Here is a 140,823-nt window from a genome sequence, read left to right as displayed (position 1 = left end):
ATATCCCTTGACAGTACTGACCTTCAAGTGGGGCTGAAGAGTCCAAAATTAAGCAAGCTATTGTAGCTTTTTGGCGCTGTTGCTCCTTTCGTCCACTTTTATTTTACCTCCTCTGTCGGAATAAAAACTGATACACGAAAGATCGGGACAGGAGTCCATAGTAAAAGTGTCTTCTGAAAAAACTGTTAACTTGTTGTCCCGTTAGCGATGAGCTAGGCTAACAAACTGCCCGTTAGCAAACTCGCTTTATTTCCCCCTTCTTTAACTTTTTATTGAACAAAAACGGTGTGCAATGGTGAACAAATGCCAGGGAAAAGTAAACTGAACAGCAGAGAGAAAATAAAGAGACGCTCCGGAGCTATTGTGACTGAGCTAACGATTAGCTCGCCAGCTACAGCAGTCCAGCAGTGAGATAGCCATCTGCTCGTTTAAACTTGAAACATGAAGAGTGTTGCGTATAGGGGATGTAGCTCAGTGGTAGAGCGCATGCTTTGCATGTATGAAGTCCTGGGATCAATCCCCAGCATCTCCACTTCTTGCGCTCATTTGGTTAAAAACAGCACGGTACAATCAGCACTGCGACGTGTCTTGAGAACTTGCATCCTGGTCATACGAGAATTCCACTACTCAGGAGGTGAAGATGATCCAGAAAGATGTGAATTTCTGCCATTTACTCATAGCAATATCCCTAGACAGTACTGACCTTCAAGTGGGGCTGAAGAGTCCAAAATTAAACAAGCTATTGTAGCTTATTGGCTCTGTTGTCCACTTTTATTTAATCTCCTCTGTCAGAATAAAAACTGATTTCGGGACAGGAGTTTAATCTCTGAAAAACTGTTAACTTGTTGTCCCGTTAGCGACGAATAAAAACTGATACAAACTCACCAGAAAGATCGGGACAGGAGTCCATAGTAAAAGTGTCTTCTGAAAAACTGTTAACTTGTTGTCCCGTTAGCTCTTGATGAGCTTAGGCTAACAAACTGCCCGTTAGCAAATCAATGTTTTATATTGGTTATTGTTATAAAAAAATCAGCTATGTAGAAATGGTGCAACCTGCTACTTTTTGTTGTAATTAGTCCATGCCTTGCCAATCATTCTAACTTTTCTCAACTTCAAACATGTGCTACAAAGATGCAAAGCACAGCACCTTTTCTGAAGCTGGATCCCTTCCACCTTGCCATTACTTTTTATGTAAAAGAGGGGCTTGCAGTCTGAAGAAAACTGAATGTTGTGATCAATGCCAAATCCTTAAAAACTGATTTACACATAACTCTAAACTTGAGATACACACTCACTAAGTATTCTTATTCATTAACAATTAGAATAATAAAGTTGGTGCCAGGCCCAAACTTTCGCATGTATGAGGTCCTGGTTTCAAGCCCCAGTATCTCCAATTATAGCTGTAACCTGATGCTTAATAGTGTGTTTATGACCGCTGAGGAAAAAGCATTCTAGGGGATGTAGCTCAAATATTCAATCTACACTTTACTGAAATCCTGTAAAAACATGCTAAAATCAGCATAAAGGCTTTTGACCTGCTTTGACCAATCTGAAGAGAAGATGACATGTAAGAATGTAATACAGTTGAAACTGAATTTGTGCAAATCAAAACACGGTTGGATAAGACATGAAAGTGCAAAAATTGTCACTGTAACAGCACAACGGCGCTCTGGACCTAAAGAGGAAATTTGCCATCAGATTTTTACATGTTTATGTTGAAATAAATACACCCTTTCAAATTAGTTATGTCTCTCTTGTTGTATGGAAATAATGCGCAAAAACAGATATTTGAATGGTTCGAACCCATGTGTTTTTAGAAGGAATAATTGAAAGTGATTTTTGATAGTACTATAGTAAACCTGTACCATGTTCCAGGGGCCTGCCCCTTTCAAGAGACACAGCCACTGACAACTCTGACTATAAGTCTTCTAGCTCTTCTATAAAAGTCTTCTATTCTGAATTTTGGATTATTGGTTAAAATCTATCAAAGGGTTGCAGGATATGGAAAGTAGGTAAACAAAACTGTCAACACATTTCACCAAAAATACAAAAAACAAAAAAGAGGGTGGGCTGGAGTAAAGTGGATTGGTGATATCAGACTTTGGGGAACCTCTCAACTACTGAAAAGTGACGTAGATCAAATTCTGGTCCAGCTAACTCTCATGGTCATTTTCTTTGGTTTTAAGCAGGTTCAGAGAGAGAGAGAGAGAGGAGAGAGAGATGCAGCTCAGGAGAGAAAGGCCCAGGTGCTCATGGGAGACAGTCAGACAATAGTGATCTATCACTGTAGCTTCTCCAGACGGTGTTTGTGTGCATCAGTGTGTCTTTGTGTGTGCATGGCTGTCTGTCACAGTGGGTGTCCTCTAGTGCTGACGATGACTTGGCAAAAATAACATGTCTTACTCCCAAAAAGGATGTTTCCTTTTAGAACTCATGATTCTATCTCGAGAGTAAATATAAGTTTTGTCTGGTGTGTTCTTGCACAAATATGTGTACATAGTGTACTTGTGTGATGCCAAATCCAGACTGATGTCTAGAAGCTGCCTTACAGTGTGATGCATGTATAGAAAATAACAAGACTTTAAATATTGATTTGGAAATCAAGCATGAATGGAAACTGTCTATGTGCAACAGATTGCTGATGCACATGGACACACACATAACCACAATATGGAGACAGAGATACATGCTCCATCTCTTTATGAATTCACATCACATACACACACAACAGCAGATCGCAGAGGGACTGCTGGACAAGAGTTCGTATTTCTCTAGTCTGGAGGGAGGAACGTTTTAAACTGCTCCATCTGGCAGAACCTTCCTTTGGCAATGAGAATGAATGGTGGACCCAATTCATCCATCGTATTGTATGCTCCATACTTGCAACTTGCACATCCCCATAGTCTGTGTCACACAGTTTGAGTCACTCAGCAACAAAAGCTAACATGTTAGCTCCTTATCTGGTAGTAACAAAACTATATAACCCCTGACTTAACTTAGGCTTTAGATATATCAGGGACATTTATTAGCTTTCATTAATGAAATACAATGCATTTGTTTGGAAATAGTTTCCCTAAAAGCAAACATACAGAACTCTCCCCCGCACACACATAACCACTTCTTGGCACAATGTAATCGTGACTCATTACAAGTATTGTGAAGGGAAAATTAATTTGATGATACTGACTTTCACATGTCTCTTAACTGACTGCCTGAAAGGAGAAAAAAAACAGACATCAAGCAAGGGAGAACAAGCTTGTTTACATGGACAGAAAGAGAGCAGTGAAATAAAAATGTACTTAATTTGGTAATTAATGTACTGTGGACTGTGTGCAGTGATTTGCATTGACTGGAGCCTCATCTTATTGTGATGACCTGACAGCTGTCTTGTATGGTATGGGTCCAATGTGGGGCGAACGTGCCGTCAGTAGACTCGTGTCATACATGAATACATGATAATATTTATGAACACACACATACACACACACACACACACACACACACACACACACACACACACACAATGGCAATGGGCCAGAGGGCATCTGCCCACCTACTGATACTGTTATCAACACCTGTCTGAATCTGTTCCTGTCTGGTCTTCTTTTCTATCGGTCTGATCCTCCTTGTATTGCACTCTTTATCAGCATTTCTTTTTATTTCTGTCTGCATCTTTCTCTCCCTTTGCTCCTACACAATGCTTTTCTCTGTGAAAAGACAGGCATTGGTCCCTCCGCCCCTCCCCTACTTTTGCTACTTTTCTTCGAAAATGACAACTGTAAAGTAAACAGCTGTGAAGTGACTACATTTAATTAATTGCATCAACATAACACACTGAGGGGTCAACAGAGACTAAATGCAGTGTGTCAACCCTGAAAAATATGTACACCCCCCTGGGACAATCAGTAACAACCTTGTTTTGACCGATCATCCTAGCATCCCCTTTTGGCCAGCCAGTGTTATTTTCAAAATACTGGACTGTGTCATTTCTGCACTGTCTATTAGTGTGGAGGAGTCACATCCCTGGGGAATGCTCAATGAAAAAAAGCAAGCACTTATGTTTTGTCTGCAACAGTTATTATCTGTCTGGCTTTTATGACACAGTATCCTATGTGTCTACCATGTGGAAAAAAAGAAGTTACAACTACTAATTTTTGCAGAAAATTGAATATTGAGATTATAAGAATAATTATAGTGAGATAGTGAGAAATTTGAATAATGTGATTTTTGAGAATAGATGCTACTCCTTTTTTAAGGATTTTTTTGGGGCCATTTTTACCTTTATACACACACAGAAAAACATGCAACAAAGGCTCCCTTGTTTATGCTACTCTTGAGAAAATTCATGTTTGAATATATGTTGTAGCACATTTTGACTTATTTGTTGATATTTAATATGTTCAGTAAAGCTTACGATTATTATATCATCAATGTTTAAGCATAATATATCCAACTCGGTGGAGAGGAGGTTGTGTGGCTCCTATCTGTTTGGCAACAAAGTTAATTTGCTTGATGTCTTCCCAGATCCATTCTTCATATATGTTACAATCTATTCATAACTTTCATCATGATTGTCCATACTGTGATTTTACTATGTTGGTCTATTCTGTACACACGATATCTATTGCATGTCTGTCCATCCTGAGAGAGATACCCCTCTTCTGTTGTTCTTCCTGAGGTTTCTTCCATTCTTTCCCCGTTAAAAGGTTTTTTTGGGGGGAGTTTTTCCTCATCTGAATTGAGATTCTAAGGACAGAGCAGTGTTACAAATCCTGTAGTTAGGTGCAGCGCCTAAGTGTTTTTTCACGCCTAGTTCTCTACCACGTTTTGCTGTCATTTATGGTCACGCTAGCTTCTCTGTCCTCTCCTCTACGTGGTTGACCGAGGGTGGGGCTCCTACACACACACACACACACACACACACACACAGCGGACAGCAGAGCCGAGAGGCCACGGTGGGGACAGTGAACCAGGTGAAGTAAAGGTAACGTTTTACGCAAAACGTAGAAAAGTAGAAAATCGATATATCCACCTGCTTTGTCCGCAGTTGTTGTTGTTTTTGTTACAACCACAGTGCACTTGTTAAGCTAATAGCGAATTGTTACAAACAAGCTAAAACAAATGCTGTTTGTATGTAGCCTAACTGTTTATCTTAGTTTGCCACGAATGTTAAAATTTGGCAAATTCTTGTAAATTTAGCTACTGGTTGAGACAAACCAGCCTCTCCTCTCTTTACAAGTGGTTCCTACAGGCAGTGAATGACAGCAGCAGCAGCAGAGAGAGGAGACTGATGTCTGTGTCCTTCATTCTTTCTAAACTTCACTCAGTATTTTGTCAGAAATATTATTTATTTTACTGACATTTTAGATTTGTTTCCAGTGAAATATTATTGAGTGAATATAGTGACTGTTGCTGCTCTAGACACGATATCGATACCCACCCCTACAGCTGGTTAGTGGCTTCACCCTGACTTTGGGAGGATGAGCAAATCGCAGTTCAAATCCCTTCACTATAAGCCTTGTTTAACCAATGTTATTTTGTGATTATAATTTTTTTATGATCACTCACAAAAATGTGAAGGATAACTTCAGGACATCGCGCTTACTTTATCAGTGAGCATATTTCTTTCACTTTTTTTCTTGCCAATGTTTGAGTGTAATGTGAAAAACTACAACCTGTGTGTTTTTTTAATAAATATTGTAATGATAATAGTCTGAATAACAAATAAGTCAAATAACATCAAATTCCACCCCCCACTGTTACCATAGCACCTAAGCCCTCCAGAAACCTATAGGGAAAACCCTGAATGTGTTTTTGATTAAATTGTTTACAAGAGCACAGCTCTTCTTCATAGATCTAGCCTCCTAATTTGCTCTCAAAGTGCACCAGATTGATGCATTTAACTTTAATATGTACAAATTGTTCTTCCAGGGGAGCATGCCTCCGAACCCCCCTAGAGGGTCCGAGGTCACTCACCACAATCTCACAAAATCCTGTATACTGTACAGATTGTAAAGCCCCTTGAGGCAGATTTGTGATACTGGGCTATATAAAGAAAAAATTGACTTGACAACTTGCAACTTTGTCATCACAACTTACAGATTTCATTAGTTTCATTTCAATATGACTTTGTAGCTAAGGAAAAACAATGCAGTACATTTTTCTCTTACGAAACTAAACAATGGAAATAAATAGTTATTGTCGCTGACTATCCCTGAGGAACTGCTGCTTCCAGTGTGGGACAACTTGTTGAATCTGTTTCAGTCAACAACTTGGCTGTTCAACTGTGAGGAGGAAAACCAAAACCACTGGTGCCATAATAATCCCTGTCTCTGTCTCACTCGGCTCCTCTCGCTCTGTGTTCCTTCTCTCTCACTCTGTGACCCATTTCTCTATGTTCTCCCTGGTGCTCAACTGTACATTTACACAACAGGCCGGGGATTCAAGGATACACTGGTTGAGTTTCAACAAAAACAGGATGCTTATCAAAGCGATGGCCTTAAGACACCCACACATTTATACTTTAATAATTGTGAAGACCCTTAGTGACATAAACTATTTCCTCACCCCTAACCTTAACAATCAGAACTACATGCTCAACCTCAACCTAGTTCTAACCTTAACCCCAAAACCAAGTCTTAACCCTTAAAAAGCACCTTGCAGAAATTAGGACCAACCAAACTGTCCACACTTTCCAATAAAGTCTTCAATCTCAAGGTGCAAAACTCAAATTGCTCCTCACAAGAGGTACAAGAATATGCACACACACACACACACACACACACACACAGCAGACTTCGCAGTTGTGCTCCCAGTGACTATAAAATATGCTGCATCTCAGTCACACACACACACACACACACACACACACACACACACACACACACACACACACACACACACACACACACAGTTTAAGCGGCTAACGGCTGTCAGCCTTTTGAAAAATTACACATTTGCATAACTGTCCTCTTACTGATGTTTCTATCAAGCAGCTGCACTGTACTGTGCAGCTGCTTGCGCAAAGGGGAACCATGCTTTTACCGTTTTAGCTCCTACACTATGGAACATTTACAGAAACCTAGTAAAGACTTGCTGCTTGCAGTTCCTATTGGTTTAATTTGTCTTTTAATTTTGTTTTGTTTGTTATATTGCATTTATTGTTGAGTATATCTTTCCGTTTTACAAATTGTATTTTACTTGCTGTCTTCATACTGTGTACTATTATGCACTTTTTATTAACTGTGAAGCAGAAAAGTGTTATATAAATAAATAAAGCTACTGTGTGTGCATCTGTTTGTATTTGTTTTAACTTGCCTCACACACACACACACACACACACACACACACACAGTTATGTAATAATTATTCTAGACAGTAGTTGTGACCTGTTTTCTTTCCATGAGATAAGTGAGTGACAATGATGACAGACAAAGAAAGAGAGTGAAAACATTAGTTATGGCTTTTGCTCCAAGTCTCACTTTGGTACAAAATGAAAAATAGATACTCCACCCACTTCCTATAACGTATTGCACTCCATGGACTGACTGACACACACACACACACACACACACACACACACACACACACACACACACACACACACACACACACACACACACACATAGCTAAAAAGAATTGTCTGGTGTTAAGTGAGACGTATTTCCTGCAGGCTGTCCCTCTCACAGAGCATTCCCACCCAGTATCTTACACACACGGACACGATTAAGATTCCACCCAGATTCCAGAGTATTCCCAGAATAAACATTGCTTCTGAAATTTTTGCACATTAGATTTGGTAGATTAGTTACAGATCCCTTTTCAAAACCAAAATTACAAAGTGCTTTCCAAATTGAAAGAATAAACAAGTGGACAATGGGTCATTCAGACATTCAGAATGCATATTACATGCCATGGCCGATTAGCAAAGTTCTGCTACAAGGTTCTCAGGCTCATAAATAATATTAAAGTTGAAAGGAAATTGAAAATCAAACAGAAGTATTACCCTGTACACTGTCGTTTTTGAGAGTCTCTGCATCTACCCTTGTGGGTTACACCCTCAACAGCAGGTATCTGAACTCTTTTTTTAACACAGTAAACACCTTGTCGAACTTTCTCTAGGGGTTATGTAGGTAGCAGTGCATAAACTACTTATAAAAATAAAATTTCAGGACCTTTGCGGGCATCCAGTAAGTCTGAGTAGAATTCATACTGGCTAGACAGTTAAACTTCTTATCTCTGATTTAAGCCTACTTCAGTTTTCAGCCAGATGAACTCTGAGGTCGATGTAGCTCTTGGATGCAGTGCTGACTCCATAAACAAAAAAGGCACAGCTGCTTACAGAATTTCATCCAAAATGTTTGTCTTTTTACTGTGAGTAATATATCATTCAGAGTACATTCAGGAGAGGTTTTCATACAAAAAGACTTTGTGGTCCCATGTTTAAGGAGGTATCTTAAGGCCTGGTTGATTTGTCACCTTTTTTAAACAAGCAAATCCACAGGTCATACTGTTTATATTATTAAGCCAATATCACAGCAAATAAAATAAGAACAAAAATAACTCATCTGCTGTCATATTATTTGTCATGTTTCCAAGTCTTTGAGTTAAAAGATTTACTATTTATGAGAAAACTGATGGTGACAGAAAATACAGGAAGACGCAAACTGATAATTCAGTTACACACTAGGCACAAAAACACTCATCATTTTTGTAAAAGTAACACAGAAGGAAAGATCTGTGCTCTAAGCCAACAAAACACTAGTGCAACAAATAACGCTGTATGAAATTGTTTAGGTAGCATCAGTCATGTTTTCTCCATTGGAAAGAACCTTTTCTAATAAAACAGCTTTATGTGGGACCTCAGTGGTTTAGTAGCACCACTGCTGTTGACATAATTAAGAGGGTGTAGGCCGTAGTATCAAATAGCTCAAGTGATTATGTTTCAAACACTCAGCACTATAAACACTTGGAGACACTGTGGAGGAACGAAGTCATCTAGTTCCAGTGGCATCACAGCAGCTAAAACGGTGTTGGCCTCTATCATCAGACTGTGGTAACTATATAACAATGTCTCCAAGGCCCCATTCCAAACATTTCTTTGTTCAATGGCGTTGCTTTTTTATTAGACACTGGAGAGAGACAGGAATAGGGATGGGGATTGTTAATTTTTATTGATATTGATACAATTTTCGAGACTGCTTAACGATCCAAGTCTTTATCACTACCACTATCGATATTTTCCTATTAATTTGGTGGAAAGATGAGACGATAATAAATTCTTAACAGAACTGGTATTGCTTTTATTGCTTAACTGTAAGTCTGTGACTGTTTGTGTTACGGACAGACCAACCCGGAGACACTGGTAAGGAGATTTCGAGAGTTTATTGATTACAGAGAGAAATAGAGAGTCTATAGGAGTAGAGAAGATACCGTCCCTTGTATCACTGACGGTGGTGGAGTGCAGGAGCTGGATAGCTGAACACGAGGCGACGGGAACGGGAGCCACACACACTGGAGACAGAAGACACTCCGGAGCCGGGTGAGAACTGCTACCCATAGAAAACTGGAGTCGAGTTAGAGGTTCGTAGCGCTGGATGGCTGTGATCAAGAAGTAGCGTCGTAGAAGAGTCCGAGGTTAACTGAAGGTAGGAGGCGTAGCTCTGTCCTTCTAGCGAACGAGACCGGACACTGACTGAGGTGAAGAGTGGAGATTTATAGTGGAGAGGAGTGGCTAATTGCAACCAGGTGTGTGCTGAGTCACAGGTGCAGGTGATTAGTATTCAGGTGAGGAGGAGCGGTGTGGCTGAGATGAGGTGGAGCCTGGCGTGTCTGTGACAGTTTGATTTCTGAACAGAATGAAATTTGCCTAGCCTTCAATAAACACTGCTGATGCTGGCCATTTATTTGAAAAGGAATACACAGTGTCCCTTATATCACAAGTATAACTATGAGAATAGTAAAATAATATATCAGCAGCAATAAATGTCCATCAAATTTTTTCCAACAATAAAGATGGGGTGAGCTTGAGCTGACCATCATTTAAATGAATGAAATGTATTAAATATTGAAGAAACTGGTTTGTTAATGTTTCAATAAGTATTTCGTTTTCACTGTAAAGTGTTGGTTAATGTCTGTATCGTCACTTTAAGAGATTCCATATTTTTGGATTATTATCAATTGGATTATTATTGTCAACGATCGGGACTTGCTAGTTAGGGGAAGTTGGGGTGCGTGCACCATGCATATCTTGGGTGGAGGAGGATGATTGTCTCACAACGGCAGCCGGAGTTGGTGATGTTCCAGTCGAAGGTACTGCATTTAGGCTTCAACTGATGTGCAACGTTGAGGTGCTTTAGCATGGACGCTTGTCTCTCGAGACGTGACTCTTGTTTTTCGAGACATAACGTTATGTTATAGGATCTGCTGGTCTCGATAGCAGTATCGATAAGCGCAGACCTTATTGATTTAAGGGGTTTGAGAAATTTGGAACCAGGTCCTTACAGAAGTGGGTCTCAATCCCCATCCCCTAGACATGATTAAGCATCACTCATATTGATCGACGAATACAAAAAATACAAAGGAATTTGTACTAGAGGAGCTGCTGCAGGGACACATACATAGTGATTCCTGTAGCTTTTCTTCTAGATACTTTTTTATAGTCAGACTAAACACACACACACACACAACATGCTCATCCCTCTTTCTTCTGATTAAGCCTGCACCCAATTGATGTTCCAATACACAACTTCCCTCTAGTAAGTGACAGTTTAACCATCCACCTTTCTCTTCAAATTAATATTTATCACGACTGCACTTTGCATCAAGGGCTACCCATAACACCTAGCCAATAGCTTACCTTTTTGGCGTGTGACCCCTTAAAATGAAGCAAAGTCTATTTGTAATCTATCATTACAGGACTTGGCCTCACTGTGGACATGAAGAGTAAAGATTTTTTTCTTTCTTTTCTATCTTTTCTATCTAACCCCTGAGATTTTCCTTGGGACCCCTTAACCACCAGGTTGGGAACCTCTGGCTTAAAAGACAGGACACTAAGCTGGTTAAGTAACATAAAACTGGATACCATCTGCTTTTAACAACACAAATAGGTCCTCCACACCCTTGTGGTCATTCTTTATCCATGTTCTCTGCTTTCATTTAGTTTGGTTTAGTTTAGCTCTGTTTAAAAGGCTACTCCAAAGAAAAGATTGACTCCAAAGGAAGCAAGGGCAACATTTAATGGGGAGAACTGGGATAAATCCATAACATTTTTCTTTAGATATGATGTAAAAAATAACAGAGAGGGGGTGATGACAACAAACAAAGAGGGATTACATAACTGACATAGTTGTGTCAGCTGAGTTAAAACTTACAATATCATTAGTATCATGTTTCCAACATCTCAAACAGTGAGAAAACAAAGTTGCAGTCAGCTCAGTCACTCTCTCCACTGATACAGATAACTATTTATCACCATGTAATAAATATTTCAGATGGTGCAAAAATATTTTTACAAGAAAGACTTCACTGACTGTGTTTACCACACCCCTCTTTCGCTTACACTTGCTCTCATTTTTTCTCTCCTCCCTCCTCCATTTATGTTGTTTTTTCACTTTCTATTTTTCTTAGTCTCCTCCTTTCCTCCCCTTCATTTCTGTCCAATCCTCACTGCACTCTCTACTTATTCAGACCACACCACTTGAACCTTCATGTAATTACAACGAATTACATATCATTATGAAATTAGTCTTTCTGAGAGGATTGGCAAATGTTTGGATTGTAGCCAAGTTCTATAAATTGTGACATGTCTCGAGTGTTGATTGTAGATACGTGACAAACTGTAAAAATGCAGCGTAATAAATTGGTCAACGCTACACAACTCCACTGAAGATGATTAAGAAAGCGCAGGGGAAAAGTATGTGGAAAATGGGGGGGCAGTAAAGTTGGTTCAGGAAATAGATAGCAGACCTCCTTCAAGTTGTTTGACTGTGTATTAATGCTCCTTGCTTGTTAGCTAAAACACAGTCACATGTACCATATACTAGCAGCATGAGTGTGTTCGTTTTACCAACCTTGCATGACCAGTATGTGTACTAACCGTGTGTCAGTTTGTGATCCAGTGTGTAAGTGTATATTTTCGTGTCTGCATGTACTGTGTTTTTGTTTCCTACCTTCAGTGTCAGTGGGCGTGGCTTCAGGTGAGGGGTTGTCCTGGCCCCAATCTGCTGGTCTACAGATCTGTACTACCAGGAGGCGCTTCAGTGACACCGGGTCAACATCTTTAAGTCCCATCTCGAACTGGCGCACAATGCCCTGACCTGGCTGGCTCGTCACCACAGTAACCTGTGATTATAGCATAAGGAAATAGAAAAATGCCTCAGCAAACCTGGAACAAAAAGGACTCAAAGGACAACTCAAATAAGAAATATTTTACAGTGACAACCTTAAACAGAAATGGAAAGAATCAAATAAAGGGAAAGAAAGAACACCTCTTGACTGCAGGAGTCCCCAGCATTAAAGCCTAACTGCTAGGCCCAAAAGGTACACATAAAGGCGTCAGTATGCTTCAAATTAGTGTCTGTTAAACTTCTGAAGTCCACCATTTTCCAATGTTGGAATTGGAAAGGTTGTGTATGACAATTTCTGTAACTTTCTGAAAGCGACAATTTTAGAAAGTAAGCAGGATTTGAACTTCTCTCTCAAGCTCTTTTTTCATTCTTCTGTATTTCAGAGAATATAAATTTCATATGCACTAATGACCAAAAGAACCCTGTAGCTGTGCATTTTAATTTGTTCAAACATACTCAGAAACATTGGGATTGAATACATGAAAACCCCCAGAAGGGGAAGGGACAACAACAACATCCTTCTGAAAAGAGAGGCATTCTATAGCTTTACTCTTAACACTCTATCACCTAAGGGCTTGAACGTTTGATCTTAAACCTTTTTTGTAAGTGGTTATAGCTGAAACACACACTTTAATCCAAACAAGTATGATTAACATATCCTACTCTTCTTTTACAGATTTTAATATGAATATGTGTTGATATTCCTCCTGTAGGTATTAATACAAATTCTGGCCCATTGCTTTTGTTGTTTAACACCTTTTGGTCAAGTAATATATTACTGTTTTTACTTTTCTACTTTTTCTTTGTACTTTTCTATATAGCAGTTTGTATGATACTTGTTTCTTCTGGATGATTTATGTGATTCATGCTAAGTATTTGAAAGAATTGTTATTAGATTTAATATGTTCTTGTATAATATTTTTCTTAATGTTTTTTTTTTCTACTTTTGCCCCTTCCATAGAGGCATGCTTTGTCCCCTATATGGGAGTAACAGACAGTGTTACCAGCTCTGCTCTGATTGACTCTCAATCATGCTGATCACAACCACCTGAGTGATGAATGTGTTTGTGCCTATCAGGCATGTGATTGGCAAAGGATGGTGTGGTTGCTATGGTAACACTACAGCGTTTCCTGTTAACGTAATTTTAGTGCATCTAAACTTGAAATGTAATGTGAATTGATACTGTGATTTTCTATTTTTATAGTGGTTAAAGTAATGAAATAAGTTTTCTTTCTGGTTAACTAATTGAATCTCATTGCTCATTGTCTGTTTAAATTAATTTGTTATGCTTTGTTATGACAGCTAGGTGGCAAACTCAGCATTCTAACATTTGCCCATTTTCTCCAAGGTGGAGTTTGATGCCACGCAACCTACCTTGTGTCAGTTGGAAAAGGCTTGACCCGTGCGCTCATGCACATACCTACGTAACCACGCTGAACGTGTTTAGACACACAAACCCCAAAGCACACACAGGCAGGAGATTCAGACTCAAAAAGAGAGAAATAATGAAAAGGAATGTTTTTGGTGAAATTCACAAGCTATGTTTATATTGACCTCTTACATTCACCCCTCCTGAATTGTGTCCTTAAATCCTCAACATTTCACTTGGGCAGCTCAACAAAACGGATATGCATGATTCACGTGGGTCACATTTTCAGGTCAGAAAATCCGGAATCCCTGGTCTATATTTTGCTTGTTCTGTTTGAGAAGACCTCTAGATCGAAACGTTGCTCTATTAAATGAAATTTGCTGGGAGCTATCAGTACAGTGTGCGGATCTTTTGTCTAACTTTTGCCTTCAGTTTGTTTTTTGATCCAGTACAAGTTTTTTGGATGTGTGTACCCTACACTGTTTATTTTATCGTGTCTCGCACCTCTCCATGACAGCAGGCTGTTCGCCCCCGTCTTTGAGTGCGGCCTTCATTTGTGGTTGTGCAAACTTGTTCTTTTGAAGCATACCCAAAATGTATTTGAAAATTTAATTTCAGAAACCAAGGCAGCAATTTTTAGCTGCTCTATGTCAGAAAATACAGTAAATTTAGAGGGCCACTACTCACATCAGATTGAAGAGGAGAAAAAAATGCACAGCTACGTAGGGCTACCGACACTGTTGCTCCATCCTGACAACAATGAAAAACTTCAATCAGTTTTAATTTTACTATTATTAAGCCACATAGCTGTTCCTCCCCACAACTCACAAAAGCTCACTTCTGAATTGTTACAGCTGGCGTTATGAAAGATCAAGTTAGTGTTTCAATTTGTCATATCTTTAGAAGAACAGACCACAACAGCACCACAGCAAAGCATTCTTTGGGTCTGACTATTGTGTTTCTGTTGTACTTTAGGGACATGACATACTGTACCGTAAATTACTGTTACTAAATTAAACACATGTCAGAACCGCTGTCCTAGTTCCAGTAAAGCAAACTCCGACCTTAACAGAAAAGTGGCATACCGGATGTGATAATGACACAACTCTATATTTAAACATACTATGTTTTCATGAGTAAAAACACAGCTTCAACTGCCCTCTTGCCTTATGATCTATAATTTTAATGTTTCCTGTAACTGAGCTATCATTATCTCCCATGTCATGGCATCACGAATGAACAAAACTGCTGATAATACACTGTAAAATGTTTTTTACAAACCCAATATTTTTTTTGATAATGAAGATTTCTGTAGAAGATCTGCGCAGAAGAAAACATCTTAAAATACGTAGTCACTATGTCTGTTGATGGAAAGAGATGAAATTACTTTTCTGTGGCATTTACATGCCTAATGAGGGGAAAACAGATAAATTAAAGTAAGGATGATGCTGAGTACCCTACTGAATCACATTAACAGCATCAATGATGATGATTAGATTGGGATTATTGATGTGCTCTGCTCTCTGCTTCCTGCTGTTTGGACAAAAGTAGAATCTGCTGCTGAAGCCTGATGCACATCATAGAGAACGGCACACACACATGAATGGTAGAAACGCATATGTGGATAAAAACATGGATTGCATAAGTGAATCAGCAACACACACACCCAGAGCCATGTCTCTGCTTAGTGTCTCACTGTCTCCTAATAGTGCTATTCATATCTGCTGATGTCGGAAACAGTGGGTCTTAGTGTAATCATCTGTCCAGAGCTTCCTAATAAAGCTGGTTGGATTTGAGAAATCCTCGTCAACAACCCAGAGCCTTGTACCCAGAGGATATGTTGTTGAAATTTAACAAGGACAGTGACTGGCTCATTTCTCAGTTGGTTCCCCATATGCCCAACATTTAAATCTAACAAATGAGATGCTTTTAGTAATGTCAACTAATATTCCTATTCCACTAAACCGTCATTTGCTGACATCTAAAATGCTGGATTTGTGTCTCAAGTTTTGAGCCTGGAACATTTACGGAATATTAGCCCAAAGCTGGCTTTGAATTACATAACATACATAGGAATGAATAGTTCTATTAAATGTGCTGCATCAAAGTGATAGCTATGCTCTTTTATTGACGTCAACAATTCCATCCACTTGAGTCATAATGAAGCGATGTAAATCAGCAAGTTGAAACAAATTAGACAAGGATTTGCCTTGAAACTATTTAAACACAGACTGTACAAAAGTAGGTGCAACTCAAAAAGTGGTTGAAATACTTTGTGCACTCAAAGGATTTTCCACTTAAATGTGATAGCGGATTGGTCATTCTAGAGGAAGGCACTAAAAACTACTGAAACTTTACTGATGTCATTTTCCACTTTTCCTAGACAGACGGCTCAGCAGCAGATGAATAGAGCCGCATTTGAAATGTACATGAGCTGGTTTTAAGTGGACTGTCTGATATAAGATGTGAAGAGTTCTCAACCACTAAAATGGACTGTGTTAACAAAGACTTTTTTAAGCTTTTAAAAATGCAAATTAGATTCCTAATTCAATATGTTTTTGCAGCTGCTAAATACACTGAATTGGTCCTGAAGAGAGCTCATTTAACAGATATAAGTGGAGCCTCTTCCCTACATTAGCATGAAGTACAAAGCTTGAATATCAAAGGGGTCTATTCAGTCTGAGCTAGACTGCAGCTGAAGAGATGTTCCTTCATAATGGATCTAGAGAGAGAGAAACAGCCAAATATTTTGTGGAAATGACTTCATATACAATAAGTGGTTACTGCATGTTTTTTTGTCTTGCAGTTCCTAAAAGAAATGAGGGGATGTAGCTCAGTGGTAGAGCGCATGCTTCGCATGTATGAGGTCCTGGGTTCAATCCCCAGCATCTCCACCTATTGTGTCATTGTGATATGCAGGGTTCAGATGTTGTACAGCATTGACCACTGAGAATGATCTTTGTAAAAAGATCTGTATTCATGTTATATGCAGAGGGCCGCGAGTTACTGTTTGCCTTGTTAACAGTTTATTATCTGCGATCAAGTCACGATGTAATGTAGTTGTCTGAGAAGAGAAACAAAAAAATGCAAACGAGATCTAAATCGCGGGTTCGGCTGTTTTAAAACACAGTATAGACAGCTGAGACTCAGCAGAGTATCCAGTCCCTGAATCAGTCTGAATCCCTACTAACTGAGAACAACTTTTAACATGATTCAGCTCTCAACCTTTGTTGTAGAGGGTAAGGTGTATAACACAGCTGGAAGGGGATGTAGCTCAGTGGTAGAGCGCATGCTTTGCATGTATGAGGTCCTGGGTTCAATCTCCAGCATCTCCACTTGTTGCTGCACAGTTCTTTTCATTCATATTATTGTTTCCATATGGATAGAGAGCTTTACAAAAATGGCCTGAAAACATTAGCACGGGCATCTCATTTTGAAAACCAGCCGGCTTATCGTGTAAGTGGGGGGATGTATCTCAGTGGTAGAGCGCATGCTTCGCATGTATGAGGTCCTGGGTTCAAGCCTTTGCGATATAAAATGAACAGACCTTGAGTCAGTAAGTGAACAATACTAGAACTGTATTCAAGAACAGTTGGAAATACACCAAATCAGCTTTTGTTTACAGTATTATGCCAGCCTATGATAGGTTAACTTTTGCAGCCATTTAGAGTCAACCTGGGATGCATGTCTTTTTAAAAGCCCATCAGGCTGATTCACAAGTCTGTAGCTCTGTGCTTTTGTTGGTTTATGTACACATTTATTGTGAGCTGTAACAGGAGTGGTGTTGCTTCTAAAAGCACAGGCACAATTTGCTGATGAAAGTCAAGGTAACCAGAAAGCTCAGCAGAAGCAAACTTTTGCATATAGATGGTCTATCTATGCTCACCTCCACAGATGTATTGTTGCTAGCCTGGTTGCCAGTACTGGTATGCCTGATGTACTGTTTAAACTGCTGCAGACTGTCCAGCACTGCCTGTCGCAGAAGCTCGCCTCTTCTGGCTGCTCCTCTGATGCAGCCTTCACCTGGAATAGACCTCAGCTCCTCCACACAGGAACGCAGCCTGGCCAGATTACCTCGAACCTGCTAAAAATAGAGAGGGACAGTGGGTGACAGAAAGCAACAAAGGGAAGAAGGGTACAAGAAACAAGAAAAAGCAATTATAGCTCTTAGAAACACTTCACCTTCATCTGTCTTACCACAAATGGCAGTAGACATTCCTGCTGCCTGCTGATGGCGTACAGGCTGAGTAGTGGTATCCTACAGGGTCCTTCCAGACTACAGGCCAGGGACAGGAAGTTATCTAGAGCATCACAGAGCACCATACAGGTGTCTGACCACCAGGGTGGTAGTGCCTCCACAATCAGGACCCTGGCTGGCTGCCGCGGAAACGAGGAGGACCAGTGAACAAAGTTCCCAGAGTTCGAGGAACCTGCTGGTCTCTTTCTGTTGTCCATGGACATCTAAAAGCAACAAACACAAAATATTACAGTGTTCAATAACAAAGAAAATGGAGAAAGGCATAACAAAAGCTTTTAAGGGAACATTTCATCCCAATGATGATGGACATGATGTATTCCGCATTTGAGGTTACCTTTTACATATTTTGTGCTGAAATTGACACCAAGTCCTAATTTTGCATGTAAAATGCAGCACCCCTCTCACCCTTTCAAATGCATGCCTGAGTAAGCAAGCAAAACTTTTTTCTCATGTTTTATCATATTTAGGAGACAAAGACGAGGAACCAAAATGAGCAAAAAACATGGACATACTGTAATGACAAACCATTGCCCTGTAATGATAATCACCCCAAGCAGTCAAGAACATTAAAGTGCATTACCTGTAGTTATAATCATGAGCAGTAAGCACCACTGTAAATAGAACATGAATAATGATGAATGATGAACATGGAGAATGATGTAAGAATCTAGGTTATAAATGGTTCGGTTTTAACATAACTCAGGGGATTTTCCTTACTTCTGAGGAGGCTAATGTGAAAAAGTGAAAACTAAAGTAGGTTTTGTGCAATAATGACTGAAAGACAGCTATTTTGTGGCTGAAAATTAGACTTTGAGAATCCGTTTGGAGGCAAGACAGTTCTAGTGGAACTATGCCTTAAGTCATATGCAAAGCAGACGTCATATTTTTCCATCCCGAGGTGCAAATTCTCCCTCAAGTGGTCAAGTTCCCTAACTCACTTTGTGTTGAATAAATGAAGATTGTTAACTTGTCGTTCAAACTTTATAGCCATCTGAACTATTAAGGACATTGCAGCTAACACTGGCAGTAGTGCTGTCATACATCCACTAAAACAGAACACTCAGCCTTACACTGTTATGATACAATGCTTAGATTATAACAGAAACTCTAATGATTCCTGTGGGGAAAATGGGTCATCACAGCAGAAGAAAGTAAAAGAAAAGGAATAAAATGGAGCATATGCAGAGCAGAGAACAGGGTTGTAATAGTATTGTATCAATGTTAATACTACGGCTGCAACTAGCAGTTATATTCATTAGCAATTAATCTGACTATTATTTTTTCAATTTATGCATCATCATTTAGTGTTTTTAATGTTGGAATACAGTGAATTATTTTCATTTCCCTAGAGTCCAAGGTGACATCTTTCAATTGCTTGTTTGATCTGACCAACAGTCCAACATCCAAAGATATTTAATTTACAATGACATAAAAGAGAAAAGCAGCTAATCCTCACATTTGAGAAGCTGGAACCAGCAAATGTTTGGTATTTTTGTTTGAAAAATGACTCAAACAGATACTATAAATTATCAAAATTGCTGGCAAAAAAAAATTCAGTCAATCAATGAATCGAGTTTCAGCATTAGTTATATATTATAATAATATTCACACCTGTAGCTCAGCGAATGAGCATCATTTCACACAAATCTTAATTTAGTTCTGAATTCCTTTTTTGAACAAAAAATAAAGGGGGAGTCTAGACCACTAAGCTTTTTATAGATGTGTCTTTGATAAACACTTTGCCTACTGTAATCCATAAGTATCATGAAAAAGTTTATCTTTTCTCCTTTTTACAGCTTCACAAGCATCATCAGATGGAAAGGGTCCATCTGTGGGGCTGTCAAAAGGCAAGAGTCAGTCATGCAACATACAGGATGCGGCCAAAGAGACGGAGAGCGGGAAACCCCTCATGCTTCACAGAGTCAATCACACCATCTGAAACCCTGTCGTAATGAAATGTACTCTATGTCTGTGTTAATCTGTCTTTTTGTATCTGGGAAGTGGTCACTAGCATCATCATTACTGAAGGGAAACCCCTTATTTAGCAACAGCAATGACTCCCTATTCTGACACACATCAGTACAATCAGTCATTTCATGTCCACACCTCAGTGGGCACAGACAGGAACACGTCCACAGGTTTTGGGGGCTTTTTGTTATTTCACTAAAGTTGCTTTAAGGACCAATTTATAGCAGCAGACCAATATACTAATATACAGATAACAAACTGAAATGCTAAGTTGATAAAGAGATTAATCAACAAAAAATGTAATTTTGATGATAAATTAATTTGAGGCATTTTTCAACCAAACATGCCAAACATTCACTGATCGCTGCTTCTCAAATATAAGGATTTGCTGAATTTATAATTTTTTATATCACTGTAAATTGAATATCTTTGGGTTTTGGACTGTTGGTTAGACAAAATGTGCTATTTGAAGATGTCACATTGGGCTGTGGGAAAAAAACAATCAGCGTCTTGTGCTATTTTTTCTTTCTTTTATAGAACAAATGATTTAAATTTAAAAAACTGATTCATCAATAATGAAAATAATCATTACTTCCCCTAGACTTCTCTCGCAGCATAATGGATCTCTTATCCAATACCGAAACATAACTATTTGTGTATATTTATTCCTAGCTCAATTACTTTACAACAGGGAAGCTTCTTCACACTGGTTGGCTGGAACTGGGCTAGAAATAGCATCAGCCTGTGTCCTGGGTTCTGTATTTCTAAGGACTAACAGAGGACAATTTTGTTTACAAATTCCCTTTTGTATTTGAGTGATGAATTAATTTAAAGAAGGATGGAGTATTTCAACTTCCTGTCATCATGTTGCCACAAATCTGCCACTAGGCCTGCCTTACATCATTTGTCTGTCACAGGGTTTACACACACACACACACACACACACACACACACACACACACAGTCATATGGGCCTGATAATGCCCGCAATCAAACAAAGACTGAAGCACCAACAGCACCATATCAGATTTAAACTCAAAATAGAGGCAGAAATAACAACACTTCCTATGGAAAACACCCGAAGGCTTATCAGAGCAAAAGCCATTGACAGAACTAATCCCTTCCGATCGAAAGCTGAACTCTGAGCACTCTGTTCTGATCTTCACAGAGAAGGGCTATTTTACCAGTATATAAGGCATATTGTGTGAAAGTGCTTGTGCCGTTTGATCTTCTGCCCTTCTCATCTGGCTCGGACTCAGTTCTCCTCTTTTAATCCAAATTCTGTCCTTCTCACCACCCAGATCACACGTCTTTCGCCCTCACACCTTTGATCTTGCATCATCTCTAAGACCACTTCTAGTCCAATACCTAAATAATATAGCTTGTGTTTGCTACACCCGTATTGGGTTGGTGTCTGTTCAGCTGAATTTCTTCACTGGCATAAATGACGTGAAATTTTCCTGCACTACTCAACACTACATTACAGTAAAGCACTATGTGTGCGCATATGTGTGATGAGCCATGCTGGCCATATCTCTAAGCATCAAAATTAAGTTTTATGAAAGTTGAAAAAGTGTAATACGACAGTGCGTCTAAAATAAATAAAAACAAACAGAGCAGCAAAAAATGAAAGAGGTAATGTTAACTAACGTTATAGTGGATGAAGAGCTGTCAGAACTGAATTCTTTTGAGATAAAAAAATAGACAAAAATAGTAACGCTAAGTGGCAAGAAATATTACTAACTCTGTGGTGTTAAAAGCTAAATATTACATACATACAGTCAGATAAGATTAGACCAACCTCCTCAAAGGTCAGCTCTGTTATTTTCAGTTTAGCATAGCCAACTTTAGCTAACTGTTACCTTAGCTAGGTTAAGTTCCTCCTCTTCAGCTGGCTTCTGCTGGAATAGTTATAGTAAAGTAAAATATGGAAAATTCTTGAAAGTATCCACTGAAAGGTTTGACAAGCAAAACCACAAACGTTAACTGCTAACTAGATAAATAGCTAACTTAACCGTTTCCTAGCTAGCAGGTCGCTAGCGCTAACAGTGGGCTAACTACCTGTAAATAAATAAAGTCAGCAGCAGCTACTGTCTCCTGCCTCCGCTCAGTCTGCTCAGTGACGCGAGGACCGTAACTACAGTTAAAGATGGTCTATTGGTAAGATGAATCACTCAACACCTTAAAAAACTTTGTAAACATTTGAAATTAAGTTAAAGACAATAACAATTTCCAGCTTCCTTTGTCTAATTACTGCTGTATAATTACACGAAGTTGTGTGGTGAACTTCACAGGGTATGTCCGGAGGCATGAACTATTATTATTATTGCATCAGGCTGACTTGGAGGTAAAGTAATTTGTTATTATATATATTTTTACATAGGCTAAATTTAAAATGTTCTTTAAATACAATGAGTCTATTAATCACTTATATGATTGACAGAAAATTAATCAGAAACTGTTTGATGTTTATTAGTTTAAGTCATCTTTCAAGCATAGCAGCTGCCAATCATTCTCCTGTTTCAGCTTCTCAGATGTGAGGTTTTGCTGCAATTCCTTGTCTTACATTATAGTAAACTGTTGGTAAACAATGTGAAGACATCACCTTGGACATTTTTCACTATTTTATGACATTTTATATACCTAATGAGCAATCAATTAGTTGAGAAAATGATTGGCTGAATACTAAACGGTTACAGCCCTATTTCAATGTTTCATTTATTGAAGGAATTTCTTTGAAACCATGCACATAAAGGCAAACCATAGCTTCCTGAAACAATTTGGACTGCATTGGAAAGTCACTCAACCAGATTACCATGAGGTTCACATGTTAAGAAAACTATGTTTTTAAAATTGTCTTCAGCATCGGCTGTCTGCAAAGAGACAAACAAACACCACAACGCAAAGTACGCTACTGCTTCTCTCTTGACATTAGAAAGAAAAAAAATCCATCTGCATCTCTCAAATGCATCTTGTCCTGTCCTCCTTCCATGTGTTTATTTCCATTCATCATTCTGCTCAATTCAAGTGCTTTCTATAAGTCAGCGCAGGTGTGTGTGTTTGTGTGTGAGACCTTCCAAGCCATAAAGGGACAATCAAGATGTGAAAGGAATTGGCGATGGGGAAAATACATTACATGATTTTTGATTAATGTGTGCATGTGTGTGCATGTGGTGTATTAAGGGGTTTTGTAAAGCGCTGTGGTCTGTGTAAGAGGCTTTGGTGAATGCTAGGTTATGAAATGAGAGTTGACTGATGCACAGCCACATAGCTTTTTTTGTCTGTCTCTCTCTCTCTCTCTCTCTCTCTCTGACCCTCTCTCTTTTACAAACACAACATGTTACTTTGTCGGGGTGTATGAGATTGACATGAAGAAATGTGGAACATGCACATCTGCTTATGGGAGATAAGATGAGGTGTGTGTGTGTGTGGGTGTGTGTGTGTGTGTGTGGTTTCATGTGAGAGAGAAAAACTAACTTCTGCCAACTCTCTGTACCTGGCAAAATCATTTGCAGATGAATCTGTGCCCAGCGGAAGTCCTGATTTGAAAGCACAGCCTGTATGTGTGTGTGTGTGTGTGTCACCAGATGATCAGGGCTTAATGTTATTGGTAGGGCGGTGGCTGAAGATTTTCCGTACAGCAAATTTTCTTCCATAAATCTGATTCTTGAAGGCACTGGCAGTTCTCCATCTTGCCTTCCTTCCTTCCTGGTTAAACTGTCCATCATGTCCACACACACCTGCTCCCTCTCACAGTTTTTCTCTTTCTTTCATTCATTCTGCTCTTACTCCTCCTCCTCCTCATCCCACCTGCCTGGTGGTGCTTGAGGCTCTAATTTTATCTGTAATTTATATGTCATGCATAAGATTAACACTGGAATGCATAGATTTCACTATGACGATCTTCCACTGAGACGGATGTTGAGCTTTCACTCTCAAATATGAAGGCCCATGTAAAGGGATTAGGTGATTGGAGCTTAATCGCTCTTACGCACAGACACACACTTACAAACGCACACACACACGTAATAAAATACACACATGCTTCCTAATTCACTTGTGATGAACACACATACTTCTAGGTCAATAGGAGCTTTGCGACAGTGTACTAATCCGCTATGCCTTTCTGATTTACTCAGAGGGATTGGGGGAAAGTTTGCCCAGTAGTTTTAGTACTTATTTTGCACACTAGTTGCTTTTTTCAGTCCAGTGTGGTTCTTGCACAGCTTTGACTTTTACTTTTGGGTTCAGTTTTATTGACTGTGTGATTGAGGTTAAATCAATGTTAAGTCGGTTGTGTTAAGTTGTTTGCTGCCTTGAGAAATTTTGGTTTAATTCCCTAAAATGGGAACAGCAGCATGAAATTAGAAAATCCCCTCAGTACATCCTAGCAGTTTTAGATGAAGGGGGTCAGATGGAAGCAGATAGCAGGCAGAAACTTGAATTTTTAATGAACTGACAATGGAGCTGCATCCAATCTCATTATTTTTGTGCTACTCACTCATACACCTGTTTTTGCTCTAAACTCACATCATTATTTTGGTCATTTTCTTATAAATCCCCATCCCTAATATATGCCTATATTGATATATAGCTTACAAACAGTATATCTTGAAGGAATAATTCAACATTTTGTGTTATCCATTCAAAAAGTGTAAAAAGTTGTGGTTTTCACATGGGTTACTGACTTATCTAACTCTTGGCAAGAAAGCACATAAGAGTATTTACCAAAATGTCGAACTATTCCTTTAACAAGAATAATGTGTTCAGAATTTCCTGTTACATATGGTTAGAGAAAAAAGAATACCCACATCCACCCTGCTTATTACATGTTGACTATGAGCATCATGTCTGTGCAGGAATTCAGTGTAAAAACTAAAGGCTTGTTCCAGCATGTAATGAGCTGGTTCAGAAGTAAACACGAATTGTGAAAATTGCTTGTTTACAATATTAGCACGGTACATCTCTCACACATCCGTCTTTACACAACAGTCCTGAATTCCACTGAACTACTACAAGTATTTGCTTGCTAGGTTCTGTAGACAGGGGCAATACAATTTCACAATGCAGATTCAGAGATTTATTTTTGTTATGTTGAAACTCGATTGTACTCTTTAAGGGCAAGAAAGACAGGAGAGAAGTGTTCACAATTTGGAATCATGTCATAGAGCAGCTACAGCAGCTCTGATGAGTGAGAATATGAAGACATCTGTCAGAAATGCACAGCAGGGTGCTGTATATTGTCACTTAAGAGTAGCTAAATTCTGCCTGACAAGTAAAACACAAGTTTAAACATGCCAAAAATGGTGTGGAAAAGGATTTGTCTAAAACACCAGAAGGCATTTAACCTCAGGAGAAAATGCGACTCGATGCTGTGTCTGACTCTCGTCTACCTGCACTGGAATGCCTTATTTGAAATTTTTACATTTAAGTGGAACTATTGAGTAATTTTACATTGTCACTACTGGCAGCTCTGAGGAGCGTCAGTTTACGAACAATTTAATCAGACACCATCATTGCTGTCTCCATAGCAAACTTATTTTCTTGAAATTATATTTTCCTCTCTTTAAAACAATTCCAAGCTTTATATCTGGTGGCAACTGTGAACCCTCAGGGCAGCTGAAGTTTGAGTTTGAACCTTTGCGTACTGAAAAATTCAAATGTTCAATCAAAGTAGACACCATGTTAAATCTGCTGGGGCTCAGAAGTACAAATAGTCCCTATTTGTACTTCTGAGCCCCACGTAAGACCAGTCAATCCTTTCCTATTGTTACAGAGGTTGGGTTATAGTGTAATAGTGAGTATTATGGGGATTGTTGCTTTCGGAGATTTGTGTGTGTGTTTTGGGCTTAGTGATGGTAAGCATTAATACTTTAAGTGTTCGTGCTAATCTGGGTGGGAAAAACAACTTCATTGGAATTCTTTTTTGCCAAGTGTGTGTATGATTGTGTATGTTCATGCACACTTGAAGCAAGGCTTTGTACGTCAGACCACAAAGCCAAACCTGTTTACTGCGGTTTTTGTGTTTACTGCTACTACAGAGTACAACAGAACTGAACAGGGCAGAAGTAGCTAAAAGGGTGGATGAATATAATGGTCAGTTACCTTGATGGGAGTGCTTTACAATAAAAGGATGAGTACAGACCCTTTATGACTTAATGGTCCTATGGGTGTTCTGCTTTCTGTGACATGGAGTATGTTTTCCTTAACAAAGAGAGCATCAGTATCAGATAAAACAGTCTTTATAGCCAAAATTATGACCTGTTGCTTTGCTTAGTTTCATAGATTTCAAAGTGGGAGGGAAGTGATGTTCTGGTCCGTATTGATATAAATCAGCTTAGATGAGTCCCGGACAACAGAAAGATCCATTTCTTTACTGACGTAGAGTTCATGTTACCAGAGGCCATTAATGTCTTTGCTGCTAAGTGGTGCTCCCATGTCCATACAAGAGCAAATTTCCTTTACATAACTGAATGGTTTTCAGGAGTAATGACAGCATGACTAGGCACTGTAGTGAGGTCAGCGCGCACAGAGCCCTGACTTTGTTGGTCATAAACCTCCTGCCAGAATTTCTTAAAGTTGCTACAGTATAATCGACATTTTTATATAAGCAATGGATCATATGACTGTGTAATGTGAAAGGGGTCACTTATAGTGACAAACCCATAAAGAAGGTAACACTTTACTTGGATAGTCCGCCTACAGAGTTTTTGTAACATTTCAACTGTTTCGCTGATGTCTGTAGATGTTAAATAAATATCAATAAAGTATATGTGACAATTCATGAACATATTCTTATCGAGATGTTTTTTGTACCTAAACCTAGCCAAACTATTTTTTGTGAAACAGTTGAATTGTGGAATCTCAACTAATAAGCTGTTGAAATGTTACAAACACTCGTACTATCCAAGTAAAATTTAGCAACTAGCTGGTGAACATAATGCAGCGTTTAACCAGATATTTCCCTAAAGAATTGGTGGAGACCAAAAGCAGAGCTAAAAGGAGAGTGAATATTGAACTTAACATTCATCAGCTGACCAGAAACACGACTCCAAATGCTAATGTTGATTGCTAATGCATCAATGCTAATGTTGCCTCATGTGTAAATATGCAACTGTTTGCTAACAAGTTTGCCATATCAAAGTTGGTGGCCAAAAAAATCTGTTACTGCAGGTTTTATGGCGGTTAATTTCGCCTGTGTTTCTCAATTTTTTCTTATATTTGGGCAGGTGACTCCTGCTAAAGCAATTCATTCTGCAGCTCTCTGCCTGGCTTATTTGGCATGTAACTGATACCATTCAAGTACTGCTCAATGTAATTATCCATTATATATCAATTGGCAATCTAATTTGTTATTGAAAGCCTGGGGACATTTCCCCCTCTAATGAGATGATGGATGGAGAGTTTTAGCTGGTCTCCTGCCAGGAAAAGCTTTTTTTTAGTGAAGGAGGGGGATGTAAAGGTTGATGCCACTCCCTAATATTTGCTCAACAATTGAAATGCACATGTAACTGATACTTGGCAACAGGCAGATTCTCTTCCAGCCAGCACCGCATCACCACAGCACCCTCAAAAGGTCTGTTTCCAGTGTCATCTGAGCTTAGCTGGTGTGTCATCTTAGCTGTGAGCGTATTCGTTCAAAGGGGCTTTGCGTTAGCTGCGTGAGAAAATGGTAGAGGAAACAGATTGTCTACCAAACAGAAGCTCCTGATGATCTTGTGACTGCAGCTTCATCAATAAGTCAGTGTTCCTAATGTACCACATGAATAAGAGTGATGTTCTCTCTCGAGAAAAAAACTCCTTAGAGAATCCTCGTGAACATGGATGACTCATCTCGGACTAAACATCAATATCTAATGCTGTGAGTTAGATAACGTTATTCTGATCAGGTCAGGTGTATGTCTCATGATCTCATGAATGATTTTGTTATATCTTTATGACTTGTTATGTCACGATTTTATAACCAGATTGGTGATGTGGTGCGTTTTAAGCTTACTGTATTTACTGTATGTTGAATCGCTGAGACAATTTGAAGATCCTATGCAAATGCTGCTATTATTTCAGTCCTCAGTCCCACTCATTCAGCCCTCTACATGAAATGGACATACAGCAGGATTGCATCAGTAATGACAATGCTATTGAATTGGTGGCAAACAAACTCAAACTCAAAATATAATTTAATAGTAACATTCCCCATTACTAAAATGTGAGACCAAGGCATCTGTACAAAAAAGGCCTCCATTTTTTTTAAATTTTAAAATTTTTAATCAACTGGTCTACTTGGTTGAACCCCTTTCTCAGACCACATGCTCTATGAGTGAAGTCAACTCTGCCCCATGCCAGCAACTGTTATCACAGTGGCTGATCTGGGACAAACTTTGGGAAAAAATGTCAAAGTACACAAACATGATTTTAGCTCAGAATACCAACTTTCAGCATGTGGTGGAATTGGCCCAAACATGGCAGAATCTTACGTTGTTGATATATGAAAAAGTGAACATTGGCCTTCATTGTGTCCTCTTGCCATATGTGTGATGTTGAGATGTCAGGAAGCACTTCCTGCTTATCTCTGCTGAGGGACAGTATAGAGAGTATAGCTCTGTACAGTAACTGTTACAGCACTGCACGGTCTCATTGGATCTTCCGATGTGTCATGTGACTCTCCAACAATCCACTCTGTTGTTGCTCTTTGTTCCCATGACTCTCTATCCCACACGCAGAAAAGGAACAAGCAGCAGCATAGTGTCAGCTGTGGTGGCCTGACATGTTAATGACTTTAAGCCTGTGTATTTGTTTTCTTCATTTCCTTTTGCAAAAGGGGCAAAACTTATTATCAAAGTGTAGAAAATCACCAGCAATTAATAATGAGTGGTTGTTATAGAATCAATACCAGTGACCAGGCCCTGCGACACGAGGGGTCTTAAGGGGGCTTAACCTCCTCAGTTGTATTTTTTACCTCCTCTGTTTAAGCTTTACGTATCTATAGAAAAATAGCAAAACAACAAAATTATAGATAGATACATGTGACTATCGCTTAGCTGTTGTTTCAGAATAATGGATAGCGCCACTGTTTCATAGTACTGAAACAGAGCGGAGGAGATGGATAGACAGACAGACAGAAGATGTCACTTAGTTAAATTTCTTAAATATTAAATTAAATTAAATACAAATATTTAGCGCTCTTATAGTGCTGCGTTCTTATGTGAGTGCTTTGATTAATAAAGGTAGGCCTATTCTTGAAACAGTAGCCACCCTTACGTTGTGGTTGTTATGTAGCATTTCTGAGGCTATTGCATGGTTAGATCAATGAATTTTATTTTATGAAAAAAATTGCCCCCTCGCAATTTTTAACATCCCCCCTCAGTCACTTCCTGGCGCCGGGCCTGCCAGGGAATGTGCGCGTGACAATGTCATTGCTTGCTCTCTCTCGTTCATGTGTGTAGTGTGAGGTGAAGTGCACATCATGGTAACGATGTCACTGCTCTCTCTCTGTGTTTCCATCAGCTCACTGTCTTCCTCGGGGCTGTATAATGATCAGGTCACTGTCATGTGTCTGTTTGTTTATATGTAGACCGTTGTGTCCTGCAGGGGGGTCCTTGTTAACATATTCATGAATCTTGTTTCTCCTGATGATTATAATTTAAAGATTCATGTCGTGCGCATGTATGTTTTTGCATAACGTGTAACACCGCCAAGGCACCTGATCAGTTCATAATCTCTGCATCTTAAATTCTGCCATTTTATACTAATGAATAGTAACAGTCTCCCACGTCCAGTTTAGGTTTCGTGACTCCAGGGCGATAAATTGATATATTGTATTGTATGTGTATTGTGCAATGTCAATGCGCTACTCATGGGAGTAAAATGTTAGTCTTTAGTCCCTGCCTTGCTGATTGATGTGGATTTTCAAATGCCTTCAGTTCATAACATTTTAACCTGATGTTAAACTTAACAGTACACTGACATAGCACAGCTTTGCAGCAGAATAAAAAAAAGTGTATTCATTAGATCCATTTAAAAACAGCAGATGTTTTGAGATGAACATGAACGGCTGCTAACTTCAGAAGGAGCTCAGGAACAGCTAATTGGAGGGAGGCTGCATCCACCCATGCAAACATTGTTCCAAGCCGATCATCATAGAAGAGACTGTGCTGAATGACAAGCACTTTGTCTATTACATTAGCAGGCAGGTTGAAGATTTGTGCGTAACGAAAGAAATCACTTCTAAGCAGAAGTAAAGCACATGGATCAGGATAAGAGAACCTGTCAGATTCTAATGATTATAACAAAATAAAATTAATACATAAAGGATTTTGTGCAGAGGTTTCAAAATATATAAAGCTCGTTATAAACTTTAGAAAAGGGAAAGACTGACAAGCTGCCATAGCGGAAACCACATGCCACATGCTGATTTTGCTTTCTGGCTGTGCTTTGAAAAGTGAATATGTGGGAAATTTGTGGGAGGTGATCCTCCTGTCATAGAAAGATTAGGTGAAGCAAAAGAAACTAGAATTTAAAATGTCATGGTGTTCCTTTAACCTGCCTCCATTCCCCTCCAGGTTTGTGAAGCATCCCTAAAATGCAGCTGAGAATTCTTCATGGTCATGTTCTGTTTTGAGGCAGAGTACCATGTTTTCCTTCTGTCTTCCACCTACCTGCCTCAGTCCCTTTTAGGATGCACCATGCCACCATGCAAAGACTGAAAGCTGCGGCTGTTGGAGGGACTGTTGGAATTTTTTGGATTAGCTTTTCCCCTCCTCCTTTCTCCCTTTTCTTCCTCTGCACCACCACCACTTCTCCTTTCTTTCCACCTCATCTTTTCATATCTTACTGCTATACATTTCCATTTTAGGTGTTAACCTCTTATCCATAGTGACTTACAATGAGTAAGGATGTGGAGGTAAAGTGATCTTCAGCAGGATCATTACCCATTCCCCCGTTTCTCCCTTGATCCTTCCAACCGACCCAAATTCCTCCATTTCCACCCCCGTCCTCTGCTACTTCCCTTCGCTCTTAAGTGCTCTTCTGAATCAAGATGCTCTGACAATTGCTCTGGAATGACAGTTTTTCACCCTAATCCTCAAACCTGTTGTCATGGAAATTGGGCTCTCCAAATGGCACTATTCACCGCCCCTCACATGAAACATGAATGATGAATTTTTCACTGTATGTATGTGTGTGTGAGGAGGCCTGGATTTCGGCAGTTAATCACTCACTCTGTCATTTCATCAAAAGAGGAAAAAAGAAATGAAGTATAAAAAGAAGAAAAAGATGTGTTGAATGGAGACAGAAAATCTGCCCAGTGGTTAATTTCTCAATGCAGGATTGCATTCAATGCATTCGCTGACAGGGCTAGTGAGTTTGCCTAATTGCTTTGGGCTAAAAACTGCTCAATCCAAAGAAAAACTAGGCTAGGCGCTTAGCCATCTCAAAATAGATAGAGCTGAATGCCTTAGTCTCTTTGGTACTGATGCGATTGCCCAGTTTTAATAACCCTGCTAGGACTGAAATACGTAGAGTGAGTGTGAAGAGATAAGGACTTATTCTACTGAGTAAGTCTTTCTAAATTCTGTTTACTGCACTCATCACTTAGTTTGTAGTAGGACCATTTTTGTATTTCTAGGCAGTAGTATACTAGTATATTCTATTTATTTATTTTGTAGGTCATTTTATTTATTTGGTAATTATTTATTTATTTATTAATCTGCTTGGCAAGATTTATAGAAACACTAATGTTCTATCCTGATTATAAGTCTTGCAAAGTTTACATTGAACATAGAAGAACATGGTTATATCCCTGTATGCATGATTAGAACATCATCCATATTTCTGATCACTCTCGGTTGTCTGAACACTGACTCCTCAATATCCCAGTGAGTTTCTGTTATTTCTGAACTGACTGAGTTATAGTTATAGTATAATGGGCTCACTTTGGTGTATAGCAACCATATCTCCAAAAATGTACGTTGATATGGTACTCCTTTTCAACAGCAAATACATTTTGAGAGACAGGTTTACCATAATAAGGAAATGTTTTTATTGAATACATCTGCCAAGTCGGAAAATGTTCGGTAACACTTCATTTGAAGGTGGCTTCATAAGACTGACATGAACATGAAGGAGTCTTTATGAAGGTTTATGGTTTATGGTTTATGGCCTAATAGGTTGAACACGAATTAGGCCTGTTATGGCATGTTTATGACAGGTGTTTTCTTGGTTAATGTCAAGTTGTCATAACAAAGACATCTCAAACAATGTCAACTTTGCATTAAAAGTGACATAACTGACCGAATGACACTTAATGACAACAGTTATAAACCTTCATAAAGACTCTTTTATGTTCATGACAGGTGTCATGTCATGGTTATGACTGTGTCATGTCACCTTCAAATAAAATGTTACCAAATGTTCTTACCAAACATATCTGCAAAATGTTCACTGACAACTTATTTAATTTGTTTTCCCTACAGTTCCACTCTTGCAATACAATTTCCGCTCATAGCAACTAAAGCATGATTAATGTGTTTTAATGTTCATATTTAGGCACAGGACTTGGTTATGGTTAGGAAAGTAAATATTGAAAAAGTCAAAAGCAAATACTTTACTTTATTAACATTTAACCAATAGTATGATCTTTCACCAACCTTAACCAAAGTGCTTTTGTTGCCTAAACCTAACCACACATGGGACTCAGAGTTTGATGCAAACTCTGTTCTCTCATATCAAAGTCCTGCACCCATATGCTAACCATCCACCCCAACCACCTCCTCACGACCTGTGTAGGGTGCATAAATGTAGCACATCCAGCACTAGAAAAAACATTGCCACTGAACATAATCCAGGCAGCGACTGAGTTTCCCCACAAACATATTTCGCAAAACCATTATATAATGGTAGTATAGAAACGTATTTTGTAGGCTTACCGCAGTTGCATTTCAACACTGTCATGCAGATTAGACTTCTCCATCTTATCTCCAGTAGTGGAAGAAGAGAGCAACAAGGGATAATCCACGTATCCTTCAGTTTGAGTGGTGTCAGGCTGTCAGTCTAACCATTCATCTGTTTATTATCATATTGCTAGATTTTCTCACTAACTTTCAAGTTACTTGAGTCAAAGGTGCACCTACTCAGACAGATAGTCATCAGATCAGACACCTGTACAATATGCTTACATGCATCAGTATCCCGGTTTCTTTCGGAACATCACCGCTAGCACATCTGGTATAAGGGGTTATCTCGGTTTGAAATCACAAATGTGTAAAACAAGATACTACGAAAACCTGATCACAACTGGGATACTGGTAATGTACTGTAACCATACTCAATCATGCCAATAAAGCAAATCTAAATAGAAGAGAAAAAGATGTAGGGGATTGAATATATTGCACGTGTCTTTGTGTTTATTAATATGTTAGCATGTTCATTTTGCTCTTGGTTAACAATGGATGGAGTGCGTCATAATGGAGTACATTATGGTGCGCACTCTCCACTGTTAATCAAGCGTTGAGAGGTTCAATAGGTCTGTTGCCATAGAAACCAAAAATTAATAATGGACCAAATCACTTGATTGGACATGTAGTTGTTCCAGTCATTAATGAAGAACTAATGGGGCACTTTGTCTTAATTACAAGAACATGGAAATCAGTGTGTGTATTTGAGTGTGTGTGTGTGTGTGTGTGTGTGTGTGTTGCGCAATCATGCCATTTTTCAATAATCTCCATCAGGCCACATTAGAACTTTGTTAGACTCAGTCTGACATATTGTCTCCCCTATTTGCTCTGTGATCTTCAGTAACCTCCAGTACTGTAAGAGTGCATGCATGCATTCAAGGGTATACGTCCTTGATCACAAACATTTGTAATGTGTGTATGATTAAAATTCATCCTACATCCAGTGACCAGCAGTTATCAGGAGCTGGAGGAACCATGTAACAGCTTTTACAATACTGATCAGGTAGTTTTGTCTGAGTGAATGCTCATTTGTTGAATTGAGGCCCAAGGCTGAACTCACCGAACTTGTGAACATCATGTGGAAATATTTCCTCCTCCTCCTTTTCATTTCAGTATCAGGTCATTTTCAATTAAAACAAGTAAACACACATCCAGTGGTACTCACATGTGGAATTTATTGGTCTCATTGGGAACCAGCAGTTGTAAGCTGAACTGGAGTCAGTATTAAGCATTAACACCATTGTGTAAATTTGTATCCTTGAGTCATTCAGATACTGATGCAGCAGTGTATCGCTACCCCTGTCATATGATGTTGTTTTCATGTCTGCAGCCTTTGATTCCTGTCAAATGGTGACAGATAGCTCGAATAGCCTCAACAAACCCTGTGTTCTTCTTAACTCATTCAAGCGTTATCAAATCAAAGGACTTGTGGATTTGCGAAACATTCCCATTTTTCAGCAAATGTTACATTTCACATATTCTTGTCTTGACTGCAGTATGCTCACAGTATAGATCCATTCATTGTGGAATAAATGACATAATCATGTTGGTTTCACTTGCCTCCAGAATACAGAACATGAGGTTAAATGGATAATTTCATCCGATGCACAGTCTATGATTAGAGCTCAGCTAACTGATTTCAAGCTCTGAAAAATGCTGTTTTTCTTCACTGTGTGCAATGTTTTAGTCATTTGTTGCACAAAATTACTTTTTATGCAACAAACATGTCTATAATTCACCAAATGCAAACCATTTGATCCTTTTCAGTATGATTGCTATGCTGTGTTTTTAATAACATACCCTTTCCTCATCAGCCTTTTAATTTGATAAATAAGTATAAAGTAAATAAGTATTTTATAAATATTTTAGCAAAAACACAGAGTAAAAGTAGGTAAAGTAGAGATGATGAGATGTCATAAAGCCAGTGAAATGATCCAGATAATGTCCGTTATACAGCAATATCTATAGTATCCCAAGTTTGCTAACATTAGCTAACATTAGCCACGATAAGCTACTGGCCCTACCAGTATGGCTGTAGTAGCAAAGCCCGTGAGTGTGCATTGAGCAAAGGTGTGTTGTATTGATTACGAATCAGACTTTTCGTTTGCAAGAGGAAGAATGTGTTACTTTTTCTTTTTAAAGTTACATAGTATTGTTTTAAAACAATACTATGTCCTACTCAAAGGCCAAAAGCCTATGAATCTCTGGTTTGGAGTGGACTAGCAGTCATGTGCTACTAGCTTCTTGTATCATTCATGCCTGCTTGTCAGTCCAATTTTCATGACATTATCAAGAGACCTTGCATTTGTACCTGCCCCATTGCTGCTTCTGTCCCTTTAAAATCCTGAGTTATTGTTTTTATCCATGCCATCATCTTGGGGTAACTATGCACATCTTCAAAACATGGCATTTTATGTGAAAGGAGAACACCTTGTGCTAACATTAAGCCACATAACTGAGTCATTTAAAAGTTTTCAGTAGCACTCCACGGCTAAAAACAAAACCAAAAATAGGCTATTTGATAACAGTACCTTTACTTCCTGACAGTATGTACTTTCAGGTTGCCCTTGGTCTGCTGTCAGTTTTGAGATTTCCCACAATAATTGTTATGTTATGGATTGGTGTCAAGGAAGCAAGCAAAAAGAATTAATTTAACTTCACCCCACCTTTTGTTAACTTTCAAACAGGATGACGGTCCTGTAGGGGTCTCCACTGGCCATACCTGCTTCCTGTCTCTGCTTAGCAACGAGGAAAGTGTTACGGGGCTATCAAAGCGGTCAACAACCAACTGTTTATCCTATTAAACAACTATGGACTGCACATTTGCAAAAGAGAGTCACCTTGAAGTTCAAGTTTCTGTCTTTGTCTTTCAAATTCAGGTCAATCACGTTTAAGACACTTAAACCGTTTAGACTGCGACACTTTGTGAGAGGAAAGAAAAACTATTGTCATGTCCCATCTGTTTGTCATTGAGCAGTATCTAACTTTTATCACCATAAATGCACAGAGGGTGCAGTGTATGCGGGTGAACAGGAGACCTGGTTTGAAAACGCATGTTTTGAGTGTGTGTGTGTGTGTGTGTGTGTCAGGTACAGGCCTTTGACAGCCCTCTCTGCTGTCTGCTCCTCCTATTATCTCATCCTCTCGCCACATGCCGCCAACATCCAACACAATAATTAGCAATCAGTCTCGCCCCGGTGGCTCCATTCACTGACCTGGTACACACACATTGTCACACACATGTTCTTATCTGGTGTGAAGAGTCCTTGTAGGCTCCAGCTTTGGGACAATAAAGCACAGCAACGCTCTGGATGTAGTTCTCCCTTCTGACAAAAGCACAGCAGTAACACAAGATAATGGCACAGACGAGAGACTCATCACAATAAAATGAGATTACAGTAGCAGGAACACAGAAATAAAGTCTGGTGGTATAAAGTCAGGAAAAAATAGTCATAAGACTGCGAATAAAACAAGGTTAAGCCAAGTACAAAAGCATATTAGAATAAACCAGGATAATAGAGAAGCGGGATCACGCACACACTGGAACAAACCTCTAAAGATAACAGAAAATGGAAGAGGCACTTTAGGTAATGAGGTAGCCATACTTGCTCATTTCTAGTATAATCAGCTTTTCCTCTCATTTGGGTGCATCTAAAAATAAAAAAGCACAATAGCCATTAGAGTGCTATGAACAATGAAAGTCACACAGCCTCTTTTAGTACAGTAGATGCAGAAATAAGACCCTGGTATTTTATTTCTTTCTTTGAGCAAGATCAGCATGTAAAAGGGAAATGTCTCCTGACAAGTGAGGTTTTCAGACTCTGACAGCAGCTAGCGAGTAACTCTCGAGTCCAGAGTGATCTGGGAAGGGCATCCATTGCTGCAGAGGAGGGCAGAGAAAAAACACTCTTAGGTGGTCAGAAGAAAAACAAACCGTGAGTTTAGTAGTCAAAGAAAACATTGTTTAAAATATGATGCAGCATTTTCCCCTCCTTGTTAGATGAGGAAAGTGGTGATGCAGTGTGAACAGAGATGCAGTTATGAATGAAGACAATAAACTAGCTCTGAAATGGCAGCTGCATCACATATACAGTTCCCAAAGGTCAAGAATGAACTTCCGAGCTCAGATTCAGGCTATACTTTTGATATATTTTTGTTAGGTAGCCATTGGTCTCCACTAACTTCAAGGAGTCTTCAAACAGTAAAAGATAAAAGAGGCTGGTCAGTGCCTTCCAAAGCAACCCATGAAAACAGTACAACAGTAATAACTATAATAAATATTAGTAACTTTGACAGAAATTACTGCAGACTTGATGTTGACTTGATGAATTACAAAACTCAACCAAGCTCCAAGAGTGCGCTAATAGATTTTCATATTATACTAAAATTAATAAAATTCAAAGGATTCATGAACTGGTAGAGATACAGCCAAATTCATAAAACACAGTAGCATGGTTTGTATAATCATCAATATAATAATTCATGGTGAAGTACTAAAATATGAAAAATCACTGGCATTGTCCTTCAAATTAAGTATTTCAGTGTTTGTTGGCAGACTTTTCATTGACTCAAGAACAATCACAAGTCAGTGATGGGCTAACATCACCAGCCTCTCGTTTTAGCCATGCTAGCAGTGTAGCTCTAGGATTGGCAATATTGGTTGGTCGTTAAGCTCGTCCACCACTTTGGTCAAGACTGAAATCACAACAACTATTTTAATTTCATGGATTGTGATAAAACATTGTACAGACATTCATGGTCCCCAGAGGATGAATGCCAATAGGTGGGTTTCCATCCACCTGTTTTTATATGCATTTTCAATTTGTGCAGTGGAAACACTGAAAATAAAAAAAAAATCTCTAAAGTTTGCAAAAATGTTTTTACGCATGGCTGAGGTGGTCTATCGATAAAAGCAAAATGCATGTTACTTACACATCCATTGAAGAGTGAAAAATAGCAGCAGATGAAAACATCAGATTTGTGTGGAGTGATGAGGAGACTGTAACATTGCTCAAATTAATACATGAAACAAACATAAATGCTATATTTCCATCACGTTGTCTACACTGTTTTTCACCGTTTGAGGCTTGACTGGCGGCCATTTAATTAAGTCATCTTGTTGCACACTCTTCTTCCACAATGGTTTAATGACACCCAACTGGACAATTAGTGCCACCAGGTGTTTATCTTGACGAACCAACTCCTAATAATTGCATAACGGTAGTGGATGGAAACATGAATTAATTCACATTTTCTTTTGCCGATTTTCTCAAAATTCAGTTCAATTTTGATCCTCCGACTTTTCATTTAGTGCCACCATCAGGTCAACATTCAATTTGTCCAATACTTTGGTTTGTCTATGTAACAAAAAAACCCCTCTTTCTCTATCACTTAATGTTTCTAAATGCAGCACTTGAAGCAGTTCAGCATATTTGATAATGCTGATGTATTTGCATGATTCTTGCAATTTTTGGGTTGTATCCACATGGTTGAATGCACTTATTGTAAAACGCTTTGGATAAAAGTGTCAGCTAAATAAATGTATTGTAATGTTTTCTTTACAATGAGCATTACAGCCTCACAGAGCTGCTTGCCTGACAGAAGACTCTTTGTCTTGTTTTAATGAAACCTGCTTTGAAAAATGAAAAATGCTCTGATGGGAAGAGTACCACTGAAACAAACAAACTTGTATTCATAACCTTCCCTTAACTGGATCTGAACAATCACTGTAGCCTCTTCTGCCGAGAAATATTCTCCCAGCCGGTCTAATCAGCTTCATTCTTCATCAGCAGTGAAAGACCTAAAGCCTCAACTTCTGCAGCCGCCCGCTGACTGAGTTGAATAAGTCAAAAAGAAAGAGGGGCAGAAAATGAGAGGGCGGGTGAGAGTGCACCTGATGAAAGAAAAAGAGAGAGAGAATAAAAAGAAAAGGACAGGCTGCGCCCTCCAGTGCCTTTGTCCTATTGGCCAAGGGCCCACCCGGTGCCAGCAGCAACCGATGACATCACTGTGTGAAACACTGCGGGGGAGGGCGGGGCCTCTGCTGCCTCTTGTCACCCTGGAAACAGGTCCAATCGTGTGTGTGTGTGTGCATAGAGTTATGCAGTGATTGCCTCACCTCTGGCTATAAGTCTGTCGCTAATTTTCTTTTATGCTCTCATTCTCTTTCTTTGCTCTTCCTTGCTGTCCTCCCTGCATCTGCCCATCCTGTCCTTTCCCCATGGAGTTACATTTTGTCCTCTAAAAAGCAAACACACAAACAAGACTGATTTTCCCTGAACTCATATCCAGCTCCTCTTTTCATCTTTCTTCACTCCATTCTTCTCCTGTCTACATGTCCTTTCAAGTTCTATTCTCCTTCCCTGCTTTTTCCGCCTTTACTTCCCTCATATCTTCCTTTCTCCTCCCCTCCTCTTCACTCTTTTCAGTATTCAGCCGAGTCTATCGTAAGTGGATTGGTGGTGTGCCCACTTAAAAGGAGTGGAGGAATCACACCACTAATCCCATTGTGAGAAAACAAGAGCTGAGGCAGGCCAATGTGCGTGCGTGCGTGCGTGCGTGTGTGTGTGTGTGCAAAAGAGAGTGAGAGCCCATGAGGGAGTGACATTATTTCTGTATGGAGAAAGTGTATTTGGAAAAGGAAGCTATTGCATAGATATAATATCCTATAGACAGGATCGCATTGAAAAAAGTCAGAGAGAGAGAGAGAGAGACAGAGGGGTCTTTGTGTGTGTGCCCTGGTAAATCAGGCATGTAACACCAGCTTTTATTGGAAAGCCTCTCTAGACTCCTGTGATAAGTGGCAGGCTTCTCTGATCTGTACATGAAAGAGTGAGCGCAAGAAAGGGAGAGAAAGAAAAGGTGCAGAGGAGAGAAAGTGGGAGAAGAAAAGAAAAAAAATTAGAAATGAGAGTGGGGGATCAGTGTGGTCTGTCCAAAGAAAATTTCACTTCTCCACTTCCTGGGGAGCTTTGTGGGCTGTTTTCCTAATGATGAGAGGAAAAGGGAAAAAAGGACAGGATGGCCAAGAACTTTACATTCACACATTTGCTCTCCACTTTCACATCTGCACTGTCTGATTGCTAATTCACCTTTCCCAGTAATGTGCTGTGAGATCTAGGGCCAGGTAGACAGTCGCAGATCGGGACGCACACACCAATGAGTATTTCATATGTGTCGGCAGGTGAGTGCACAGTGCATTCTATGAGAATCCTTCAAAATCAAGACTGAAAATACCATTACCAAACTTAAACAATTACTCCATAACAGTCCCCATTACTGCACTCTCCCAGTAGGCAACATCTGGTAACACTGCGGTGCATTGTTTGTGTTAGAGATACAAACAGGCAGAGGAAGAGAGAGAGCAACAGCTCTAGCGAGAGAGAGAGGGAGAGCAAAGATTTCACAACAAATAGGCTTATGCAATAGTCTGCACCAATCCACGTATTTAATATGTGCAACATCTCTTCCCCATACATTCACACAGTTATCCTGACATCAGCTATTACGAACAGGCAATTCAAATAAATAAACTTGCACCACAGGATCGTGATCTTTGTCCATACGCCTTTCCTTCTTGACAAAGATGTTGAGTCTCTCTTTCTCGATTGATATGAGAGCCAGAGATGAAAGTCTTCCTTGCTCCGTCCTGTTGCGGCTGTAGGTCTTTTTAAGGCAGATAAGACCTTTCTACTGATGCTGGGGTGGCTGGAATGGTCAACACTAATTTCAGTGGTTTTGTTGTCCCTGAAACAGTCTGTTAAAGGTCAATTTCAACCAGGAAAGCCAGCAGTTGAAGAGGTGATTTGTCCTTGACCATCTGTGATCTATAATCCGATGAGGTCGGCCTTCAGCCTGACAAATTCAAAGTATTGTCCATATTTAGCGAGGCTATGCAGTTTTGTGTCATCAAAGTGGGCTGACAGCTCATTAAACTTTTTACAGTCAATTAAAACCAGAAAATCAAGTTCTTGAATCTTGCACATTGTTATTGTCGAGGATGCTGTAGAACAGCCTTTGTCTCTTGTCTCAGACTAGCTGCTTGCTGCGCATGTTGTTGTTAACCAAGTTCATAGCTTTGCACTGCTCCTGAAAACATTCATAAATGGAGTCAAACAACTGGCACTGGTTGTCCAAAGCTTTCACAGTGTCACTGACACGAAGGGAGCAGAATCCTATGTCCGTCACCTTGGTCTGGAGAACACAACATGTCTGTCTCTGTGAAAATCGCACTGTATGCCATGAGAAGAAAGCAGGTAGACACTTTAGAAAGCCAGCGATTGAATCCAGAGGCCATGCCTCTCCATCCCAATCATCAGGGTTTTCTTGGGTTGAACACTTCGGCATGGTAGAACATGATGGTCTGAACAACCCTCGAGTTTGGGTTCCATCTGGTGGCTGCTGCCTGTGGAATGCGTTGTTTCACCACTTCATTAAGTAGATTGGTGCATTTCGTAGACTTGCTAAAATAAGCTGCAAGGCCTTCCACTGTCTTTGCGGACTGTGAGAGGATGAGGTTTAGTTTGCGGCCATAGCAGTGCGTAAGTATTGCTTCTGGAACTTTTTCTCATATTTTTGCCTGTAGTCCATTTAGGTATGATGCCAAAACAGATGTGCCATTGTATGTTTGAGTTACCAACTTGCAGTGGTGGAATGTAACTAAGTACTGTACTTAATATAGAATGGCGGAGAGTTGAGCCTTGTTTGTGATGTCTGTAGTTTCATCCATCTCCACTGCAACAAACTGTGCCACACTCAGTTCCTCTTTTATGTCTTCCTTCAGAACATCTGCAGTCGCTTCAATTAAGTCATTTTGGATTCTGTTTGACCTGCCGGAAAAAACACTGTAGATGACGCCAAGTGGGAAGCTAAATCATCTATCTGGCTATCAGGTGCAACAGTTGAATTTCAGTTGCAATGAAATTCCCCCTATTTGAGGAACTTGCACTCTCATTGTTCCCACAAAACGCTAGCTCCTGTTTACCAAGGTAACATATAGCATCTATGAGACTTTTTACGATTTCTTTATTTTTCTTTACCATCTCATTGTGGATGCTAACGCTCAGCTGCTGTTGTTCATCCAAAGCCAGGTTGATTTTGTTGTGTCCAAATGTTTTCAGACCAATCTGACTCTGAATGTGGACCACAGATATTTCAAAATCTAAAATTAATTGTGTCTCTTTTTTTTGATCTGACACCTTTGTTTAGGGTTTGATTAAAACTGCTTAGTTAAAGGTCCAGTGTGTAACATTTAGGAGGAGCTATTGGCAGAAATTTAATATAATATTTATAAGTATGTTTTTATTACTGTATAATCACCTGAAAATAAGAATCGTTTTCATTACCTTAGAATATGCCATTTAGATTTGCATAGGCAGCAGGTCCGATTCAACGGAGGTTGCCATGTTGCACCGCCATGTTTCTCCAAAAGACAAACCAAACGCTGGCTCTAAATAGGGCTTTTTGCATTTTTCGTGAGTTTTGCGGCCACCATAGTTTCTCCTACACGCTTGGAAAGGGAGGGTGAGGCGAGCGGTTTTCAAATGGTTGCAATCTGCAATTTCACAGCTAGATGCAACTAAATCCTACATACTGGACCTTTAAAGCAGCCATCTTTTTTTTTTGTTGAAATGGTGAACATGTTAGCTAACAGTTGCCTATTAACACGTTCAGCAGATAGAGTGATGTTAGAATTATTTTGGAGTCTGTGCACCTGATGAATGTAAATGTTCACTCTGTTTTTAGCTCTGTTTTGGTCTCCAGTAACTACTGAGAGAAATATCTGTCTCTTTAGCTGCTAAATGCTCCACTATAATCTAACTAACTGCTAACTTTGTCTGCTGTTTGGTGGTGGCCAAGTGGCATATAGTTGATTCATCAGAGCCTTTTGCTGAAACAGCTGCCTGCTGCACCTGGAAACAAGGTTGATGAGAGCGGTGAGACTGAACCAAAAGTAGTGGGCTGTGAAACCAAAACAATGAGCTGAAAGACACTAAAACACTCCATAGATCTGAGGGGAACTGCAGAGTTGGACAATAATTCTCTGTGGGTTTGTCTCAATGAGCAATCCATTGCTCATATAAAAATATTGATTAGTGCAGCTTTAAGGTTAGACAGAGAATGTGCTCGTTTTACTATTCTTTTTCTTTAAAAGAAAAGAATGTTGGTAGAAAACGGTATGCGAACAGTGGCTTCACGTGTCTAAGTTGCTACTCTGACTCTCTTCCATTTTGACTCTGACAGATAATGGTCATATTTCACACATCTGCTTGAGGTCCTTGTTAGGTAAATGCAAAATCACAGCTGCATGATAGTATCAAAGAAACAAAGAAAGAAAGACCACAGGAAGCCTGAGTCTCTTCTGATCTCTCCTTTAATAAAGTCTTTCTTCTGTCCTTTCCAACCTTGATTTACGTGCTTGCACCATGCCAACAGCAGCTTTGTCTTTCTTGTCATCATTTTTCCCTTCATCCCTCCCTTTCTCTCTCTCACACACTCATCACCCACCAGGCGCAAACACGCTTCTCTTTCATTCCTGACACCCGTTTTCTTCTCTTCACTCCCACCACTCCTCGCCCTGTGGGAGGTAGAAAGAGATTTATAGAGTCCAAAGTGATATCATTGTTAACGGTTGTCCTCTGAGCTCCCCTTTGAAACACACACACACAAGCAGAAATGATGCGAGATCAAATGCACGCAGGTGACTGAGCAAGCAATGAAGGGACACAAATGCACAAACACACTTTTAGACACACACACACACACTCCCTCCTTAGCACTCTCCGTCTGCTGTCAAGAGGGCTTGTTCCCACGCTGTAGGGAGTGTGTCTCATGACCAGCCAGCTGTGTGTTTGCGTGTGTATGGTGTGTATTGGGACACTTCGGGCTTCTCCTTGGGGATTAAACTCGTGTTTTAAGGTCAGAGAGGGTTGCGCTGCTGGTGGCTGGAGGATTTGCTCAGACACACACACTCACCATCAGTTACCTCAGGACAGAATTAGCCAGTGTTACAGAATGTATTAGCTTATTTCAAATGTAATATGGTGTGTGTTAGCTATTGTCTTGCCAGCTAAACCATTAAAGTGACCACAGAGGTCCCATTAGTACCAGCATCTATCCTCCCAGAGCCTCGGCTGGGCAATTACTGTGTGGGTAGGTGGGTGGTAGGTGACTGGCTGTTGTAGTAGTGAGAATCATTTAGTATTTAAAGTACTTTCTGGCCAGTGCAATGTTTTTGAGGTGTCTAAAGGAATTACAACAAATCTTCTTGCATAGGACCGATATACCTGATTTTATACCAGCTTTTACTGACTTTTACTGAAGAATACCTGGATTTGGTGTGACATTTGTTATTTTCTCCCAGATAGTATGTCTCATGTACCAAGGTTGTTACTGTATGTTTTCTGCTGCAAGAACACACCGATCAATGTCTTTTACTGTAAATGAAGTTCTCTTGCAATATGCATGCAATTTAGCTCAGAAAATGCTTCTGGTAATAGTAAGCGAAGAGAAAAAAGGTGCAAAAGAGCAAAACGTGGCTGTAGCCCATCGATTTCTTTGATTTTTAAGGACAAATACCTGGAGTTTTTAAACAGAGCACAAGTGACGCTGACATGAGGATAAGCTCAGAAAATGCTCCCAGCAAGAGAAAGTGAGGAGAAATGGTGAGAAAGCGCAAATGAGCGGCTGGTTTTGCACCAGATTCCCTTGGGAAAAAAACACTTACCAGTTCAGTTGTTTACGAGGCAAATGGTATTGTTAAAATGTGGTTTTCACAAAGTTGTATGAATTAACTTTTTGAAATCTAACGTCCCCCTGTTGTTTAATATAAAAAAAAAACAAAAAACAAAAACATGAGCCTTATTTCAACTCCTTGTTGCAGAATAGGATACAGGGCATATTATTTGGCTGTTTATATGTATTTATCGAGGTCACATTTTGGTAGAGCCTACACTACACTAGTCAACATCTAGCACAACAACCACTTGCATTGCTTGTGCTGCTGTTTCCCTGTTAGTCCACCATTGCCCTGCTTCCATACCAACAGCCCTTTATCCTCACATGACCTTGACTGTGCATGTTTTATTTGGCTGGTATCATTTACATCTAAATTAGCATTAGTTACAGGTATTGACTGCCCTGACTATGAATTAAATCAACCCCATTGATCCATTCTGAGCCAACGACAGATACAATTAGGACCCTGAGAGGGATTAATGTGATACTATTCAGTCCAAATAAAGGGTAACAGGCTCAGATGGATTACAGTGCTAATGTTTGAATTAATGAAATTTAGAGGCTATTGTCAGTATAACTAAGTTCTGGCTGATTCATGCTAAAGCAATGCCACCTTTCTTGCAGAAGATCAAGTACATTTTGAAAGACTGAATGGTAGACAATACTATTGAAAATCTGACATCTACATCTAACACTCTTGCTCTTACTGTATAATTTTCTTTAAAGGAACATGAATCACTGCAGTCTTTAATAGTGAACTTAAGTAAAAAGCCCCACTATTATCTCTTAAGAAGATTATTTGGGACATGTTATGGAGGTGAATTGAGGAAGAGGATTTTAGAAAAAGGGATATAAGGGTTTCAGAAATGGTTTTAAACATGGGTATTAATGCTGTTTTAATCCCATTGTTATGAGACATTGTGGCTTTAAGGCATCAGTGTCTCTCAATTGACTGGTTTTGGGGTGTCACTGTGTTTTGGTTGATTCTGTTCCCATCTAGACAGATGACATTTGACGCAGTATGCTTATTTGTGTCAGATGCACTAATACCTTGAAGTCAATTGTTATGTGTTTGATGTTGTTTGAATATAGTTTGAGCAACAACATATATTTGTGCATTCTTAACAGCTATTAGGTGGTGTTTCATACTGTAAACAGATTAAATCTTGGAATAATGCAGTTTCTTAACAGAGGCCAAGTGCTGCTGTTCATAGTTACCTTGTCTATCTTTTAGTTTAGTTTAATCGTCCCACAGGTCAACAAAAAGTACTTGTTTAAAATAGATTAGTTCCTGACAGCACACTATTAGCATCACAAAACCAACAATTTATTCTTTTTCTTATTTTTTTGTTTTTGTCTCACTCATTGTGGTCTGGTTCAATTAGGAGAATTTGTCATTTTAAGAGTTTCCCCTTTCACTCAGACACAATTCCTCCACCTGACTGGACAAACACACCAATCCAACAAGTCCACCCAAATTCAATTTTGCGAGGTAATGAGCTGCATCATCATCTCAACACTCTCCATGTTTTACTGCTTCGTCCAGCATCCAGCTGGTGGGGTCAGTGGAGATTTCATTGGATGGTTTCAGGATTTCAGAAAATTTATTACAACTCAACTTTTATTTTAGTTGCCCCGGCCATGGGTTCTATCGGTATTGGTAATAATGCACTTACCAAAGTGATTGCTGAGATCTCGGAACATCAGGATTTTAAAATCAATTCTGTAGCTAAGAGAGGCAAGTATGGGAGTAATGGACTCACTCTTTTTTGACCTTGTTAATACTCTTGCTGCTGCATTTTGAACTAGTTGGAGAGTAATGAAGGCTAGCAGATATGAAGGCATGGATGACTTTCTCTAGGTCAGAAGCACAGAGAATCGATCTGAGTTTGGAGATGATGCAGAGCTGCATGAAGCTTAATTTTACTACCTGATTGATTTGTTTGTCAAACTTAAATCCTGAATTGAATATGACTCCAAGGTTTTTTGCATGTGATTTAACAGAGGCCAGAGGGAGCAATGGGCTGCAAGCTATGGTGGATGTTTACGACAGACAGTTTGGGTTGTAATTTTATATTTTTTCATTTCCTCTTCCAAATAAATCAGGCTAACCTTGGATTTCTTTTCAACTACTATGATCTGACCGCTTGTGCTTATTGCCACGTCGGACATAATTTTAGCAATGTCTCAGTAATTAGTTTGGTGTGTACAATTTTATCATTACTGATAGAACCCATGGTCAGAGCTACAAAAAGGCAATGCAATGTGAACGTATATAAACTGGCTCAGATGGACCTTGTACTTTGACCTCCTCCTAATCAGTGAACTCAACCCCAGAGCAAATGCTGACCTTTAAGTGGTCAACCTACAAAGACTCTGAGGACTGCCCCGAGGCAAGCAGAGGACTGTTTCCAAGAAAGAGCAGACTGGTTTGTCCTGTAAAAACAAAAAGACATGTCATTTTCTGGAAGGTGATCTTCTTTTCAGACTTTTTGTATCTGTGTAAACCAACACAATCTTGGTATATCACTTAACCTTAGATAGTAAACCAGTATTTTCTTTTGGTACCCAACTTATTATCCTGACTGCACCTTCTTTATACTCATATATTTGTGTCAAAATCAACAGATGCATGAGATGCAAATAATCACATCTGGAGGGCCTTCATCCTCACCATCTCCTTCATTGGTCTGACAGTTTGGGCAGCCATCGCAGTCACTGTTGACAAGCCTCTGTCCTGAATCCACCATGACAGGGATGATGATCTTGTTGATTACTGATTGAAGTGGCCTTTACAGTGCTGCAGTTGGACAGACATTCAATCATGCTGGTATATATTTAGTCTCAAGCGTTTCCAACACAAGGAAATGAGGCAACAGGTTGTCAGCATGCACACAAATTAGCAGACAGAAAGAAGATAAATAGAGGAGAAGTGTGTGTTTTGACAAAACAGTGCACGCTTTAAATGGCTTCTTCCGGGATACGCTTGGTCAGATTTGCTTTATCCACAGGACACCACAGAATTGCCTTAGCTTGTCAATTTGTACTCCTGTGCATGAGTGTGTGAGTGCAGAGCAACTCATTCTTGATATTGTGTTGCCTCTGCTGTGCTTTACACTGCATTGACTTCTCAGAAGGCCTATTCAATTTTCCAATAGGTCATGTGGGCTAGCACATTTCTGTGCCAAGAATTATCCTCTGTATTGGTTTGGCAGCACAGTTATTGCAGCCAATGCTTTATTCTATGTTTTTAAAAATTATTAGCATTTTGAAGTATTTCTATGGTTTCTGTGGCTGATATTGATTCAATGCAACTGTACACAGTGTCAACACTTTCCGCTACTTTTCCCTCCATTAGTTGTGATAGCTAGATCAGATGTGTATTGATTTTGGCAGTGTACAGACAGTGCTTGTATTGTCTGTAATCAGGTGGCTTTTCAGCTTCATGATATGAATTCACATACATTATACTGGATTGACTGGAATTGTGAAGTGATCACAGCAGGTAATCACAGGCACACAACAGTGCATTTTTAAAGGTAAGAAAAAAAAAATTTGGACAGTCTTAGAGGAAAATGGAGGCAGCCCTCTTAAACAACCCATTTCACTACCTTGTTGTTGTAGAAATTTGACTGAAAATGATTCTTGACATCCCAGAAATTGCACTGTTGAGACAGACCAGTGGTACAAAATAGGAAAGTGACAACAAGGCTGTGTTTCATTTACAGTCTCAGCTGTGAAATGTGTACTTTAATAAATGTAAGCAGGTGCTGGTTAGAACAGGAGTTTAGCAAAATTTACCTCACCTGACAATCTACTAGTGGGTGGTTTGTACACACAGTAAAATGCATGCACACACTCTTTGTACGCACATTTCCCCCTCTTCCGCCCCTCTAAATGTCAGAAAGCATTGATTGTGAGATTGTGAACAGGAGCCCACAGGCGATTTCAGGTTTTGTTTGCGTCTCAACAAAGATATAAAAAAACCTGACAGTGTATTTAAAGGTCAAAACTGAGGAATGGAGGGGCTCTGCGTGTGTGTGTGTGTGTGTGTGTGTGTGTGTGTGTGTGTGTGTGTGGCAGAGGTGGATGGAGAAATTTGGAAAGTAACAGAAAGTAGGGTGGAATTACTTTGTTTAAATGTAGAAAAACGACATTTTTGGATCCTGCTGAGAATGAAAAGAAAGCAATATAAACACAAGTAAGTTAAAACATATTTTAGATTATTGATTTACAGTTTAAGTAAAGAAAAACATGAGTGTGAACGTAGCTATTGTTTTCCTGCAAGATTTTGATTACAATAATAACGTGTGTGTATGTGTTTGCATGTGCTTTGAGTGCAGAGGGACTTTCTTATTAGAGTTAGGAAACATCAAAAGGGCATTTCGCTCTCTCACAGAAGACACTAGTGGATGTGCTTTTGAGTGACGTTGTTCATGGATATTTCTTTGAGTTGGAGTGTGTCTTTGATGCTTCAGCCTGCAGTTGGACCCATCTCGAAAAGCCTGTAAGGTTGCATCATATAAGTACCAAATAATGTCTTCTTTGTATTTACTGAGAGTCAAGGTACTGACGATGCTAACCTGTGTTTAGCTGGAACAGACAATGTTGCTTTTTGTTTTGTTTTGTTTTGTTGCTTTTAGCCAGTATCAATCCGCTCAGCCACAAATTAATTTGAACAGTTAAGGTGAATCTACTTAATCTCAGGGTCAGTATCCTCTGCTGCAGTACTCAGGCGATGAAATCCATGTTTTTACAGAAAACTGCTGCTTAGGTCCACTTAACTGTGATCACTGAATGCCTAAATTAGTGTCCAACCCCTTTTCTAACTGAGGGCAGATAAAATGTTTCGCATGTTGTCTCTGTCCTGGTTAAGACTTGAAACATGCCATTAATAAAAGCACAGGACCTCTCACACACACACACACACACACACACACACACACACACACACACACACACACACACACACTTAATCTGTCTTTCTGCAGGAGGAGCCCTTGCTTGGAGTTGAATTAATCTCAGTCCTCAGTCTCAATCCACAGGCACTAATCCAGCAGATTATAGACCCTTCGCTCCAGGACGCACACACACACACACACACACACACACACAGCGGGTTATTAACAGCATCTTTATTACATGTGACAATCCCCTCTGAGGGATACTGCCCCCTCAGCGATTGCCCACATGACACCAGCTGAGATATGGACACATATTAATAATACATACGTATATGCACATACATTCTTATAATGTGCAGTAATGTACAGTATATCCCCCCATAATTTATCTATGCTTACGCTGATGCATGTATGCCTGCACACGCAGATGTACCATTGATTTGCAGCATTTGACCCAAGAGCGAACTTACTTAACATATTGTTGATTTTGCATGGATTGAGGCATTAGTGCAACTACACACACACACACACACACACGCTCATACACAAATGCACACAAATTATTAAGGTGATTAAGTACTCTATCATTATCTAGTATTAATCTGTCTCAGTGTCAGTCATAAGACAAACAATGGAAATATGCTGACTTTCACCACATGTCAGAAGAATGATGTTAGGATTAAACAGATACACATGTGTGTGTGTGTGCTGTGTAATCACATGTAATCTGTAATTATATAGACACTGGACACATATAATCCCTCTGACCTGGTAACGAGAGAGTTACTCTCCAATGATAGAAAGTACATTTTTTCACAAGTACTGTAATTAAGTAAAACTTTGAAGTACTTTAACTTTTCTGGAGTATTTCAATACTACTTTATACTTCTACTCCACTACATTTCATAGGGAAATATTGTACTTTTTACTCCACTACATTTAGACAGCTGGAGTTACTAGTTACTTTACAGAATAAGATTTTACAAACAAAATATGTGATGATTTCATCAAATATGATACTGTGCTATAGATGAAACTATCCAGCAGAATTTAAGTAGTTAAAATGTGCTCTACCTCCACCAGCTGTAGCATTAAAATGCTGCATATGTTTGAAAGCATCAGTCATAATATTCTAGTAATATGATATTTAACGTTCAACAAGAGTACTTCTTTGACCATTGATAGGCCCAGAGATAAATATAGATTATATCATCAGTGTGAACTCCAGACTCAAATGAGCAGAATTAATAACATCTTATTAACATGAAATGTACATAATGTAGCTCAGAAGGAAGATGGGATAAAGGTTTTTGACAAATTTGGGTCTCCATGTTCTGCTGAACAAGTAAATATTTTCCTCTTGTTACTCTTTTGCATTTGGGCAATACAAATGCTTTTTGCAAACTAGGCTACTGGGTTTTCTATGAGGGCATTGCTCCATCAATTTTAGATCATAACTCCTTAGTTGTCATCATCATAACATAGGGTGACCAAATTTTCAAATCCCCAAAACAGGACCCTTGAGTGTACCGCATGTTCATACATGCATTTTCTTCAGGATGGGGAACAATTATTTCAGTGTTTAGCACACCTACCAAGCGCACATTTCAACACCGTGGAAGCAGCTTTTTCGCTGCTGGGAACTTTACGAAAGAAGGGGTAAGCCTCCTGGAGCTCTTTAGAAAACAGCGACTTTCTCTTCGGCCTGACAGCTAACTAACCGTTAGCATACTGACAGGTTCTGTCAGAAAGAGCTGCAAGCGTCTTATGACTCATAGGCTAGCAACAGCCTTGACGACACACTGATTGGTTGACACACATACAGACAAATCAGTGTTGAATTCAGACGCACGGTACATTGTTTATGTTAATATATTGGGTTAGGTAATAACGGGTGGGACAGAACATGATAAACATCTATGTAAACGCTGAAAACAAGTAGGCCTCTAATATTAGAATTATTAGGTTAATTTTGTGAAAACCAGGACAATTTGGTAGTCAATGTTGAAAACCGGGAGATTTTAGTGTTTTACAGATATTTGTGTGGACTCGGGACACCCAGCTTGAAATCGGGACAAACCGGGACGTCTTGTCACCGTATCATAACCATTCATAATTTTTATAGTATCTATACACTTTTTAAACTAAATTACAATACACTTTACAGACAACTAAACAAATAAATATAATAAACGTTCGACAACTAGTCGACTAATGGCTTGAACTAACGACTACTAGTCGACTAGGAAAACCTTTAGTTGGGGGCAGCCCTACACTGTATGGTCTCCATTTGTACAGAACAAAATATAGAAGCATAACAAATGGTGCACAGTACTGACTGATCAGAAATACTTTATTGATCCCTGAGGGGAAACTCTTTGATGGAGAGAGACAGAAACACACATCTATTCATTATAAATGGAATTGACTCTAACAGAGAAATTAATTATTAAATGAAGATATCAGCAACTTGGTACCAACCTTGCAATCACCAGTAACACCATAGCAACCACTTAGCAACCGCTCCTAACATTCAAGCACCTGTCTATCAAAATGTTTCCACTGCTTGCTTACTCGTCAACTGATTGTCAACTCTTTTCAATCATTAGACTTTAGATTACAGTTATTTTCCTTTAATCCTCTTTCAGTAATTTCTGTGCTTACATTTGTCTTGTCTTATTTTCTTTCACCCTTTCATCCTATACTTCAAGGTACTTTTAACACTCCCACTGTTCCTACCTTTTATACTTGTTCAGCTGCTCCTTCATTCACAGCTTTGTCAGTCAGTTGCCAGCAATCACACCACATTTTCTTCACAAAATGTTATAATCTTATGGATTCTAACAGAAAAGTTAAATATTAAATGAAGAACATGAATGAAGACATATAAAATTTCTGGATAACACGACGAACCTCTATACAGTTTCATTTTAAGGGGTGTTGGTGGCCTCTGAGCATGTGGGTATGTATATGCATGAGAGGGAGTAGCGATTTTTATAATGGAGAACTGCCAGTAGAGAGTCTGTGTGTGTGTATGATGGAATGATGCCAATGAGTCTGGATGGTTCAGACTTAGCTTAAGATCAGAGCGTCGTGCCATGATCCTTCGACAGTTCTGTGTGTGTGCATGTTTGTGCATTTGGCATGGTTAATCACTATGATACCGATAGCTTCTCTGTCTCTCTCCGTCTCTCCTTCCTGCCTCTGTTCATCATTCCTTTATCAGATTTCTGCTCAGCCAATCAGTCTTCATATAAGGAGGTCACCAGCCATGCATACAGACTGCTACTACCTTCACAAACCAGTCAATGGACGCCTGTTCATCTTGTTGCAAACTTCATTTCAAAGCCGAGCCCCAATTAAACGCAGAGTCCCTTTTACTGGCCGGGTGTGGCTACACATTTTGACAAATAAATGCAGGTCTCAATTAGCCGCCGGGGGTCTGGTTTTTTGGACTTAGAAAAACCTCTTAAAGCCCACCGGGTCGCCCGCTTGAGCTAGTTCTAAACTGCTTAGATCACGCATACAAATATAAATGTTTAGATTCGTTAGATCAGTTAGATTCTCCACAATTCAAATGTTAAGTATGATTGGCAGCGTCGCTACATCCATAAACATCCTGCCCGATTGGGACTGCGCATGTGTGCAACTGAGATGTGAAAGAAGCGAGATGGCTCACTTGTTAGCTACTTCCATACACTATATATGTAGTTTACGTATTTTGTCATTTAGATGACCGCCAATTGAATAGGCCCGTATTACATGATTTGCAAGTCTGCGTCCAATTCATAGTGCTAGCCCCTAGGCTACATCATCTCGTGACAACATTGGTGTATTTACAATTGATATTTGTTGAGGCTTTCTGTTCATTTTCAGTTTCTTAGTATTTTCAGCCTTGTCATATCATTCAGACTGGGAAAAACATTCATGTTAGCCTCCAAGCTGGAATTCCCAAGAAGGACAAATGGGGAATTTCTGAGAGCTACAATATCTCCTGCTTAGTGAAATATCTACATAAGTGTCAACAAACCGGTGAAAGAATGTTGCAAAGCCACCATGACTGGCAGTTACAATTTACTAATATCAACACTTATAAAGACGATTCAACTAATTAAAAAGGATTGTTGGACTTGAATGTATTATTTTGTTAAGTATGTGACATAAGTACATCATTCTGCACATATGCTTGCATTGTAGTTGATATTGATGTAGTAATATACTTCTATTTCATTTTTCATTTAATTTCTACCTCTATTTTCATTTTTGTTGTTTGTTGACTCTAGATGGTTGCCATTGCTGGCTGCCATCTCTGTATTAATTTAAACAGCTTCATAGCCAAAACCTTTACAGCTGGTGATCTTTGAACTAACACTAAACTAACTTTTAACAAGCTCGTCTCAAAATGCTTATATGTTTGCATGTTTATATGTATGTTTATATTCCCCACTACATAAGCCAGTATAGCAAATGATTTACCTATAGTTAGGCGTTTGTCAGTCTGTATGTCTTAGTATCTTATAAAACATGTTATATTTGACTGTGAGTTTTGGATCTAATTCTTTTGAATATGCGTGACTGGGTGCCATCTTGGCTCCACAGAGCAGCGTTGGACTGGAGCCAAGATGGCAGATGGCTGCTTGTCTGCAGGGTTTGGATTCCTACAGGGCCTCTAATACAGTAAACACAGACAACTGGGTGGAGGAAGATGCTGCCCGGACGAGGATGCTGATATTTATTGTCTCTCTCTCTCTGTCTCTCTCTCCGTGTTTCACTTTCTCAATCCTTTGATTCTCTCCTCCCCGATTCAACGTCATTTCTAGTTTCCCCCACCCATTCCACGTTGTCCTCTTTTTGTGTTTTCTCTTTTGTGTTTTCTGTTCCTATTTTTATCATAAATGAGATGTTCTAGTGCAAAACAGACAATATGAGAATAAGACAGAATACTTGTCTGTCTCCTTCCCCTCTTCCCATTTTAGATGATACATTTTGGCGCAAGTATACATTTAAGCTCATTTGAATCCTGTATGTATGTGATTATGGTGTAATTAAACAACTTTAAAGTATAAGTTTAATGAGTAGCTATGTGAGATGAGAAAGAAAGGGTATATCACTGGCTTGTTTCTCTCTACATTTTGTATTCTTGTTGCAGTACATTTTACATTTGAACTGTTTTGCTGATGCTCTGATATGGAGCATTTTGAAGTGTTCGACTGCAGCACAGTAAGCTTTAAATTCTAGTATTACAATCACTCGCTGATGTGAAACATTCAAGATGAGTTCCAGGACAGAAGATTAGATTAAAACTTTGCTGAGCATCTGAAAAAAATCAATTATCTTCTGCCAAACAAATAGATAGAAAATGAAGAAATGCTGATCATTGAAATAGGAATTACATCTATAAATTTGTTTTGGGGTTGGTATTAGAGAGTCATTGCATTCTAAGGAGAATAATCTGAGCTGGGAAAAAATACTGCTCATGCAGCAGTAAGGAAAATTATATCTGCATCTCCTCATTCCTACATTCATTCTTTTCTGTATCCCTTTGTCCTCTCGTTTCTTCCATATCCCCCTATTTTTTCTTAATCACTCGATATTTCTACCTCTTTTTGTCCTTTTTGCTTTCTCTCTCTTTCTCCCCTAATTCTGACTCCATCTCATCCCTCTCAATCGCTCTCTCTCTCTCATATCTCTGCATCCCATTCTCTTTTCCATCTCGATTTCTCTCCTGGAGCAACAGTATGTATACACCCGGTTACTGTGGCAACCGGAGGAGGCCACATGAGCGGGTGGATGAACAAAAGACCTAGAGACCCTCATCCACAGAGAGAGAGAGAAAGAGGGAGAGAGAGAGAGAGAGAGAGAAGGAAAATCAGATTTCATTTTTAGGCGAGGGGTTTGGTGCGTGTGGAAAATGAGGAGGTGGAGGAGGAGGAAGAGGAGGAGGGGGGAGGGACGGATAGCGTAGGTTAGGTGAGTTCATAAATGAAAGAGAGAGAGAGAGGGGGGGAAGGGAGATGTGGTTAACAAAGCAAAAAAAGGGAGAAGGTTTCTGTGAATAAAAAAGAAAAGCCTAAAAAATGTAACAGTGCATTATGTAAAACTGCAGCTGTCACCGTGGCCAGCGGTGGTGTCTCAGAATTAGAGATCATTTCAAAATCACTTTGAGGTGCAGAAGATTGGATGTCATGTTATTATTGCTAAGATCATTTCATATTGTTAGAAAGAATAGGAGGTAATTTTAAAGGCAATTTGTGTGAAAAAATACATATTTTTTAAGAATATCTTTAAGGTATTTCACTGCATGTAATTTACAGTAATGGGAACTTTCCTGCTTCTGTATCACTGGTCCCACATTACTCTTCTGTAAAGCAAGTAATATAGTTTCTTCTTTTTTTTTTTGGGGTCCTTATCCAAGTCGAGGGTCTAAGGACAGAGGGTGTTGTATGCTGTACAGATTGTAAAGCCCCTTGAGGCAGATTGTGATTTGTTATATTGAGCTATATAAACTTGACTTGACTTTACTACAGTATGTAATGTAGTCCAGCAGTGATGTTTAACACTGGGAGAGCCTACTAGAGCAGTGGTACCTGGTGACTGAATAATACACTTTTTGCTTTGAGAACTCGTGCAATAATTTAAAATGCTTATTTCCACTACAGAGATTTCAGTTTCAGTGGCTCTGGATGTTGTATAAAAGCTGAAAAAGTGAATGTTGAATATATGCCTCCTTACCAACCTGGGGAAGAGACCCTTCCAGGTCTTGCAAGATAGATTTGAGGAATCACAAGATTATTATCAAGTAAGAAGAGAGGAAGACAAAACATTTCTGCAACACAAAATTGTATATTTTATCAACGTTTTTTTCAAATGTTTGCTTTTTTCTTGTGAAATAGACCTCCAAAAACTTTGAAAATGAAACTTCTGTGCTTTATGAAAATTCCCTGACATCATATGACACATGCTGTAGAAGTGCTCAGTCAATTGCAAATAACATTTTAATGAAAGTACGAAAAAGTTTAGTAGGATGGCAGTTTGAATCCTTAAATAAATAAACAGATAAGTGAAATGTATTGAAGGAATAGAGTTTCTGTCATATGAAACCCTGTCTAAACCAACTGGACAATGAAAATGTTGATAGTTTAAATCTGATAAGAAAACATGCTTTTAAGCTTCTCTTGTTGCTGCTTCAGTGTTAAATGTGAATTAGATTACAGTGTAGAACCCTTTAACTACACTTTATGCTTACAGTTCTTACATTACTTTACAATGAGTTTGGCCTTAAAATTAGATACAGTAGATATGTTAGGAATGCAACCATCCATGTGTGAGCAAAACTCATTGGGAGTGATGTGATAATTTAAGTAATGCAAAGGCACTGATTTTATCATAAAACACAAACATACTGTATGATATGATATATAATTACCCATAGAATAAATCCTTCCTTTAATGCACCACAATTACTACAGCTATAAAGAAAACCACTAAATGTCTCATGTAACTACTGTAATCAGCATCTTCAGCTGTATTGCTTAGCTGGTAATTATGTTGCCCTTATTGCTGCTCATTCTGAGCAAGTAGAAGACATTCGTTCAGTCTCACATATTTAGCTGTAACCTAGTAATAATTAGGGTAAAAAAATTTCACTTGGGAAAAATGTCAAGTTGATTTCCACTTCAAGCCTCGCTCTCATTATTTCTGCTCTTTTTCATTAGCATTTTTTTTTCCAAAAGAGGCGTGGATTCTTACATGAAAAAGGTACAGCAACAACTTTGTCTCTAGGCTGATAAAATCAAGGAGGCTTTTCAGTTTCAGCTTCTGTGTTTCAGTTTTTTGGACACAGGATGTTACCTCTCTTATTCATCTATAAAATGATGACGCCAAACACTCCTGTCAAATTCATTAACCTTTGAAGTCCATAATTAACTGCTGAGCTAGTGGCAAATGCGCCACTATTTACCTAAGTAAACGTATGGAGCGCTGATCCTTTACACAATATACAGATAGCCCCTTCAGGGCACTAGTGGAGAACCCATATTCAATTATCTTGCCTATTAAAACTTCTCAGGATCGTGTGTGTGTGTGTGTGTTAGCTCAAACAGCCTCATGCAAATATAATTACACCAATTAAACCACAGAGGGGCCTCAGAGGGGGTTTTGGGTGGAAAGACTGGCAGCAGTTGTGTGCGAGTGTTGGTGTGTGTGCCAGTGGGTAAGGTGGTTATAGAGCTGGTTCTTCAGTGTGTGTGTGTGTGTGTGTGTGTGTGTGTGTGTATGTACATGTATATACTGTAAGACGATGTGCACATGTGATGAGTGTCGACATTCTGGGAGTGGTGTTTTTTTTTTTACCCCCTCGCCTCCATCCCCCCATCAGCACCACCATCACCCCATCCCCCAAAGCCTGCTTCCCTGTCTGTCTGTCTTCAGGGAGCTCAAAGGAGCTCAAAGGAGAAGCTTGGGAGAGACCCCGTGTTTGGAGGAGAGATGGAGGAAGGGATGACGACATGGAGAAAAATGGGAGCTGGAATACAGGAGAGTGTATAGATGAAAGAGAGACTGAATGAGTGAGCAAATCAGCTGCCACTTCACGCATAGTTGGAGGGATAAAAAAGATGAGCATTTTCTTGTAGCAATGACTGTTTATGACTGCTATCATGAAAAAAAAGGTCTTATGTATCAAAAAAGCAGGGTTACTTTCTTTCTCTCTTGTTGATGAGTTTCCAGGAACAAACAATGATCCTTGAACGTTTTGACTTTACTCATTAAATCTGTGCTGGAGGTGCAGACACGTTACAGAAGGATTTTAGAGCTTTGTGACAAACGAAAAGCCGCTTTTACTGTGAGTGTATGTACTGTATCAGCTTTTGAAGAGGATATCTGAGTAGAGGTCTTCACGGGTCTAAGGAAACCTGAATGTTTCCCTATCAATGTTGCCTTAAGAAAGGTTCAGGATAAGCTGTCTGTGATGGAGACATCCAAGGGAGTGAATGACTGGCTAAACTGATGTAATATTTCTTGACATTTTCCCCCCTTTCCTCATGAACAGATCGGTATTCACTAGTTTCTGCCCAAGGGGCAACACCAGCAATCATGTCTGTCAGGTTAAATTTACCCCCAAGAAACTACCTGTTCATACATTAAAAAAACAACAGAATTTTTTCTGACATTGTCTATCTCGTGGAAGATAACTGTCATCACAATGCATTAGAGGCAGTTGTATCACAAACATCAGCGGCTACTGGAACTTGCTGTCAAGCTTTCATCTCTGTGTGTTTGCAGAGTGCAGTGACAACGTCATACACTCGACTGCACTTTACAGAGTTGACAGCATCTGAAGGAACTAACAGCATTGAAACCAAAATTAACTGTTTCTCTGATCACTGTAACAGCAGTTAACTGAGACACAGCAGAGGAATTTATAGAGTACTTCTAGTAAAGGCTTGTTTACGTAGCTCATTTGTGGTATTAAAGAGCACTAACTGGAGTCATATATTGGTATTATACAATTCATTTTGGCTGGAAGTTGGTGTTAAATGCAATCCCATATATCATCACCAGCTTTCTGTGTCACTAAGTTTTGACCAGGATGCCTTTTGTTAGAAAGATGTGATAAAATTTAAATTCAGCCAATTAAAACGCAGCAAAATTCATTTTATTTCAGCAGATGACAATTTAGGTCAAATTAAATGTTTGTTGTACTGTTCACATGCTATGATACACATGATTCTCTGACCTCTGACAGCTTCTTGACAGGTAGCCAATGATAGACATATACAGCATGAGCAAATACTATATATTTTGCAAGTGTTCCATGCATCATATGTGTGTATTGTACATACAAAGATAAGTGCAAACTGAGTTCTCATGTGTATGAAGTTCCCCCCAAACTCGATAAGACTATAAGTCTACAGCGATGCTAGCAGCTCTGTGAGCTAAATGCTAACGTCAGCATGCTCACAATGACAATGCTAACATGCTTAGTAAGTATGATATTTACCATGTATAGGCTAATATAGTTTAGCGTGTTAACATGCTAATATTTGCTAATCAGCGCTAAACACAAAGTATAGCTGAGGCTGATGGGAATGTCATTCGTTTTGCAGGTAGGCCTATTTAGTCATAAACTGAAATATTGGACAAATTGAAATTTTGACCAATGTTATTATAATTAATCAAGTTGCTAGCATCGCTAAAAATGTAGTCCACAATCTACAGATTTTATCTTGGTTTTGTGGATTGTCTGGTATGTGTAATGTAACTTACATACACCCATGACAATGCACACTTTGCACTCCGACAGACACTCACACACACACATAAAAGAGGCTACTCACGGTTAAAGTTAACATATCCTTTTTTGCATTGTGAAGTACTAACATAAACCTGCTAAAATGTTGGGTTTTTAAAAAAAAAATCTTGTGAGTCTCAAGTGAGACACAATTAATAGCTTTTGGACCACACACCAGATTGCTCTCTCCCTCTCATGCACACATACAGTAAGAGGAGAGATGTTAACCAGAGTGAGACATGGGCTCCGAATCCCTCTCCTCATCAGGGATGAACCCTTTTTTCTTAAAAGGGACTTAAAGTTCAATAATATACCCTCTAATCTCTTACAGTATTTAAAAAACATCTGAATAATTTGCTCTACCCACTTTGCCATATCTATTTTAAGCTCTCAGACAAACTTTAGGTCCTCTCCTCTCCTCTCCTCTCTTGCTAATCAGTCAGCAGATGTTTGGGAGGCACAAATGCCACTCTCTTCCTCCTCCCTCCTGTCCTCCTGTCACTCCTTCTCTCCCTTTTTAATTACCTCTGAATTTCTTCTTTCCATCCCTGGTCACAAAAGCTTAAAATGAAGGAGCTGTTGTGATGTGAGCAGACGCCCAGCTGGATTCATTCCTCCCTTCTTCTCCCTCCAAAAAACCTGCTCCCCCCCGATGAAATTATTAATCCATATTCATGTGCTGATTATTGAACCTATATTTTATTAATAGATGTGTGTTCTCAGCCTAACATTTTTCATCCATCCAAGCATTTTCCCTTTCCATGGGCTTAGCAACCAGCCAAGGACCAATTTACCCCCTTCTCTGTATTTCTACTCCTTATTCCACCCCCACTCCTTACCCTCTCCTTCCTCCTCCTTCAGTCTCAACCCCCTTCTCTTTACCTCTGTTATTTCATCTCAGCCCCCTGTTTTCTGTTTGCTTAAGGGCTCACCGGGACAAAAGAGAAGAAGGGGAATGATAGAGATACAAACAGATGATATAATACGATGAAATGACATTGCATTAAACCCAGGTTTCATATTACTGTATAAACATTCATCACTCCACAGTGTATCTGGTGAATGAAAAGTTGGAGGACAACTAATCCAGACCAAGGTTACTGCAGCCAAGAGTTGATGCAGATTTCGTGTTGTCATTTTCTTTGCCAGAATGATAATTCATTCTCTTAGTAGGAAGGGCAAGGATTTTTGGTGAATGTTTTTATGTAAAGCACCCTTGAGCATTGTGTATCTTGTAGTATTGTGTGCACCAAAGCAGAGCATGAACAAACTGGGATTGATCAGAGTTTTGCTTCATTGCAGATAAGAAGTGGAGATGCTGGGGATTGAACCCAGGACCTCATACATGCGAAGCATGCGCTCTACCACTGAGCTACATCCCCTGAGCTAACAAGCATTATCATTCAGCCTTCATTCAGAAATGGAGGGGAGGTGGTCTTAATGTCTTCACTTTTCTGAGCAAGATTACAGTTTTTCTCAATTGCTAAAACACAAAATCCTATTGTCTGAACCAAATGCTCAGTTGCCTGAACCCACTGATTGAATCAATCACTCTTTTGGCAAAACCATAAGCACTTGTCACCTGTTTAGACACAACTTGCCAACACATTTTCATTGTGATGCACCCGTGCTGCATAATGGTGAGCACAGGTGACAAAAGTCAAAACAATTACTGTAAAGCACACCACTTGAACACAAACTCAAAATTGATCACACTTGTGGCTAATGATGTGAGGGAACATATACGGTAAAGTAAGCCAGTTCAGAGAGCACTGGTTTGTGAGGCCCTACAATGGATAGAAATCTGAGAGGAAGAGTTTGTGTGAGAGGAGGTCGAGGTGGTCAGCGAAGACCAAGAACAGTAATATCTGATGAAATCAGAGCTACTGTGATTGACCATGTTCTTGTCCATGGTATGAGCATGAGGGAGGCTGGACAAAGGGTACAACTAAACATCAGTAGATTCACTGTGTCCACCATAATCCGAAGATTTAGAGAAGAGAACAGGTAATCACCTTTTTTTGACATTATAGTACAGTATGTAAATGTTGACAGCAATTACTGTATGACATACTATATACTGTATCACAGTATACTGTAAGTAAATATATGTTTCAGTACATCACTGTACCAATATACTGTAGTATTGTAATGGAGGGTTGGTCTAACTGTTTGTAGGCCTAGTATTCCATGTATATTTTTGTACTTTATTTTTACATGGGCTTACTGTACACCAGTGGCAAACGCATACGATTTCTGTTTTGTCTTTTTGTACAAGTGCTAAATGCACAGGTTTTTTTGTTTTGCAACATGCATTTAGCCTACAGTGAACAATAAACATTTATTTCTCCAGCTTCATGTCCTGAGCATTGTGTTTTCTATTTTTCTACGTAGTGTTTAGTGACTGTTCAGTAGTGTTTTTAATTTTGATTGATTCGGGGCACGATTTGACAACATAACTGTTTTGAGGTGAAAGTTTGGTTTTGCAAGAAGAGTCTGAGGTTTTGTGAATGTAGCTTGAAAATTGTGTTTTGTGTTCACAGTTTAGAGAAAAGGAGAGCAGCTTTCAAGAAATGTGTCTTAGCAATCGAGAAAAACTGTAATGAACCCACCCCTGATTATTAAAACCACTAATAAATATGTAGTGACATATGACAGATTCACTTATTCAATTGCTTATCTTCCACTTTGTGAAATTTCATATTGTTCTGTTCACACACCTTCTGGCAGGTTATAATTTCTGACATGAGGTTTTTTTGAGGAAGCAAGTTATGTTAAACACAACATGACATGCTATACCTGTAATACATACCACTTTCATGTCTGTGCATTAACTAGAGCTGGGAGACAATTAGCCTATAGCTTAGCATGAAGACTGGATGCTGGGGAAAACAGCTAGCCTGGCTACCAGCACTTCTAAAGCTCACAAGTTGTATTTCCTTTGTTTCATCCATGCACAAACAGAAATGTAAAAACAACAAGTTGTGGTTTTACTGTTTTAGGTCCTAAAAGGCTGGTTGCAGTGACTTCCTGATGTCTTCCTGTCACTGTGAGATTGCCAGGCAACCTTCCTGTTCATTTCCCGTTTCCAACTGTAAGTCAATGTTTTTTTTTTTAAAGATCACCACACTCGCTCCCTCATCTTAACCACATTATCATTATTATTATTATTTTATTTATTTATTTATTTTTCAAATTTTATTACACAAGGCCAAATTGATACATACACACACACACATAAAGGAAGAGAATAACAATGCCACCAGCTGAAAACAACAACAAATTAGAGAAGAGGAAGTAAATGGAAAGAAAAAAAATGTAATTGAAAACAAAAAACAACAAAAAAAAAGCTTCCCATTGTAACTTGTAACGTTATTGTTACATCAAAGAGTGCAATAAAGGACTTAAGGTAGGTTAATATAGATATACATACATACCATACCTACTTACATACATAGAGACATATATCTACACATAAACTTTTCCCCTTGCATATCTTCATATATACGCTCACATGTATGCACATACCTATCCACATAGCCACACTCCCATACATAATTATTTGTTCGATTATACATCCAAAAATTTCACGTATTTACATCCTCTAAGTTGACCTTTATCGACATTCCAATTTTATTTTTAACTCCAGCCTTCACCCTGACTCAGAGTATCTCACCCACGTTAAGAAATTTAATTCTGTTCTTTATTCCTTTCTACATTTATTTTTACAACCCTCTGATACTCACCCGCACGGGTTTGAATCCAACCAGCGGCCCTTTGCTGCATGTCATCCCCCCTCTCTCTCCTACATTTCTTGTCTATCTTCACCTTGTTCCTGTCAAGTAAAGGCAAAATGCCCTAAAAAAAAATCTTTAGAAGCACTGTCGACGTTGCCCTACTCTTTTTATTCATATTCCTCTTTCACTCACCTTGGAGGCAGTGCGAGGCCAGAGTTCTTTTTGGTAAAAGCCTTTCTGTAAAGCACCCTCGAACATTCTGTGTGGGGGAGTATTGAGTGACCCAAAGGAAGTATGAGAGCTCATCTGTAGAGATGCTGGGGTTTGAACCCAGGATCTCATAAATGCAAAGCGTGCGCTCTACCACTGAATTACATCCCCCAGGTTAAACACTGTGGTTTCATAATTAACCTTTTTCAAATAAGACATTCAGTAGTCTGCCGTTAACTTCCTGAGAAGCTGAAATTGATTCGTTTGGTTCTTTCAAATTTATTCAGTGTGGAGAAAGTGCAAGGCTACAACAGATTTTTTGGTGAAAGACATTGAATAAAACATCCTTATACTGGGTGTATATAAGTGCTGACAACATATACCACTTTGGAAGGATTAATTCTTTGAACCAGACCAAGATAGATAAGAAATGGGCATGCTGGGGATTGAGCACTCTACCACTGAGCAACATCCCCTCTGCAATGTTTGAATGTTGTCACTTGTTTTTCTCTGTTTATTGGTTACTGCAGTAATCAGTAACAAATACAGTGTGTGACAGATTCAACACTTCATTGAATTATAATCCACTTTGTTAAAATTCACATTGTTCTGTTTATTGGGCTTTTCAAATACCGTTGCACTAAAGGTCCTTTGTGGAGTTTTCTTGTAAACAAGCAAAAGTTAAGTTTACATTCAGTGTTTCTTACTAAAACTCATTGTGTGTACCGCTGAGGTCTAACAAATGTGTTGAGTGCATTTTCTCCTCATAAAACACTTGCAAAGCCGACTGTTTGAATATTTCAAATCGTCTTTTGTTTACATTGATGTTTACTTGCCAGTAGTCTTCTTCATTGCCTTCGTTGTCGCATTGCTATGCTTCCTTGCATGTTACTGCCACTAACTATTAATCAGTGGAATAGCACAAAACAAATGGTAGGAATGTGGACAGCATTTCTGGCTTGCATATGCACCCTCGTTCGCCTGCACAATACAAACAAAACGGGAACCCACTCATGAAAACATTGCTCCATAGCGCTACTAGTGGTCGAAAACTCCACAGGGTACCTTTAACTTTCTGCTGGCAGGTTAATGCTATGTGTCTTTTTAATAAAAATAATTAGATTACTGTAAATGCTACTATACATTACAGCCTTCAGTTCATTGTATGGAATAAAACTCAATATTTTTTTATTTCTGCAAACCAAAGTCTTAAACAAGACAAAAACTTTTTTCCCCCACAAAATGACTCTGGGTATAAATAATATTTACAGTACTGAACACCATATGGTCTTCAACATGTCAGACTGAGGATTATTAGAACTGCAGACAGCCACACATATGCACAGTGAATCATTTAATCAGTGATCTATAGTGCAGTATAATCTGTGTAATCAACCACTGAATCAACTGAATGAAATAATCAGTGTCTTCCATATAATCATAATCTCTTATCCTTTCAACACTGGCTGCTGTGTAATTATTCCAATGTGATCATACACAGTCTGACTGCGATGGAATTTCTTTCTGTAAATGAGTGTGCAAGGCTTAAAATACAGTCGTCTTTCTTCTCACTGTACTGCTGAGTTAAAACTGTGTTTGAATTGGAAAGGTTTGAGCTTACTGACTATTGTTTAAACAGATACATTTAACACAAAAAAGTCAAGTCAGCTCCAAAAACACATCAAGTTGAGCTCAATTTAGGAATTTAACTTGTCATATTTAGAGAAACACGAAACCCAAAATAGGTCATTATTTTTAGCCATGCCGATAACATGACAAGAAAAATCTGGTGTATCTTCAGGATGAACATACAGTGGCTGTACGGTGGGTCTTAAAAAAATGTTTTCATTCTGAGGAGAATATTAACACAGGTCATTTGCAGAAAATTGGTCTTGGTATCAGACTCAGCACTGAAGCTGGACTTCATACACTTTTACAACTCTGACTTCAGTACAGCCAAAGCTTTCTTCTCCCTCAAACAATAAATGCTTTCACACTGAAAGACCTTGAACATTTTCAGCAAAGCAACTCTTGTCTCTCAAATGGGAATATTCCACATCTGCTCAGGCCCACATTGCAGCACAGTGATAAAGCAAACAGAGGCAACCCCAGCAAGAGTCAAAAGCTGTGGTGGTGTGTACTGTAAAGGGTTTAAAATTTTCTGCTATCAGCCACCCACAGCAGTTTATCTCCCAGCACTGGGAACTGTGCTCACAAGCATGTTTCTACAATATATAATCTACTGTGAAATCTACCATAGTGATGTAACTTGAATGTCATTCCTCCCTGAAATTTACATTTATTCCTACTGTAAAACATGTATAGTAGACCTTCTAACTGCTGCTAGTGATGCTAAGTGCATCCACCCACCTCACCCCTTTTCAATGACTAAGACCCTTTTTTCCAGCTGGATGAGGGTCAAAACATGATGTCAAGAACAGCTTAGCACACAACAGACCTGTCTTATCCTTTCAGAGGTCAGATTTTATCATTAAGAAAACAATGACCCCAATCGCCTCACATGCTACAAATCTATAAGTAAACTGCTTGTCACTTACCACCTTCCACTCACCCAGACTAATAACACGCAAGCACACTAGCTAGTGATTATGAGTTCAAATTTACCGTGGATGGATGATTGGAAGGTGAATTATTGTTTTTCAAAGAATAGGGTATGTGAAACTTTGTTAAAAACACAAACATATAAGGAAATCGGAAAAACAGCATGTGAGCATGACCTATGTATTGAGTAGTTACTTGTTGTAGGCTATTATCTAATAAAAGCTGAAATCAGTTGGTAGTGAATAGTGTTGGAAATAATCTCTCTTTACTCTACACAGCATCTGAACGACAAATTAGGTAGTTTGTCATTGTCTTCCAAAACAACCGACACGAACATTTTCTAATTTGCCAGCACTATGGTCAAGGTTTGAGTAGGTTCAGGCACCTAAAACTAGTAAAAGATCATGGTTTGGGGTAAAACAAGACAAAGAGTCTACAGCCATGCTCTGTGACGCTGCACAGCAGTCCTTGAGCTCAATGCTAATATCAGCATTAGCAGGTATAATGCAGTGCTGCAAACGGTGAGTATCATTTTATGTATTTGAAGTCACTAAAACAACACTGAAACCAAACTGATTGACACCGTTCGCTGATTCTTGGACCTCACGTACGGCACCTGCGGATTCGATGATCCACTATGTATGCAGCTGTAAACCTCAACTTAAACATAGTGTAAGCTGGTGATCAAATTTGCTCCCTCTTCCCCTACACCCCCACATTCACAATCCTGTTTTTCAGATTTATACGCTGTGGATCACAGAGCTTTTTTTTTTTTTACACTAGTCCTGTGTTAATGTCACAGTGAGCCGAGGAGCTTCACTTTGTACCAAGCACTTGTTTCTTCAATTAGATCTCAGCGGGGTGGAGGGGTACAATGTCGTACTTGCCCCGGGCTCTCTCCTACTCTCTCTGCTTCTCCACACAGCTAGAGTGGGTTAACAGGATTAAGGGGACATTTGCATTGGGTTGGGTGGAACACTGAGTACGTTGGCAGTGACTCCATCATGGTATGTCGTCGGATGACGTTCAGAGAGCTCAACGTGTAGCGTATTTAGGTCAGATTTAAAAAGTGCATACATTAACACACACACAAATGCACCCAGAGGATGTTAACGACTTCATACCAGTAGGAAGAACATTTTTAAAGACAGATAGATAGATAGATAGATAGATAGATAGATAGATAGATAGATAGATAGATAGATAGATAGATAGATAGATAGATAGATAGATAGATAGATAGATAGATAGATGGATCCTTGTCACAAGGGAGAAAAAGACTGACACTGTTGAAAGGAGGGGCTGTTGGGGGCGTGTGCATCTTGATGTTGTATGTTGATCCAAGACACAGAGTCTGGATCATAAGGGAGTTGATGTTGGCATAATCTACTTAATCTGATTGAGGGCAGCATCGTCTTCACAGGCTCAATAATTGATAGCACCATCTGCTGTGGAATCAATATACCAGAATGTCAGACATAAGGAATTAGGTTAGAGCAACCCTGGGTAATCACATTTTACCTTTCTTTGCCATAAGGAGACTGATACTGGATAAATATATTTAAGACTTTTCTTCACAACGGGACAGACGTACATGCAGTTCTTTGGGTTTGTGGGTGTGTCTGCTGCAAGTCCACCCGCCAGAAAATTAAGGATTCGTCTGGGAATACCCCCTCAATCAAATGTAATGTGGGTAACGTACCCCCACAGCCCTGTCAGATGAACTCAAGCACCACCTCATTTGGAACGTAACAGGTGGGATACCTGTCATGTTCCAAATATGCTCATTTTAATTGATTTTAAACTCAACTGGATATTATTTAAGTGGATATAAGAGAGGATGTTACAATACTTTTTTCATACAATTGAACTTTAGGTCGGTTAGGTTAAGTTTGCATTCGTACTGCTAACGTTAGCACTCGCAGTGGCAGAAGCTGCACATTTCAACCATTTATCCATTACTTATAGCTAACCATTTGGGTACACTTTACTGGGATAGTCCGCCTTCAGATAGTTTATAGAGTGTTTGTAACATTTCAGCTCATTAGTAGAGATTCAACAATTCAGCTGTTTCACAAATAAAAGTTTGGTTAGGTTTAGGCACAAAAACATCTCGGTTAGCATATGTGAGCACATGAATTGTCACATATACTTTATTGATAACCTGTTGAACATCTACAGACATCAGCGAAATCTTACAAATACTATAACGTATCTGTAGACGGACTATCCAAGTAAAGTCTTACCAACCATTTCTCCATTACCTTTAGCTAACCATTTATCCATTATTAGCCTTAGCTATCTATTTTAACCATGTATCCATGTCGTTGATTAGAAAGCTATTTCAGCTGTTCATCCATTACCCTTAGCTAACTTCTCTTTGCTTCTCCGCTCACTTAGTCGCAACACAGTGTTCAGGTGTTATAGCTGACTCAGTATGTGGACATGTTTTTAAAAATTAAATTAATTTCTATTTTATAAAATTACTCGAGGTACTCCAAAACTTTTCCACGTAGGCCTACCCCGTGGCAACTACAAATGGCAAAGTACCCCTGGTTGAGATTTAGATGATTAGATTTAGCAGTGTTCAATTTAAGTGACCAGCCATTATTGAATAGCAGCATGTGTGTCTTACGAAGCACTTCTTGGTTCTTTGAAGGATGAGGCTAATGATTATATTTCAGCTCACACTAAATAATGGCTACACCACAGACGTAGAGGCTGATTATAGCTGAAATGATCCCTTTAATTAGACAGGGCTTTTTAATAGGATATGATGTATGTGTGAGTCTGTGTGCATTCATGTATGTGTTTGCTGTGTTTGTGTGTGACATGTAAATAATTGATTGGTTAGCATTGTTTGAACATTTTGAATTCACTTCACAGAGAAGGATAGCACACACAGCTCTCCCCCACGACTGCATAAAAGAAGTGCCTGCAAACATGTGGTAATGTTTGACAGATTAAGACACTTTTATTAACACTGACAACATGCACAAGGTACTGTATGTGATGAGACGAGGCGGCTTTGTTTCCTCTGCCAAGCAATTGTGTTGCAACACCTCAGGAGGTGCAGCTGTAGCAGGAGAAGCCTCTCAACATGTATCTGTGTTTCTTGGACGCATCAGTCATGTTGTGTTCATGTCATGTTGGAAAAACTGAAAGAGCAGGTTGACAGATTAATGCAATTTGGGAATGCTGGGTGCATTTTTACCCATGAATTTAAAGACACTAGAGGGCAGATATGAGGTGTTGATTTTGTTTGGTTGCTCCTAATTATGTTACATGCAATGTGACTAGCGTGTAGCATACCTGTAATACAGCCAGGAGGATTCATGGGAGTTAAAGGCAAAATGAAGTGAACAATCTCTGCATTTCTGAGATTAGTCTTTTCTGTATGGAGGTAAAAAACAGAAGTTATGTCATATTCTTACTGGTCTTACTGTTGGGGAAAATGAATTTAGGAAATGGTACTGCTATTACTGACTACATTAACTACATTAACTACATTCTTGACATTTCTTTTTCTTGTATAGTCATAAGAACAGAAAAAGCTCCATGTTTGCTCTATGTTTGCCTGCATGAGAGGAGGGGGATTGAAGGAGATGGTCATAGATGATGACCAAAGTTTAAGATAAAATGACATCACACTAAACTCTCACGTTTCATATTACTGTATTCACAATGACACAGTTTATCTATTGAATGAAAAAAAAATCAGTTGGAGGACAACAAAGCCTGATGAAGGCCATTGCATCCAAGACAAAATGTGGATATGTCAGTTTAGGTTCTTTATAATTCATTCACCTTGGAGGGAGTACTCGGCTGTGAATACTTTTACCTAAAGCACCCTTGAACAGTGCATGTTGTTCCTGTAATGTGGTGTGACCTAAAGGAGGGAAGCATCCACCATGATAGGATTGCTGCTTTGCTCCATTGTAGAAATTGCAGATTTAACATTCTTCTTTCATCTAGTGCAAAGCTAAAACAGAATTTTTGTGAAAGTAAGGCTAGGGCGCGAATCACTTCTAACTTGGATGTAAGAGAGCTCCTCTGGAAGTAAGAAGTGGAGATGCTGGGGATTGAACCCAGGACCTCATACATGCAAAGCATGCGCTCTTCCACTGAGCTACATCCCCTCTGCTCCCCTTTCTAAGCAAGATTAATTAACCCACCTGTGATTATTAAAACCACTAACAAATATGTAGATGACAGATTCACTCTATCTGTCACTCAATTCAATTTCTTATCTACCACTTTGTGAAATTTCATATTTTTCTGTTCACACACCTTCTGCCTTCTGCAACATGACATGCTATACCTGTAATACATACCACTTTCATGTGTGTGCATTAACTAGAGCTGGGAGGCAATTAGCCTATAGCTTAGCATGAATGGATGCTGGGGGAAACAGCTAGCCTGGCTCTGTCCAAAGGTAGAAAATACGCTGGAGACTGTCCTCCCAGGAAGAACGACAGCATCAGTTGTTTCAGCAAGTTCCCCTAAACGACATATGTTTACATTCAGGTGACAGAGCCCTCTACCGGCTGTGGTGATTTTGACAGGAGTAAAGGAGGAAGTCAGGTGACTTACTGGAGATATTTCTAATTCATTCACTTTGTAAGCAGTGGAAGGCTACATCTGATTTCTTGGTGAAACCCTTGAACATTATGTATGACCCGCTGAAAAACAGCACCCAATGTGTGAGGGGTCCTCCACATATAAGAAACTGAGACGCTGGGGATTGAACTCAGGACCTTGTACATGCAAAGCATGTGCTCTACCATGGAGCTACAGCCCCACTGTTACCAGATGGCCAGAACGAGGGGAGGTGGTCTCAATGTCTTCACCTTTCTGATAAGGAATAGTTGAATCCATTTATTGGTTACACATATGCAGTATAATATGACAGATTCTGTGATTTATCTGCTTATCATCCACTTTGTGAAATCTTATGTCATTCACTTTATTAACCTTCTAGTGGCAAGTTAATATTTCTGTGTATCTTGAGTAACCTGGACAAAAATACGCACATTCATGGATCATTTGGGTGGAATGAAACTAATCAAATGCTTTAACTTGAGCGTTAATCCAAATCTCCAGGCTTACCTATGCTCAGTACAGCAGTTCAGACCCACTGCCTGCGTCCCTTCCATCTCCGCCCTCAATAAAACAGCAGATTCTATTGTTGGGGGATTAGTGGAAAAGGTTTTGGGCTGTTTGTTCCATTTCCTCCTCAGCAGAGGTGAGGGATGGGGGGTAAATCAGTTGGCAACCAGCCAGCTGCGATACAAACACCAAGTAGTGAATATCACGCAGGGTGGGGATTGACCCCCAGCTCGCCTTGTAATCTGTTTTAGTCAGACATTCTGGGTTAAATGCTCACATTCTGCACAGGATTTCTGCTCCCTGATTTTACATTGTGCCTTAGATTGACAGCTTGATTGATAGATATAGACAGAGGGAGGGAGGGGAAAATGTGGGCAGATGGAGCAGGAGAGGTGGAAAGTGTGATGGGAAACAGGGACGTGGGGGCAAGAGAGGTTAGAGACTGCAGGGAGAGAGAGATAGGGAGAAAGAAAATCGAGGTACACTATATCTTGGGTTTAATTAGGGAAATGAAAGCTGTTAACTAAATGAGTGTTTCTGTGTGTGTGAGTGCATGTGGCCCCCTCTGCTCCTCAGGGCAGAAGTCCCCTGACCCCCCCCCCATACATACACACTTACACAAAATTAAAAACCATGACTGCATGCATTACTTACCCAGCAAAAAGACCAGTCACACATTTGCTAGATTTAATGCCAGGACAGACTTCACAACAAACAATATTTTCACCTTTTTGAAAAAGGTCACTGCTCCCCTATCTGCACTGATGTCCAAGGACAAGGTCATTGCCACATGCATGCATGTGTGTGTGTGTGTGTGTGTGTGTGTGTGTGTGTTTGCCTGGCCTAAAGCTGATCAGTGATTCTGGGCCATATAATTACATTTGCTGGAGGTGGTGGCTCGTCTGTCTTTCTCCATCTCTTTCCTCTGTCTGATTTTCTTTTCTGTCATCCTCTTCACCCATAACAATCCCTCCAGCTCAACCAGTGGTCCCCAACCATTAGTCACACACACATACACACACATGCAGACACACATGCGCAAATACACACATATAAAAACCTTCGGCCTAACCTAGTGTCTGGTCTTTGCAGACACACATGCATGCATGTGCACAAAATTTGTCAAATGCAAGCATGCACGCACATACAGTACAATCAAAAAGAGACATTTATACAGACTTGTGACAATGCATAGACAGGCATGCATGCTGACACACACATTAACCGAAGCAGTGCAGGGTCACGGATTGCAGCTTCCTTACATCAGGGTCTGAATATTAATGTAGGGGGGACAGATAAGCAGCCGTGGCAATCCCTTTAACGCCATACTCCTCTCTGGTTGGTGCTTCTGGTTAATTTATGCCAATCTGTGTGCCCAATTTATGCAAATTCTGTGTTTCAGTTTGAACCAGTGTGTGTGGAGTGGTTTGAAGGATTCAGTCAATCTGACTGTGTCTGTGCATCTCGCCTTGTCTTTGTGTCTGCTTATCATACCACGTCATTCTGGAGGAAACCTTTTACTGGCTGAAATCCCAGTTTACTGTCCATGTGTTTCAGTGCATCACGTTGTATCTTCTTTAGCACTTGCTTCACCTGTCCAGAAGGGGGCAGCGGTTGAGTTCAGCTCAGAGAAGTTTGATAGATTTCTACCAGAGACATATATTTTCTGAATCAAAGTGTCAACACCCTCCACTCTGACATTGATAAATATACCAGCCACCTAAAAGTCAGAGGTGAAAAACCACTAGGGTTTTCTAAAGTGCCCTCATCTCCAACGGCTGCTACAGCTGCCACTGATGAAGACATTCATTGTGATACTGAGTGAGGTTTAGTCGTTCAAAAGTCATTGCCCGCGTAAAGATGAGACACGCACAGTGTGAGCTTAATCAGGCTCGATTAGGGACGGCGCCACTTACTTCTTTGCTCCATTTGGCTTTTCTTTATCATCGCTCCCTCACCTCTGACCCCTGTCCTCCTCCTCCTTCCCCCTCCTCGTCTACCAAATCCTTTAATCCAGGCCCCTCTGTGACCCCTCCCTTTTGTCCCAGAATCGGGGTACATGTCTGCGCCCCCGCCCTGTGAAATCGGTCGGTCCGCACTGCCAGCCGTCCTGCTTTCCTCCTAGGAGAAAGAGAGAGGGAGCGGGATGTAGAGTGCTTCTAGTATTGCAGTTATGGCTGCTGAACATTTAATCAAAAAATATTAGAATTAGAACACAGGCTTGAGCAATATCTAAACTAAGCAGGCTGCAGTTGATTGTTTTTCAAATAACTGTGTGTCATCACCACCTTAAATCACATCGATTTATATTTTTAAATGTCAAGACAAATTAACAGCACATGGCAGAAAACAGCCTCTCTGTGGATTATTATTGTGGTTAAGGCCTACAGACCATTGATCTCACATCTACTGTTTAATCATCTTTTCTTTAGACGCTCCACCCCCCATGATGTCAGATGACTGACAAGTGGATTAAGGAAACCAGCCCACAGCAGAACATTCCTGGTCAAATGTGCATTCTTTAATCAGATATTCTGAATGGCTAATGAATGAATAATGCTGCAAACAGACTAATACTTTTCATTCATAATCTCATGAAGAAAAAAAATAATTGGTTAAAATATATTCAATAGTGATATGAACTTTTTGAATATTGGCAGATGTATCGGCCTGCATATATCAGTCTAGCTCTATTACATACTGCACTATTCCTCAGAATAGTGAGAATAAGATATCCAGTAACCTAATTTGTCTACAACGTGGCTTGTTTTCAACAAATCACACTCGAAATAGGCTCATCTCAGTTTGAATTCAGTAGAGAATGTTGCATGCATCCTCCAGGTTTTAGGACTATTGTAATGAGAGGTTTCACTTTAACCACTACAGGCTTTAAACTCAGTGTATGACAGTTCCACAACAGGATAATAATCCACTGGTCACAGTGAAAACTATAATTACTCCCTGACCCCACTGCCTGTCATTTCCACACAAAGGAAATAATCCTTAACTTTAAAGAAACTCACAAAAAACAACGTCAGTTTCCTCAGAAGTTTAATAAGTATTAATAAGCGTTTCTGCACCTGTCGGCCGTGACATCATCTTACCTGTGTCCCCTCGCGCCGTTCTTCCGGAGGGCGGGGCGCGAGACGGTTGGCAGTCAAAGCTCGAGCGTTATAGCAGCACATCCTCGCGCCGGTCACTAGCCTCCATATCACTGCGCACCGTACCAGCGCGCGAGCTCCAGCGACACAGCGCACACTCGGAATTTTGTTTTTCTTCACGGACCTAAACGTGATTTTCTTGCTTTAATTTCCTCAGATAATTTTAAACTGAACACGAGCGGTATTTCTTTTTTGTACCAGCGGGACAGGCTCGGCGACACCGGGGCACAGAGAGGGGATAAGAGCGAGGCTTCAAGCGTATTATAACCCAGGACACTGGACAGTATTCCTGCACGAGAGGACGGTACTTTGGATTACTTTGACACACAGTTTGGGACTGGAATACACCACAAATATAACTGCAACAATGTATCTTATGGTTCTCAGCATTTCCTTTAGTGGGTAGTGCCTCACATTTGCGCTGAGCGGATGCGTGCACTTCTGTGCGCTTTGTGCAGATTATAGCTACGAGGAAAGCAGTAACCTGTAGCAGAATAAGAGATTCAAATATTTTAGGAAGCCTTTATTTTATTTAGAAATAACCCCAACTTATTGATCACTGTCTTGGACCGAGCTCTGCGCCTTTTTGAACTCAGAGAAAGCTGTGAAGCCCCGATCCAGTTCAGGATGCATCGCAGCTGAAACCACGAGTCCGGGACTTTGGTGTTGAAATCAGATCGGACGGATATCCACCTACATCCTGGAACAGGACAGGAGCCGAATCATGATGAGTCCTGGAGTTGCGATGTTGATCCTGCTGCCGGTGCTATGCCTGCTCTCCGGAGCCTCCTGGGCAGCGACCCTGGGCGGGCTGGGAGGTGAGTGCAACCGGCAAGGCGGAGGAAAACAAAACCTCATGAGGGCAATATTACTGATGAACAAAGCTGAAGTGATATTTTAAAAAGCGGATGTTTCCTTTTTGGGCGGGCTTCCTTCACTTTGATAGGCGGCATTATGAATTAGTCCATGTGTTTAACATCTATTTGTAAATAAAAAGTGTTTCAGGTGGCTTCATCATCCACAGCATCCTTACTGCTGCTGATGATAACAGCCATCAAAACAATGACATGCATGAGGCTGGAGCAACATCTGCAACTTCAGCATAGTTTGCAGATGTTGCCTCATATAATGTAACCGTGTGCACAACCGAACGCTTGTCCCCAAAATGATGTGTGATAAGCTTTGGCAGTGTTTGGCGCAAAACACCTTTTAACCCAAAGTTAAACATGCATGTGTGTCCAGCCTCTGCTCTGCACTCGGTACGCGGTGCCAAAGGGCTGCCTTCTGCTTTTATTGCGGCTTGATAAATGGTGATGCTGGCGAAGCATGCAGGTGCCAGACTTGTTCTGCTCAACGGCAACAACAAGTGCACAGACTGGGCAGAAACACCCGGACGCGTAGCAGCTTTCAAACTTAAAGGGACAGTTCAGTCAAATGCGCTTCCCACTGGAGGGATTGATGCATGTAGGGGATTTGTCTTTTCATTTGCCCTCATCCAGAGAAGGCAGAGGTCAGGATCAGTGGCTCTGTAAGCTGGCAGTGATTCAGCATCTTTGCTCAGGGACACTTAGATCTCCAAAATGACCCCAAATTAGCCCTCAGTGTTCTCAAAAAGTGGTTGTGTGCATCACATTCACAGCCATATTCAAAAATGTTAAGTGGGAAAATAATGAAGGGTGAAAGAGAACCAGACACAGATTCGGGTGGCTATAAGAGTGAACAGAAGACAAGCCAAGCTCTCTAACAAGCTCCCCCTTTGTGCTGGGACTGTCAGGGTCAGCAGCACAGACTCAGCAGCCTTCCTGTTTTCTGGAAACTGACTGTTGGAAATGGAAAACATAAAATGAGAGGAGACATCCATCACAACAAAATAATAAGAAGCTTATGGGGCAATAGTCATACAGAGCTAATTTGTGACCCTTTGGAGATTGGATTGCAGTCTGTGTGAGAGTGTCTATATCTCCCCATTTGTCCATGTTTTGAATATACTCTATTTGTTTGGAGGGTAATAACTCTATCTCTGCTATCTCTCTATTTGACCCTATTGTTTTTCCTCCTGTATTTGTGTTTTCTTCTTTCATTCCCTTCTCATTATTTTGTGTTTCATGATTTGCTCTTGGTCCTTTCTCCCTCTCTGTGATGGTGTTTACACCCAGATGCAGCGAGGAGGAAAAGATTTAGAGGTTGCATCGCTGTGTGTCCATCGACCATTAGCCTGTACTCCAGTCACCTGACTGTATTAATGGGCTTTGGTCCACCACTGCACTCTGCAGCAGATTATTGTGCTTTAACCCTTTTGTATTTCCTCTATATCTGTGATCGACCTACGTCTCCATTCTTAGTCGCTGCTGACTGTTGATTCAGGCTCATTTGCTGAATGAATGCAGTGTCTGTAAGTTAGCTCCCTGTCTCTGTGTGTCATTACGCAACTGTGGCCTGTGGCACGCTGGCCTCGCGACAAATACAGTTGGAACGAGTGCCAACGAACAGAGAGAGGCAGAGAGGGAGACATTGAGATATGATGCCCCACAGAGCAGTCTTATTTTCCCAAAACAATTGCAAATTAAGAAATGCATCAATATTTTGTATTTCTTGCTGCATCATTGGCTTTCTGTTAGAATTTTTTGCTGCTGTTTAATCAGATACATCAAAGGTTGCCCGCTAAGTGCAAACATGCATGACTCTTATCTTGATTAAAGTCACAACAACATTTCTTTCTAATAGAGTTAAAAGTTTCCTCACCAGGGTGTGTGTGCACATGCTGTGTTTGCATGTGTGTTATGATAACTCTAGAGTGGCTCTTATGTAAGACAGTGTAGTTGTTATGAGCAACTGGTCAGGTGATGTGTGTGTGTTTGTGTGTTAAGTTTGGTTTGCATGTACAGTAATATCCAAGCGACAACCTGCACAGCTGAGTGGTGAAGGTAATGCGCACTGCCTCCTGATGCAGTTCTGCTAAAAATACCTGGTGATGCCCTGTCTTTCTTTTCTTTTTTTTTTGCCTCAGTTTATAACAGGGGTACCTCTAAAACTAAATACTGAATTTCTGCCAGCCCCAGCTGTACTTTAAGATGAAACCTTTTAATTTAGGTAACAACGTGGCCCTTCCTCTGACACCATCCTCAGGGCCAAACTTAAAAAGTTAAGAATGACAAATTTGTCCCACCATTTTCCATTCATCAATAAATTATTTTTTCTACTAGTCTTGTTTCAAGATACCTTTTATTTTTAAAAGTCAGTTTGGTCCATATTATCCATCTGTCTTGCATCACAAAGGTTTTATATCTCACTGCCTCCTTGCTGTTACGTGTGTCTGTTGTGCTTGTAAGATGTAATATGAAATGGTCGGGTGGCTAATTAGGCTGATGTGGAATTGCTCCAACTCTCTGGTTAAGTGTTTGGGGAAAAGTCATAAAACTGCTAAGGCTGAAATTACCCGCTGCATAATGAAGATCCCATCAGAGTGTGGGATTTTCATTTAAAGAAATCACAAACAAGCCTGTTTAGTTTGTCATAATTGTGTTTTTACAAACAATATAGCATTTGGCTCAGCAATGGCAAAATCTATTCATAAACTACACATTCGTATCTAGATATTTTAGTAAAGAAAACCTTAATGTTGAGTTTAAACTATACAAGAGTTCTGATTTCTATAATGTCCGTAGGAAATAATGATTAAATGGCACTGTATTTAAATAGTAAACAAAACTCCACTTGGCTTTACATTACATTTCTGTGTGTATGTCTGTTGTGACTGGATCAGTGAGTGCCCCTCTTCCAGCTCCAGTCAGTTTCACTGCAGCCATTTTAATGCCCCTCACATGAAACTCATTAGGGTGTCGGCACACAAGGGAGGGCCTGGCTCCCAGCGGTGCACCGACTGGATGGATCAGGGTCCATTTACAGTGAGGGAGACAGGAGCTATGTCTAATTTGATTAGCTTGGTTAGTCAGAAACTATGCATAAGCATTATGTCGCTCATAAGGCCACCCAGTGTCCATCTACTGTACCACCTGCTTGGTTTGCCTGCCTGCTCACCAAAACTATACTTTTTCTTTGTTTTTAGTCAACAGGAGCTTAACAGAACCTCTATTCAAACATTTCTCACTCCAGTAGCTTTCAAGATTCATTATTCTATTGTAGTTTTCTGTTTTAGTGCCAACATTTGTACTTGGCTAGCGGTGAACTATGTGTGTGCGTGGGTAAATGGATGGGAGTCCCTTATAAGAAAGACTAATCAAAGCAGGCTGGAAAACACAGTTAGAGCCTTGATTTCACTACATATTGTTGTGTGGTGGGTGGGACTAGAGGCTCTGTGTATTTGTGGTCTGGTCTGGTCTTGTCTGGTCTGTGCTTTTCGTGAATTTTACTTGTCAGATGAAACTGTTGCTTCACACTAAATGACAGGGGAACAAGGAGGCATCCGACTCTAATATCACTGATGAGTGTGAAAAGGGCAATCGCTGCCAACGTTTTTGGCCGTCAAACTTGCTCGTCTACTGGTTCTACCTTTTGTCTTGAGGTGTAAGTGCTGTATCACTAAAGGGGTTTGTGTATTTAATATTCATCTGACAGGCGTAGGCATAATGCATTTTAGCTCCGGCAGTATTAAATGTCTTTCAAAAAGCTAGGACAGACAAAAGTGTTGATCAGGATTTCCTTCAGGAAAGTGTTTAGCTCAGATGGTAAGCCTGAAGCATCTCGTCTTGTGATCAGTTTTGTAAGCAGATAACGGCCTAAACAATAGTCACATGGTCGATTTCATAAAAATGTATGCATTTTTCATGATGTTACTGGAGGAGGTCTTTGTTTCAAGGGAGGGGCCCCACCTCTACCATAACTTGGTTGATCATTTAGTTTAAATAGAGTCATTATGTGCTTTCTTCCATTCAGAAATTGTAGTTCTTATTACCCTGTGTATAGTGTAAGCAAGTTATGTTTCACATTTCTTTTTAATTTTACACAGTCAAGGTTCTGAAACCTACTGGTTTTACAAGATACATGTGACACCTGATGTTGCCTTAGATACTTCATGTAGTGATATGGGGCTTTTATCAGGGCTCCAGTGAGGTGCGACCAAAAATCTGTCAAGTGCGACCAATGAAAATTCATTTTTGATAGAAATAGTAGAGAGAGACAGGAAAGTCGGGGGAGAGAGAGGGGAAGACATGCAGCATAGGACCAGGGCGGCAGCGGTAAGGGCTCAGCCTTGATACGTGGTACACGCTCTGCCAGGTGAGCAATAATTCAAAATGAAGAACAATGCTGCAGTGCTCGTTCCACCTGTCCCCCGGCCTGAAAGGCCCAGCCCCGACCTGACATCATCGGTGGAGGGAACTGTTCCACCTGCCTCCCCTGTCCCCGGTCCTAAAATGCCTAATCCTGCCCCAATATCTTTGCCGGAGATGGTTTCATCTGACTCCGAGCCAGAGCCTACCACATACAAAAAGGCCAAAACATATGCCTTTCGCAAAGAATGGCATGTCCAATTTCCATGGGTCAGATATGATGAAACGGCCAACATTATGCATTGCATTTATTGCAAAGAGTGGCTGGGAACAGTGCTTTTGCTGTCAGAGCATCACTGTTCCGAAGTGAAACATTAAAAAAGCACAGTGTCTCCAACAAACACATCCTGTGCTGTGACAGAAGTCAGAAATTCTAATATAATTTAACACTGCTTATAATATAGCCAAAGAAGAGCTACCTTTTACTAAATTTAAGCCCCTGATTATCCTTATGAAAAGGAACAAATTAAATGTAAACGCGATTTACAGCAATGGCACTGCCTGTGCCCAGCTCATTGGAAATTGCGGATTCGACATACATATTATTCATGATTGATGGATACAGACAAAAAAAAGTAACGCTTAAAATGTATTATTGCGTGCACCTAAATGAAAAAGTTAGGCGCATCAGTGCCACCAATGTAAAAAGTTAGTCTGGAACCCTGTTTATGCAGGAAATTTGGTCAAAGATGTCTTGTTTGGAGGGATGGTCAGACTCATGATGTGCAAAATCACTGCATATTTTCACATCATAGAGAAATGCCTTGGGATTAGGCCAGAAGGAGTGTAACCACCAAACTGTCTGAACCGGGCTTTGCCTGTGAGAATACATGTGGACTACAGTAGATTATGTGTTTGGGTTGAGGCTGCATTGTTGTCTCCCACCAGGGAATATGAAGTGGTTATCCAAAGACGAGAGAACAGTCTTTCCTCTTTTTCATCCCTGCGTCCCATTCTCTCTCTGTTTCTTCGCCAGTCTTATCAAGCCCTCATCCCTCTCTTTCTTCTAAGTGTCGTTGATGGGGCCTGGTGGAGTTGAGTGGTTCCACGGGAATGGAGAAAGACATCAGAAATGCTTTTGGCGCTTCTTTCAGTTTTGTCTGATAAGCCCTAGTTCTTTGCTGGCTGTAGCTTGAGTAATGGAAGGCTGCGGTATTTAATAACCTGCTGTCCTATCTATAGCTCTGTTTGGCTTTGTCAGAAATACTTCAAGTGGTTTGTCCGTGATACAAAGTATCTCTTTTTGTTTGCTACTTCTTCTCTCTAGCTACTGTACATCTCTGTTTTATTTTTCTGTCTCCTGTTTTCTCTTTCTTTGACACTAAGCTCAGAGAAAAAAAGACGACAAAGCTAAACCTCAAACTAAGCTAAAGCTTCTCACAAAAACAAAGCAACAGGCTGGGTTTTTTTGTCAATATACAGTGCTTTTTAGTATGACTTACTCAGGGTTAATAACATAAAATGTGTGAAAAAGTGTCTTAAATTTGGAGTGAGCCAAATTATTTAATTGAACTGAAACCAAATGAGTTTAACATGAAGGAGTGGAAGGGAGGAAGTGAATGAAAGAAGGATGAAATGAGTAAATTCTCAGCTATCATCACACACCTACAGAAATTATCCTGTCACTCCTGACATTCATCAGTAAAGTTCATTAGATTCTCATGCGCTTTCACTCATAATGCACTCTCTATGACGCTCTGAGTCTAAGAATTACATTAGTGGTGCACACGTACATAGTTGTTCTGGGTGCTCTCCCACGTTGTTTGTCAGTGGTCAGCCCACACAAGCACTCCTGTGACTGGAGCTTGTCAGAGTAAAGGTCAAACCAAGTCATATGTCAAAGGCCACACACACTCACACACACACAGTTGACGCAAGCAGATTCCCTTTGTTGCATTCCCAGGAGGATTTCATGATTGGGATTCTTGGTGGCTTTTTCGCTCAGTCCTAATTCTGCATCTCTTGCTCTGATATGTCTATCACCACCTACTTGTCGTTGACACTTGAAGGTCAACGACATGGTAGACTAAAATTGTAGGTGGGTTGGTGGAATTCACCTTCCTCCTTCATTCATTCATTCCTCCTTCCTGCCTTGTTCTCACTCCCTCGTTCATAAAAATCTTGTGAAATGTGCTGTGTCATGAGGTGAAATACTGCAAAAAAGGCTGTTTCTGGAGTTAAAGTCTTGAAGGGTTTAATAGTGTGTCTAGCATTCAGTGTGTGTTACCTACAGAGGGCTTTAGAAGAAATGATTGCAGTGCACAGCTCAAGCATATATCATCAACTCATTGGGATTCACTCCTGCTTTCTGCCCTCATCTCCTTCCCCTCTAGCCCTCTGTTGCGTGAAAATCCCATCTGATAGAAAGCAAGCTGAAACCAATTATAATGCACAGAGAACAGTTTTTAGCATTTAGACACAGAGGGTACACTTAAGGTGAAGAGTTTTTATTTTTTTATTTTTTTCTACCCCTTGTTCTAATTAATTTCAAGTTAAAGTGAAGCCTTGTTAGAATTTTAATCAAACCTGGACAATCCTAGAGGCATGAATTAAAAACTTTATGAAATCATGTGATGAAATCTGGAATGAGAATTGTTTCCTGTCTGAGAGGCCAGGCTGTCCACTGTTGCTGACTTGTGTCTGGGACCATCGTCAATCATATCAGTCAGTATTGATTTTATTGTTTGTCAACTCAAGGTGAAGTAAAGGAGAATGAGAAGGGACGACGAGAAGGTTGAATTTTGATGTTGTAATGTAATGACCCAAGAAGAAAGGGCTGAAAAGGCAGAAAAGCGGGAGAAGAGAGGGTGAAATTAAAGGGAAAAGAAAAAAGACAAATGAAAACAGATCCGATAAATTTGAAAAGAGACAGAAACTACTAGTTATTGCTGAAATCAGAGAGAAAGAGAGTGTAACTGATCCGTCTCGTCCAGGACAAAGCCAACCTGACTGACAGGAGGTGATGGGCGTCACAGGTTTAAGACAAGGTCAGAGGTCACGCAGGGTCATCTTGTTCATGTTGAGGCACTGACAGCATTCACTTAACCTGTTAGCTTTTTCAAGGTCACACACACGCATGCACACACAGGCATGCGCACACACACACACACACACACACACAGGCACGCTCAATGAGAAGATCCTCAGAGAGTTGGTGGCTGTTTACTGAGACTGATTTGAAGTCTGGAATCAACAAAAGTCATCAATTGATTGGCCTGTCATTCCATCTGGGTGTCTGTCTGCTGCATTTCTGTGTATCGCGATGTGGTGGTGTCATCAGTGTCGTCAAGTATAGTAACTCTGCACTACCTGATGATGTGCTAAATTTATGGGTTGTTTATATATTGTTTATATATATATATATATATATATATATATGATGTTATTAGCCAGGTGATAACAGAGTAAACATATGGGACACACAAATAATTACACACACTCAGCCGCTCTGAAATGTCACCTTTCGTCAGAACGGAACCATCAGGTTGAACTGGTTTACGGATGTAAACATAGCACTCTTTGGTCCAACTGGTTTCCAGAGAAAATACAAACGCACCATAGATGGTATTTAGTGAATTTACAGTTCAATGAAGCTGGTAAAGTAAGTGTGTGTGTGTGTGTGTGTGTGTGTGTGTGTGTGTGTGTTTATGAGCACAAACTGGTAGTCTTCAAAGAGAAGCTGAGTAATGGATCTGTTAAATAAAGAAGAAAGAAGAAATGAATAAGGCTGTCTGAGGCTACTGTGTGTTTGTGTGTATATAATGAACCAAGATATCTATTTCCTCTCTGCATATTGTGCACATTTTCTCTTTGGCAGCCGAGTAAATCAAACAACCTCTCTGCACTCCTTCTCTCTCACTCTTTTTGTGCATGTGTGTGTGAGTTTTTTGGCAGTCTTGGTTGGCACACAACCATGAGGCCCATTTCTTCTTCACACACACACACAGACACACACACACACACACACACACACACACACACACACACACACACATACAATATTACCAAAGAAACTCTCTGCAGCTAACAATCAATAAACACAAAGTAGGAACAGCAGGGTAGCCCTTACTATCAAGCTGTCTTTGGGTGTGTGTGTGTGTGCATATGCATTGGTCAGTTTTAAAAGCAAATATTGACTGTGTTGTTTTCTCTCTCTCCATGTTGTCTCCATGACTTGCTGCTCTCTAGTTCTCCTCTTTTGTTTTTTATCAGCCTCTTTCTACATATTGACCTTCTGTCTCTTTCTTTTTTCAGTTTGGTGTGGGTGTGTGTGTGTGTGTGTGTGTGTGTGTGTGTGTGTGTGGGTGTGTGTTGGTGTGTGTTGGTGTGTGTGTGCTGTTAAGGAAGGCAGAGTAACACTGGGAAACCTAATGGCAGGAAACAGGCTGGAGCAAAACACAAAGGAAAAACTGTCAGCAGCCCCCCTCACTCACACACTCACAAATGCACATGTATATAGACATTTATACATTGGGGAAGATGTGCACACACACACACAAACACACACACACACACACACACACACACACACACACACACACACACACACACACACACACACACACACACACACACACACACACACATTCTCTTATCTTTTGCCGGTTTAAAAAAGCTTGAGTTTTTTAAAGAGTTTTTATTACCTGCATATGCTACTAGTTTTGGAGTGTGTCTCGATTTATATGAGTGTGTGTGTTTATGTGTGTGTGTGTATGTGTGTATGTGTGGACAAACCTCTCATTAAATTCCCCCCTCTGTCTCTCTCTCCGCCGTCCCCTCTCTCTTTCCCTTACCGCCCCTCGGTCTCCCTCCTCTGCTCTCTTTATTGTGGTTTCTTTTAATTGGAGTCTGAGGTGGTAATTACAGGGAGGGAGGGAGGAGGAAGGAGGCAGGAGGGGGGAGGAAGAAGGAGGGAAGACGCGGAGAAGTAGAAGGAGGAGGTAGAAACAGCAGGGTTGTGATGGAAGCGCTGCAGAGGAGATGAGAGAGGGGAGGCACCTTTTCAAGAGGAGCAGTTGTTGAGAACTGACCAAAAGAGGTTTTCTCAAATGATCCTTGTGTACTTCTTAACACTGTTGATACTGCTTCTTGACACACAGTCCATAAGTGGAGGACATTAACGCTGCTGTTGGAGTCGTTGGTTCAGACAAATGAGTAGAATTTATACTTTTTATTCAAGGAGGTGTGTAGGTTGATAAAGTGCACTTTTTGCTCATTTTGTACATGTTTTCTGAATAGTTTGGTTATTCAAATGGTCTATTCCCAAGGCCGCTAAGTTAGTGGAGCACTATTGCACTGCTGCATATTTTTTTGTCTGAATAATAATGTATTTTGAATCTTTTACATTGTTTAGATTGTATAATCAGAGTTTCTTTTGCCCAAATTCGAGGCCATCTGGACTGTTGAAACTGGCTGACGCACAGATTCACACAGACATAAAAACACACAGTAGGTTCAGCTCCCTGAAGCCTGTGTGCTTTTGAAATAAAGCACTAGAATCCTCGCATTTTTCTTTCTCTTATTTTGTCCCTTATTTTTTCGTACTTGATCTTTCCCTCAGCAGACACTCTCTTCAGCATTTTCCTGAATCCTCTTGTCTTTCTGTTTGTCCATATTTTCCTTTGTTGCATTCATGAGAAACTTTTTTTACCAGTGTGTGTAAGTCTGTGTGTGTATATGTGTTTATCTTCTTGTGTGTGTGTAAGAAGGTAGAAATGCTGAAGGCCTCAACATTTTGCTTTCCTGGAGGGAGTAACCTGTGTTAAATGAGATACAGTAGCTGCCCCTCCTCTCCCGCTGTCTGGGACACACACACACACACACACACAACATTGTTGAAAGCAAGCCGTGCTGTAAGGATACATTAATGCTGATCCACATTATCATAATTGAGGTGTCTGCTGAGCCTGTATGTGTATTTTGTGCGTGTGTGTGTGTGTCCAGGGGGAATACAGAAAGAGAGAAAGGGTCTTTAGAGCCAGACAGACACCATACTTTCATCTTTTAGCTCAACATTACAATGGAAGACAGGCTGCCTAAAATGTGTAGTTGTGGGTGTGTATGTGTGTCACTAATGCTGGAAAAACCTCCTAAAAGCATTATCACACTGATCTAGAAAGCATGTTGACATTACAAAGCACTACACAGGCGCTTCTTAGACAGAGACGGTGGCATCAGAGTAAGAACACATTGACTGCGCCTTTGTTTTAATGGAGGAGAGTGCAGCTCAAAGCTCAGACAATCAACAATCATTAAAAAATTACTGAAAACATAGTACTTGTTGGGTTCACTGACTTAAAATAAATGGAATACATGGTGAAGTACTGTATCTATAGAAAAAGACTTGTGAAGTCAGACACAATATGAACCAATTCCATTATGAAACTGCGGGACACTGATCCAATTATGATTTAAAGTTTCCGATGTGACATCATACCGCAGAGTGTGCAGTCAGATGGCATCATGACATCACAGCGTCCAGCGTCTTGGGCGATCACATCAGCTTAAGTGCTTTTATATAACGGCCCCCTTGTGCACATGGGACAGAATGGAAATGAGCAGTCGAGATTAGATTAATATCATGCTCCCTCTTATGTTACAAAGGCACAGAGGAAACGTGTACAAAGGCATGTGGGTATATACACACAAATGCATGCACATGGAAAATTGCTTGCACAAATTCAAGCACGTTTACTGAAATGAATAAAACATTTCATCTTGTCTGATGTAAAGTGAAGTAAACTAAACCTAAAGTTTATACTTTGTGTAAGTGAGTGAACAGTTCAGTGAAAACCACGTATCCAAAAAATAAACTGAAGGCTAAAGTTTTCTTTTAAGGATTGAGAAAACCCTCATACTTCTTGAGCTAAATTAACCTTTTTAAAACCAGATTATCTGAAAAATGCATTGTCACAAAGCCAAAAACAGACCTGTGTATGTTTCTTAAAATGAATAGAAAGTTGATGTTTGGAGATACATGGTTTTCACAAGCCAGCAACAATTTGGTAAAAGTTATCAGAGATTTTCTTTCTCCTCGATAAATGACATTACACAACTCTGGTGCACAATCATGTACATGCTAAAACTGCTAACTTTGTCAGCATAAAGCTGTGGATAAATCAAGAATTAAACAGACTGTTGATTAGTTTACTGTTTAAAAGTTAAGTATAGTGCTGAAACGATTATTGCATTTAATTGGTTTGTCTATCACGAAAATTAATTGTCAACAATTTTCAAAATCAATTAATCATTTTATTGTTTACTGAGCAAAATTGCCAAATGTATATTTCCAGATTCTCATATGTGAACATGTGCTGCTTTAATATTGTTTAATAATGAATATCTTTGGGTTTTAAACTGTTAGTTAACAATTTTAAGACATCACCTTGAGCTCGGGAAAATTGCATTTTTCACTATTTTCTGACATTTTATAGACTAAATGATAATCAGTTAATTGTAAAAAAAACCCCAAAACAATCACCAGATAAGTTGTAGATGCGAGTATATAAAGTTTAACCTGCTTGTGCTGTACACATACTGTATATAATGCTCCCTGTTTGCTTTTTACTGAAATCACCTGTTTCCATTACATCACTGCGTGTACAGTCTAATCATTCAAAACTGGAGCCTGATGCAGGCTTGAATAAATGCCTGCATCCATTTAAATTTAGTTCATGAAGGCCTTCAGCAACTGAACTAACAGGTATTAAATGGACAGCAATCTGTTAATGGGATTGTATGTGTGGGTGTGTGTGTGTGTGTGTGTGTGTGTGTGTGTGTGTGTGTTATTGTGTAGAGCCTGGCTATTGCACTAATAGGGAATTGAAAGAAAGGACTTGATGCATTAGAGACACTAAGAGGTGATGTGGACTTATCCCACCCAAACATATGGTTTAGGTCAAACTGCATGAGTGTGTGTGTGTGTGTGTGTGTGTGTGTGTGTGTGTGTGTGTGTGCTTAAAAGGGAATAAGCTTGTGGTTTGGGACCTAATGTGAATTACTTTGATAATGAGCTTGTCTAAGGCTTGTGTGTGTTTGCATGTGTGTATTTTGATGATGTTATGCATTTGGTAGGTGACTACTTTAAGAACCACTGACAGAGTGTTAATGTACTGCTTATGATTGTCTGAGCGCCTCCATGTGTGTCCTATTCTCACAAAAGCACTTGCACACATCCAGCTTTGTGCTGGCAGGACCTGCTGTGTGTTTATGAGCACAGGAAGTGTGTGTGTGAGAATAAGAAGTCGGTCTTAGTCACCTAGTTACACACAACAGTAGGCAGAGCTGTTAGCCTGGTAGACTTGCGCAGTTATGATAAGGCTGATAAGGCCCAGGAGCTGTTATGTACCGACCTGTGCAAATAATCTCCCCAACACACAATAATGAGCTACACTGTGTACTGTACTGTTCTATAAAACAGGATATTGAACTGCAAAACATCCCTGTATGTAGATTTTAAAACTACAAGTCTTCTGTTTCAACAGGTAGAGTGATTTAATGAAGCGAGTGATTTCAGTGGAGATCAGTCCTTGCATGTGAACACAATGACGTAGATATAAAAAAAACAGAGAGCAGCTTTACTGAGGGATATTGTGGAAAAACTATAAGTTTGCAGTTTAGTAAGTTAGTTTATGTAACAGTGAAGGAGTTCCACTTCAATCCAAAACTAAAAGTTACAAATACATATTTTCTGCACTTAAACGTGTGAAAATATTTATGGGGTAATGTGTGAGACTGCTAGAAGGAAAGGTTGATGTTCAGTTTTACTAAATATCATCCAGCCTGCCAATACCAAGAAACAGCACCGTGGGAAAAATTTGCATGTGTGTTTGCCTGCATACAGCTCTTTTTCCCATAGTTTGGGTTTTATACAGTATATTCCTGTGTGTGCATTCTAGCATGTGGGTGTCTGTTTGTGGTATCAAGTACAATGTAGCTGACTCCAACCCTGCCCATGAGTTGTTGTTTTGTTTTTTTACACTAACACACTCGCAGAATACATGCATACATACTGTCAGTGGCTGTGATGACAGCTGAAGGTGAAAAGCAGGGCATACAAAGTGCTTTACGCATTTAGTTTTAAAGGCGCAGTTCCATTAATAACTTCTATAAATGTCATTTACAACATTTACAACATTTATTTATAGCAGAAAGAGTTAGAGAGAAGAGACTAACATGCCAACTGAAGGTTGATCAAGCAGTTTAGCTGGTGCATGTTATACACTGAACAGTGAGATAGCTGTTTTCAGTCCAGGTGCTGGGAAAGAGAGCAACATGCAGTCTTTTTAAACCTAACATATTGTAAAAAAATAAGCCAAAGATAGTCATTTAAAGTTTTGTAAGGGTTGTAATTGAGGTTAGTTTTTGTGCTAGGACAGTGAGGTAAAGTTGGTCTAAAATATTAAGAAAGTGAGCTGAAGTTCACCTGCCTGTCCCTTTGGTTCCTGACTGTCTTGTTTATTGTTTCTGTTTCTTTATTATATGTACTCCATGCCACGTTGAAAATCCTAGGTTAGTTTATTTTAGCTAGCCTGACTGCTTTGCATTATGAATGGGCAGTGACTTTTGCATGTCACCATGGTTGTCAAGTACAATTTACTACTTTAAACTTGCTCTTAAAGCTAAAATCTGTAAGTTAGTGGCAGGTAAAGGTAATGAAAACAATGACAACAACTGCTGCTTCTAACATAATCCAACACTGCAAAAAATATTCACTGCACAAGTCTGTGACTTTTTCAACAGATTGCAACTCCTGTTTCATGAAGCACAGAAGTGTGTAGGTGTGTTGTTGCTGGATAAGGCTAAGTGGCTAGGTGGCTCCAAATTCACCCTTGCTTCTGAGCAATTTTCGTCTCTTTCCCTTTCTGCTTCATTGCAAGAGATTGCAAACTACAGGTAGAAAGCAATGCAGACCGCAACATGTTTGGTTAGGACAGACAGGGAATGAAACCAAGAGCGCTAATGGACTAGTCAATTATTAACACTCCTAACCTTTTTACCGTCTGTAATTTCAGTGGATTGCTTTAGACGAGCTTGAATTGTGGGCTGAAGTGTGTGTGTGTGTGTGTGTGTGCCTTCAGGAGAGCCATACATTCTGTATGATGAGTATTTGCATGCTGCTGGGTTCTGATGTAGTGTATGAAGAGTCCTTATGAAGGGTACATGAATGAGCCACAAGCCCACACTATGGACTCAACTTCGACCTTTTATGAGGTGTGTTTGTGTTCATGCATGAGGTGTAATGTTTTATACTGTACACACATTATAGTCCATGTCCATGTGACTTTTTTTTCAGTGTTTTTGTCTTTGTGCCTCTGCTTATCTGTGTGTATACTGTATGTGTGTGTGTGTGTTAGCTGATGGTATGTCAGCAGGCCAACCCAACCATTGTGAAGCAGTCACTGCTGTTATATTGGCCTCGCAGCTATCAACCACTGATAAAGATGTCAAATTACAAGCACTGCTAATGTTATGAAAATAACTTGGTAGACCAGAGAGGAAGCTGTCGGCCCGAGCTACACAGACATTTTATTTTTGAGACACTTCTGTATAGGAGCTTATAGTCCAGTATAGTTATATGTTGTGAAAATATGCCACTGATATTATTGCTCTTTAAAGGTGCAAGATACAGTTTAAATGCTGATATACATTATATAATAGTTCTTCCCCAGTCATTTGCACATATACATACATACAAAAGCTGATCAGCAAGTTGAGGTGCAGCTAAAAGCCATTACATGCACAAAGGCTTCCCTTGGAGCAAAGTAACCAAATTCACCGTCACATACACACTGAGCATCCATGTATATTCACACAAGCTGGCAGGCACAAGAAATAAACTGTCTAAAGCTTTCTTTCGGTTTTGAAGAGCTCCTCCCTCCAGGTGTGTTCCCACATACAGGTGCAACCGCGTGTATGTGTGCCTGTTTGTTGTGATGCATACATAAATAGACCTAGACGGTGGTGCAGCTCCGTTGGAATTCCATTGGATTTGTTTTGGGTCACTCATCTTTTGAATGTGCATGAGTATTTGTTCATCTGTACGTGTTTGTGTGTTATGCAAGTGTGTTCCACACACAAAAACAAATCAGACCTGCCAGATGATTGTTTGGGTGGTGAACAGGGATTTTATACGGTGGAGCCACTGCAGTGAACAAGAGGATTTGAGGCAGGGGTCACAGCAGATTAAAATAGCTGTTTCCCTCTTATTGCTACGGCTGAACAGAAGCTGTTCTTTTAAACACACACCATTCTTTTGTTGTTGTTGTTGTTTTTTACTTATTAAGGCTCTTCATTAGAGCATGACCAATATTATTATTATTTTTAGCTTATTTTAGCTTATCACAGATATATTGTATCAGCATATATGTCAGTCAACAAGCAGTGGTGGAACAAGTATTCAAATCATTTTCTTAAGTAAATAAAAAGACTCAATTACTAGTAAAAGTTCTGCATTCAAAATTTCAAATATAGAAGTTTTAGCAACCAAATGTACTCACAGTATCAAAAGTAAAAGTACTTATTATGGCCCCGGTCAGTGTTATATTATTATTGATGTATTAATATGTAAGTGGTACTTTAATGTTGTAGCTGTTAAGTGGAGCTAATGTTAACTACTTCATGTACTGTTGGGAAGTTTAATCTGTTATAATGCATCATATGTTATTAAATGATCATGTATTTAGTATGAAAAATCTTAATCTGAAAAGTAGTTATAGCTGTTAAATAAATGGAGTGCAGTAATTATACTTTAGTACAGTATGGCATGTTTGACATGATTTAGAAACACTCTTCATGTACATGATATTTCTATGTCTTGGAATACACCAGGAGATGTAAAGAATCATTGTAGAAGAATTAAGTGGAAAAAATAAAAAAAGTCTTTCAGGAGTATGATGGTGCCATGAAAAGGAGGTGAGGTGTTTCCAGGATTAGAGGATGAGAAAAACTAAAGAGGACAGGAGAACAGGAGGTAAAAGAAAGAAAATGAGAGAAGGAATAATCTTAGCTTTTTTCAGTGGAGTAAATTTGTGGTCATGGATAGAGGGGTCAGAGTGGGAGGAAAACGTCGGAAGAGAGAGAAAGAGAGAGGATATTTTCTCATCACCGGTAGAAAATGAAAATGAGATGGGAAGAGAGGAGAAAGATGAGAAACAAGGGCAGGAAGTCAAGACGAGCTGTCATGTCCTGTAGACCGATGGCAGCCTGAGAGGGTGAGGAGAGATGAGAAGAGGAGCATTTTTCCTCCTCTGTCTGTCTCTCCCTCTCTCGCTGTGTGTGACCTGCTCTGTCTCTCCCTTTGGGTTTAATCAAGCAGACAGTTGGTTTGACCCGTTCCGGGGGGGGGGATTCATCATCAGCAGGCATTAATCTGCGTGACAGGGGCTTATTAGATGAGAGCGACCACCCCTGCTGGCTCACACAGTGGATGGAGCCGGCACTGACAGAGAGAGGTGGCTGAGGGGAAAGTCACACAGAAGAAAGAGAGTTAGTGATTTAACTTTAAGAAACTACCTATTTCCTCAGAGGAAGATGAAAGTGACAGAAATAAAGAAGGGAGGAATTCATATTTATTTACAGCAGAGATCTGCTGTCTTTGTTCGGAAAGTCAACATCATCATTAGGTGTGTTGTGGAAGCCGGTGCTGTCTATGTCAACATCATTACAGTACACTGCTCTGTGTGTGTGTGAGCGAGAGACATGCACTTAGTACACGTTCTTTTTATGTACTGTAAAGCACACATTTTGTTGTCTGTGTTTCTGCTCATCACCCCAACACAAACTGTCCTCACACATGAATGAATGATCTTTAGAGCTGATTACGTAATGACACCGCAGCTCTGCAGAGTTTTTGTTCCAGCACAGAGTCTCCTCAGGCTAAGGGAGGATGTAATGAGACTCATCCTTTCAATACTTTATAAAGTCCTGGCTGCAGCTTCTTCTTCTTCTTTTTTACCCAGCTGCAGTTTAGTTGAGTTTCTTTCACTCATCTGGAGTTATGTACGGTGGCCGACAAGGGCAAACACACTGCAACTTAAGAAAACACATGCAAATAGACAAAACACAAGCAAATTAAGAAAACATCTTTACATTAATTACATTAATTTGACAACACATGCCCAGCATCTAGAAATCACGCTGCAAATATACAAACGCGCTGCAAAGACACACAGCAACAATGGATGTGTTTCCAGGGGACACTAAAAAGTGCTGAACACGCTTGTTGTTGCCACGGTTTGTGACCCATGAAGTTATTGAAGTCAGGTCCGTGTATCATCCGTTTTATGTTTATGTTGTGGGTTTCTGACTTACTGCTCCTGCTCTACTCTGCGCATGCGCTGAAAGTGAAACTGCCTGCACCTTGCAAAACCTTGCAGAGCGAAAAAGTGGAATTCCGTAATTTTAATGATTTGTGAGGAGATTTTGTGTGATATTAACCTATAGGAAACGTTATTTTTGTGCACTTGGTCACGCTGAAGTCTGTCTGTCATCACCGATGAACCTGGTTATTATCTCTGATTAACAGTAGTTTTCCAACATATTTTTCAAATTCCTTCAAATTTACCTTAATTTTCAGTTTCAAAAATGCTTTACAAACTTTTTCTATGAATCTGCGTGATCCCGTAAGGTAAGTGCAAAACAAAACAAAATGAACAAAATAACATAAAGGGCGTTTTCCCTTGTCGGCCACCGTAGTTTTGGGTTGTAGTTTAGCTGCAGAAGGAAGCTGTGTTGTGATGCTGCACTGTGCTGACTCACTCTTCTGTGTGCAAACAAAGCAGTACACACATCGGGCCAATCAGAGAAGGAACAGAGTGATCTGTGGCACCATAGTGACAGCATGCAAAACAGGTTAATGAGCAGAGCAACATGCTGGTCGGCGCAGCAACAGAAGCAATATCCTGCTCTGCAGCAGGCTTATATTTCAATAAATTAGCTATGTTCTTACATTTATATTGAAATAAATTTACAGCAGTCTTTATGTGATAGTTTAAATATTTAGCTGATGTGTTTCACAGTTTCATCGAGTGAACGGGTGATGATTTATCTCAAGGACACTTTAACAGGACACATGACTGTTGATATACGCAACATACATGTAGTATGAAATTGGGATACAGCCTCAGATTGTTGGAGCTTGCTGGGGCTGTACGCAGCCTGAGGAAGACTGCAGACACTACTCAGGGCAGAAAAAACTATGACAAACTCCTCTGCATGTTCTCGAGAAAGAAATCATTTAATCAAATTTTTATTTATAGGCCACATTATAATATTCTCCTAACACAAACTAGAATGGAATATCAATCAAAGAGAAGGCAGAAAAGGACAGTGCTATTTTTCAGGTCTCTATCAGTGAAACTAAATGTGATTTTAAGTGCATTAATCATCAATAAATTCTTTTATGGATAACACGATAACCAATTTCATCATAATGTGTTGATATATTGTATCTAAATGCATATTCTATACTAATGCAAGCAAACAAAGCAGCAAACATCAATAAATTGATCAAATTTATTGAAAATATATTCATGATTAGTTAGTTTCTTTGTACTGATGAGCAGTTGGCACCTGCCATCAGTGTATGAATGTGTGTGAATGGGGTGAATGTGATATGTAGTGTGAAGTGTTTTTAGTAGTCGGACGACTAGTAAGGTGCTGTACAAGCACAGTCCATTCACATTTACATATCATTGATCTCACTCTCTGAACTTGAAGGTGTAAGTTTGTGAGGTGCATTCAAAAAGGAGGTCAAATCCAACTGCAGAATGTGTGTTAGTTAGCTGGCAGTTAGGAGGAAACACATGGAGGATGTTGCCACTGTAAAAGTTGCATTCCAGGAAAAGACTCAGGCTAATGCAATTAGCTACCTTACACTACGGCTTTATCACCACAATCATAAACTGTCTGTCTCGCTCTTCCTTATCTTGTTTCTGGGCACTGCAACAAAAGCTGGCAGGTTGTGGCTGATGATTGACCCCCAAGCTGACTCAGTTTTAGTGTTTCACAGCACACACACACACACACACACACACACACACACACACACACACACACGTTAATCAGTTGTAGAGCAGGTCCTGCAGGTGTGTGTTATTGGCAGGAAAGAGTGAGGGGGCGGATAGTACCTGGGGATACGGGTTCTCCATAACAGCCTAAAGACAGACTAAATGTACAGTATGTATGTATGAGAGTATGTCTCCTTATCCTGGTGAATGTCATTTGTTAAGTTAAATCTTCTTTTTGTCTTTGTGTGTATGTATATTATACTTAGGGTTCTTTTAAATAATCATGTATTTTCTAAATGTTTATGTTGACTATTAAAAACAGCCTTAAAATTGTTTTAAAAAATATAATTTGCAATGCAACCATTTTGTAGTTTAACTTCTCTTTTTTACTTAGAGGGACTCTGGTGCATAATCAGCATCTCATTTGTGTTTTCTCCCCATTTTTCTCCTCTTTCCTCTTTTCTCCTGCTTATTACTGGAAGATTTTGAGAGCTGTGCTCAAGAGGACCTCATTTAATCTTGTAAACTATAGTGGTCAGCATCTACTTGCATCAGGAAACACACCATATTTTGGGTGCATTGAGACACTGAAATGTTTAAACCACTGTGCTTTTTTTTAACAAAACAGGTCAGTCTCCTTTAAAAATCTGTGAAATCAAAAACCATTGAGGCTTAATAAATTTCATTTGTGTGTTTGAGTGTGTGACCTTGTACGCATTGGCACGCCTGCGCTATTATGGCGTTTCTCAGAAGAGCCAGATCAAATGAGTTACAAGAAAAACAGAAAAGAGCAGCCAAACTTGTTATCTTTGCTCCTTAACCTGAGAAGATCAGTTTACTGGAACTTCATAGGCTGTTTCCACTGAATTGTTTGGCAATGGTATCTTTTAAAAAAATGGTTAATTTCTTAATCTTTGCCTATTTTTATATCTCCATCTTTGGTGCTAAAGCACTCTTTGCTGTGATTTCTTTGTATCTACACTTTACTTCCCCTCTTTCACAGGAAATGGTGAAAGTTGGTAGTTAACGAACTGAACCAAAATCTTAAACTTCTGCTTTTTGGCCTGTTTCTGTAGCCACTAGGCCACCTGTACTTTAGATTTAGTTCTACTTCCTGTTGCATGTGAAACTAATCCAAAGCTGAACTCCTGAACATCTTCGTGTGTTTCTTTGTTTGTATTTATGACTTACTTATGGCACAACATGAACAGCAGAGTGGAGTTCATAAAGCACCGCGGACAAACACATATTTACACACAAACAGATTTTGCATAAACCCATGTGAGAGCTTTTCCTGCAATCCCCAAAACAGTGTGTGTGTGTGTGTGTGTGTGTGTGTGTGTGTGTGTGTGTGTGTGTGTGTGTGTGTGTGTATGTGTGTCTCCATTGTATTGGAGAGGGGGTCAGGAAGGAAAGCCCCGCCCCTTTATTTCCCCTTGTCGCCCAGAGTGACGATGATGTCACAGAGGAGCCTGGAGCTGCAAGGCATCGTGGGAAATGACCTTTAGACCTCAGCACACGAAGATGCGTGCACGCACAAAGATGTTCACAAACAGTGTGTGTGTGTGTACTGTGTGTATGTGAGCACGTGACCCGAGAGAGGTAGAAAAAGAGACGGCTATATATGAAATCAGGTTAGGTTCTGGACTCGTGGGACCTTGAATCGCATCTCCAGACAGCGGAATATTCTACCCATGTCAGCAATTTGTCACTATGTGTGTGTGTGTGTGTATGTGTGTTTGAGAGAGAGAGAAGGGGTGAGGGGATAGATAAATGGAAACCTCTCTGACATGATTAACGACTAGACATGCTGTGCTCAAGTGTTTAGTCTTGTGTGTGTTTGCGTGTGTGTGTGTGTGTGTGTGTGTGTTGCTCTGTTGATGCTAACCTCAATCTGTATGCGTCAGGATTCTATTAACATTAATCGAAGCCCATGAAAATAAACTCTGCTGCTGTGCACAGTAAGCATCATCTACTGTGTATCCATTGTAACTGAGCTTCTTAGTGTGGCGCTACATCTACATGATAAATCTACACTGAGCAAAAGTGTGCATGAAAAATAGCCGGTATTGTCTTCAATATTTGCAACCTCTATCGATCATAGTTGTTAGTCCTTTAGCCTGTAACCAAAATGGTATAGTATTAACATATCATTACAAAGCCTGTGTTGTAAACATATGTGTTATGTACATATTGCGTTTGGTAGCAACAGCTCATATGTACCTTTAATACTGATATTAGTGACCTCACTATTCAAAAGCAATTTCATTGTATCTGTTAATGGTTCATTATCGTGACAACCTGTATGTTCTACTGGTGTGAGTTAAGGCTGCATGTTGAAACTCAATCCTTTTCGAGTTGCACCCGAAATATGTCAAAAGCACCAAGTATCGAAAAAAAAAAAGTTGGCATTAAGTTCCCTGTCATATTTCTAGTATTTTTACTTATTCTTTGATCAGGCAGTTCCTCTTTTAAATCAAATTTTTGCTCATTTTAGACTAGATTTTATTTAGGCAAGTCTCTTATGGGGTTTCTTGTTTGCTTGGGTTTAGTATTAAACGATATCAGCACTAATATGTGTTCATTCCTGACCGAAATTGATGTAATCTGCCTAATACCATAAATTCTCTAATTGCCGTAGTTGCAGATAGAACCAGACCTTATTATTAGGGACAGATTTTTATTTCAAATTTCCCTTGTTCCCTGGTTAACTTTCTCCATATTTACATGTTGTCCTCATAAATTCATGATAATATTTCCACTTCACAAATTTCATCAGTAGAAAAGTCCTGTCTTCCAGAATTCTCTTTAATCATAGCCTGCAAATAATTTCAATAGTTTCACTGATGGTACAGTAGCTTAACATCGGGAAAATCAGCAAGTGTAAAGACTGGAGTTAATTAGTAATTTTCATTTAAAAAGAAAAGTATTTGGGGGGAAGCACTCTTTAATATACAATATTTTAAAATGGTTCATGTCATCAAAGAGCCAAGTATGCAGAGGAAGATATGAGCGTATAGCTATCAGGTTGTACACAGGGTCTGAGTGTGGGGGAGGGAAATAGCTTATGGGTAATGCAGTCTTTAGGGATGCAGCATTACTGCTCCAGGGGTGAAACCCACCATCCATAACACATTCCTGTGTATGTGTGTGTGTGTGTGTGAGTGTGTGTGAGTGCAGTGTATGTGTAGCTGTTTACCTCTATCTTCTTCACTTCCTCTCAAAAACCCATATTTTCTAAATGTCAAACCTACATTATCTTGTCCCTGCAGGCAAGTAGGATTCATTTAGTCTAATATATATGTGTGTGTGTGTGTGTGTGTGTGCGCGCCTGTCACAGTAGTATCTCACATAGTAGAGAAGATGAAAGCAGGCGTGTCCTAAAGGGCATCATAGACAAACAGCGTTGGTGGTATTTTCCAGCTCTCAGTCAGATTCTAGTCTTGAACTTACAAACATTTATCCAAGACTGGAAACGGTGCACACAGAGCATGTGCAGAGCGCCCAGGCAGTAAATGGAGAATCCCTTACTCTCTTCATCCTACATGTGGGAGTAGAGAGTATTGATTTCTGGTCAGGCATTAATCATATGAGGGAGAGAGAGGTGAGCGAGAGATAATGTTTATCTATTGATTCAGGGGATCACTGGGCTTTATAGCTCGAGTAATACCTTTGCATTTAAGTTTCAGTTCATTCCATACTGAAATACACACGACTGTTAGCCTTTGGTTTCAGTCTGAAAACCAGTCCAAAACCCAAAACCCAACCCAAAGATATTCAATTTATATTCATGTAAGACAAAGAAAGGTAACAAATCCTCACATTGGAGAAGCTGGAACGAGTTTTGCTAGAAAAGCTGACTTACAACAAATAGTTGCCAATTAATTTACTGTCAGTGGACTAATCGGTTAATTGTTTCAGCTCTACAACAGTTAATAATGGTTAAAGAAATATTCTTAACAAAAAAACGGAAACATATCTTGAGGCGGCCAGAAAATCAGTTGGAAGAAAAATGGAATGACATTATTTAAAACTGCAAACGGTGACTTTGAAAATGAAAGTACAATTGACCTCGGCAAAAGGACTACAGTACATGATTAATATTGTTGTAAACGTATTTCGCAAACAGGTACTGTCTTTAAAGTTGAAGGACTCAGATGAGGCAGATTGAAAAAGAAGGGTCGAAATCAAAGCGGCAGACTTTTAGTCAATGCAACTGGTCAAGCTACAAAAACACTGGATCCTGCTTTTCCCATAATGCAACCAAAACGTCTTTTTGATACACCCTTCCTGTCTAGTAAATGCCAACATGTTTTAAACTCACTTCTAGATTGTAACGCGGTTTGTAACACAGCTTTCTGACATTGTCGTCTCCAAGCCCAAGCCAAGATAACCCTGATGACATCATCCCTGTGACCAGTAAACTCACCTTTATGTGTAAAATCACTGAGTTCCCCTTTAATGTTGGAAATGTTTGACCAGGACAATTATTTAGCAAAAAAAGAAAAAGCAGAAAAGCAAAAAACCAAAAACAATGTGTTTCTTAAGTGACTTGAGGTTGTGGCAGTCAAGAGAGCCAATGCAGTAAGAAATTTAAGCGACAACATCTAACTTAAGTTTGAGGTACGCAAACATATCAACATCAGCATTGATTATTTTGTTGCAGACGTATTGTCCCCTTCCACTTCACTACCTGAAGTGGCTTTAGAGATGCTGGTTTCCTGTTCCAGGCTGGAGGCAATTTCAGGTTGACATCTAATCAAGATGAGTGACAAGTGTTTCGAGCAGGAAACTGACAAGGCTGCAACTCACAACACTTCTCTTTGCAGAGCCAAAAATGGCACACTGCAACTCAAACTGTACCTCCACATTAGAGGCTGTTTTCCCCCTGCAGGGACGTGTAAATCATGAAGTAAACTTATACTTACAGCACAAAAACAGTACTTGTAACTCAATCCACAGTTTGTTTCCTGTCATCTGTGAGTATAAGAAGCTGGTGTGACAACATTTCAGAAGTATTGCTCTTGTTTTTGAGTTAATTAAAAAGAAAACATTGACTAACAGGGGCCTACAGCCACTCATCACCCACTGAAGCGCCAGCAGGCCTCAGAGTTGCAGAGCAGTGGCTGCTAGCTGGCTGAACTTCGTCTCACCCCTCATCCTGCCTCACTTTGAATGTTCATATAAACAATCTGCCTTGACTTGTGCCTCACCCTTTAACTCCCTTACTCCCCCTCTGTGTTAAAATGCTCTAACTGCCTTTAACATCAGAGACTTGAGTCCAGAAAAAACACCATGCTTCATGTTTAATGTTTCAGTGGAACTTGATGGTGTGTGTGCAGAATGTGTGCGTGTTTACCCATATGTTTGAGATTTCTGCTGTGTGTCTCTGTGTGTGTGTGTGTTTACTCCAGCTCACTGACAGTGCAGTGAATCAGCACAGAAGCTGCAGTCATGTGGAAATAATACACATAATTTATTTAGCATGAACTGTCCCTGTGTGTGTGTGTGTGTGTGTTTGGGGTATGAGGTATTACAAGGCCCACAAGCTCTCATCATTGTATTTAAAATTTGTGTAACATGTGTGTTTGTGGTGTATGTGTGTTATGTAAGAATATGCTGCTTTCTCACCTGTCTGAGATTACCTTCTTTAGGAGAGAATGGCTTAACAAAGATACTCATTACTGTCACATACCAACATTTCCAGGCATACACACAGAGATGTGTGATTTGTGGCAGCCTGATATCTAATGATAGGGATCATTCTGTTCATGCACACACAAACACAAAGGCCTTCATATCAGCATTTTCTGATTCACACACACTTACGACAGCATGACATCTGATGATAAGGATCGTGCTCGTGTGCACACACACTTGGACTGCCACGTGTGCGGGCAATGGTCACTGCTTTGATTGGTTAGCTGTTGCAGAGGTTGTGTCCTACATGTGAGGCCAGTAAAGTCATTTGTCAACCTGATTAATCAATCAGTCGTTTATACCATTGATTAATGTTGCCATGGATTCAGTGAGTTACGCTGTGGGCTACAATTTGAGCCCTGTTTTTCCCCCCTTTATTTGTTTACATGTTAGACAATTGTCACCATTAAAAGTATGCCGAATTAGCGATTAGCAGTTACTTTTTGCAATGTATCCATGGATTTACAGACAACTATCACTGGATTACTTTGATACTGAAGAAAACTTAAAAACATGATGATTCTCAGAATAGTTCTGCAGTTATAATCTTTGTGTGATTTCTAAACAGATTTTTTTTTTACTTTTATTGCTAATTTCGGCAAGTGGGTGCTAAGGGTTTTAAAGTACTTTAATTGTCTCCATAAGCTCTTTGTCACAGCTACTGCTGCTGCTCGAGCCACTGACCATGTTGGTGAGCAAGCCAGAATCAGCAGGCCAAACAGCAATAACTAACTTGCGGTTGTTTTTAGAAAATCTTCATGCACCTGTCCCCTTCACCTCACGCAGTATCTTTGCCTCACGCCTCCCATGTGTCAGGCGTCCCTCACAGTTTGAAAACTTCTGGTTTAAACTATCGGAAGTCATAAAGTACTGAAAAATGACCATAACATTTTCCTAAAGTAAAAGGCTTTAAATGTGTTGTTGTTGCTCCACGTCTTTGGAACAGCTTCCTGCAAACTCTCAGAGAAGCCAGATCAGTGCCCATCTTAACCATATAAAAACCTATTTGTTTTGTTTGGCTTCCTCTTGAGTTTATACTTTTTATCTTTTGGGTTGTACACTTAATTCTGCTTTTTTTCATATATTGTCTTTTCTGTCTCTTCTGTCTCCTTCTATCCCATTTTCTTCCGCTCTATAAAAAAAGTTTGCTTTGCTTCGTACGAAACCACTGCAGAAAACCTAAAGATATTTAATTTTCAGTGACATAAAACCGGGGAAAGCAGCAAATCCTCACATTGGAGAAGCTGAAAGAAGCAAATGTTTCATTTTTTTCTTTAAAAATTATTATTCAATTTTCAAAATAGTTGAGGATTTAATTTCCTGTAGATCAACTAATCAACCAATTTTTTTTAAAGGTTTCACCTCAAACGTTTGCAAAAACACTAAATGATCCACCTCTAAAGATGAATCACCTCTGAAGTCTGTCATGTTATAGTGCTGATGCAGCAGCCTTTGACCACGGCAGACAATGAATAAATAAAGCCTACTGTATGTGATAGACACATTTGAGGGCGTTCATCCCTTCTATGCTACAGTGATCTATTGTTTGTGACACATAATCACATAGACATACACACACCCTGATCTCTTCTAACAAATGTTTTATTCATGCTAGAATGTGTGTGTGTAAGAGGTGTGGTTCTTAGGTCATTCAACTCAACAACAGACCCAAGGCAGACAATGATGGGGTCAGAGATTCATACACGCACACACACTAATTCTCATAAAATATTTGTTCTCCTCTTAGACATGAAAGTATATTTGTTTTGCTTTCTCTCTCTCTCTCTCTCTCTCTCTCTCTCTCTCTCTCTTAAATCTCCAAAATGCCTCTTGGCTGATGAGTTTTTAATTTATCTTTTTGCTTTAGCTGAGGGATTACATGACAAGGTCCAAGTTTAATAACATTTGGGCTCATGAAAATACACCAAAAATTAAATTTCAAAAGAGCATGGAAGTCCAGCCAAATTAAAGGCTGCGTTTCATTAATTTCCTGGAAAGCTGACATTTTGGAAATGCCACACATTTTCCCACCAAGCTACACAATACATTAACTGTTGAGCATTTACAGTTCATCACCACACAATCTGCATCATATATGTCGCCTGTAACATCCATCATCTGGGTGGTGGTTATTGATGATTGGTAGTTATTTCCCCATATGAAATCTAATCCTGGATTGGAGCGTTTTTTTCAGTCAACTTGCCCAGATAAATAAGACTTAAAAAGACTGATGGCTGAACCATATGATGCACAATACTCCATCTGCTCTTTCAGTTTGGTCTCTTGTTCCTGAGAGTTGCCTGCAGGACAGATAAAGCTATCAGCTCTGCAGACACAGAGGAGCTCAGCACCCATTTCACAAGAGCAGAGCACTTAACCCATCGACCTTTAATGCTATATATCACCTAAGACACGCACACACTGAACTGCTGCAGCCCTCCCTGTAAAAGAGGGCTCAGAAAATGGCCGTAGTTTCACTACCAGGTTATACCTCTCCACCTTGCACTTTCCATCTCTTTCTCTGAATCTCTCTCTCTCTCTCTCTCTCTCTCAGGTCAGTGAGTTCATGCCTCATTGCAAAGAGGGAGAGAAGGATTGCTATCAAAGCAATACAACAGAAAAATTTAATTAAATCTTTATTGGTTTCAAAAAGGGTTTCATCTTGATCAATATGGACATGCAGAATCTTACAAAATCCCATTTGTAGTTCACTACAAGATAACCAGAGCCAGCTAGCCGCCTGAATTGAAAGACACTTTGAGTCACGACAGTCCTGTAAACTGTAGCAGATACGCTCATGGTGCAACTGCTCACGTCGCAGTTTACAATTATGATAATAAATGTCATTTGCAGCCCTAATAGTGATTCACACACACTAATGTACAACACTTTGTATGATTGTCATGTCTCATGAAAGCCTTCAGCATTGATGCACATTTATTAATGTTGATATTTTAACTAGTTCATATATAAAACACTCAACAATATATGGTGTTACAGTAATAGTCTCTTAATAGTCGTTATTGAAGGCCTGTTTCATTGGATTGCAATATGTTGTCAGTTGCTCATATTAGTCCCAAAAAGAGAAATTTTGGCACAATCACAAGACTTTTTCAGTTGGAGGTGCAGATGGCTTTTTTGTGTTTGCTCTTCACTACCTGGACTCTCTCTTCATCTCTCCATCTCCTCCATTTCCTGCCTGTCGCTCTCCCTCTCCCTCCTTTCACTCTCTATAGTACCTTTATTTATTCCGATTCCCCAGTGCCTCTTCCTCTCTTTCCCTCTCACTCTGTCCCTCTCTCTCCTCCCCCCTGTGGAGTTCCTCTTGTGTGATTTGGTGCTATGCTAAATAGCTTCTGAAACTGCACACACACACACACACACACATGCACAAACTCACACGTGCAGAGAGAGTGAGGTAGTGAACTGCTAACAAATGCAATTTGAAGGAGCATCAAAACAAGCTGCCCTTGATAAGGCATCCAAGTATGGAGGGAAAGAAGGATAGCAGCCAAAAAGAGGAAGAAAGAGAGTAAAAGATGAAAGATTTTGTATATCTACAAGGAAGCTTCTCTCTCATTCACTGTCTTTCTGCCTCTCTGTTTTGGAAACTCTCCATGTTTTCATCATGTTGTTTTGGTGAGACTGGTTTCTGTGCAGCTGCAAGGTCATCATCCTTCCTCTACCACCACACACACAAACACACACACACACTCACACACAATGACACTGATTCTAAAGTGTTATCAGTTGATGTGGCGCTAAAAGTGTGTGAAAGGATCAGACTGCATGGAGAGAGCGGTCACAGGTCAGAGAGGTTGTCATGTTTGTGTCAGTGTCTGGTGAGAACTACTCGAGTGGAACCTCTAATATAAATACACCGACAACCACATGGTGAGGTGTGTGTTTGTAGGATTTTGGCCGTGACATGCACTAGCAAGTTTGAAGCTCAGACTCTCTAGTGCAGGAAGCGGCAATTATTTTGGTAATGTGAGACAGAGAGACATACAGTCACGTGTGTCTCTGTAACAATGCATCCATTATTCTTTACATTGAACGAAACTGAGACGAGAGTAGCGGAGAACCAGGGTGAGTAGGGAGGCGCTGAGAGCATCTCTCCCCACTCAGGATGAGCCATTATGGGACACAGAGTTCCAGCAGAGCCTCCTGGATCTATGAAGAGCACCAACTACTGTACCTGGAGCAAGTCCAGGAAGTGAGGAAGAAAGAGGAAATGAGAGAAAGAGGAACTTTTATTATAGAGTATTAATAGACTTTTATTATTTATTATTCAATCTGCATTTCATTCAAACTTAAACACTGACTTGGGCACTTGTTCAGATGGCAGAAATGAAGGCTTTAAGTATTTTGGCATACACACAGCTCCCCTCACAAACTCACACACATCCCCACAGGGTTAGTCAGTTGCCAGTGGTTAAATGTTGGGTGCTTTGATCTCTGGTGTCTGACAGTGGCCAGATCAGTTCATCACACTGGCTACTTTGTTCTGTTGTCGAGAATAGACCCTGCACCAGACATGATGAACACAAAGGGTGTTTTGGAGGCAGCATGGAGATGGATCATTTTCAACTCATCCATCAGCCTTTAAAGAGCCTTTTTTACTGCTCAGTATCCTGAGGAATTATGTCCATATTGGATGATTCTGCACCTCACGATTTACGGTGACAATGCTAACGTTCACTACCAATGCAGGAAGTATTGTGAACAGCCGGCTCTCTCTTCCCTTTCACAAGCCTGAAGCTTGTGGGTGTGTTTAGTGTTGATAATGTAATTTACATTGGACAGTTAGTTTTTCCAATTGCTGCTATTACTGGCGCACAACAAATTAGTTAATTTCCCAAGCGATGTGTTTCCATGCACCATTGTCAAGTCCCAGTACCTCTTTAAAATGATTGAATATTGAATAGGGAAGCCGTTGACCACAATGCTCGGCTTTGTTTGAATTGCTTTTACATAGCTGAGTTGCTGTTAACAGCATAGCTGCTAACAGTTGTTTTTCTGTCTGGCTTTTATACAGGAGCCCAGAGTTTTGTCCAGTTGCAGTCCTCCAAAAATAAGTTTTGTGTTTTTATTGACTGTAACCACTGTCTGTCCCTAACCTTAACCATAGTATTTGATCCATAACCACAATCTTTCCATAACCATACTGTAGTTGCCATGCATGGATATTGTAGGAAGACAGAACCTAAAAAACATTGACATTAACTTTATGTGGGGTTTATCAACATTCTTGTATGTTAATGGGGTTGGGTTTCTAAGATCACATATGATGGAAAGGATGGAAACAAATGGTGGTGGTCTATGGAAGCAGACGTTCATGAGAACATTTAGCAGTGTGATTAGGGGGTTAGGCTATGGTATCTAGGATGTGGGGTCACCTGGTATGTGAGTGTGTGTTTGTGTGGTTGTCTTGGTGGCTTCTCCAGCTGGCTGTGTGGATGGAAGATATATATATTTTTTTACCAGATGGGAGGTAGACCTATATGGTTTCTACTAATGTTAATGAGACATGTGCAGGACTGGTGTGTGCCAATCCTTTTTTTTTTCTTCATTTAAATCGTTCCATGTAGTGTTTATATTCCTCTCCTGTATGTTAAAGTGCTGTCACACACATATTTATCATTAACTTTTGTCATTGGCCATTAGTGTTGATGTTGAAACAACTCTTCCCACTTGCTCTTGACACCTCCATACCACACTCCCTTCCTCTTGTCTCCACTTCTTTGCTTCTGCCTGTGACACAATGAAATCACTATTAATGGCGTGACCTTTAACCTCTGATTCATGCCTCAGGGCACAAACTCTGACATCATGAGGGGGCAGGAATGGAGAGGGGAGGGTGGATGAGGCACAGAGTTGAACATGGAAAGAGAGGGCAGAAAGGGAGATAATGATGAAAAGTTGTTCTGTTGCAAGAGATCAAAAAGCCGTTATACTAATGCATTGTCAACAAAATCGCTGTCCCAAATCCCTCTCCTCTCCTCTCCTCTCCTCTCAGTCATCCAGGCCAGCAGGCTGCTAACTGACGTATCTATTATTGATTAGCTCAGTCTCCCTTCCCTATTAGCCTCTATTACTATCTGGTCCACAAATGGACAAGCTGCTTTGTGTTAAAATCTGTTATCCATTCACTCTCTCTTTTTTCAGTATATCTCCTCTGTCTTTAATGTATGTCTTTACAGACAATCTGTGTGTATGTAAAAGGTATGAAAGCACACTGATTTGCCTGAGACAGCAGGAAGTGAAATAGTGAGAATCATCTGTGTGTGTGGGAGATAGAAAGGGACTAAAAGCACACAGGAAGCCTTGTGGTGGACAGCTGTGTAGGTGTATCAACATTGTCATTATCAGCAGCTGACAGGAAATTGGCTTTGTTAATTATTAAACCTTTGTGTACACATTTAAGGCCAGTCAAAGGATTTTTTCCTGTGACGCACACACACACTCACACTCACTGTCCTTCTTAGTCATCATTTGACTAATAGTATCAGTCAAAAACCCTCATCCAGGTCATCAAAATGAGACTGCCTTGTCACCTATTGCGTCTTTCTGTGCTTCATTGTACTCTGTGATGTTGTGTGGTATAGTTTCAATTAAAAGCCTTTACTCGGAACCTTTGGTGTTTCTGTAGTAAAACAAACATGGCTGACAGGGGGACTTTCCATGGTAAGTAGATCAGAGATAGTTGGCGGTCCTAGTGGTTTTTCAGCGTAATGACCAACCTCTTGAGAATGATAATGTTTGGTGAGTTTCTTCAGCATTAAAGTGGTCAAATTTAAATGTATTACATATGAGGATATTTGCAACTAGTTTTTTTCTTCCAGAGGTTACCTGTAAAGTAACTTAAAAAGTTTTTCTTTTGCAAAAAAAACAAAACAAACGTTTTCCATTTTAGACACAGAAAAAAGCATCTTGTGATGTGCAAAAGTAGTGGTTAAAAACTGTGTGCACATGTGTTTAGGTCCTATTGATCCTCCAGCTCGAACAGCATGTAAACACTGACCTTTGCCTTGCGACTGCAGAGGTCATCAGTGACATGCATGTGGCACTGACCAGCTGTTGCTTCAGCACTTGCACTTGTGAACACGTAACACAAGCAATCATTCAATCAGAACGCATAAAATCTTCTTCCTTCTGTAAATTCTCTGGAGAAGTGAGCTTGATGTAGCTTATTACAAGCTGTGACGTTAATAGTTAGACTCTTTTGAAGCTTTCAGCACTTTGAACACTACCTACGTGATTGATCCCTGTAGAGAAATTCTCTATTTATCCCTCCACAGGGAGGTCAAAGGTCAGACTCAGCTACAGAATAGTAGCCCTAGAGCTGATAGCAATACAATGTCTTGCACTTCAGCACAGTGGATGCTGCTGACAATGGGGTGTTTAAACTCTGGTCCTCCAGCTGAATTTCATTATTATTAACCACTTGGACATACTGTCATCACCAGATGACAAATTAAGACATGTATTTTTTTATAGATTTTTGTGGGCTTTTTTCGCCTTTATTTTAGATATAGCTGAAAAGAAACAGGAAATGTGGGAGAAAGAGAGGAGATGACCTGCAGCAAAGGGCTGCAGGTTGGATTTAAACCCTGGGCCGCGGTAAGGACTCAGCCTTTTACATGGGGTGCCCACCGGAGCACCCCGAGTCATTACGTTTTAAGGCAAAAACAACTGCAGAAGAAATGAAAGATCTTGTATGGATTTTTCAATTGTACAGGGGACAATGCATACTGTGTGGTAGCATGCACAGACACACATACATGCACACACACTCGCGTGTAGTTGCGATAAACCAGCCTGTATGTGTTTGTGTGTATTTTTATCTCTATGTGCCACAGTGTGTACTGGCCTGAATTCAATAGTGATCACAAACTGAAACCCACAATTTAGACCTGCCACCTGCCAAATGCATCAGGTCAAAAACATCTGTGTGTGTGTGCGTGGATGCATATCTATTGGTGTGTGCGTGTGCGCTTGAAGGTCCCTGTGGTGTTGGTAAAAGTGGGTTAATCTCACGCCATTTGGTTTTTGCCCAGACACCTCTCTTTCATGCTGTTTCTTTCCCTTTTTCGCTCAGTCTCCTGTTGTTTACACTGTACCCAAGGGAAAACATCTGTAGCAACAATATTACACATCATCATTTGACTTATAGTGTCAGTCAAAAACCCTCATCCAAGTCATCAAAATCAGATCAGATCAGATTAGAAATCAGATCAGAAATACTTTATTGATCCCAGAAGGAAAACTCTTTGTTACAGCAGCTCGCCTTTACGTCAGTGCAGGAATAGAAGTTCTAGCAAAAAATATAATACAATACCCTATAAAAACACTATAAAAACAGGTCAGAAAATAAATTAAGTACCAGGTGGGTATAAGTATAAGATAAAATAAGTGTGAAGTACCATGTGGGTTTACCGGTTGATGATGATAATACAGTATAATAATACAATGTAATAATATAAGTAATAAGTAGTGGTGCAAGTACTTTCGAGTTAAGTGTAGCTTATTGAGATTATTAAGATATTGCACAGCAGTAATGGAGGTATATAATACCAATATCAATAAATAGGAAAAACTAACATAGGAAACTAAATATTGCACAGGAGTATTACACAGAATATTGCACAATTATTCAAGTATGGCAGAGATGTAATGATCAATGTCCAGTTTAGTGACCTAGGGTCATACAGACTGACACTTAGAGGGAGGAGTTAAAGAGTTTGATGGCCACAGGCAGGAATGACTTCCTGTGGCGCTCTGTGGTGCATTTTGGGGGGATAAGTCTTCCGCTGAAGGTGCTCCTTTGCTTGACCAGCACGTCATGGAGAGGGTGGGAGACACTGTCCAAGATGGCATGTAGTTTGGCCAGCATCCTCCTCTCTGACACCACCGCCAGAGAGTCCAGCTCCACCCCCACAATGTCACTGGCCTTACGGATCAGTTTGTTGGTGTCCGCTACCCTTAACCTGCTGCCCCAGCATGCAACAGCATACAGGATAGCACCGGCCACCACAGACTCATAAAACATCTTCAGCATTGTCCGGCAGATGTTGAAGGACCTCAGCCTCCTCAGGAAATAGAGGCGGCTCTGGCCCTTCCTGTAAAGAGCTTGAGTGTTCTTGGTCCAGTCCAGTTTATTGTCCAAGTGTACTCCCAGGTACTTGTAATCCTCCACAATGTCCAAACCGGGGTCACTGGTGCCTTGACCCTCCGTAGATCCACAACCAGCTCCTTAGACTTTGAGACTGCCTTGTCACCTATTGCGTCTTTCTGTGCTTCATTGTACTCTGTGATGTTGTGTGGTATAGTTTCAATTAAAAGCCTTTACTCGGAACCTTTGGTGTTTCTGTAGTAAAACAAACATGGCTGACAGGGGGACTTTCCATGGTAAGTAAATCAGAGATAGTTGGCGGTCCTAGTGGTTTTTCAGCGTAATGACCAACCTCTTGAGAATGATAATGTTTGGTGAGTTTCTTCAGCATTAAAGTGGTCAAATTTAAATGTATTACATATGAGGATCTTTGCAACTAGTTTTTTTCTTCCAGAGGTTACCTGTAAAGTAACTTAAAAAGTTTTTCTTTTGCAAAAAAAACAACACAAACGTTTTCCATTTTAGACACAGAAAAAAGCATCTTGTGATGTGCAAAAGTAGTGGTTAAAAACTACACTAAACTGTGTGTGTGCACATGTGTTTAGGTCCTATTGATCCTCCAGCTCGAACAGCATGTAAACACTGACCTTTGCCTTACGACTGCAGAGGTCATCAGTGACATGCATGTGGCACTGACCAGCTGTTGCTTCAGCACTTGCACTTGTGAACACGTAACACAAGCAATCATTCAATCAGAACGCATAAAATCTTCTTCCTTCTGTAAATTCTCTGGAGAAGTGAGCTTGATGTAGCTTATTACAAGCTGTGACGTTAATAGTTAGACTCTTTTGAAGCTTTCAGCACTTTGAACACTACCTACGTGATTGATCCCTGTAGAGAAATTCTCTATTTATCCCTCCACAGGGAGGTCAAAGGTCAGACTCAGCTACAGAATAGTAGCCCTAGAGCTGATAGCAATACAATGTCTTGCACTTCAGCACAGTGGATGCTGCTGACAATGGGGTGTTTAAACTCTGGTCCTCCAGCTGAATTTCATTATTATTAACCACTTGGACATACTGTCATCACCAGATGACAAACTAATTCAAAGACTTGTAGGTGGAAAAATAAAATACCTATAGTACTTCCCTATGGCTCAAAAGTATTAGGTGCCAAGTTCAGTCTATCAAAATGAGATAAATTCCGCTTGTAAAAATGTAAAAAGTGCCATCTACTCTAATAAACTACTCTACTATTTGGTTGAACTGCACAATTCACGTCCCTACCAAGGCTGTGATGTGGGTTTAAAAGTAGATATTGTCTCATTTTAGGGGTTCACAAGCCAAAAAGGAACAGAACAACTGTTCTAGTGTAATACATGTTATGGCTGCTCCGGCTCTATTTGGCTTTAAAGAGACACAGATTGTCTCACTGTTTAGTCTGAATCCACCATCCAGAACTTAAACACAGCCACGCAGGTGAGCATTTGTGTCTGTGTTCCTTTGTGTGAAAGACTGTATTATACAGTAACAATGGTTTCAAGCCAGGTTTACTTGTAGTGTTGTTGTGTTAAAAACACATTTTCTTATTTCTAGTAAAAATTTCATTATGATTCAAAGATTTCAGGGTTTATACCAAACTTTTTTCAACACAAATTTTCAGTCAACACTAAGCTTTAGAGGTCAATACTGTGGATATACTGAATATGTATAGATATAGTTTATGTATCTCCATCCATCCTGTCTCTTCCTCTTCGTCCCTCTCTTCCCTTATACAAAAATACATTGAAAGGGCCTGATATTCCTTTATATTAAAAGATTTATGATTATGTAGGATATTATGCTGAGATATGTATATTATGCAACAGGATGGCTTTATTATATCTAGCAGTACAGTCTTACTTACAGTAAGATAAAAATAACAGGATTGTGTTGATTCAATGACTCATTCATACAGAAACTCTCCCGCACATACACACTGGGCTTTATGTACACACACTTCATGTGTGAGGGCTGGTGAATGCTGCAGGCACCAGCTTCTAAACCAACACACACACACACACCGCTCCCACACTCACACATGCACATGCTAATCCTGCAGGGCATGGGCGAATTTAGGGCAAGCCTGATTAGTAGTGCTACTGCTTATCACCCAGAGCCAGAGAGGGAGAGAGAGAGAGAGAGAGAGAGAGGTAGTGGGAGGTTGGAAACTGGGAGAAGGGGGTGAGAGAACTGAAGGTATAGCAATGTGGATTCACACAAAGGAATTTGTTTTTCAGTATCCTTATTATTACTATTTTATTCATCTAAGATCATCCAAATATAAACACACACCCTGGGAGGAAACAGGAAATTATAAAAAGACACAGAAGAAGAAGAGTAGCGGAGCATTAAGTGATGAAGTGGCCAACCAGCCACTGCAACCTTGGACCTCCTCCTCCTCCTCCCTACAACCCGGCTCCCCTTCATCTTTATTTCTGCCTCTCTCTGTGTCCTTGTATGATTTACTTTGTGATGCCTTATTCCCTTCCTCCTACATCTTCTCTAGTCTTACCCTTTTCTCCTCTCTCAACCTGTTTCCTTCATACTTGGTAATCCTCCACTTCCCTCAGGACATTTGCTGTGTGTGTGTGTGTGTGTGTGTGTGTGTTGCTGCTCCCAGTGAAGCAGAACCTCAAAGGAGAAGCCAGCGTTGTGTGTCAGGGTCATTTGGTGTTTTTGATGTCTTCACTTCTGAGTGGAGAGGAGGAAGGCCACATATGCACTACAGTGGGTACCACTTTCCAATAAGGTACTTTTCTTTATGAGTTATGAATTGAGGCTTTATTAATGCTTAATAAATCTAACTAAAACTGAATAAATATGAATGCATTATAGATAAGTTATAAGCCATTAATAAGAACAACTTTTTCTACTAATATTTCAATGGGAAGACAGCCCCATTGGACCAAAGTCCTTACAATTTATTAACATTTACATTTACTACAGATAGGGCGTTTATTGTAAAAATCCTTTATTATTGACATATTAACGTTTAGAGCGGCGGACTTGATGGCATAACAGAAAGTGACCCTTTATTAAAGAGCTGTATTATTACCAAGTAGTAAGGATAAGACCCTGCCATGTAGATTTTTCACAACCTGGCAACCTAAAACTTGTTCTTATTAAAAACTAAATAGATAGATAGATAGATAGATAGATAGATAGATAGATAGATAGATAGATAGATAGATAGATAGATAGATAGATAGATAGATAGATAGATAGATAGATAGATAGATATTTCTAATAGATCTATACATTTAAAAAAGCCATTAGTTACTAATTATAAACACAAAGTGTATCATATTGTATCGTAGCTTCTGTGGACATTAATTACTTAAATTAAAAGAGACTTTTAGTGTTGTTACACTCAACTCTTAAGTCCCTAAATAAATTTTTAATGGTCCTAAAAATGGTGTGGTTTTTCAGTATACTGTTTTTCTAGTGAGAAATCAGCTCAGTCAGGCACGCACTGACACTCCACTCTGATAGGACAAATTGTTTTTTCATTTAGACGTTCATTACAGGGGCAAAATTGGTGTTATATTTTATTAAAGTGACCATAAAAGGTTTTACAAACTATTACATTTGACTTGATGAAATTTTCAGACACACTGGTAATCCTTTACTGTGGCTCTAACAAATCTAACTCGAAAGAAAAAAATGCTGTTAGAAGGACGTTTCTACAAGACTCCATAATGTGTATATGTACGCAGCTGTGAGTTAAGAGTGACCTTGTTGTTCTTTATGGTAGGTTTGTTTTGTATGCTGTCGTATATTTGTTATATTACACTACATAGTTCATAATTTAGCTGTGACATTGGTGCATCTCATCTAACCAATTGTGCATCTTATTGTCTAACGCTGCTCCCACTGAGACATGGTTGCTCTTACTGACAAAGCAATTTAGAATTTGTATACAGTCTTTAAGAAAGATGAAGCACAGATTATATGGGCTACTGCAAGTTCTGTCTGCAGTATCTCTCTTTGGATACTGCTCACTGCATGATTACAAGTAAATGAGCCAAACCACAGCTGCAAACACTTCAGCGAAATTAACGTTTCAACTTCAAGTGTGTCCAAAAAAAAAGTCACGCAGATGTTATGTTTTAGCCTTTGTAGCATTCAGCTCCATTGGTATGTAGCGACTGATGCTAACAGGAGCTAAACGATGACCAGTCTCTCTCTAGATCTAACAAGCTCACGGCTTTGATGCTTTGAGGCTTTTGTGAGGCCCGTTTATCGACTGGAAAAAAAGGCTGAAATTGACCACGACCGCTACAAGACGACGCTTGTCTTTCTCATTTCACGTACTCTCTCTTGATCTGTGTCACACACATGCACACATATGATAAATGAGACGTGTGTGATGTTTTGTCAAACCAAGGTTAGAGAAGAACTAAAAGTCTAGAGAAGTTGCAGGCCAAGATATTTATCTTTACTTTTGTATTTTTTCAATTCATATTCTGAAACACCCTTTGCGGAACACTCCCTCTCGCTCTTACTTTAACACGCTCTAGATACAGCTCTTGAGACAGGATATGCCTGAATAGCTGACTTATGTCATCAATCATAGCAAAGACAATGAACCACTTCGGAACAATAAGAAGGGGTTAACCAAACATTACACACACAGACACATACACACATACACACACACACACACACACACACGCACACAAGCACATCTTAGTAACCATTTTCATTATATTATAAATCATTATTCAAATTAAGCTACTGTTTATGATAAACTTGCACCATGTCTGTGCAGCAGTGGAAGTCAGTTTTATTTAATACACATAATATTACTGGGCCTTTATTTTAAGAGATAATGCCTAGGATGTACTTGCTTTTACAGTAAGTATGCATTCACAAGCCCATGATGTCTGCCACACTCACTCAAAGTGAGAAAATTATGTCCAGCCATGTTTTGTGTAGGAAGATTACTGTAATGTATATGAAATATGATACACAAAGTGTTAGAAGATGGGAGACAGTGTACAGCTAAAAATAATTCCACTGGGGAAGACTGTGTGCATGTTCACCTCAAATACTACAACAATCTTGGCAACATCAGCCTGTTATTTCTGATCATTTATGTTTATGTTATATTTTAAAAACCACAGTTAAGCTTTACACCTGTATATAAATGACAGGAGGGTTGTCTCACTTTGGAGGATGCTAGTTGTCTGCTATCACTCATCATAATGCATTCTGAAGTGTTTGCGTGGATCAGGGGAGCCTGCTAATGGGTGTGCTGTCTAATGGGACAATCTGCCAAAAGCTGGTGTATTCTTTTAACCTGTGGAGTACATCTGTCTGACTGCTGCTGAACAATTCAGAGGAAACAGCAGCTAAAAAATGGCATTGAGCTGAGTGGATGATAGCGCTATGAATGTGTGTTTCTGCAGAGTGTGGGACTGTGTTGATCATGCAGCTGTGTCCTGTCTCACCGCAGGGGCTGAGAGTGTATGTGTGTGTGTGTGTGTGTGTGTGTGTGTGTGTGTGTGTGTGTGTTAAGAGACTGTGGGGGCATGAACATGTGTGTGCCTCTCTGCATCTCTTCTCTCCATCCCGTCAGTTTTGATTGACAGATGAAGGAGGGAGGTGTATAATTTATCACTTCCTGGTTGGTCCAATCCCACAATACCCTGCAGCCAGAGACCAGGGTTGGTCCCCCAGAGCACAAGCCAGTTTATTAAACCCTTAATAGACACGCCACACACACACACACACACACACACACACACACACACATATCCTTGTACTTCTATCTTTGTGAGGACCATCATTGACATAATGCATTCCCTAGCCCCTCACTCTCACCCTAACCTAATTCTGACCTAACCCTTAAAACCAAGTCTTAACCTTCAAACAGCCCTTTGAAGTTGTGAGGACTGGCCAAAATGTCCTCACTTTCCAAAAATGTCCTCACTCTGTAGGTAAAAAATGTGTTTCAGTCCTCACTATGTAGCAAGTACAAGTACACACACACACAGACTCTGTTGGTCTTTCTCCCTGGCTGCCTCTCAGTCATGTTTAATGTATAATGAATGAATGATTCATGGCAGGGGAGAGGATTTTGTATTTTAGGACTACTTATTCATTTATACTCACACCAGTCGCTTTTTAAAATATACCCTGGGTGTGATTTTTTTTTCAGCTTGTATAAGGTCGCCAGGTTTTCCAGACACATCATCCGAATAATTTTTAATATGAACTTCCTCATTTTCTGGTAAATCCTGCATCTTTTCTATTGTCCCAGGTATATCCATGTCACAGCATTTATAAAGCACTCTAATAACCAATGCTCTATTTTTTTTATTTATTTATCCAGGGATTACAGTGAAAGTCTGTGTGGGATGCCTGTTCTTTTACACAGCAACACCTGGCTTCAGATTCATACTTAAAGCTGCATCATAGCTGCATCAATATTTTTATATTAAATACGGATCAAATGACTATGTATAATGTGAAAAGGTTCACACAGTGAGCCTGAATGAGGTTAGACGTGTGTGTGTGTGACTGTGTGTGAGAAGGGCAGATGGTGTAGCTCTAGGAATCATCTCTCTACATTAGGGTGCACAGCAGGTGGTGGCACCGTGTGCGTGTGTGTGTGTGTGTGTGTGTGTGTGTGTGCCATCATGTCCTACACAGCCGGCGAGGACCAGTGCACAAGGACATCTCTCCAGACCTTGCCTTTGGCCTGTGTCACTAACACTCATGTCTACTTTGCTGTGTGTATGTGTATGTGTGTTTATGTATATGTTTGTATTGGACCAGCAGAAGAACATAGAATGTAAAGTGAGTTTGAAGAAGTGATGTCTTTCGGCACTGTAAGGCTGCAGGGTGATGAAAGGATGGATGGATGGGTGACAGAGCAGATGAAGAGAAGTGACAAAAGGGACAAAAGTATGAAAAGAAGAAGAATGAGACTGAGAGGTCTCTAATGTTGTTGTTGCATCACCTCTTATCTCCTTCAGCTTTCAGTTGAAGTCAGCTTTGATTGACAGATTGAGGAGGGAAGTGTTTATTTTATTATCTTGGGGGTGTAAAAGTGGAAGAAGGATGCTAAATTACAAAAACTTTTAATCAAGGGCAACACAGATAAACTTCACAGATACACACATTATATCAGCAGCTTTATTGTATTTGAGGAACAGTTAAACAAATGTGTGTGTGTGTGTGTGTCTGTCTGTCATATGCATCTGCTTTAACAGACTGCAAACTCCCTCCTTTCATTGGCTGATTTTCAGGAAGTGCAGGCCCTCTGCGAGCAAGTGCGCGGCTTGCTATTTGACTGCTTGGAAGCTTTTAGCTGAACAGATGGCTTCTTAGTGAATGAGAAATGACATTCATGTGAAATGTTACGGGAAACAGACACAGACTGACTGGATGAGGGAGTCTGGATGGAGGGCAGGGGGAGAGAAAATGTCTGTGATTCAGTTACCACCACATGTCAGTGTGTTGGGATCTTTTTTCTTTTCACAGAACAACACAGACAGGCTCTAAGTGGAAAACCATGTCAACGCTGAGTGCCATTTATCAGAATATCCTGACATGGTACTTTGAGTCCCATCCACCATAACAGGAACAGAGGATGATTGTACCACTTTAAATCTTTTAGTCGACAGCTGCCAAATTGGGGGTCATGTTCGTCCAAATTCCATTTGTGATACCCAAAGGATTTTCCTCAAATTATATTCTCTTTTATATCATTTGGGAAATGTATCAAGTTCTAATAGTAATTATTAGTTAACAGTCTCCCTTTTGGCAATTATCTTGATGAAGGTGAAAAATAAATCTTGTTTGTACTTTCTGTTTTGCTGTTGAATACACGCCTCTATTAATGTGTTACACTGGCACCTCCTCACCTCTGCCTGCAGAATAGTACAGGGTGTGAGCATGAGTGCTTTTGTTCTCTGAATTCACATATTATCAGAGTTAGAAAAGCCCATTATGGAGAGGAATACTGTTTGTTCGCCTTTATGGTCTTATTATTTTATTTGACACCTGCACATTAAGTAGAGGAGAGTGTGTGTGAGTGTTTGAGCCTGTGTGTTTATAGAGGATGATAAGGCTACTTAAGAGAAAGGTTAAAACTATATAATCCTTGAAAGAAAAAATAACACAGTCCTTCTTGTAAAGCAGAATTCATGAGCAACAAAACACACCAGCTAAAGTTAGATTTACTGATTTCTGAGGACCAGTAAAGCACTCCTGATATAGCTTATTGCTAATGTTTTAGCTAAGAGTTATATCCAGCAGACTCATAGCAACATGAACATCCCATTCTAACAAAACACCTTTTAAGTCTATTTCATAAACACATAAGATAACACACAGTTTTGATAAGGATCCATTAAATTAGGCTTTTAAAGAACTGTGACTATGTACTAAGCAGAACATTAAACTGTTGAGAAATAAACTTGTCAGTAATCTTTATGGACAACCCACATACTGGACAGTGTTATGTGATTCACAAGAGCTAGCTCAAAGTTCAGTTCACACAGATTAAAATTAACTACTTCAAGTTCATAGTTCACAATTTTGAATTAAATTCAGAGTACCAAAGAGTGAACCAGTTCACGTTCATTACAAACTGCTGTGAGTTTGACTTTGCGGCTGTTGGCTCGTGGTCTTACCCTTTGTTAATGATTTCTTGTGATCATCATTCACTCGCAGATATTTCCCAAGACTGGTCGGATGCTTCAGCTCGATGTGTCGTTTCAAAGATTTGTGACCCATCAGATTCTGTGACCCAAAACGTTGGCATGCTGGGGGGGCCGTAGAACAGCGTGTGAACGACGTTCACATTCATTAGTTGCATTAATTGTGTTGTGCATGCCGTTCATGCACAACAGTGGTACTGGAGCCTACTTCAAACATATCTTTGACATTTCTGTACTTGCATGTCTTGCTAAAGGCTGATTTCTCGGTGTAGCTCTAGACTTTAGCTGTCAGATGTTGGTCTTTCTTCACCGGCCATGTGTCATTTCATTCTGTTTGTAATATAATTGTTATATTCTTTTGGTCTTGTTGTTTTGTTTGAGCTTAAATTAACATCACAGGCTTTATTCATTAGCATTAGTCTTTAATCTATCCCCTGATGAGTTAATCTGTGGCACAATGAGTTCCTTCCTTTGTAGTGTGTGTGTTTGAATGTGATGTAGTACGACTCCACTGGCTCTGAATTTTCTGTTCTCTCTCTGAACATTTCTGGCCTTTTTCATGACGGTCAACAAAGGTCAGCATTGTAGGTCTTCAAAAAATGCTTCACACACACACACACACACACACACACACACACACACACACACACACACACAGAGGTAGCCTGTGTACACACGAACTCACACTCTCTCACCAGCACTCCAAAGAAGTTCAGTACACAGCTGTGCTCTTTCCTCCCAGCAGCTGGGACATGAACACACACACACACACACACACACACACACACACATATGCTTTGTCCTGTAGTGGATGATAGAGAAGGAAGAAGAGTGACTGAAAGAGCAAACAAGAGCTGGAATACAATCCAAAAGCTTTTGGGATTTGATTCATATGATAGTTTTGTGATTAAAGAGACAAATATAGCTGAGATTACACATCGTGTATTATGTAAAAGATGAATGCATTATTTATTGTATATCATGATTATGCATCATTTAGTTTATTGTATTTCTCCTCAGCAGTGGATTTGACTCTGAATTAATATATGTAGGAAACATTAGAATGGAGGCAAACAGAAAGAAATCCAGATGGATGTTATAATGGAGACAGAAAACTGATTTGAGCTGATGTTTGTTGTGTATATGACTGTTAAGAGAGGAAAAGAGAAAAAAGTCATAAAAACAGAGTGAAAAAGAGTGATGAAGACTGAGACTGAGAGGGATTAAAGGAGTTAATCTGTAGCTCTGATTGTGTGAGAGGGCAGGGTGAAACGAGGGTTACTCTCATCTCTCTCCCGCCTATTCTCATCCCTTCATCCCTCGTCGCTTTATCTCGTTAAACCTCTTGCTGGGAATATGGTGTTTGATTTATCTCATCCTGTCAACCATTTATTCTTACATTTACACGGGTACAGGAGGCACTGTACATATTCAGCTTTGGATCTTGCAGCACAGTTTCCTGTAAACCTCTGTTGCTTCCAGCTCTCTGAGTGCATCTTTTAGAATGATTGTTGGATGATTGACAGCAGCACTAACTCACCCCCTGTCTCCCTTTTGGTCCACAGACGCCATTCTTGGACCAGAGAAGTTCAGCGGTGTAGCCAACTTCAGCACCTTCCTACTGGACCATTTATCAGGCACGCTGTTCGTGGGTGCCAGGGATGCCATACTGGCTGTGGACACCAATAAAATGAACCAACTACCACAAAAGGTAGGAAGGGTGTGTGTGTGTGTGTGTGTGTGTGTGTGTGTGTGTGTGTGTGTGTGTGTGTGTTGAGTGTCTGGTCATTATATTTGTCACATTATATTATTAACAATGTTGATTTTCTATCGAACTGATTTGAACTGATGGATTCAAAACGCTAAGTGATGTTTGCAGGGACAATTTTCAGTGAGTGTTGGCAGATGTTAGGACTCTCTGGGTGATTCATCGTTAATGCATTTTACTGTTGAGCTAATTGACTAATATATTGGGGAAATGAAGAACAGAAACTTTGGCCGAATGCTGTGATAAGTCTAAACACTGACTATTAATCAGCGACTGATGAGCAAGTGACAATGACTTATCCAGTTCTCTCTGTCTCTCTTTTCTCTTGCTCCAGATTGTTTGGGATGTGCCAGAGGAGAAGAGGAGGTCTTGTGTGGCAAAGGGAAAGACAGAGGTGAGAGCTGTGTGTGTGTGTGTGTATGTGTGTGTGTGTGTGTGTGTGTGTGTTTTCCTCTCACACACCTTCTTCTTTTGTCTAATTCAGCTCAGCATCTGTATTCATTCCTTTAACTGTAAGTGTGGTGCCACCAAAGCACATTAATGCCTGTATATGAAGAGATTTACAGTGACTCACAGTGTTTACAGTAGCTTAGTCTTCCATTAATCCTGTTGTAATGATGCTGTACGGAAACCTCCAGGAATATCCTGGAAAGCACAACAACATTATTATTAAAATGATGTTCAGTTCCTGCAGGAACAGGTTGTTTGGCTCACTGGTGCCTAGTTAATCTATTTTAAATGTCCTGAAACGACACTGAGCCTGAGCCTCTGTAATATTTCAAGCCTCTCTCATTGAATCAAATTGTAGTTCTTTGAATGTAAATCTTTGAGATTTAGCCAATTGATATTAAATTATTTATGCATGTTTGTACTAAAATTGCTGAAAGCTAAACCTAAAGAGATTTGATAAGGCACTGGAAGGGTTAAGATGCAATAGATCAAATCTCAACCCTGGTGTAGTAATATTCCCATCTTATTTTAAGTATAATTTATTGGATTCAAGTGGCCTCTGACATTTGAAATGTGTGATTTCATGGGCCTATATTTTGAGCTCCAGCATGGATGTGTATTTGTGTGTGTGTGTATGTGTTTGTGTGTGTCACAACCCCATGCTGTTTTGCATCGGATGGGAAGTTCTGGGATTTATGCCAGTGTGTGTGTGTGTGTGTGTGTGAGACAGAAAGAGAGTAAGAGTAAGAGAGGGTGTATGTGAAGTCACAGATGTCCAGTAACTGTCTATGGAAACTGAATAAATAGAACGTACTGTACACTCAAGCTGTACATCTCATTATGCTTCAACTTCAATAGGACATCAACCAAACTGCTTACAGTAAACTAACTGCACACTGGAACTATATTTGTTGAGTAATGTCTTACTGATTCATTGGTTTTGACAGTTTACCAGGCATTACCAGGCTGAAATAGAGCTTCAGCATCATAATGTGGAGTCTGAGATCACTCTAATGACCTGATAATGCTCAAAAAAATCCCTGAAAAATGCCTTTAGTCCAGCAAAATGAGGTCAAATCAAAAGATAAATAAAGCTAATGGAAGGTCAGTGTATTAACAGAAGGGAAGTGCAATTCCTTTTGACCCATTTTATGCAATCATCCTCAGCACATTGATTACAAGATTACATGTGAGTCAGAAGGATTAAGGAGAGAGGGAAGGAAACAAGAGGGGGAAGAATGATGGATGGAAGTGAGCAAGGAAGGATGAGGAGCATTGTTACAAGACCAAGAGAGAGACATGGATGAAGATTAGAGACAAGACAATAGATTCAACAAGAAACTACCTTGAAGTTGACCCAGAGAGACATGGTGTGTGTGTGTGCATGTGTGTGAAAAACTATCCTTTTTACCTCTAATTTGGTCTATAAATAAAAAATACAGATCTACTTAGTGTTTTATGGTAATATCACCTCATATGGTAATAGATGGTTCAGTGTCAAAAAGCGTAATCTGATGGAGTAACAACCCTCTTGATGGAAATGAGAGAAAGTACTGTATGCAGAAGAGAGGGAGTGAATAACGTGCAGAATGGAACGAGAGAATTAAGTTTCAGAGTAGAGCATGAGGTGAAGAGAAGAACATTCTGCCATGTTTTCACACACACACACACGTAATTATCTGTAATTGCTGTAAAATTGCTCTCAGAAAGTAAGCGTCAGTTAGCATGAAAGCTTTGAGGTGTTTTGGTGGCAGGACTTTTAATTTCCACAGTGAGCTCTAAAGTCACGGGAGCTTTAAACATAATAAGCTCCAACACGCTCACATAGAACAGAATAAAACAGAATAGAATTGAACAGAATAGAGCCATTCGATTCACCCCATGCCAGATTGTGAATGAAGCTTATTAGTATGAATGAGGTTAATTTGGACCAATGAAATATCTAATCCCAAGCTGATCCCATTGTTACCAGTCTGAGCGCTCTTTCTCTCTCTCTGGCTCTCCTTCGGTACCAGTGTGAGGGCTGGTGGTGTGGTGGTGGGGGCTGATTTGGGTGACATGATCTGGGCATCAGAGAGGATCAGGTCCCTGGGAGCGAAGGTGACTCAGACCTGGAGCCTTTCCGGGATGGCACGCAAAGACACACATACACTAGCTTACTAAAAATTGCCTGAGTCATGGTTTCACGGTAAATGGGGAGGGACAATGGGGGAGTTATATGCATGTGTAAAGAGAGGAGAGATTAAAAAAAGAGAGGGGAGCTCAACAATCATCTATGTTGTGTATTTATGAGACCTAAGGAGCACATAAGTGTATTATTTATGCATGAAAATGAGTGGTCCTAAGTTTGCATGCCTGTTAGTGTGAGTTAGTATGTATGGTCTCTGCTGGTAGCAATGGGGGTCTCAAGTGTCTGTCCCAGCAGTGGGGGTCTCCAATTTCCAATCAGAATCATCGATACTCCAGCTGTTAACAGAATCCACTCCAACCTTTCTCCTAAAGCTCAGTTTTTGTCAGTGGACAAAAACAGACATGATTTTGGGTCTAAAACTACATACTTTATAAAATTTGTTACACTTAGTCTGATAAAGTGATTGCAGCACTAATGTTTTTAGCTATAAATAAATCATCATATTTATGAAAGATATAATATATTTGAAGATATATAATTATCTTTAGAGTTGTTTGATATCCATGCAGTCACATATAATATGTATTTGATTGAATATCAATTTAAATAAATAATCCAGTTATATATTTTAGACTGTGTATATTTTATCATGTATCACGTTCATCATTTTTATGGTAACTGAAAGTGAACCTCCACTGTTACATATGTAAAATGTTGCTTGATCCTGAAACTGTGCCAGATTGTTGACAATCTAATGCAAAATATAATAAATTGATTCATATACAGTAAGCAGTAAAAACATATATTTCTGTCCCTAATTTCTAAAGTTGAGCCTGGATGTAAAAACTCTTTCAGCTTGTCGTTATTTCTGGGTGTTTGTCTCCCCCTGCAGGTTGACTGCCACAACTACATCCGTCTGCTGGAGTTTCTGGGCAAGGGACGCATCTACGTGTGTGGCACTTACGCCTTCGACCCCCAGTGTGCCTTCCTGGTTAGTTAGTGTGTGTGTGAGGCCTTCCTCCTGTTAGTTCGTGTCTGCATGTGTGAATTTATATTTGAGTTAGACATTATAGGGCAGATCTATGCCTGAGGATCTGAAGATCTGTCCTCCACCAAAGAGACAGGCAGAAGGGCACACACACACTCACACACATGCTGTTATCCTACCACTTTTCAGACTCCACTCACATACTTTTCCTCAGTAATTATTAGGAAAATGTTTGGTGCCAGTCAACCAACAAAAGATTTTAGATGTTTTGTTGCAAGTGACATTTTCTAGAAGGTACTTTGAGCACTAAAGTCACTAAAGCTTTTAGCATAAAAGAGCATAATTAGAGTCAATTATAGTGACATTTTAAGCAGACAACCTGTAGAGATCAAACTGAAGCCAAAGATTTAAAAAAAAATGTATTTAGAGGATAATAAAACACAAGACAGCTGTGAAAAAAGAATAATCTACATAATTAATTACCATTATTCATTTGGCAGTTCGGTGTTGCCCTTGTAGTTCTAACTTCTCCTTCTCTTTTCCTGTCGTCCTCCAGGAGCTCTCCTCCTTCACCCTGGAGAAAGCCGAGGATGGAGGGGTGAAGATGGAGACGGGGAAGGGCAAGTGTCCCTTTGAGCCCAGCCAGCACTACACAGCTGTTATGGCAGGTGGGACAATACAGCTGAATGATTAATTGATTGATTTGTTTGTTTGTTGTCTGGTTGATCAGGATATCAGCTTCATCTAATTATCTTCTTTTTGTATTTCAATGAGCATTATTTAAATAAAACTCACTTAATTCTCTCTCTTTTGTCTAGATGGTACCCTATACACAGCAGCCACCAGTAACTTCCTGGGAACGCTGTTCGACATCTCCCGGGCAACAGGCCCTGAGCAGGAGCGCATCCGAACCGAACGATCCATCAACTGGCTGAGTGGTGAGACACACATGCACGCTTGCACACACTTGTAAACCCCCATATCCACATATGTTGACATGCACAGACACTCCATACAAACACATGTTCACTTGAAATTACCTTGATCAGACTTTCCCACAGGAAAAAGTCATATTGTGTGTGTGTGTGTGTGTCTTTTTCAGACCCAGAGTTTGTGAGCTCAGCCTTCATAAAACAGTCTGCTGACAGCAACCCGACCGGAGACGATGACAAAATCTACTTCTTCTTCACTGAGGTGGCCAAAGAGTATGACCTCTACACCAAAGTCAAAGTGCCCAGGGTGGCACGAGTCTGCAAGGTAACCCAACGTCTTGACTGAATGATTGATTGATTGACTGATTCATCGCCTCATGTGAATTCACTGCTGGGCTTAATCTTTCTCCCCCTCTCTGTTCAGTCTGATGTGGGAGGGATGAAGACTCTGCAGCGACGTTGGACCACCTTCCTCAAGGCCGAGCTGGTGTGTGAGGACAAACCCAGCAGTCAGCGCTACAACATCCTAACTGATGTTTTCACCACGCAACACACACCAGGCGACCCCAGCAGCACACATTTCTATGGCCTGTTCACCTCCCAGTGGTAAGTTGAGGAACAAGCAGGGGTGAAAGGAAAACTAGAGCTTCTCTCTTACGTGATATTGGAATATTGACAAATTAGTATGTTGTTATTTTTTGTTATAAAATGAAAGGAGGGATTTATAAGGGAGGCAAGGGGGAGCAGAGATACAGAGAGCAATAGAGATGCTCTACTGATGACAGATCTTAGATCTCAAATTTAGTTTTCCCTCCATACATGGTGACTGTATATTGACTCAATATTACAGGCATATGTGTAGTTTTCTAAAATAAGATGTCCTCTTTTTGAAAAAATATTCATAATGTCACTCTGACTACAAGCTAGCTGTTTACCCGTTTCCAGTCTTTATGCTAGCTTCATATTTACCGTAGAGCATGAACATAGTATCGATCTTCTCATCTAACTTTCGTCAAGAAAAGGAATAAGCGTATTTCCCAAAATGCCAAACTATTACTTTGATATTGAACATTTTCAGAAATGAACTCTTAATATGACTTTTTTTCCCCCTGCAAAAGTAGCAACATCATGGCTTAATCTAAACAATTCTTTTTCTTTTTGTTAGGGAGCGTGAAGAGTTATCAGCAGTGTGTGTTTTCAGTCTGTCTGACATCATCAAAGTGATGGACGGTCCCTTTAAAGAGCTGAAGAAGACCTGCGAGAACTGGATCATCCCTGAACCTGTCCCTACACCAAGGCCTGGTCAGGTACTAAACTGTACAACCACATAACTACTACATTTGTACTATCACCACCTCTGCTTTAAACAATGACTTTCATTACATTCTACTATATTAATATAAATGACTTTTTTTCTCCTTCCCTCCACATTTTTTAGTGTTTGAACAATGCTTTGAAGGACGAGGGGTTCGAGTCCTCCCTAAAACTTCCAGACAAGGTGTTGACATTTGTGAGGGACCACCCCCTGATGGAGAACAGTGTTACTGCAGCGCCCCTGTTGGTCCGGAAGGGAATCCGATACACCAAGCTGGCTGTAACGCAGACGGGCAGCAGAGAGGAGCGGAGAGGAGCAGTGCTGCACCTTGGAACAGGTGAGGGGATAAGAAGAAAAGAGAGGCCAGAAAATGTAAAGAGATAAACTCAAACTGGCAGTCAAATCTAGAATTAATGCAAATGAAAGTTGTGAAAGCTCAGCTGACAAAGAACAACTAATACATCTTAATTTAAAGTGCATTGCTGCACTCAGATGGCTTATGGGTTGATAAAAAAAAAACAGTAGATCATTTTCTGGGGATATCAATCAAAATGTTATAACCTTCCTCAAATGATGTAAAAACATTTTGATTTTGGTGTGAAATAAACTAAATTAAATGTAGTAAATAAAACAAAAATAAATTAACTTTTTGATAAGAGATGAGATTTATTGTTCACCATGTGTGTTTGTTGCAGACCGTGGGGAGCTCCACCGGGTGGCAGTAGTGGGCCAGAACGCCACCTTGCTGCAGGAGATTCCTCTGTTCACCTCGCAGGAGCCTGTCAACAATATATTACTGCACAAGGTACAGCATTTTCACATTTATTCGCAAACATACTGCACAAACACACAGACATGCATATGTTAATCTGCAGTGCTCAGAAATATCTGTTTTAATGCTCAGTGATTCTGTAATAGTTCCCTGTGTTTCCAGAGTCAGGCCCTGGTGGGTAGCCCCCTGTCTCTGGCTCGAGTCCAGGCTGAAGGCTGCACTCTGTATCCCAGCTGTGAGGTGTGTGCCAGAGCCAGAGGACTGGGCTGTGTGTGGAACACAAAGGAAGAAGCCTGCAGGCCCACAACAGCAGAGTGAGTACTACAGGAATATCACAATGAACTGGAAGACGTCCAAAAATGAAAAGCAAAGGCAGACAGCAGTATTGGGTCAGAAAATTGTTTAGTCAAAACTGACCCATTTTTCTTTATAGCATGTCCATTAATCATTTTTTGTATTTTGTTTCAAACCTTTAAAAATGACCAAGATTCTTCTTACACCTATGCACATTTTTTGAGTTAAAACGTTAAAGTAATGTAGTATGTAAGCAATGTAGGAAACACACCTGTTTTACCTTTACATTTATCAGTAGTTCATAATGGTTTTACCATTGCAACATGTAAACCAATCATTTATAATAAAAAAAACATCACAAGTTAGCAGTAAAGTCTTAAAATGATTTAGTGTAACTAACAGCAAAAAATAACAGAGAGAAATAAAGCCATCAATGATCGCATAAAACCAAAAAAATCTTTGCAATCTCTGTGTCTTAATCACTTCATCAGTTATCAAAATTTAAACTAATTAACCATCTGTTAATAGACTTTATTTGAAGAGATATTTAGAAGGAAAATGTAAAATGAATTAAGACTTAGGCTAATTCAGCAACGGGAAATCAGAGACTGTTGTGCCCTCATCTTTACTGAGACCTGGCTGCACCACACTCTGCAACTGGATACTGGATTTCCTTACAAACAGACCCCAGACAATTTGGATTGGCGGTCACACTTCTTACTCTCTAGCGCTCAACACCAGAGCCCCCCAGGGCTGTGTGCTTAGCCCCCTCCTGTTCACACTGTACACCCATGACTGCAGCCCCCGACATGGAGACAACTCTTGTGAAGTTTGCGAACAACACTACCATCATCGGCCAATTTTAAACACTGATGAGACTTCATATTGGAAGGAAATCAACAGTCTTGCAGAGTGGTGCACAGAGAACAACCTACTGCTCAACATCAGCAAAACCAAGGAGCCTATTGTTGATTTTTGAAAAAATTAGGCAAAGACACACACTTCTGTCTACATCAGTGGAGCTGAGGTGGAGCAAGTGAGCAGTTTTAGGTTCCTGGGAATCAGCATGACATGGAGAACCTGACATGGTCGTCTCACATTTCATGCTGGGAAAGAAGGTTCAGAAACGGCTGTATTTGTTAAGGAAACTTAAGAAGGCAAAATTCCTGTGCTAGTTCTTGTTAACTTTTACAGAGCAGCAATAGAAAGCATCCTGGCTGGAAACATCACAAACTGGCATGGGACGTGCACGGCCCAGGACCGGAGGGCTCTGCAGCGGGTGATTAAAACCATTCCGAAGATCATTGGTACCAACCTACCGAGCATCACTGATATCGGTGAGGTGAGGTGCCTGCGCAGAGCCCAAAGGATACTAAAGGACAGTACACCAGCCACAGCCTGTTCACCCTGCTGCCGTCAGGCATGCGATAGAGAAGTATCCACCAGACTTCAGAGCAGCTTCTTCCCTCAGGCTGCGAGACTGCTAAATTCATCTCCAGCACTCCCCCATGTAAAATAGTTTCATTTCTATGAGTTATTATTTGTTCACTGATCTACTGTACATCATTTTTGCATATAACGTTTGTTTTTTAAATTTTTCTAAGTAGCAAAAAAGGAAACTGCAACTAAATCTTGTTTTACACCCATGTGAATAAAATGATAAATAAATTAACATTGTAACCTTGAAAGGCAGGCACCAAGGAAAGAGCTCTGTTCCTAGTAAAACATTTGATGCAAAAGTGTGACTCCATTTTGTGTGTGTGTGTCCAGGCCTGGTCCAGGTGATATAGTAGACGATGCCTTGAGAAAGTGTGATATCGAAGAGGGTAAGTGTATCTCATTTTATACTTTAATTTGGATATCACAGACTATGTAAATGTCAAGTTCTTCCTGTGTAATATGATTGCAAATAAAAATACACTTCCATGACTATCTATCTCTATATTCTCTATATGTCTGTTTCTCTGTTATTCAACTCTTCTGTCTCCCTGCTTGTTGTCTCCTACAGGGCGTTGCACCCCATCCATCAGGGAGCTGCAAGTTTTTATGGGTCTGCGCCTCCTGTTGCCATGTGTCCAGCTGTCTCCCAGGCCCTGTAGCTGGGAGCATCCTCCCCACAGACACACCAGGCAGCACCACTCTGACCTGGAGGTGACTGTCACAGAGGACAGCCTGGGAAAATACATCTGCACATGCCAGGTACACAGGCAAAACATATAGCTACACTCACAGGAGCTAATTTAACCTATTCCACTTTTTCCTGCTAATATAAAGTAATAATTAGTGAGTCAGGCAATTTTCAGGGCAGATAGTGTGTTAGCTGCAAACATTTTATCAGCAAGCACGGCTGATATGCAAAACTAAAACTAAAACTGATCAAAACAACTCTCTTTTTCTCTGTCATGTCGCGCTACTCCAGGAGGCGGGGCCAGGTATCAGAGACCCCACCCCCTGCCGTAGAGCAGCCTATCAGCTGACACTAGAAGGCCCCAGTGCTGGAGGAACAGTGGCGACAGCAGGAAGTCGTCACGTCCTGGCCATCTACATCTTTTTATTCTGCATGGGTTTAGTGTTAGGTGTACTTCTCGTCTACTTCGTGACCCGTCGGCGCAGCATTAGCCACCAGGGCCAACACTTGCCAGATAATTCGCTGTCGTCAGAGAAGGGGCGGGACTTGCTGGGCTCCTCAGCCACGCCACAGTCCCCTAGCAGTGCCAGCCTGCTGTCCGAGGGATTCAGATTGACAGAAAAACGTAACGGGACAGCGACCACAACCACAACTACAACTCTCCTCAGCAACCAGGGTAATGGTGGGCACATTGGCAACAGCTACAGTGGCACCCTGATCCACAGCAACTCCAGCAATGGCCATGGGAATTCCCTGTACACCAACTGCAACACAAGTAGCAGCGGGCTGAAGTTTGCTGAAATTTTAGCTGCTGACATGCTGGATGGAAGGACGGGGGAGAGGGACAGAGGGAGGCCCGAAGGGGTAAAGAGGGAGTCAGGGGAGGGGGACGAAGTGGATGAGGGGCTGGGGGACGGGGTAGGGGAAGGGGAAGGGATAAAAGAACTAGAGGAGTTGACTAGTTTTCCCATGTTAAAATCACCAGCCCCACTGGCTCAGTGTGAAGAAAGTTCGATATGAAAAGGTGATATTAATATACTATTGATTGCACCATTTTGCATCCTCCAAATAAACTGAATACTACTGGGAGAAATGCAAAATTGGAACTGCCAAATGCCTTTGAATGGGAGCTGTGGCATGAAGAGAGACTATAGAGATATATAATAAATATATTATCAGTTTATGTCTAAGCATGTGAGAGAGACATTTGGTGAGAACTACGAGACAGAAAACATATTAGAGTGTTGTGATTCACTCAGGATGAGAACCACAATAATAAATAAATGTGTCGGATGTAAATATAACATGTAAATATAAGCAGTCTGAACATGAATGTGGACATGGAGCTGAGTGTGATATTGCGCAATTTAAATGTTATAAAGAATCAAAGATGAAATGTCTACATGTGTAGACATGGAAAAGCCATATTGTCTTTCTCCTTAACTTCTGTTGTAGTTTGCTCTCTCATTCTCTTCTCTTGATGGCACTGCAAAAGAAAAGTGCACTTCTCCGTCTCTCAGCACCTCGCTCTGTCTCTCTATTTCTATTTCTCTCTTTGACACACCACTCAAATCCCAGACTTTGATGGATGCAAAGGCACCAAAGGGCCGCTGAGCCATAGATTGCCCATTCAGACTGCACTGGTCCTGGGCTTCAAAAGAGAGATGTCACTGTCAGAGACTAAAGAACCATAAATGCACTGCAGCACCGTCAGATGGACTACAGTGATCATGACGGGGGTGTCCCCGCCTACACTCCTGCAGAGGTCAACAGGGTGAAAGGGTTGATGCTCACCTATCAGATATGTGTCAGTGTGGAAAGCTCAAGATGCACAGCAGATACAAGTAACTGTTCACATTCACATTACTGAGACAGAAGGCAAATTCAAAGGATGTGAAATTAATTTCAGCCTCACGGAATGGACCTTGACACAAAGACACAATCACCTCGTTTTGAGTGTGGATTTCAACATAAAAATGTATTGTTTTTGTCATGTTGTTTTGTAATAAAGCCTAAAAAAGTTGCTGTTAACCTGGTATCACTGTTCCTATACTGTCTGGTGAAAATCTGGACGTGAGACAGTTCAAAGATTTGAAACAAATGCTGGCGTGTGCTTCTTTTACCTCCCCAGAAATGGACCAAACTTGTAAGTAAATTCTGCAGTTTGCAAGTGTGGGTGGAGTTGTCTATGAGTGAGTGTGTGTACCTTTTAAGATATGAAATACATTGATTATATATGCCCACATGCACTTGTAGTTTAATCTTTGTCCATACAGCTGCCACAGGAATAGTTCAATTATCATTGAAATTTCTTAAAGAAGTAGTTTGACACCACTCTGTATGGTAAATATGAAACTACAGCCAGCAGCATGCTAGCTTAGCTTAGTTTAAAGACTACAGGTGGAATCAGCTAGCCTGGCTCTGTCCAAAGGTAACAAAATCCACCCATCAGCACCTCTAAAGTTCACTAATTAACACTTTATAGGTGATTCCCCATATACAGACTTAATGCTAAGCCAAGCTAACTTGCTGCTGGCTGTAGCGTCATATGTCACATTTATAATTTAAAATCTAGTGTAACCGAACAGATATACCCCTTCAATCCATGTATCTTGTCATCACAGGGAAATTAAATATCAGATTTCCCTTTTTGTGTAATCCTGCTGAATACTGCAGCTTTTTGCATCTTGTGTGAGTGTATGGTAGGCTACGTGAGAGTATGTGTCTGCATATGTTTACAAGAACACTTTCTGTAAATAATAAAAGCTACCTACCTCCTGCTAGCTGTTTCCAAAGTCAAAGTCATTCACTAACACAACAGGAAAGTATGACTGTAGAACTTTTACCTTAAATTTTTAAACTTACATTAAATGATTTGTTGGCCACTCGGGGGCAACACAACAAGCTGCACACAAATTGACATATTATCACCTCTTAAAACTAATATGACTAACTTATTAGCAAACAGATGCCTATTTACACATCCAGCAAACACGACACAAGATTAGCATTAATTTCAAGTTGTGTCTCTGTCACCCCAACAAATGTAAATCCAATAGTGACTCTCCCTTTAGCTCTAATTTGATCTCCACCAACTCCTGAGGGAAAATTTTTGTTTCTTTAGCGGCTAAAGTTGTCACTAACTTTGTGTGTCTGCTGTTTGGTTCAGGGCAGGTAGTGTACAGGACATTTATTAGAGGGTTTTCACTGAAAACCGTTGAATTGTGATGCTAAAATGGACTCTGATATGAGCGGTAAGAGTGAACCAAAACACTGAAGTTGCAGGACGTATAACCAAAACAACTAGCTAAAAGCGGCTAACAGGCTCCATATAGCTAAGAGGGAACTGCAGAGTCACGTCAATGATACTCATCATCACATTTTATTACTCATTTTTTTACATTGTCAATATATTTTATTGTTATAGGATTTTTTTTATATTTGAGAACAGGAAGCAAAAAAGACAACTTAGGGAAGTACGGCGATGCACAGTGTCTGGAAAAATGCAAGTGCCGAAAACCACCAGCATGAAATCAAAACTTTATTCATCACCCTAGCAGTGGGGGTAAATTGAGTTGAAAATTACATATCTCACTACATATTCATGAGATGTTTCAGCAGTGTTGTGTAGAAAAGCTAGAGATGTACAAAATTTGTAGACAAATGCATGAACAGAGCCGTTATGTAACCACAATGCTTATAATTCATATATTTGAGAAAGCCACTTAGTCAGGCATTTGTCATTTCCTTGTCATGATTTGTCTGTATAAAATCTTAGTGACTGGTCTTTGCTCAGAGGTACTGAGCAACTGGCCACTGGCTGCAAAGGGAAGAGTGGAGTTGTCCAGTCCCACTTAATCAAAGAGTTCCAGTAAAGGGTTGTTGATGGAGTACTGCATATATATATGCAAGTAGATTTGAAGAATGTAGCAGAGTTGTTGACAGTCAGAGAATGTTCAGGATGAGTGACAGAGAAATGTGTGCAACTGTTATGCTGCATCAGAAATCCTGTCTGACAAAGTATTAGGATCTTATTAGTTACCCAGTAAGGGCTTTTGTTCCCAAACCCATTCTGTGCAGACATTATTGGAAGTTTGGACACAGATCATTTGTGTTTAGACATCATTTTGGGATATGTGGTAAATGTGGAGATGAGATGTGCAGCTGCAGAAACTGTGGAAAAGAACCCAAGTGTAATCAGTTTGGGGGGTGTCATGAAGCATGGCAAGCAGACTGACCAAAGAGAAAGAAAGAGCTCAGGTCCAAGAGAGGGATAAGCCATGAGGAAGCAGCTAGGAAAGAAAAGATTTAAGAAGTACAGTAAGGGAGAACAAACAAATCAGGTAGGAAGCGTGATGAATGTTGTTTGTGTAAGGACATGGTTCTGAGAAAATAGAAATAGTTGTTGGATATCATGAGAATTACTGGAGAGGAAGTGCAGGGGCTGCTGAGAGAGGCTTTCAGGCCCTCTCAGAGCCTAGATTTAGTACACTTGTTTTACTAGAGAATGGGAGGAGGGGTGGGGAAGAACTTTTCTTAAAAAATGTTTTTTTATATAGTTAGATTAGATAGGAGAATTGAGTCTTATTTACAATCCAGTAGAAGGTGGTAATGCAACATTTTGGATGCAGACCGCCTCTAAAAACCAATGGCAACGAAGAAGAAGTAAAAGAAGAAGAAGAAGAAGAAGATGTAGGAGTTGTCCAAATCATGACTTCATCTCAACCATCAAGCAATTTTCTGTAGCCAAAAAGCCTGAAGTCCCCCTCATAGAGATGGTACAGCTTCCTCCTGTCCTCTAGGGGCACTTCTCTGAACCAGTCAAACAGAGAAACAAGGGAAGTCATGTTTTCATAGGAAGGAGGGAACTTAATTTCATCCTCCAGCTTTAAGATCATCAGCAGCTGCTCAGCATCCTCCTGAAGAGTCTCCTGATGGCCAATAAAATCATACCTGAGAAGCAAAACAAACCAATGTCAACCTACAGATGAAATAAGGATCGTTTTGTATTTACATTGAATTAGTTGGTCATTTGTGGATGTAAAGGGACATTCCAAAAATTTTACACATCAAGATCAGTTAACTCATGAGGAGTACTATCAGGTCTTTCAATTTAGTTAATTCAGTCCAATCCAATTCTTGAAAGTCAGACATAAAAATAACTCAAATGATAAATAATACAAGACACCAGCACTGGCAAATGGAGCCAGGATTTAAAATGTTCTGATTTTTTTTTTCACATTTTCCTCTATAGAGTTATATTTTCTGTAAATTCTGTTTCCCTTAGTGATGTCTTTGAAAAGTTGTTTCAAAGCTCGCTCCACTTCACCAGAGTATAATTCTTCTGCTGAAATCATAAATCCCTTTTTTAAAAGTAATTTTTTGTTGTTTAAAGAAATAAATAATTTGAATCAACCCACTATGTGTGATTTGTGTGTATTTGTAGAATGGTAATTCTACGGAGCCCCCTAAAGGTCATGGCGAAATATTTCGTTCTCTCGCAATATGTTTTGCGTTCCCTCGCAATACTTTTCTTCTTCTATTCTTTCTGAGCTATATGTCTATTTGTTATGGAAGGTAGTGTGGAGATTCTTAAGTTAAGTTAAAGAAGTTATCAGATAGAACATTATCAAACATCTGGGTAGGAGCTGTATGTATAAGGAACATCAATTATTGCTCCACACTCATATCAACAGGCCTACCAAAACCTGTTTCAGCATTAAAGGTTACTTTAATTTGTTTTGTGCAAAGAACAGAGGATCTTTCCAACTTGTGTTGGTCTGCATTCCTGATTTATCTCTGCAAGTGGTTCAGTGCTGTCTGCTCTTTCTGTGACAGAACCACAGACTCTGTTTGCAGCATTTCAGTCACCTTCTTGTTTGTTGCTTTTTTGACTCATACAAATACAGCACACTAACTTTATTCCTTTTTTCCCCTTATTTCTCTGGAGACGTCTCCATTTCCTCAGTGAAACCCCTCTGGGGTTCAGTACAGTATAGAGTACAGTAACTATTCATGAATTAAACCAACAGCATTCTGCAGATCACCGTACAAAGTAAGCAGTACGATCGAAGAAATGATCTAAGAATTCATTTAATTTTACTTTCACTAATTACACCATGCATGCATATTGAGCAGTAATACTATACCAGCATACTTAATGCCCAGTTCAAAGTAAAATTCAATGAGCTGATATACTGTTGTGCTGGGAGCAGCTGAGTGGAAATAGACATATGGCTCTGAAGGAATGGAAGAAGAAAAGTATTGCGAAGTAATGCCAAAGTATTGCGAGAGAATGCAAAATATTGCAAGGTAATGCAAAACATTGTGATGGGACGCAAAACATATTGCGAGGGAATGGAAAAGTAGTCCTCAAAAATTCTCGCTGTGACCTCTAGGGGGCACTGTATAATTCCTCCTCAGGTCAATAAACCCTCCACATTTTCAGAAACAACACAGACATGACCTTTTTAGCTACAGCCCTGATGGCAAAAATGGCCTTACTCTATGAGGCAGGGGTAGCACAGGCGGTGCATCTGCCTCCAGTGGGGTTCAAAGGGCACCGTCTTCTCTGTCTGCGGGTCCAGCAGGTACTGAATAAAGTTGTAAAATGAGGGGCGCACGCCGGATGCAAACGCCTCGTCCGCTGTATGTGGTGGATCAGTCTGGTTGCCATATAAGCGCAGAATATTCCGGGCAAAGTTTTGATAGAAGTACCGATCGTTACGCTGGAACTTGTCTTGGTAGGCGGAGATGAGACGTACATATGGGTGTCGGACAAACAGGAACTTGGTGTAGTGCTTCAGCTTTGCCTATAGTCAACAAATAAGTACATATCACCCCTCTGTCACACTAACCTGTTGTGACTGAATCAACTACTAGTGGAAATAACTGAGTCTTGCATGTCTGTTAGTTGGGTGGGTACGCTTTGCATTTATAACTTCAATGACACTTCTGTATGGAGTCAGATCAGTCTCATTATAATGAATGCACACAGAAGGATTCACAAATGTGTTTTGGGATTTATATAGCCTATAAATGACTCTCTCCACATGAATATTCTTCGAGCCACGTCAGGGGAGTCCAAAAAACCCCCCCACACAAATGCAGTGAAGTTCACAAATGACAAACAGTTTGTAAATGTAGGTTTAACAGTTGATGTAACAACATCCAAATATGTTTTTGTTGAAAATTGCAAATACTTTAATTGCATATATTTGTGGATTTCTATTACATATATTTAAAACAAGAAATATTTGTGTTTGTGTCAGAAATACATTTGTGAACCTTATCTTTTTATATGTGGGTTTGTTTTACATTTATATACAGCAATAATTATTTTGTTTGCATTGAAGAATATCTATGTGGAGAGAGTTGTTTATATATAAATCCGGAAATATTAATCATTCTGTGTGCATTCATTATTAATGAGACTGATCTGACTCCATACTTCTGATGCCAATTCATGAACTGACCTTCATCTCTGTTCTTGGGAAGCTGTTTAGGAGAGTGACCTGTTTGGGCCGGTGGACCAAGTCAGCAGATATGGACATGGGGTCATGATATGGCTTGCTCTGGTTCAGGACAAACATAACCCTCTTCCAGTTGGTACACGCCACCTGTAGCAAAAGAACAAGACTTGGAGTCTACGGCCACGCTAGCGGCTCTGTGATGCTGTACTTAGACACAGCAGTGCTTTCAACTAAATGCTAAAATGCTCAAAATGACAGTGCTAGCGGGTAGAATGTTTGACCATCTTAGTTTCGCGTGTTAGCATGCTAACATTTGCTAATTAACACTTAACTGAAAGTACAGCTGAGGCTGATAGAAATGTCATCAAGTAACAAGTACTTAGGCCTGAAATGCCCAGTAAAAGACTAAACTGAGCATGTTCTTAAACATTTGCCAAAGACAGAACTGTATGTCCACTTTGTGTACTGTAAGTGTGTTGAGTGTGTTCATATCTATATCACCTTGGGAACGTAACAGTAGATGACGCCATGTTTGTCATCCACAATGAGGTTCTTCAGCTCGTTGTCACTCATGTCTTCTAAACTGTGCTTCCCCTTAGAAAAGGCCTCTTTGTCACCATCACATGTTTCTCTTATCAGCTGCTTTCTCAAGGTCTGCAGCTGATGGATCCTCTCTGTTGTGATAAGAATATGAATATGTGTATAGTAACTTTCTAAAATTATTAGTGCTAAATTAACTCTGCTTTAGGGTGGCTTTTCTCTTAAAGAGACGACAGGCGGGGGTTAAAGCCGAAACATTTGTGTTTTTCAAAGCCAAACTGAAGAAATGAACTGCGTTAGGTAATCAGGGTGAGGTCGCAGATCCAATATCACTAATCCACTTAATTCCCAAACCAGTTCACATGCAATGGAGAAAAAAAAAATACAAACAACACACTATTCAAACAAATCACACCCGTTCCTAACCAGAACCAGGATACACAGCAGGAACAGTAAGAAATTCACACACACATATGGACACATATTGTACCTCTTTTTTCTTGTGACATGTCCCATTGGTAAAAGCACAACATGATGAGGAACATGGATCCCACAAATCTGAGGAGCTGCAGGAATCCTTTATATGCTGCCATGGCAGTTGGTGTTGTACAATGTGTCAGCCTTTGTCAATGAACCAGAAACAATAAAAATTAACTTGAGTGATTAAGGGTAAAAGCCATTATACCTTGTTTGTTTTCCTAATTAAATACTGTCACAAAAGATACACATACAAACTGTACTAACACTGTAGAAAAACTGTACTGTAAAACATATTGGACTGTGTAAACATTATTTTGTACCAGTTTTTAATAACACTGTCATAACAATATGATTCCAAAATTCTTCAATTAATTAAATTGAAGCTGAAGCCACTTGCATTTCTTTTAATGTTCTTCAAATTAAGTAAACTTAACTAAATCTATTAAAGTCTATTAGTAGAAAAACAACACGCATTATTTCAATGCTCCTGTACAGAAGTTTTTATGCAACCTAAATATCCCACATAATCAATCATCATATCACTCACCGTGCTGCAAAGTTATCTGTTAGATGATCTTAGACAGATCAGTGCCTCAAGCTACAGAAACAGTTATTGTTAAATTATTTTTATCTCTGTAAGGAAATTAATAATTAAATTGATGAAAAAATTAATGACAGTGAATAAATCAACACTTGACTGTGACGAACACATGCTCAAAAGAAAGTGGAAAATGCATCCTCAGAAAATGGTGTAGCTCACCTCACTGTGAAGTTCAATTAACAGCTTACAGCTTTGCACAGTCTTCACTGCTGAATCACTGGTCTCAGATTAGTCATTAGTATTGGGTGACTCACACAAAGCAGGACAAATACTTCAGCTGCTACTCCGTGTGCAAGAAATTATTAAGTGAACTGTAAATTTTTGTTCTGTCTGTTCTGGTGCTTTTCTGTGGTAGAAATGTCTGCAGGAGTCATAACTTTTGATTGATGGAATGTAACTAAGTACATTTATTCAATTACTGCACATAAGTATAAATTTGAGGTACTTGTTCTTTGCTTGAGTATTTCTGTGTCATGCTACACCTACTTTTACTCCACTGCAGTTCACAGGGAAATATTGAACTTTTTAATCCACTGCATTTATTTGACAGCTTTAGTCAGGCTACTAGTAACTTTACAAATTAAGATTGATTTTACATACTCTCTCTCCAGCTCGTTGAGCCGGGAGGAGGGCCAAATTTGAATCGTGTTTACGAAAAACAGCAACCGACAAGTCTTTTTGTTGACATCTAGTATGTGTGAGTATGACACGGGGCATTCTTGAAAAAGAGCATTCATCTGCTGTTGTACAAAGAAATCCCTCCAACAAAGACAAAAACAAAGATTATGATTCGTTGAAAAGCACAAAATCATTAGTAATCATCATCAATGTTATTTGTATTATTATAGATATTTGCTTTATTTAGATTAGATCTATTTAGTATTTTCTTTTGTTAGTTAATTGTTTAGTTTGCTTAATTTGGCTTTAGTGATTAGTTTATTTAGTCTATTTGTGGTTTGTTTTGTCAGAATTGGGCAGCATTTTAGTTACCTCAGCTTTTCTATAGGACCAGCATGCACCTGGGAGGGTCTATGTTTTTTTACCAGAGCAAGAGAAGCAGCAAGAGCCATGATTGATTTGTTATTTTGTTGCCACAGATGAATAACCCTTAAGAAAAGACAAATGCTGTGACTCAATTCAGATAATCCTGTTAGTACACTTCAATGTAGTACTGTGAACACCATTTACTTCATTGTGTACAACAGGTAAAACAGGAACAAGAGGGAGTATGCGAACTGAACATAGCTAATAACTCTGTATGAGCAATGGACTTGTTTATACCTATGTACATTCCTCCTGCACTAACCCAACCCATAACTCTAACAGCATCTCACCACAACATTACATTTGTGTGCCAAGTCCAACTATTTCTCATTTCAGCCTGAGGAGTAAACTTTGAGGCTTTTGGTACATGTACAGGTAACTAATTAAAAGAAGAGCAGAGTACCTTCCACGCTGAGTCAGTAAGCATCATGTTCCATTGACGTCACTCGTGTGTACCAGACCACGTCATAATTCATTGGCCAATAAAATCTATTGATCCTAACCCTGTGCATTATTTTGACTAAAGCGCAACTCTCTCTATCAGCTTACAGAAGGCTCTGATGCAGGGGCCACGGTGACGCACTGTGGGCTGAAGCAGGTCCATGGAGCTGGGTTTCTGCAGAAGCAGCTCAGCACTAGGGTTGAGCGAGTACTCGGCTGAAATGAGTATCCGGTACAGATAATGTACTTTTTTACGAGTATCATCAGAGTAAAATGCGTCAATATTCTGTAAATAGTTCTCTTACTCTTGTGATCAAAAACATTGCTCTGAAGCTCAGTTCTGAGTCTGTTTTGTAAATAGTTTTCTAATAAATATAGCAACTTCTGATCAAGCTATATCAGTTTTAGGCTTAAATGAACAACTTCCAGTTAGTCCACCCGACTTCCTGTTTAACCACCACTGACGTTTGGTTTAAGACCCACTCCGAGTACAGATAATTTAGTTGAACAGATACAGATAACGGTGTACTCGCTCATCCCTACTCAGCACTCTCCACATGATTTGCCCAGAGACAGATGTGTGGATCTGAAAAATATAGTATGTTGGCAACTTCGCAGAACAATATGCACAATTCTCAAACATCTTAGCCACAGGACAGGATAGAAAGGACAGAGCCAATAGTTCTAATGTCTACTGAAAGTATTCATTCACATTCATCTATAAAATCAATATTTATTCAAAACATTCATGAAATTAAATGGTGCGGCATTATTACATACCTGATAATTCTTTTTTTGAATCTTTTATTATCAAAAATATATTTTTTACAGTCTTTCATACACAATCTCAACAAACAAATACATTTACTCAAATATATAACCACAAAACAAGCCAAAACCAAAACTAATGATGTACCAAAAAAAGTCCAAAAATCAAATTCCCTTTCAAAACCCAAAATTTAAATAAGATCCACCCCATAGAATAAACAAATGCATATATAAATAAGTAGTATTAGTAGTATAAGTAGTAAGTATTTTAA

At 39.8% G+C, this 140,823-nt stretch overlaps 3 protein-coding genes and 5 non-coding genes across 11 annotated transcripts in view; 4 read left to right on the top strand and 4 right to left on the bottom strand.

Annotated features, from left to right (window-relative positions):
• LOC122869927 (meiosis 1 associated protein) overlaps positions 1-22,192 on the bottom strand; it is a 50,219-nt gene extending 28,027 nt beyond the window's left edge. The window contains exons 1-5 of one of the 2 annotated variants that reach the window (XM_044183354.1): positions 22,005-22,192; positions 21,806-21,844; positions 17,900-18,178; positions 17,604-17,798; positions 12,171-12,342 (exon numbers count right to left, since the gene is read on the bottom strand). In XM_044183354.1, the coding sequence (XP_044039289.1) occupies positions 12,171-12,342; positions 17,604-17,798; positions 17,900-18,178 (646 nt within the window). In that variant the 5' untranslated portion in view covers positions 21,806-21,844; positions 22,005-22,192. Of the gene's footprint in view, positions 1-12,170; positions 12,343-17,603; positions 17,802-17,899; positions 18,179-21,805 lie in introns of both variants that reach the window. The other variant, XM_044183356.1, reaches the window with a different exon arrangement.
• Positions 461-532, top strand: trnaa-ugc. Its single transcript has one exon. It is a non-coding gene; the product is annotated as a tRNA-Ala (tRNA).
• On the top strand, positions 16,540-16,611 carry trnaa-cgc. The gene has a single exon. It is a non-coding gene; the product is annotated as a tRNA-Ala (tRNA).
• Positions 16,981-17,052, top strand: trnaa-ugc. Its single transcript has one exon. It is a non-coding gene; the product is annotated as a tRNA-Ala (tRNA).
• A 38,942-nt stretch (positions 22,193-61,134) lies between the features above and the next one.
• trnaa-cgc lies at positions 61,135-61,206 on the bottom strand. The gene has a single exon. It is a non-coding gene; the product is annotated as a tRNA-Ala (tRNA).
• A 1,636-nt stretch (positions 61,207-62,842) lies between these two features.
• On the top strand, positions 62,843-131,236 carry sema4f (sema domain, immunoglobulin domain (Ig), transmembrane domain (TM) and short cytoplasmic domain, (semaphorin) 4F). Of its 2 annotated transcripts, none has more exons than XM_044183349.1 (15): positions 62,843-62,918; positions 119,993-120,138; positions 120,530-120,589; positions 123,669-123,767; positions 124,321-124,432; positions 124,583-124,702; positions 124,867-125,021; positions 125,121-125,302; positions 125,862-126,003; positions 126,135-126,348; positions 126,707-126,816; positions 126,946-127,097; positions 128,848-128,903; positions 129,086-129,276; positions 129,497-131,236. In XM_044183349.1, the coding sequence occupies exons 1-15, from the start codon at positions 62,858-62,860 to the stop codon at positions 130,223-130,225; spliced, it is 2,529 nt and encodes an 842-aa protein (XP_044039284.1). In that variant the 5' UTR covers positions 62,843-62,857; the 3' UTR covers positions 130,226-131,236. The 2 variants fall into 2 exon arrangements, with proteins under 2 accessions (XP_044039284.1, XP_044039283.1); XM_044183348.1 differs by lacking the exon at positions 62,843-62,918 and adding an exon at positions 74,600-75,421.
• Positions 70,401-70,472, bottom strand: trnaa-ugc. Its single transcript has one exon. It is a non-coding gene; the product is annotated as a tRNA-Ala (tRNA).
• Positions 131,237-132,733: 1,497 nt separating the features above from the next.
• Positions 132,734-138,539, bottom strand: LOC122870612 (carbohydrate sulfotransferase 12-like). 2 transcript variants are annotated; one of them, XM_044184925.1, is made up of 6 exons: positions 138,458-138,539; positions 137,708-137,838; positions 137,179-137,351; positions 136,681-136,824; positions 135,710-136,017; positions 132,734-134,158 (listed from the first exon to the last, which is right to left on the bottom strand). In XM_044184925.1, the coding sequence occupies exons 2-6, from the start codon at positions 137,808-137,810 to the stop codon at positions 133,927-133,929; spliced, it is 960 nt and encodes a 319-aa protein (XP_044040860.1). In that variant the 5' UTR covers positions 137,811-137,838; positions 138,458-138,539; the 3' UTR covers positions 132,734-133,926. The 2 variants fall into 2 exon arrangements, with proteins under 2 accessions (XP_044040860.1, XP_044040861.1); XM_044184926.1 differs by lacking the exon at positions 138,458-138,539 and adding an exon at positions 138,245-138,440.
• Between the last annotated feature and the right edge of the window lie 2,284 nt (positions 138,540-140,823).

The sequence above is a fragment of the Siniperca chuatsi genome, linkage group LG22 (assembly GCF_020085105.1).
Source record: "Siniperca chuatsi isolate FFG_IHB_CAS linkage group LG22, ASM2008510v1, whole genome shotgun sequence".
Lineage (NCBI taxonomy): Eukaryota > Metazoa > Chordata > Actinopteri > Centrarchiformes > Sinipercidae > Siniperca > Siniperca chuatsi.
The sequence above is the reverse complement of the archived record's forward strand: the minus strand, read 5'-3'. Positions and strand labels throughout refer to the sequence as shown.

What these genes read in the sequence shown, in the direction of transcription:
- LOC122870612 (XM_044184925.1), bottom strand. Translation starts at nt 137,810, where the DNA reads ATGGCAGCATATAAAGGATTCCTGCAGCTCCTCAGATTTGTGGGATCC. An exon ending in TCTACTGTTACGTTCCCAAG is followed by an intron (nt 136,825 to 137,178) that starts GTGATATAGATA and finishes CTTTTGCTACAG; the next exon opens with GTGGCGTGTACCAACTGGAA. An exon ending in TGCTACCCCTGCCTCATAGA is followed by an intron (nt 134,159 to 135,709) that starts GTAAGGCCATTT and finishes TTTGCTTCTCAG; the next exon opens with GTATGATTTTATTGGCCATC.
- sema4f (XM_044183348.1), top strand. Translation starts at nt 75,328, where the DNA reads ATGATGAGTCCTGGAGTTGCGATGTTGATCCTGCTGCCGGTGCTATGC. An exon ending in TGAACCAACTACCACAAAAG is followed by an intron (nt 120,139 to 120,529) that starts GTAGGAAGGGTG and finishes CTCTTGCTCCAG; the next exon opens with ATTGTTTGGGATGTGCCAGA. An exon ending in TGCAGGCCCACAACAGCAGA is followed by an intron (nt 127,098 to 128,847) that starts GTGAGTACTACA and finishes GTGTGTGTCCAG; the next exon opens with GCCTGGTCCAGGTGATATAG.